A 144,179-nucleotide genomic window follows, 5' to 3' on the forward strand; every position below is an offset into this window, starting at 1 on the left:
GGCCAAGTCCACTACATAGTGATATGTTCCCAGGTGGACAGTCAGACTATCCATCAAATCGTTAAATGAAGGTACTACAGCTTCCAAAGGTAGTGTCACCTTATTTAACTCCCTATAATCCACAGTCATTCACCAGGTCCCATCTGGCTTCTTGACAGGCCATACTGGGGAGTTAAAAGGACTGTGCATTGGCCTCACAGTATGTGCCTTCTCCAACTCTAATATTGTACAGCCAATCTCCTCCTGCCCTCCTGGCAGGCGGTACTGTCACACTGTAACCACGCGCTGGGGCTGTGGCAACACTTGAGGAGGGTGGTAAGCATGCCCGTGTATCACCGCTTTCACCACCCGGATCCGGAGACTGAACTCTCCTACCAACGTCTGTAAACTGAGGCCATGTAGCTTGTCCGCCCCTAGAGTATACTCCGGAACGGGGAGACATAAACCTTGTAGGTACGAGGGGGAAGCCTTCCTATACCCAGTGGTAAGAAAACATCTTTCACAGTCACAGTCTTTCCCCCGTAGCTATCAATGCAGATTGCTGGTCCGGGGAACAGTTCTGGGTTCCCATAAACAAGACTGCAGTCTGCGCCAGTGTCAACTAGGGCCAAAACCCTCTGCACATTAGAAGGGGACCAATGTATGGACAGTTCCACGTGGGGTCTCCGGTCCCTGCTTGTCCCCTCTGACCGGGTACCTTGGCCCCACCCCTAATCAAGCTGAAAGGAGTGGGCCTCAAGCTGCCCCATGAAGTCCTGAAGAGACATGGGTCGTGCTTTCCCGGACTTCTCTTTTAGGCTTCGCTGGAATTGCTGTTCTGGACGCAGCTATTTCTAAAGTTCCAACAAGAGTGCATTGGGTTGTCCGTGTATTTTTCCCCGATCGACCCCTGCTGCCACGAGATCACGCCACATCTGTGCGCGTGTTACTCTCTGAGACCCGCGACCTCGCCCCTTTACTTTTGATTTGGGCTTCCAGGTCTTAACTTCTCGAACCTCCTGTCTTAACTTCCTTCGCCTCCGGCTTTCAACATCCCCTCGGGTGGCCATGGTAATTGTAACTTCATGGATCCTTCGCCCCACATAGGTCGTAAGAATGGCAACCAAGGATCCCAAAGCAATCACAGATGCAGTATCCAAAACCAGATCTTTCATGCTAGCTGTAAAAAGCTCGTCATCCGGCCCCTGCATATTAGGGTTGAAAATAGCATGTCTCATACCCATTTCACGGATGATTTGCGTAAGTTCCGCATACGATTGCCGTTTACTCACAGTGTCTGGCAGCTCGCCAGCCCGTCCCCATACTGTGCGTACAGCAGCAGTGAGCCACTCCATTAGAGTGTGGTTGCCCTGGTCTTGGGTCAACCTATGGCAGTTCTGTAACCTTTGTCGCAGGGATGGATGCCCTGTCACAAAGGCTAGCTTTTCCATCTTGCCTGGGGAGCAGAGAATGTTGTCTGCTCCCTCACCCCATAAGCGCAATAGCCAAGCCGAGACTGGCTCTCCAGGGCACTGTCTGTACCGCCGCCCCAGGTCCTGCAACTCAGTGGGAGTGTAAGGGGTGTAGGCTGTGAACTCAGTCACAGCTGGGTTGCCGGCAGCAACGCCCCCGGGGCCAAAAGGTTGCTTATGTTTTACCTTTTGCTTCATGGTGGGCCGAGCTTGGGGGTTGGGAGCTACATTGTCTCCACTAGTTTTTTCCGCCTCTGCTTCAGAGTCTCCACTGTGGGGCTCATCCTCTAACAGGCAGACCCGGGCTTCCAGCACCTCCCACTGGGACACCTGGTCCAGCACCTGGGCCATTTCATTAAGTGCGTCTTCTGTGTTACGAAGCAAGGCAGTGAGGAACATCCAGCCCACGCGGCCAGCTGTACCCTTCGCCTCCTCTGGCAACCGCTCAGCCAGAGCCTGCAGGGCCCTCTCCACGCTGGCCGGAGAGCCGTCCATGTCCTCCCACCCCTCCTCGGGGGTCCAACTCCTGAGAACAGTGGCTACTGGGTACCACACACTGTGTGGGTGCCACCTGTCCTCCTGCCGAGAGTCAGACGCCATTCCTACCCGGCCGGAATCCTGCTCGCCGTGCCAGGCATTCGGTAGGGTGGAGGGTTTAGTGTCAGATGCCCACAACTCTAGGAGCCCACCACAACAGCGGACCAGCAAAAGGAAGGTGACGCCCGCCATGGCCAAAAGGTGATCCGGAGGCTTGAGAGACCTACCAATTCACCGATGGGTAACATTTCTCCCAAGCAGATTGCACCTCCTCTTCTCAGCGCCGCTCCTCACAAGCTTCCTGAAACTGAGCTTTCATACATATAAGAGGCTCCATTACCTTTCGGAGAGTTTCGGCCGACACCACACCCTGCTCGCTGCACCATTTGTCCTGCAGGGTGTCAGGCGGGGTCTCTGGTCCCGCTCCCCACATAAGAATGCAGGATATGGTGAGGCTAAAAAAGGAACACCCACGGAGCCATAGGTAGGGGAGTCATAGCGCTACATTCTCGCTGGTGGCTGGGCAAGATACACAAAGCAGGAGCCACATCATCGGCAATCCACCGGCGGCTTTTCTGCCTGCCAGCCAACCAACCAACCAACGCTGTCACAGCAGTTACATCAGCAACCAATTGCCCAACCGGCTACAACCAACAGCCAACCAGTCACAGCCAACAGCCATCCACTACCTGAGCCAGCACCCCCCACACGAGGCCGAGAGCCTGGAAACTGCTCTCTGGGACTCCGTCCTTACAGCACACAAGCCAGAATGTGTACGTTGCTTGCCAGTTCTGCACATGCTGGGTTGCAGCCCTTTTTCTCCCCCACCCCAATGCATCATTTTTGGAGAGCGAATACCTAATTGGTATTATTGTTCAGTCAATAGTAGTTTGCTGTACAGCAATAGAAGCTCGTTAAAGCAGGTGGTGAAAAGCTAAATGCCTTCAGGGCAGGGCAGATGGCCTAAATGAGTGTAATACAACAGGGAGAGGTGGGGCCTGCAAACACTCCAGGAGTACACACTCACCTGAAAGCATTCAAATTCAAATTGTAAAACCATGACCTTAGGAAAGGGTTTTAAGCAGTGGAGTGTTATATTTGTATTTTAGTAACAGAAATTGGAATGCAGGGAATGGAGCTCAACTAGAGGTAGGAAGACCAGAAGGTAATCCAGGTAAAAAATGAAGGTTTGGGGCTGCCAGATGGCTCAGTTGGTTAGAGCACAAGCTCTTAACAACAAGGTTGCCGGTTCAGTTCCTGTATGGGATGGTGGGCTGTGCCCTCTGCAACTAAGATTGAAAATGGCAACTGGACTTGAAGCTGAGCTGCATTTTCCACAAGTAGATTGAAGGACAATGACTTGGAGCTGATGGGCCCTGGAAAAACACAGTGTGAAAAACACACTGTTTCCCAATATACCCCCCCCCCAAAAAAAACCCCAAGATTCATTAAAAAGTAGAAAATGAAGGTTAGAGCTAGGATTAAATGTGCAGGGAGAAATGGCAGATCCTAGAGGTATTTGGGGGGGAGGTGTGGGGACAGAGTCTCAGAGAGCAGTTTCCAGGCTTCCACGTAAGGCTCTCGGCCTCACGTGGGAAGGTGCTGGCTCAGGTAATAGATGGTCATCAGCTGTGACTGGTTGGCCATCAGCTGTAACCAGTTAGCCAATTAGCCACTGATATAACTGCCGTGGCTGCGTTGGTTGGTTGGTTGGCAGGCAGAGAACCAGTCAGTGGACTGTAGATCATGTGGATCCTGCTTCCTGTGTGTGTCTCCCCCGGCTGCCAGCGAGACTGGGCTGCAGGAAGACCCCTTGTTGGGGTACTGGCGGATGTTTACTCCCTGTGTCTCCAACCCAGCCGCCAGTGAGAATATAGTGGTATGACTCCCCTATCCATGGCTCCGTGGGTGTTCCTTTTTGGCCTCACCATAGCCTGTGTTTTTATGCCGGGAGCGGGACCAGAGTCCCTGCATGACAGGGGAAATAAATAGGCCTTGGGGATAAATTTGATGTGAGGCTATGGGAAAAGTCAAGATTTCTTTATTATTGTTGTTATTGTAATAAGGATTCTATAGGACACAGGAAAGGGATGGCAAAGAGGTCAACAGTAAGAGGAGTCAATGTAAGAAAATACAAAGTTAAGAATGAGAAATTAAAAGAGTGTGTAAATCAAAAGAATTGCGTTTGGTCTTTGACCCTGCATGCTGAGAGCCATGGAGGCCAATAAAAGCTTGCAAGTTCAAGTATGCCCGCATATCCTTCCACTCACCATCTCCTGCAGACTCTGAAGAACCGGGAGTGAAGGTCACACTGCTCAGGGTAAGTTAACGTCTTTCTAGTCTAAACCTGCATCTGACAACCCGTCTTCATTTTTTTTTCCTGTTTTTGTCTAGTTTATTCATTTCAGCTTTTATCTTTATTTTATTTATTTATTTATTTATTTATTTATTTATTGGGGTGACAATTGTTAATGAAATTACATAATTTCAGGTGTACAATTCTGTATTACATCATCTATAAATCCCATTGTGTGTTCACCACCCAGAGTCAGTTCTCCTTCCATCACCATATATTTGATCCCCCTTACCCTCATCTCCCTCCCCCCACCCCCTTACCCTCTGGTAACCACTAAACTATTGTCTGTGTCTATGAGTTTTTGTTTCTCATTTGCTTGTCTTGTTCTTTTGTTGTTTTTGGTTTATATACCACATATCAGTGAAATCATAGGGTTCTCTGCTTTTTCTGTCTGACTTATTTCGCTTAGCATTATACTCTCAAGATCCATCCATGTTGTCACAAATGTTCCTATATCATCTTTTCTTACCGCCGAATAGTATTCCATTGTGTATATATACCACAACTTCTTTATCCATTCATCTATCGAAGGACATTTTGGTTGTTTCCATGTCTTGGCCACCGTAAACAAAGCTGCAATGAACATTGGAGCACATGTGTCTTTATGTATAAATGATTTAAAATTCTTTGGGTAGAGACCCAGGAGAGGGATTGCTGGGTCATATGGTAATTCTATTCGTAATTTTTTTTTTAAACTTATTTTTTACAATTTGTTTCTTTTATTTTTTTTTATTTTTTTTAAAGTTTCTTTTTTTTTTTAAGAAAGGGTTTATTTTTTTTTTTTTTACTTTTTTTTTTTGCCTTTTTGTGTGTGTGTGTGTATGTGTGTGTTGAGACCCCACTGGCCCATGTGGGAATCGAACCGGCAGCCTTCGGAGTTAGGAGCATGGAGCTCTAACCGCCTGAGCCACCGGGCCGGCCCTATTCGTAATTTTTTGAGGAACCTCCACACTGCCTTCCATAGCGCTGCACCAGTCTGCATATAACCCGTCTTCTTCATACAAGAGTTCTGGGGTTCTTAGAGTCCCCGCCGCTGACCCTTCTCTCTGTAAACTCAGGCATGGCTGTATGTGGTGGGGCGCTTCCCTTGACTTTTAAAATGCCTCGGAGGGACCTCCCTGCCCGGGGTTTTTCTGCCTTGGGACCACTGTAGATCCTCTTTCTGCCTCGTTTTCCTTCTTAAAACTCTACTGATCTCTTCACCCATCCAGCGCCATTAAAGTATTCCGTGAGGTGGATGCTCAGTCCCTACCCGGCCCTCGCCCTTCCTGGGGCATCACCAGCCATCCTCCCCAGGGGAGGCCCCGTTTTCACCAGGGTCTCGGGGTTCTGGAGACCGCACCCCTCCCTTGAGCCGCCCACCCGCCCCCAGTCCCCTTGTCCTCCTCAGGCCTGGTCCTTCTGCTCCTCAGGCCTCCATTTCATAGTCCTCCTTCCTCTGACCACGCCTTTGGAGGTGTGTGACCTGAATATGCCTGGGACACCCAATGTTCTTACATCCCAAATTCCACCCCACTGGAAAACGTGCTCTTTGGAAAGACAAACAGCTGATTCCATCCGGCTCCTTCTGAATGTGTGATCTAGGGACTCTGAGAGATAGAGAGCCCTCAAGAGAAAACCAGAAAATTGAGGAGAGAAGTGTGAGGGAGAACAGATGCCAGTGTGGAGAATAAGTGAGGAACTTGAAAGATACAGTAAGAGTGAAAGTAGCAGGGGAAGAAAATGGAAGCTTAGAGGAAAGGAGATTTCCAGGGAGATGAAGGTGAGCAAGTAGAGGGGCCTGTCGAGGGAAAAGGGATGCTGTAATAAATCATAAATTCCTAACCGGGCAGTTCATGGTGGGTAGTCACACCCCAGGCCTGTGGCTTATTTTGTGCAAGGTTCTTAAGCCAGCCCTGTCCATTGTTCTTGTGCATTTATGTTAACACACCTTTGAAAGGCCAGATTACCCCTCCAGACCTGACCACCCTCCAGAGACACATAATCTTGTTAACTATCCTGTGATCTGATCCCCACCTTGCTTTGTAAACTTCCTTACTTTCCATCCTTAATTTCAAATACATAAAAGAAACTGCAGAACTGTCATTCTCGGGAGCATTTGTGATCTTGCTCCCTAGCATACGCGTATGTTGTCAGTTTGGCTCAAAGAAACTCATAAAAATTCTCAAGAAAAGCTTGAAACTTCAAGTAAGAGATGCTAAATTAAACTCACACTTAATTCCACTCCTTTTCAAAACTCTCTAAAATGACAAAAAAAAGAGACTTTTCAAAAAAAGTTAAGGACAAAGAGAACAGAAGAGGGGATGAATGGTATCCGAGTTAGCAGAAACCAGAAAAACTGCATCCTAAACTGACAGAGAGAAAGCCAAGAAGCAACTTAATTTTCACCACAGACCTTCCAAAGGCTCAGGAACTGATGTCACAGGTACCTCTGGAAGCTGTGGTCAGAAAGGACTAGAAACAAATTGTTTGAAAGTCTGCTTAATATGCAATTAGATGCCCAGACCCCATCCCTGGCTACAAGCAGCTAGGCACCTGCTCCTCCCTCTTCCCTCATTTCATCAGAAAGCTGTAAGTCTAGTTTCTGGAGCCGGTAAAACAGACAAGACCTAAAGATACTGTCTTTGGATGTTCCTCAATGAAATAGCCCAGCCAGATTGGTAAAATGCCCAAATGATAAGCAAATACTCCCCTCCAAACACCTTCATACAGACAACCAAGAATCACTAGTTATTTGAGGAAATTCTTTTATATGAAGGAGAGACCGAAACAAACAGAAAAAAGCTACTTAAAGAAAACAAACTAAGTAGATACCTACTTCCTGTTTTCCTTCCTTCTCTTCCTCTTAATTAATTTAGCCACAAAGCCATTACATGGTTATGAGCAAGGTAGATATCTATGTGGGGGTTGGTAGGGGGCATCAGAGCAGGGTTAGCAGGACTTCTGTGGAGTGGGGTTAGGGGTGGTGACTCTGGCAGCCAGGTTTGGGGTGTTGGAGTCTAAGTAGGATGATGAATCCACGCAGGTATTGAGCCCCAATGGGGAAAAGAGGGCATATGCAGAGGGGGTGGGAGTGGCAGAAGGAGCAGCCTGGCAGTGTATTTGTGCCCAGATGAGTCAAAGAAGACATTGAGCATTGATGGATTGGTAGCAATAGCCCCAAGCTTGGTGTCAGAGCCCTGAGCAGGGCAAGGAGGGTGTCTGTCCAGGCAGAGCCAGCCATACAGCTTGGGAGATCAGAGTCTGAGCAGAATGAGGAATCGTCCCCACAGCCAACATGGTGTGTTGGAGATCAGTGGAGGGAAGATGGCCTCTGTGTGAGGTCAAGGTCTACATATGACAATGGCCCAAAACAAGTTATGGGGGCCTAAATAGAATAAGGAAAACAACTAGGGTAAAGGGAGGCAAGTGTCTGCAAGGGGTGGTTTGGAGCTTAATGAGGTGAGGCAGTCATCAGCGTGGCATCAGGTTGAGGTGGCAAAAGCAGAAGATTGGTTATATACAGGGGGATTGATCAAATATGTATATTGAGGATAATGGGAGCCAGGTTTCTCACTAAACAAGAAGGAATTTACAAAATGGGAAAACTGTTGGGTAGATAGAGATATAAATAGAGATGTAAATGTACAAGCGTATTCACATGCACATATTTCCTAGCTTTATCCACTGAGGGAGCTTGGAAACAGCAATACTCCAATAGCAATTAACACCCCTAGTGCCCAAATCTTGGTCTTTAAATACCATTCTTCACTAAAATAAACCAGGGATCCTTGGAGAAATGATTAATTCCAGGGCTGAAATAGGGGAAGTACAAAATAGACCTAAATCATCTTTCTGTGCCAGAAAGTAAAAAAGTGCTTAAAGAATGATGAAGACATATCAAAGGGACGTAGAAAGGGCTTGAAGGGGACTGCCACTAACCAAATCTGAGCATCAAAATAAATTATTTTAGTCAAAAGTTATAATCCATTGACTAAAACAGGAATCTATATGTCCATACTGATATAAATAAATGAATTAATTAATGAATGAGGAGAAGAAAAAATTTTCCTTTGTAGTAGAATGGCAAATAATAAATTTAGAAGGAATAATGAAATTATAAAATCACCATTTGGCAACCATTAGAGTAAAAATTCATTCAGGGGGAAAAAAAACTAAAATTAATGAGTAAAAGTTTGATGAGGAACAGGATATGTACATGGTCTCAAAGTACCTCCCCACAAAATTCTTACTACCGTGTTTCCCGAAAATAAGACCTAACTGGAAAATAAGTCCTACTATGATTTTTCCGGATGACATCCCCTGAACATAAGCCCTAATGCATCTTTTGGAGGAATCCTTAATACAAGACCCGGTCTTATTTTCAGGGAAAAACAGTAATTACAAAGGGCAAAAAAGTAACTTCCCAATGGAGAAACCTAGCAGACACCACTTTAATCAAATATCAAAGTTAACATGCTCAATAATGAGACAAATTGAAATCAGGTACCTCTTGATAGCGGGCAATAAAAAGAACAGAGCATCACTTCTGTGCTATTCGTGCCCAAAAATGCATAACCTGAATTCGATCATGAGGAAATTCAAACTGAAGGACATTCTACAAAATAACTGGCTTAGAAAAAATTGTCAAGATCGTGTAAGTCAAAGAAACACTGAGAAAAAATTGTTCCAGATTGAAAGAGACTAAAGAGATATGACAATAAATACAATGTAATCCTGGATTGGATCCTTTTGCTATAAAGGACAGTATTGGGACAATTGGAGCAATTTGATTGGGGTCTATGGATTAGATGGCAGCCATGTATCAATAATAATTTGTTGATTTCAATGATTGTGTTTTAGGTAGAAGAATATCTTTGTTTGAGGAAATATACACTAGTATAGGAGATGATAGGAATCATGTTGGTAATTTACTCTCAAATGGTTCAGGAAAAAGATTAAACTATTCTTGCAATTTTTTTGAAATTTAAAATTCATAAAAAAGGAATTTTAATTAAAAATCTATCACTAAATTTGAAGTTATCAAATTAATGAACAAGAATAGTACACTATAAAAATATTCATAATATGTTTATGAAAAATATTTTATGAAAAGGAACTCTTCAAAAAAGGAACTCTTGCAAATTAAAAACATGATAGCAGAAAAAATTTTTAAATACTCAACAGAAAGTTTGCGAGAGAAGGTTGAGAAAATCTTACAGAGAAAAAGAAAAAGATAGAAAACAGAGGAAAGGAAAGAAAAAGCCCCAAGATATTTAGGTTAGAACAGAAGATCCAACATCTAAATCTTAAGTGCTCAAGAGAAAAAGAACAGAGAAATCAGAAGTGAGGTAATCACCAATGAGTAATTAAAGAACATCCCCTAGAACTGAAGAACATGAATTTCCGGATTGTAACATCCCACCCACTGACAGCGTGGTGAATGAATACAGACCCACAACAAAGCACATCATCAAGGTATATTAGAAAATCCAGGATAAAGAGAAGGGGTCCCAGAAAGGAAAAACAAAACTAATCTAAAATAGGCCACATTGAAGGGACATCTTTAACATTCTGAGGGAAAATTATTTACAATCTGGAACCTCAAATATAACCAAAGTATAAATGAAGTATGAAAGCAAAAGTATTTTCAAGCATGCAGGTTCTCCAAAAATTTATTCCCTTCCAACTACACTTTATTCAGGAAGGTGCTGAGAGATATACTTCACTAAAATGAAGAACTAAACCATGGAGGAAAACATGGGAGGAGAAGAAGCAACACAGAGGAAGGTAAAGGGACTCTCAGGATAATGGTGAAAGGTGATCCTGAGAAGACAGCTGTGCACCAGGAATTTTAGCAACCAGTCCAGATTGGGGTGGGTCAGATGGCTCCTGAAGAGATGTTTCCGAAGTGAAAGCAATAGAACGTCCAAAGCACTTAATGTACTGAGTGAGGATTTCACAGTTGGGAGAGAGTTTCAGCCTGAATTAGTAAGTATGTAGAAAACTAAGCATTTAAACAAACAAAAAGGGTAATTATTAACTTTGAGGAAGCAAAAAGTTTTGTAAGAAAGGAAAAGTAAGTATAGTACACTGTACTACTCACTTGTGAACAGCAATTACATAGTCTTAATGACTTAAAACCTTAATGAGATTAAATAACCAAAATTATGATATAATTATATTAGGGGTTAGGGGTGGGACATATAAATGTGTGATGATTGTGGTAGTGGTGATCGTGGCGATGGTAATGGTGATGGTGGTGGTGGTTGTGGTTGATGTGAAAGAGGGATAATTCTTCATCTTCTACAATGGGAAAGCCAATGGATGAGATCTAAACCAGAAAAATCAGAAAGTAGCAGTGTAACTATATTATTTAGGATGTGCTGGAATATACAAAAGAATTAATTGAAAGAGTGGAAAGTCAGGAAGGAAAGAGGGGTGAAGAGAGCAAGAGACTACTATATTTGTTTTTTGTAATAAGTCTTGTAGACTCTTCAAATATAGGAGGACAAAAGCAAACAGAAAAAGGAAGGAAGGAAGGAGGGGAGAAGGAGGAAGGAAGGGAGGGATAAAGAGAGAAAAAGATGGAGCAAGAGGAAGGGAGGAAGGAAGGGAGGGAGGGAGAGAGGAAAGGAGGGAGAGAGAAGAAAGGTAGGAAGGAAGGAAGGAAGACTGGAAGACAGGCAGGCAAACCTTTACCATTGAAAAAATGTTCAAACTGAAACTCTATTGAAAATTTGTTTTGAGGTCTTTGTTTTAGAAAATCTGTCTCCCAAGCAGTCCTGGAGCCTCTACTGGCTGGAATCTTTCATTAAATGTTGGAAGTTTCTGGCATGCTGTGGGGTACAGAGGGTGGAGTCTGGTCTCAACAAGTCTGTTCCCCAAGTGCTCACAAAGCATTGAATATTTAGACCCCATGATATCTTACCTGTGGGCCCTTTCTCAGAGCATATTTTCTGTTATATGCAATTTAAACACATTTGGTTATTTGAAAAGCAATGTAGTATAGCAAAAACTCTAAATTAAGAAGCATGAGACCTGATTGGAAATTCTTTCCTTATTACAATAAAGTATATTTATTTGTGGAGTAAGTGATTAGTTTCAATCTGTAACACCAATAATAATATCCCTATTATCCCCAAGTGTTTATGTGAATTTTGTATTTATTAGGTTGGTGCAAAAGTAATTGTGGTTTAAAAAGTTAAAAAAAATTTGCAAAATCCACAATTACTTTTGCACCAATCTAAAATTATAACTCTTTTGGTTATAAATGACAGAAACCCAACTCATACTAATTTAAACACAACAAAAATATAAACAAAAAATGATGTATATGGTTCAGGAGTTCATGCAAACTGAAAAGTCCAGGATTCAGATATTTAAATGATGTTATCAGGTCTGTCTCTCTCCATCTCTCAGCTGTTTTCCTGTATATTAGGCTCTTTTCATGTGGCAGTAAGATGGACTTGGGTAGTTCCAGGTTTACCTGTTTTTTTATAGCATTAAAATAACTTCATAACTGCTTCCTGCTCACTCTGGAAGATTCTGATAGGACCAGCTTGGGTCATGTGCCCATCCCCGATCCTCCCATTGGTAAGGGAGATGGAATATTCTGATTGGCCATGCTAGTACCTAGGGCTATGACTGACAGTGATGCCAACTGTGAAGATCAAATGAACACTTTATAATTGGTGAAGTGTGGTACAAATGTAAGTAACAATTATTATATGCCTATAGCAGATTAGAAACTGTATTCCAGGGTCTGTAAGAAGATCTGTAATAAGGAGCAAAGAGAAGTGGGAGCCAATAACAGGGAAAGAAACAGGAAAAAACTATAAAAATCTTACATAAAAACTTTAGAAGGACAACATTCTTAGACATTTCTTGTACAAATAGTTTTACAAACTTAATATACCCCAGTGTTATCAATTTAGAAAAAACTGTGTACATATTAAAAAATTAGTGCTTGCCTATGAATTTAACTTGTCTATCCATAACGACTTTTCTCAAAGTTCCCAGATTGTGATTTAATAGGGACTGTGTCCTAGTGGAAAGTTAATCTAATAGGGAAGATGGTATAGAACTAAATTAGTCATTTTATACAATAAGCTCTACATAATAATTAAGGTTTCAGTTCCACTCTCAAAGATAGAATACTGATTTGGGTGGGTCTACTGAAGTAGGGCAATACTCATGTTTTTATGTTAGGCTTGCTTGGCCAGAACTTGCTACCCTAAAAATATACTCACATACCTACATATAGGATGTAAACACACCTTTCAGTGTAGATCTATGTTTAATCTTTTGAGTTCTCTTTTGCAGTTTCCTCATTAGTAGGGCATGTGTTGGTGGAACTTGTTCCTGGCAGTACAAAGCTCAAGGAGCTACTTAACACATGGATATTCATGCTGACAGTGCTTTTCACAGAAGATGAAATGTTGTGCCCATTTTCCCATTTCACAAACAGCTCTGACATTAGACGCACCTATTGCTTCAGGACATTCCAGAAGCTTCGGTTCAGAGAGTTACCTCTCCTCCCCAGCTGCTTTGTACTGCATCCCATTAGGAATGTCACCGTACTTCAGGAAGTGTGTGTGATCATACCTTGTGCCAAAGTAAGACTATATTAGGAAGAAGAAGAGAGAGAATAAAAAGGAAAGAGAAAGAATAGTTAATGCATAGTTCATTTATGAACTTTCCAGCCTTGGATTACTCTTCACAATCCATTTCCTTTGTATTTAGGCTGAGAGGTAAACTAATTCTTAATTTTACCTGGGTTACTCATTGTTTTGGATCACTATTTTGTACCAATTTGTATACACCTCACTACTTCCTTGATGTTCTATGTTGTTTATATTTCTACTCATACAAATTTATGACTATTTCCTTATACAGCAATTTAATAGGAAACAAAATATCAAAACCCAAAATGTTCCTAATTCCAATTTTCAATCAATACAGCTCCATAAAAACATGAAGTCTTTGCAGCAATCAATTCCACTGGTGGGAAGTTAGTTTGCACACAGAATTTATAAGTTGGGAGGCAAATACCCATAGCCACATTCAAGTGTGCAACCACACCAGGAGACAGAGTTTGGGAGAGAAAGTTGGGGGTGGAGGCAGTAAATAGGTTATGGAAAAAGGCAAAGGCTAACTGAGTTTTAGCGGGGAATGACTATGAGAGAGAATCCAGAAGGGTAGAGGTAAGGGTAGAATTCAGCAGTCCAACTAGAGGAAGCTAGTTGTGTTTGTTTATGTTGCCACGACAACGAAAGTACCTTAGAAACAGGAAATAGGCCAGGTGGAGAAATAAAGAGAAGTACAAATCTCCCAAATTACAACATCCTTAGATGGACCTTAGGACAACTGATTGTGGTTTTTTTGAATTAGCTTTATAGAAATCACTTGTTTTTACATTTAATATATATATATATATATGTATTTTCCTGAAAGACATCTATTTGCCTGGGAAAGTTAATTATCCCTGAAGGAAAGGACCTATAAAGAGACTTTGTTTCCACCCAGTCTTGGAATTCTAGAAAATATGTAACTCAAAATGGAGGTACCTGTATGAAAAAGTGTTCAACATCGGTAAAAATTAGGGAAATGCAAATCAAAACCACAATGAGATACCACTTTACACCTTTCAGAATGCCTATTATCAAAAAAACAAATAACAGGGGCTCAGTTGGTTAGAGCCCGAGCTCTGGGCAACGGGGTTGCTATTTCCATTCCCTCATGGGCCAGCGAGCTATGCCCTCCGCAACTAGAATGAAGTCAATGAGCTGCCGCTCATCTCCCAGGTGGCCAGATGGCTCAGTTTGTTGGAGCACAGGGCTCTCAAATACAAGGTTGTGGGTTCAACTCCTGGACTCCCGCAAGGGATGGTGGGCTCCGTCCCCTGCTATTAAGATTGAACACAACACCTGGAGCTGAGCTGCCGGATGGCTCAGTTGGTTGGAGCACATCCTCTCAACCACAAGGTTGCCAGATCGACTCCTGCAAGGGATGGTAGGCTGCGCCCCCTGCAACTAGCAACGGCAACTGGACCTGGAGCTGAGCTGCGCCCTCCACAACTAAGACTGAAAGGACAACAACTTGACTTGGAAAAGTCCCAGAAGTACACACTGTTTCCCAATAAAGTCCTGTTCACCTCCCCAAATTAAAAAAAAAAAAGTACTGACAAGAATGTGGAGAAAAGGGAAACTTGTACATTGTTGGTGGGATTGTAAATTGGTGTCGTTACTATGGAAAACAGAATGGAGCTTCCTTAAAAAATTAAGAATAGAGCTACCTTATAACCCAGCAATTCCACTTCTGGGTATTTATCCGAACAATATGAAAATATTAATTCAAAAAGATATACGTACCTTTATGTTCATTGCAGCATGATTTACAATAGCCAAGATATGAAAACAACTTGCGTCCATCAATAGATGAATGGATAAAGAAGTGGTACATATATTTAATAGAATATTATTCAGCCATAAAAAGAGTGAAATCTTGCCGTTTGCAACAACATGGATGAACCTAGAGGGTGTTATGCTACATGAAATCAGTCAGACAGAAAAGAACAAAAACCGTATGACTTCACTCATGTGGAATATGAAACAAAAAACTAACAAAATAAAAACAAACTCATAGATACAGACATCAGAAGGGTGGTTACTAGGGGGGAAGGAAGGTGGAGGGAGGGCAAAATAGTTACAGGGGGTCAAATATGCTTTAAAAATTTTTCGGTAGCATTTGTTAATAACATTGTGTGTGTGTGTGTGTGTGTGTATTATGATCAGCTTTAATAGATACTACCAAATGATTTTCCAAAGTCATAACATTGTTTCACAGTTTTCAAGAATGTCCTTTTCTTTTCCCTTATTATTTGGTAAAATATTTTGTTGGGGACTCCAACTCATTTTATCGACAAAGTTTTATAAGTCTTGCTTGAATTAGAGGGATAGTAAGGGAACAGTGAAGACATAGGAGACCTGAGGAAGGGGAAACTGGAGCAGATTCAGGACTGTTTGCTCAGCTAGTGCTTCCTATCTAGATAATCTCTTTCAACAGCTAAGCTTTAGAGGTTCTGTTTAATAACACAATGTTCCCTTACATAGTTGAAGGGAATTGTTTTCCAATGACTATTAATTAAATTGCCTCATTATTTCTTTAGGTTAAATATTAAACTGCAAGGGGCCAGCCCAGTGGCTCAGGCAGTTGGAGCTCATACTCCTAACTCCAAAGGCTGCCGGTTCGATCCCCACATGGAACAGTTGGCTCTCAACCACAAGGTTGAGGGTTCAACTCCTCGACTCCCGCAAGGGATGGTGGGCTGCGCCCCCTGCAACTAACAACGGCAACTGGACCTGGAGCTGAGCTGCGCCCTCCACAACTAAGACTGAAAGGACAACAACTTGACTTGGAAAAAGTCCTGGAAGTACATACTGTTCCCCAATAAAGTCCTGTAAAAAAAAAATTAAACTGTAAGCTTAAGTGGAAAGAGAACTTTCACGTTTTTCAGCATTGTAGCTTCAGACATAATAGATGCTCAGTAACATCTAAGGTGAATAAACAAATAAACAAATGAATGACTTTCCTAAAACTTCACAACTGTGTATTGTGTGGCCTGATGTAGCATGCTTAGTTCATTATTCAGATATTAATCCTGTGTCTCAAAATCAATAATCCAGGTCCTTCTGAGTCTAGCCCAAATACCATGAGACAGTCTCTGAGCTCTCTTGGGAGAGTGCATGTAGGACCAGTCAGCTGGACAACTCTACTCCCTCAGGTAGGAAGGCCCAGCACTACCCTCACAGAGATCATGGCCAAAAGGCAGAGGCCCACAGGGAGAACATATGACAGAATATGTACACACAGAATGACGCAGCTGTTGCTTAACTGTTCACAAGTATGCACAAGGGGCTCATTTACACACAGTATGACATTTAATCCTCTCAGAAGCTCTCTGAGACATGTTATTATGGGCTTCATTTTATAAAATAAGGCAGTTCAGAGAAGTAAAGTGAATTGTTTAAGGTCACAAATAAAAAGTAGTAAAACCTAGATTTTTTTTTATGGTTATGAATAGTTTATTTTTAATATCCAGATTAATACTCGTTTGTATTTCACCTTGATTATTCTTTTTTTTTAATTTTTTAATTTTTTTATTTTTTTATTTTTTATTTTTTTTATAGTTTTATTTTATTTTATTTTATTTTTACATCCCTCACACCGTGAACGCCCCTCCCCCCATCCACCACCACCCCGACCTCACACCGAGCCATCACATTATACACATAAAATTATAGTTGGCATTCATTAATGTCCAGCCTCTGGTGTACAATGCCATGACCAGGCATCCACAGCATCCCTGAGGTGGTCTCCCAAACAGGACACATGTCCATCGGACACCCAACAAAATCCCCAAACACTATTGAATAAGTTCCCCAAAGTAATTCTCAAAAAACCCTGAGGCCATCCTGTGGTCACCAGCCGCCCCCCAATCCCTTCACCCTTCCCCCCATCTTCAACCCCCTCCCCCCCCCCGCCCATCTAACAACTCTCGGTTTTTTGTGTCCCCAAAACTGTTTCTGATTAGTTCATACACATATTCTTTTCTTTAGATTCCGCATATAAGTGAGATCATATGGTACTTGTCTTTCTCTTTCTGACTTATTTCACTTAACATAATGTTCTCTAGATCCATCCATGTTGTTGCAAATGATAAGATTACTTTTTTCTTTATGGCTGCGTAGTACTCCATTGTATAAATGTACCACAGCTTCTTAATCCAGTCATCGACCGATGAAAACCTAGATTTTAACTTAGGTCTATCTAAGTCAAGATCCTGAGAATTTATTTTTATTTTATTTTAATTTTTAAATTTTTTTAATTTCAGGTGTACAAAACAACATAGTGAATAGACATTTATGTACTTCACAAAGTGATAATCCCAATAAGTCTATTACCCATCTGACACTGTAAATAGTTATTACAGTATTATTGACTATATTCCCTATGTTGTATCCCTGTAACTATTTTTTTAAATTATAATTGACATTCAATATTATTTTATATTAGTTTCAGGTGTGCAGCATAGTGGTTAGATATTTATATAATTTATGAAGTGACCCTCCTTATAAGTCTGACATTATATGTAGTTTTTACAATGTTATTGACTATATTCCCCACACTGTATTAGACATCCCTGTGACTCTTTTGTAACTGCCAATTTGTACTTCTTAATCCCTTTACCTTTCCCTCCCAGCCTCACAACCCCCATCCCATCTAGCAACCATCAGTTCTCTGTATCTATGAATCTGTTTCTGTTTTGTTTGTTCATTTATTTGTTCTTTAGATTCCACATATAAGTGAAATCATACGGTATTTGCCTTTCTCAGTCTGACTTATTTCACTTTTCATAACACCCTCTAGGTCCATCCATGTTGCTGTAAATGGTAAGATTTCATTTTTTATGGCAGAGTAATATTCTGTTGTATATATGTATCACAATTTCTTTATCCAGTCGTTTATTGATGGGCATTTCGGTTATTTCCATATCTTGGCTATTATAAATAGCACTGCAGTGAACATAGGGGTGCATATATCTTTTCAAATTAGTGTCTTGGATTTCTTTGGATAAATACTCAGGAGTGGAATTACTGGGTCATAAGGTAATCCTATTTTTAATTTTTTGAGGAACCTCCATACTGTTTTCCATAGTGGATACACAAATTTGCAATCCCACCAACAGTGCACGAGGGTTCCCTCTTCTCCACATCCTTGCCAACAACTTGTTTGTTGATTTATTGATGGTGGCCATTCTGACAGGTGTGAGGGGATATCTCATTGTGGTGTTTATTTGCATTTCCCTGATTATTAGTGACGTTGAGCCTTCTTTCATATGTCTATTAGCCATCTGTATGTCCTCTTTGGAGAGATGTCTAGTCAGGTCCTCTGCCCATTTTTAAATTGGACTGTTTGGGCTTTTTTGGTGTTGAGTTGTATGAGTTTTTAATAAATTTTGGATGTTAATTCCTTATCAGACGTATCATTGGTGAATATCTTCTCCCATTCAGTACAATGTCTTTTAGTTCTGTTGATGGTTTCTTTTGCTGTACAAAAAATTTTTAGTTTGATGTAATCCCATTTATTTATTTTTTCTTTTGTTTCCCTTGCCCGAGGAGATATATCAGTAAAAATATTACTAAGGGTAATGTCTGAGAGTTTACTGCCTATGTTTTCTTCTAGGAGTTTTATGGTTTTGGGTCTTACATTTAAGTCTTTAATCCATTTTGAGTTTATTCTTGTACATGGAATAAGAAGGTGGTCCAGTTTCATTTCTTTGCATGTATCTGTCCAGTTTTCTCAGCACTGTTTATTGAATAGACTGTCTATAACTCAATGTATATTCTTGTTGTCTTTGTCGTAGATTAAATTACCATGTAGGCATGAATTTATTCCTGGGCTCTCTATTCTGTTCCATTTCATCTGTGGGTCTATTTTTATGCCAACTGTGCTGTTTTGATTACTATGGCCTTGTAGTACAGTTTGATATCAGGTAGCATGATGCCTTCAGCTTTGTTCTTCATTCCCAGAATTGCCATGGCTATTTGGGGTCTTTTATTGTTCTATATAAATTTTAAGATTATTTGTTCTAGTTCTGTGAAAAATGTCATTGGTATTTTTATAGGGATTCCATTGAATCTACACATTGCTTTGGATAGTATGGACATGTTAATAAAATTAATTCTTCCTATCCATAAGCATGGTATATACTTCCATTTATTTGTACCTTTTTTAATTTCTCTCTTCAATGTCTTATAAATTTCTGAGTCCAGGTCTTTTACTTCCTTGTTAAATTTATTCCTAGGTATTTTTTTTTGATGCAATTGTAAATGGGATTGTTTTCTTAATTTCTCTTTCTAATAGTTCATTATTGATGTATTAAAGTGCAGTTGATTTCTGAATATTAATTTTGTATCCTGCTACTTTACTAAATTCCTTTATCAGTTTAATAGTTATTTTAGTGGAATGTTTAGGGTTCTCTCTATATAGTATCATGTCATCTGCAAATAATGACAGTTTTACTTCGTTTCAAATTTGGATGCTTTTTATTTCTTTTTCTTGTCTGATTGCGGTGGCTAGGACTTCTAGTGCTATATTGAATAAAAGTGGTGAAAGTGGGCAACCTTGTCTTGTTCCTAATCTTCAGGGGAATGCTTTTAGCTTTTCCCTGTTGAATATGATGTTATCTATGGGTTTGTCATATATGGCCTTTCTTATGTTGAGATATATTCCCTCTATTCCTACTTCGCTGAGTTTTTATCATAAACAGATGTTGGATTTTGTCACTTTTTCTGCATCTATTAATATGATTATATGATTTTTATTTTTTATTTTATTTATGTGGTGTATCACGTTAATTGACTTGATATTGAACCAAATTTGCAGACCAGGAATAAATCCCACTTGATCATGGTGTATGACAAGATTCTGAGATTTTAATAATTATTTCTGCATAAATAATTTGAATATTAAAATTGTGCCATTTCTCAAGTACATGTGGTATTTGCATTGCATCGGATTTCAATTAAATTAAATACATTTGGTGCCTAGTATGTACTTGAGACATAGACATAGGGTAACTTAAACTAATATTAAAATTAATTTACTTCCTCTAAACATTCCTTTAGCTTCCCCACTTAGGAAGAAGCTGGGCCTTGAATGAAAAATTCTTTTTTGATGCTCATAGCAGAGATGAACAGGAGCCTGAGTGGGTAGCTCTTAGGATTAAGGAAGGCTTTCCAGAAGAGAAGATATGCAATAGTACAAGGGAGGAAAGAAGACGGCTTAGCAGAAAAAAGGCCAGAAAGGTACATCAGAAAGAAAGCCTGAAACAATAATCAAAACAGCATGGTATTGGCAGAAAAACAGACACATAGACCAATGTAATAAAATTGAGAACCCAGAAATAAAACCACATAAATATGGACAGAAGTGGAGAAAAGACAGCCTCTTCAATAAATGGTGCTAGCAGAATTGGAAAGCCACATGCAAAAGAATGAAAATGGACTGCTATCTGTCACCATGTGTCAAAATTAATTCAAAATGGATCAGACTTAAGCACAAGACCTGACACAATAAACTGCATAGAAGAAAACATAGGTACTAAACTTATGGACCTTGGGTTCAAAGAGCATTTTATGAATTTGACTCCAAAGGCAAGGGACTAAAAGCTAAAATAAACGAATGGGACTATATGAAATTTAAAAGCTTCTGCATAGCAAAAGAAACCATTGACAAAATAAAGAGGCAACCAACCGAATGGGAGAAGAGTTTTGCAAACAGTGCCTCCGATGAGGGCTAATATCCAAAATATACAAGGAACTCATGAAACTCAACAACAAAAAAACAAACAACCCAATTGAAAAATGGGCAGAGGACCTGAAGAGACATTTCTCCAAAGAGGACATACAAATGGCAAATAGACATATGAAAAAATGCTCAACATCACTAATCATCAGAGAAATGCAAATAAAAACCACAATGAGATATCACCTCACCCCAGTCAGAATGGCTATCATCAACAAGACAAATAGTAACAAAAGTGTTGGAGAGGCTGTGGAGAAAAAGGAACCCTCATACACTGTTGGTGGGAATGCAGACTGGTGCAGCTGTCATGGAAGGCAGTGTGGAGGTTCCTCAAAAAAGTACGAATAGATTTACCGTATGACCCAGCAATCCCTCTCCTGGGTATCTACCCAAAAAATTTGAAAACATTTATCCATAAAGACACGTGTGCTCCAATGTTCATTGCAACTTTATTTATGGTGGTCAAGACATGGAAACAACCAAAATGTCCTTCAATAGATGAATGGATAAAGAAGTTGTGATATATATACACAATGGAATACTATTCGGCGGTAAGAAAAGATGAAATAGGACCATTTGTGACACCATGGATGGATCTTGAGATTATAATGCTAAGCAAAATAAGTCAGACAGAAAAAGCAGAGAACCATATGATTTCACTGATATGTTGTATATAAACCAAAAACAACAAAAGAACAAGACAAACAAATGAGAAACAAAAACTCATAGACACAGGCAATAGTTTAGTGGTTACCAGAGGGTCAGGGGGGTGGGGGGAGGGAGATGAGGGTAAAGGGGATGAAACATATGGTGATGGAAGGAGAACTGACTCTGGGTGGTGAACACACAATGGGATTTATTGATGATGTAATACAGAATTGTACACCTGAAATCTATGTAACTTTACTAACAATTGTCACCCCAATAAACTTTAATTAAAAAAAGAAAAAGAAAGAAAGGAAAGAAGCCTGAAAATGTTTTCCCATCAGAGCTTTCTTTGCTTTTTTTTCATGACAGCTATTCACTTCTTGAAGGCCAAAGAAAGCAAAATGAACTTCAGGATCATTCGCAGATCCTTGCATTGCTGGACTGCAGAAAACAAACAGTCTGGGTTACAGATGATGTGACTGGCTACAGTTCTGCCCTCTGGGTCTAGGTGATGCCAGCTCCTTGACAACACCACAGGCTGCTGTGACCCTGGGCTGGGGGAGGGGCAGAGCACCAAGTGCCGCAGTAACACTGCAGTACAAGCCAAAGCAGTGCTAAGAGAACTACTGTCCTGTAGGCCTGTGGCAGGCCAGGGGACTGCAGGAATCCTGGGAAAGAGGGTGTGGGGTAGAGTATCATTGTTTCATGGCGCTAACCAGGAAGAAAGTGCTATAAAATTTTGCTTCCTGGTCTGGGGCCCAGCATAGCTAATGCTTGGAATTGTCTAGTTCTCTGGACAGTTAGTTTCAATTCTTTATCATATGCAATTCATGACTTTGTGTTTGGTTTTCTTTTGCCCTTCAGTTTCAGATAGCCCACGGTGGCCCCTGCTCATGAATCAGATTGAAATAACAGCCTACTTTGCATGCCAGTTCAAGCTACATTTCAGTTCTTGTTTCTTTGAAAAGGTTCTGCCAGGGAAACAGTATTAAATGTCAGGTTCCGGTCTGGTATTCCCCCCTTACCTTAACCTTGTAGTGTGACTTTTGTGGGATTCCCACTCATGCCCAGAATCCCTGCATTTTAATGTGCTTGTCTAATTCAGAACTGGCTGGATGATGTGATGGTGTCACGGCCCTCTGAGATCATACGTTTTCACCTTACATCACTTTTCATGGGCCAACTGAAATCCCAATTAGCCCATCCCATTTTCTGTTAGGACATGCCTATTACAAAGAGTTACCAAGGAATTATCAATTTCTTCCTACACAGTAACTAACGAGACCTGTACAGACTTTTACAATTATCTGTTCCAGAGACTCACAACTCTGTCAGTTGGCTATTCTTATTGATATCTAACCCATACCTGTCCTAAGACAGTTTAAATTTAGTCTTTCTAGGTCTGTCTTGGTCATAAATAGATAATGGCTTTTCACTTTTGTAGTGCCTTCCCCCCACCCAAGTCTTTTCCAAATTGAAGACCATTTAGATCTTTATCGCAGTCCTGAGGAGTTTAAGGTTATATGTAACGCATTGGAAATGTAAACATAGACATTTTTAAGTATGGAAATTCTCAAAACCTTAGTGCTTTGCCCAGGGCTACATTTGTCAACTTTTCTGGCTGTTGGCACTGGTGAGAGAGGACTAATATCCCTTTCAGAGATGGATAGTTTTACTCTGACTTCATTTTTTTCATCCCTCCACTTTCTAAAGAAAAGCCCCTTCCAGATGTCTCTATATCCTTTAATATCTTCTTTATTCAGAAAGCCCCTTTCTATATATTCTGAGTGAATGACCCAGGTGTGTTAAGGGTTGTTTAGTGATAAGAAAGCCAGGATCCAAAGTAATTAGTCAGAATTGATCAAGGAACTCCAGTGAAAAATAAATGAACCTGAACAGTTCACAAAAGAGGAACTACAGTATATAGGGCTAAAAGACATGTGGGAAAATGTTCAACTTCACTAATAACAAAAAAAAAATGCAAATTTTAAACACCAGGTATCATTTTTCATCTATCAAACTTGAAAAAGTTAAAAAAAGAATATCCTGCAGTACAATGGCTATTCTTATGCCCTGCTAGTGGTGATATTAATTGATACCACTTTTAGGGAAACAATCTGGTGATGTATATCAATTATATTCCTGTTAAATTATCCTAGGAAAATTATCCAGAATATATACAAAGAATTATTCACAAAGACTCAGTGTTATTTATAAGGAATAGAAACTTACATGTGAAAAAATAAAGAGACTGGTTCAAAATTTTTAATGTATTCCCACAGTATAACATTAATGTAACCATTAGAAAAGATGTTTTGTAAAGTTTCTAGTAACGTGGGAAAATGCTTTTATTTCAATGTTAAGTAAAAACATCAAAATATAAAATTGTGTGTGTATATATATATACACATATATATGTATATATATATGTATATCATAATCTTAGATATGTTAAAAAGTAAAACCCCAAAACACAGAAACAAGGAAGGTATAAAATATACTAATTTATTAACAGTGGTTGTGTTGGGGTATTAGAATCATTGGTAATTTTTTTCTTCGTCCCTTTTCCCTCTAATTTTTTATAATGATAACATATTGTCTTTATAATAAAAATTTTATTTAAAAATAATAAGTGACGAAAGTAATCAAGACCAGGGCATAAATATAAATATACAGATGGAACAGATTAGAGACTGCAGAAATAAACCATTACCTTTATGATCAATTGATTTTCAACAAGATGCTAAGACAATTTTGGGGGAAAGAATAGTACAATAAACAGTTCTGGGACAATTAGATATCTACATACAAAAGAATGCACTTGGACCCCCTTACACCATGCATAAAAATTAACTAAAGTGGATCATAGATCTAAATGTAAAAGCTAAAACTATAAAAATTCTTAGAAGATAACATGACCCTGTGTTAGACAAAGCGTCCTTAAATATGATACCAAAAGTACAAACAACAAAAGAAAAATAGATCAATAGGACCTCATCAAAATTAAATATGTTGTGTTTCAAAGGACATAACCAAGAAAGTAAAAAGACAACCCACAGAATGTGGGAAATATTTGCAAATCATATATCTGTTAAGGAACTTGTGTCCAGAATATATAAAGGACACTTACAACTCAACAGTAAAAAGGTAAATAATCCAATTGAAAAATGGGCAAAGATTTGGATAGACATTTTTCCAAAGAAGCTATACAAATGTCTAATAAGCACTTGTTTATTCATTTCCTATTGCTGCCATAATTAAATTACCACAAACTTAGTGGCTTAAAACAATACAAATGTATTATTTTACAGTCCTGAAGTTCAGAAGTCCAACTTGGATAGAAATGGAGAGTGACTGCTGACGGGACAGGGTTTCTTTCTGGGGTGATGAAAATATTTTAAAATTGTAGTGATGGTGGCACAACTCTAAATATAGTAAAAACAATTGGTTTGTGTGCACACCATAAATGGATGGATTCCATGTATATATGTATAATACCTCAGTAAAGCTGTTAAAAAATAATAAAGGAATCCTAAGTAGGATCCCACAGTCAGTTTAACAAAAAATCCAGCTCAAACTGGCTTAAAGAATAGAGGAAATTTATTGACCCATCTATCTGAAAAGTACAGAGGAAAAAGTACAGAGTTGGAGTTGGAGCTCCAACTACTGTGTTTCTTCCAAAATAAGACCTAGCCAGACAATCAGCTCTAATGCATCTTTTGGAGCAAAAATTAGTATAAGACCCAGTCTTATATAAGACCCAGTTTTATAGTAAAATAAGACCCACTTTTATAGTAAAATAAATTATACTATACTATACTATACTATACTATACTATACTATATAAGACCCAGTCTTAATAGTAAAATAAGTATAAAGACTGGGTTTTATAGTAAAATAAGACCGGGTCTTATATTAATTTTTGCTCCAAAAGACGCATTAGATCTGATTGTCTGGCTAGGTCTTATTTTCGGGGAAACACGATATGCACACTGCTGCATGTGCCGGGAAGGGTGGGGTAGATGTTGTGGAGACAACATCCACTGTGGTCCTACGAGCAGAGAGAAGAAGACAGAAGGGCAAGTACAAAGATGGATATCAGAGAATGTGTGCACTGCCATGGGAACAGTTCTAGGGAGACTGGAACTAGGGCGGAAGAGCCTTCCTAGACTGAAGATTGAGAAAACCAGCTAAGGACAGTAATAAAGACACTACACATGTGTTTAGGATTGACTACTAACAGGTATGGATGGGATTTCTTTAAGCGGAATGAAAATGTTCTAAAATCAGATTGTCGTGATGGTTGCACAACCCTGTAAATATAATAAAAAGTACTGAAATATACACTTTAAATAGGCGAACACTTTAAAATGGTATGTGAATCATATTTCAATAAAACTGGGTTTTTTTTCATTTAAAAAAGTGTTTAGAGCAAGAAGGTAATTATTAATCTAGCACTTGGGCATATGGTGCTGGATTTACAAGTGACAGAAAATCATGCCTCTCCTATTTAGAGTTCCACTAACGAGAATGAAGTTAAATGTGAATTGAAATCCAATGTGGGGAAAAGATAATAACCTCTGTGTGTTTTAAAGGAATCTAAGGCTCCATAGCCCAGATAAATTACGTCCTATGGCACTGAAAGAACTTGTAGGTGTAGTCATTATTTACTCTACAATCTGTGAGAACGTACAGATAATTGGGGGAGAGAAGAAAAGATTTGAAGACAGGCATACATACAGATTTCTCAAATGTGGAATGGGTAGGATGACCGTGAAAGGGGTTCTCTCGGAACCCTTTATAAAATCAATCCTATTTCCAAGACTGTGAACTCTATAAGGCAGCCCCTAGAACATTGTCTAACCCATTACATGTACTCAAGTATCTGTTTAGGTTGGGTATTGACTCCTTCAGGATTGGCTGTAGGAGAAGAACCTTGGTGCACAGTGAAAAGCATGGGAGTTAAGCTACATGCATACAGGTGAATCTTGGACCAAAAATATTTTAAGAGTTTGTTTTTGTTGTTATAAATAGGTTTTGAATGAGGTCAAATGCTTTATCTGCATCTGTTGATATAATCATGTGGGTTTTTTTTCTCCTTTATTCTATTTGTATTAATATAGAAAATTACATTAATTGATTTTCAAATGTTAAAACAATCTTGCATTTCTAGGATAGTTGCTGAATTCAGTTTGCTAATATTTTGTTACCAATGAAGCCATCTGGGCCCGAGGGAGGATTTTGCATTACAAATCTGATTTATTTAATTGGTATAGGACTATTCAGGTATTTTTTTCTTCTTCAGTTAGTTGTGATAATTTGTGTCTTTCAGGAATCTATCCATTTCATCTAGGTTGTTAAATTTTTATTGGTATAAAGTTTTTCATGATGTTCCATTGTTGTCTTTTTAATGTCTTTAAATTCTATAAGAAAGTCCTTTTATTTGTACCAAAAACTAAGTCTTAGACAAGAGTCTGACTTGGAATTCTAATCAAATAAAATCCACACATTGCAATTGGCTGCTATATCTCTTAAGTGTCCTGTCCTTATTTTCCTTCCATTGCCAACCTTGGAGAATCCGTTTTAGATTTAATTAAAGCTGTTAGGAAAAAAGGTAGACTTCAGCAATAACAAATAGCAAACTCAGTGTTGATCTCAGTGAGATTCTGGAATAGGTTTATGAGCAATACAAAAAAAAAAAAGGTGATCACTGACAGCTGTCATATATTCAATAAGAAAAATCTTGCTTTATTTCCTAATTGTTATTGTATCTATTAGGTTGGTGCAAAAGTAATTGCGGTTTAAAAGATTAAAAATAATTGTAAAAACCGCAATATCTCCCTTGCACAGTCAGGATTGTTTAAACTAGTATTTGCTGACGGCCTATTTTGTACCAAGTGCAGGTACTAGGTGCAGGCAAAAACCAGGTAAAACAAACCAGACACACTCTCTGCCCTTACCATGTAGTGAGGGAGACAGTCATTGAACCAATACTAATGAATTGATATATAACTACAAACTGTGTTAAGGGCTCTAAAGGAATAGTGTGAGATTATCACAGAGAGATTTAATATAGATTTGGTAGTAGAATTGGGGAGGAGGTTGGTACAAGCAAAGCCTCTAAAAGGAACTCATTTAAAGATGCGTAGGAGTTAGCCAGGAAAATAGAGACAAGCAGAGTATTCTAAGCAAAGTGAACATTGTGGCCAAAGAGAGTCAGGAAAATGGTGAGTTTGGGGAACTGAAAGAAGGCTAGTGTTGCTGGAAAGCAGTGGGAAAGTGAGATGAGTTGGAGCTGGTAAAGTGAAAGGGTCAAAATTATGCAAGCTTTAAAGGGCATAGTAAAGCAATTGGCTTATATCCTAAGGGCATTAGAAAGCCCTTGAAGATTAGGCAGGAATGTAGCATGATCTAGTTTTTAAAAAATTATTATTTAATTTTATTATTAGTTTCAGGTGTACAAAACAACGTAACGATTAGATGTTTACACCCCTCACAAAGTGACAACTGCCCCCCCAATCTCCTACCCCTCTGACATCATACACAGCTATTACAATACCATTGACTCTATTCCCTGTGCTGTACTTTACATCCGATGACCATATATATATGGTCATCAGAACTGTAATGATATATATATAGCATTACATTCAATATTATTTTATATTAGTTTCAGGAGTACAGCGTAGTGGTTAGGTATTTATATAATCTATGAAGTGATGCCCCAATAAGTCCAGTACCCATCTGACACCCTACAGTCTTTATGACATTATTTACTGTATCTCATTGTGGTTTTTATTTGCATTTTTCTGATGATTAGTGACATTGAGCATCTTTTCATATGTCTATTGGCCATCTTTGGAGACATGTCTAATCAGGTCCTCTGCCCATTTTTTAATTGGACTGTTTGTTTTTTTGGTGTTGAGTTGTATGAGTTTTTTGTAAATTTTGTATATTAACCCCTTATCAGATGTATCATTGGCAAATATATTGTCCCATTCAGTAGGATGTCTTTTTGTTTTGTTGATGATTTCTTTTGCTGTGAAAAATAATCAGTTTTGTTTTTCAATTATGGAAAATTTTAAATATATGTGACAACAGATACAATAGTGTTATGACTCCTCATGTGCCTTTCACCAGCTTTAAAAAATTACCAATTTATAGCCAATTTTCAGGATTTGGGAATAAGAAGTAGAAATTCCTAGGAATTCTTTGGGGGGCATTTTTAAAAATTTATATTGGGGAACAGTGTGTTTTTAAAGGACCCATCAGCTCCATATCAAGTTGTTGTTATCAATCTAGTTGTGGAGGACACAGCTCACTGGCCCATGTGGGAATCAAACCAGCGACCTTGGTGTTATGAGCACTGTGCTCCAACCACTGAACCAACTGGCCATCCCCGGGGAGGATTCTTAATATTATAAGATATTCTGTATTTTTCATAACACTTTATTTACATGCCTTAAATAATGGTGAGTGAGCATAATAATAAACGGTGAGTCAGTTTTCTGTGATAAGATTATACCAAAAGTTTCAGAGATTTGCTATTAAAAGCAATGTAATAATAAATACACATCTATTGTTATTATAAACCAACATATTGTGATAAAATTATATATTTCAAAAACATGGAAGCATGACCTCTACCCAATATAGACATTTGATAATAGAAAACATTAAAAGGCAATTTAAAAAGTTAACAAAATGAATACTTACCTGGCAGGGGAGATACCACGATCACGAAAAAGTTAACACAAAATGAGTAAATGCCAAATAAAAACCATTTTTAAAAATTGAAAGATAATGCTACCAATATTTAGTATCTAAAAGTAGCATTCTTTTTTTTTAATTTATTTGGGTGACAATTGTTAATGAAATTACATAATTTCAGGGGTACAATTCTGCATAACATCATCTACAAATCCCACTGTGTGTTCACCACGCAGAGTCAGTTCTCCTTCCATCACCATATACTTGATCCCCCTTACCTTCATCTCCCTCCCCCCACCCCCCTTATCCTCTGGTAACCACTAAACAATTGTCTGTGTCTATGAGTTTTTGTTTCTCATTTGTTTGTCTTGTTCTTTTGTTGTTTTTGGTTTATATACCACATATCAGTGAAATCATGGGGTTCTCTGCTTTTTCTGTCTGACTTATTTCACTTAGAATTATACTCTCAAGATCCATCCATGTTGTCACAAATGTTCCTATATCATCTTTCCTTACTGCCGAATAGAATTCCATTGTGTATACATACCACAAGTTCTTTATCCATTCATCTATTGAAGGACATTTTGGTTGTTTCCATGTCTTGGCCACCGTAAACAAAGCTGCAATGAACATTGAAGCACAGGTGTCTTTATGTATTAATGTTTTCAAATATTTTGGGTAGATACCCAGGAGAGGGATTGCTGGGTCATATGGTAATTCTATTCGTAATTTTTTGAGGAACCTCCACACTGCCTTCCATAGCGGCTGCACCAGGTGCAATCCCACCAACAGTGTATGAGGGTTCCTTTTTCTCCACAGCTTCTCCAACACTTGTTACTATTTGTCTTGTTGATGATAGCTATTATGACTGGGGTGAGGTGATATCTCATTGTGGTTTTTATTTGCATTTCTCTGATGCTTAGTGATGTTGAGCATTTTTTCATATGTCTATTTGCCATTTATATGTCCTCTTTGGAACAATGTCTCTTCAGGTCCTCTGCCCATTTTTCAATTGGGTTGCTTCTTTTTTTGTTGTTGAGCTTCATGTGTTCCTTGTATATTTTGGATATTAGCCCCTTATTGGAGGCACTGTTTGCAAAAATCTTCTCCCATTCAGTTGGTTGCCTGTTTATTTTGTCGATGGTATCTTTTGCTGTGCAGAAGCTTTTAAGTTTCATATAGTCTCATTTGTTTATTTTAGCTTTTACTGCCATTGCCTTTGGAGTCAAATTCATAAAATGCTTTTTGAACCCAAGATCCATAAGTTTAGTACCTATGTTTTCTTCTATGCAGTTTACTGTGTCAGGTCTTATGCTTAAGTCTTTGATCCGTTTTGAATTAATTTTGGTACATGGTGACAGATAGCAGTCCAGTTTCATTCTTTTGCACGTGGCTATCCAATTCTCCCAGCACCATTTATTGAAGAGGTTATCTTTCCTCCATTGTATGTTTTTAGCTTCTTTGTCAAAAATTGTCTGTCCATATTTATGTGGTTTTATTTCTGGGTTCTCAATTCTATTCCATTGGTCTGTGTGTCTATTTTTCTGCCAATACCATGCTGTTTTGATCATGGTAGCCCTGTAGTACAAGCTAAAGTTAGGGAGTGCGATACCTCCAGTATTGTTCTTTTTTCTTAAGATTGCTTTGGCTATTCGGGGTCTTTTGTGGTTCCAAACAAATCTGATGATTTTTTGTTCTATTTCTTTAAAAAATGCCATTGGGACAGTCGCCCAGGAGAAGATGGCAGCCCCAGCAGTGTCTGGGTTCTTCCGGCAGGTGCGATGCTTCAGTACATCTCTCTGTGGTCAGGCCATTTGCCAAGGTTGTGAGGCCACCTCTTCAGATATATGGTATCGAAGGTCGTTATGCCACTGCTCTGTATTCTGCTGCGTCTAACCAGAATAAACTGGAACAAGTAGAAAAGGAATTGTTGAGAGTAGCACAATTCTTGAAGGAACACAAAATGGACAAAGGACTCCCTGCACAACAAACAGGTAAGATGAAGAGGCACACTACTGAATTCACCTAAAGGTGGGAGAATCGCAGGAGTGGGGGGGGAGGGAAGGGAGAAGTGCGAGATGGAGATGGAGCTGCGTGGGGTGCAGGACGCAGACCTAGCTCAGTGCTCCGAACTTGCTGCATCCCGGAACCACCGCAGCTGCGGGAGAGGGAAGAACTCGGAATGCTAGGGCTCCTCTTACGGCCCACAGGGCTGAGGGGGCAGCATATAACACGGCTGAACCCAATGCTCATGGCAGAGATCTCAGACAAAAGACTGAGGGAAAAAGGCTGAAAACGGTGGTTTAAGCCCTCACTGCCGAGCAGAGAATGGAAGCCTTGGGCACTGAGACTTGTGGCCCCCTCCCTACCCTCCCAGAGCCTGCCCCACCTCCACCTGCCCGGTGCTAGAAGCAGAACAGTAGCAGTGTCAGATCAAAAGAACAGAAATTTTGCTGTTCTGAGAACCGTGAACCGCAGACACAGATTCGCAGCCCAACTAGTTCCGGCAAAGGGGAGGGAGCTATGGAAGTGGGACGGCTGTGGTGGTGGTCGCCACATTGCTCTGGGCCACCTCTCACAACTCACCCCGCCCCTGGCCACACCTATCTGGGCGGCTCCCTACAGGAGTAAACAGAACTGCTGAAACATACGGGCTCTGAATCTGGTGCAGAAAGAGCTTTGGAACTTCAAAAGCTCTCCGCATCCCCACAGGGACATGGCGCCCTATAACCCAGGCAAACTGTTAACAGAGGAGAAGCCCGTTTCCCAGGGAATCCCCCGTTGTGTGAGAAGCTGGAATAGTGCAGAGAAAACATAGCACTACTGTGTGAGAGGGGGAAAAAAAGGGTGCAGTCGGAGAGAAAATAAAACATTCTACCAACAAGTATTGGAAAACGAAAGAAAGACCTCTTCCTATCAACCTGTTGCAGAAGCCACTCCTGTAGATGTCTAGGAAGAGAAATAATAAATCAGTAATTGGCATGAATAACCAAGGCAACAAGACAGCTCAGAAAGAAAGTGAAAAGTTTCCAGAAAAGGAACTTAAAGATATGGAAATATGTGACTTAAATGACAGAGAATTCAAGATTGCAGTTCTGAAAAAACTCAACGAGATGCAAGAAAACACAGAAAGGCAATTTAATGAACTCAGAAATGCAATCAAAGAACAACATGAGCATTTTACGAAAGAGATCAAAATTTTAAAAAAGAACCAAATAGAAGGAGATTAAGAACTCAATAGAAGAAATTAAGAATGAAATAATCAGCTTAGGTAGTACAGTTGACCAGATGGAGGAAAGAATCAGTGACATCGAAGATAGAAACCTGAAAATTACACAGATGGAAGAAGAAAGAGACTTGAGACTCAAAAGAAATGAAAGAACTCTACAAGAACTTTCTGAGTTTATCAGAAAGAGCAATATAAGAATAGTGGGCATACCAGAAGGAGAAGAAAGAGAGAAGGGAACAGAGAATATATTCAAAGAAATTGTTAATGAGAACTTCCCAAATTTGTGGACAGAACTGGATCCTCGAATCCAAGAAGTAAATACAACACCTAATTACCTCAATCCCAACAGGCCTTCTCCAAGACACTTTGTATTCAAGCTGTCTAAAATTAACACCAAAGAAAGAATCCTCAAAGCAGCCAGGGAAAAGAAGACGGTAACCTACAAAGGAAAGCCCATCAGATTATCATCAGATTTTTCAGCAGAAACTCTACAAGCCAGGAGGGAGTGGAACCAAATATTCAAACTATTGAAAGAGAGAAATCATGAGCCAAGAATAATATATCCAGCAAAGATATCCTTTAGATATGAAGGAGGAAAACAGACCTTTGCAGACATACAGAAGCTGAGGGAATTTTCTAATACACGACCTGCACTACAAGAAGTACTAAAGGAGGCTATTTGACCACCATCAACAGGGACAATTTGTGGCAACATAAAAAGAGGGAGAGTAAAGGCCTGAACCGGAATATGGGAATGGAGAAAGTAAGCGTGCTGAAGAAAATGGAATACTCTAAATACCAAACTTCCTTTTACATAAACTTAAGGATAACCACTCAAAAAAAATCCAGAACTGAAATATGTACCGTAATAAAAGAAGAAACAGAGGGAAACATCATAGAATACCACCACATGGAAATAATAGACAACAACAAAAAGGTAAAGAAACAATGGAGACACAGCCTTACCAGAAAACTAAAGATGGAATGACAGGAAATCCTCACGTATCAATAATCACCCTAAATGTAAATGGACTGAACTCACCAATTAAAAGGCACAGAGTAGCAGATTGAATCAAAAAACTAAACCCAACCATATGCTGTCTCCAAGAGACACATCTCAGCTACAAGGACAAGTATAGACTCAAAGTGAAAGGGTGGAAATTGACACTCCAAGCATATGGTTCCCAGAGAAAATCAGATGTAGCCATAATGATATCAGATGAAACAGACTTCAGGGTGAAAAAGGTAACAAGAGACAAAGATGGACATTTCATAATGGTAAAGGGGATTATACAACAAGAAGACATAACAGTCATCAATATTTATGCCCCCAATCAGGGAGCACCAAAATATACCAAGCAACTATTAACAGAACTCAAGGGAGAAATTGACCAAAACACAATTATACTAGAGGACTTAAATACATCATTGACGGCTATGGATAGATCATCTAAACAGAAAATAAATAACGAAATAGCAGCCCTAAATGACACATTAGAGTAAATGCACATAATTGACGTATATAGAGCACTTCATCCTAAAACATCAGACTATACATTCTTTTCAAGTGTACATGGAACATTCTCAAGGATAGACCATATATTGGGACATAAAATCAGCCTCAGCAAATTTAAGAAGACTGAAATCATACCAAGCATATTCTCTGATCACAAGGCTTTGAAATTGGATATCAACTGCAAAAAGAAAGCAGGAAAAAAACACAAATACATGGAGATTAAACAAGATACTTTTAAAGAACGACTGGGTCAAAGAAGAAATTAGAGGAGAGCTCAAAAGATACATAGAAACAAATGACAATGAAAATACATCCTACCAAAATTTTTTGGATGCCGCGAAAGCAGTTTTAAGAGGGAAATTTATATCATTACAGGCCTATCTCAAGAAACAAGAAAAATCCAAAATAAATAACCTCATGTTACACCTTAAAGAACTAGAAAAAGAAGAACAAGTGAAACCCAGGGTCAGCAGAAGAAAGGAAATAACAAAAATCAGAGCAGAACTAAGTGAAATAGAGAACAAAAAGACAATAGAAAAAATTAATGTGACAAAGAGCTGGTTCTTTGAAAAGATTAACAAAATCGACAAACCCTGGGCTAGACTCACAAGATAAAGAGAAGACACTAATTAACAAAATCAGAAATGAAAAAGGGGAAGTTATCACGGACACCACAGAAATACAAAGGATCATGCAAGAATACTATGAAGGACTATATGCCACCAAATTCAATAACCTAGAAGAAATGGACAAGTTCTTAGAAACATATAGCCTTCCAAGGCTGAACCATGAAGAACTGGAAAATCTAAACAGACCGATCACCAGTAACGAAATTGAATCAGTCATACAAAACCGTCCCAAAAGCAAAAGTCCGGGACCAGATGGCTTCACTAGTGAATTCTACCAAACTTCCAAAAAGGATCCAATACCAATCCTGCTCAAACTCTTCCAAAAAATTGAAGAAGAGACAGTACTCCCTAATTCATTTTAGGAGGCCAACATTACTTTGATACCAAAACCTGGTAAGGACAACACAAAAAAAGAAAACTACACACCAATATCTCTGATGAATACTGATGCAAAAATCCTAAACAAAATTCTAGCAAATCGAATACAACAATGCATTAAAAAGATTATTCACCACGACCAATTGGGGTTCATCCCTGGGGCACTAGGAAGGTTCAACATCTGCAAATCCATCAATGTGATACATCACATAAACAAAAGGAAGGACAAAAATCATATGATTATATCAATTGATGCAGAAAAAGCATTTGACAAGATACAACATCCATTTATGATCAAAACACTTAATAAAATAGGTATAAAAGGAAAATACCTTAACATAATAAAGGCTATATATGACAAGCCCTCAGGTAATCTCATAATTAATGGTGAAAACCTGAAGCCCTTTGCTCTACGTTCAGGAACACGACAGGGCTGTCCCCTATCACCTCTGCTTTTCAACATAGTGTTGGAAGTCTATGCCAGAGCCATCAGGCAAGAGAAAGAAATAAAAGGCATCCAAATTGGGAATGAAGAAGTTAAATTATCACTCTTTGCAGGTGACATGATGCTATATATAGAAAACCCTAAAGACTCCACCAAAAAGCTGTTAGAAACAATCAACGAATACAGTAAAGTTGCTGGCTACAAAATCAACGTACAAAAGTCCATTGCATTCCTATATACTAACAATGAGATCTCAGAAAAAGAAATATGAAAACAATTCCCTTTGCAATTGCAGCAAAAAGAATAAAATACCTAGGAATAAACTTAACCAAGGATGTGAAGGACGTATATGCTGAAAACTATAAGACATTTTTGAAAGAAATTGAAGAAGACACAAAGAAATGGAAAGACATTCCGTGCTCATGGATTGGAAGAATCAACATAGTTGAAATGGCCATATTACCCAAAGCAATATACAGATTTAATGCAATCCCCATCAAAATCCCAATGGCATTTTTTAAAGAAATAGAACAAAAAATAATCAGATTTGTTTGGAACCACAAAAGACCCCAAATAGCCAAAGCAATCTTAAGAAAAAAGAACAATACTGGAGGTATCGCACTCCCTGACTTTAGCTTGTACTACAGGGCTACCATGATCAAAACAGCATGGTATTGGCAGAAAAACAGACACATAGACCAATGGAATAGAATTGAGAACCCAGAAATAAAACCACATAAATATGGACAGATAATTTTTGACAAAGAAGCTAAAAACATACAATGGAAGAAAGACAGCCTCTTCAATAAATGGTGCTGGGAGAATTGGATAGCCACGTGCAAAAGAATGAAACTGGACTGCTATCTGTCACCATGTACCAAAATTAATTCAAAATGGATCAAAGACTTAAGTATAAGACCTGACACAATAAACTGCATAGAAGAAAACATAGGTACTAAACTTATGGACCTTGGGTTCAAAGAGCATTTTATGAATTTGACTTCAAAGGCAATGGAAGTAAAAGCTAAAATATACGAATGGAACTATATGAAACTTAAAAGCTTCTGCACAGCAAAAGATACCATCGACAAAATAAACAGGCAACCGACTGAATGCGAGAAGATTTTTGCAAACAGTGCCTCCAATAAGGGGCTAATATCCAAAATATACAAGGAACTCATGAAGCTCAACAACAAAAAAAGAAGCAACCCAATTGAAAAATGGGCAGAGGAACTGAAGAGACATTTTTCCAAAGAGGACATACAAATGGCAAATAGACATATGAAAAAATGCTCAACATCACTAATCATCAGAGAAATGCATATAAAAACCACAATGAGATATCACCTCACCCCAGTCAGAATGGCTTTCATCAATAAGACAAATAGTAACAAGTGTTGGAGAGGCTGTGGAGAAAAAGGAACCCTCATACACTGTTGGTGGGAATGAAGACTAGTGCAGCCGTTATGGAAGGCAGTGTGGAGGTTCCTCAAAAAATTACGAATAGAATTACCATATGACCCAGCAATCCCTCTCCTGGGTCTCTACCCAAAAAATTTGAAAACATTAATACATAGAGACAGGTGTGCTCCAATGTTCATTACAACTTTGTATACGGTGGCCAAGACATGGAAACAACCAAAATGTCCTTCGATAGATAAATGGATAAAGAAGTTGTGGTATACATACACAATGGAATACTATTCGGCAGTAAGAAAAGATGATATAGGAACATTTGTGACAACATGGATGGATCTTGAGAGTATAATGCTTAGCGAAATAAGTCAGACAGAAAAAGCAGAGAACCCTATGATTTCACTGATATATGGTATATAAACCAAAACAAGAAAAGAACAAGACAAACAAATGAGAAACAAGAACTCATAGGCACAGACAATTCTTTAGTGGTTACCAGAGGTCAACGGGGGTCGGGGAGGGAGATGAGGGTAAGGGGGATCAAATATATGGTGATGGAAGGAGAACTGACTCTGCGTGGTGAACACACAGTGGGATTTATTGATGATGTAATACAGAATTGTAAACCTGAAATCTATGTAATTTTACTAACAATTGTCACCCCAATAAATTTAAAAAAAATAAAAAATAATTCTCACTTGTAGTCACCTGTGATAAATGTTTATAGAAGGCAAGACTTTGAGTAACCAAATTTGCTGCCATAGAACATTTTAGTAGAAACAGGGGTATAATGAGCTTCGTTGGTTGCTTCTAAGTACACTGGAGAGTTTAGAGAAATAAAATGATGAGCTTAGGGTTTTAAATTCCCAGCTCAAGACCTGGGAAAGAGACCAAAAAATTCCTATGACTGCCCTAAAAGAAACTCATCTCAGGGTTAAGATTTTTGATAGCCAAACCCAAAATTTGTACTTGCATGGAATTAAATTTCAACATAAGTTGAATTCAAAACTTAGCAGGGTCTCAGGTTAAAAAATAAGACATTGATTGGGAAGGAGTGAGACCCTGAATCTTAGGATGGGAACGTATGGACAAATTCTAATGAAGCTGAAGATCTTAAACTCTAAATTCTGCTAACCCTCCTTTAGCAGTAAAAGCGAAGTTAATCTTCCCTTACCTGAAGAACCTGTAATGTCCTCCCTGTAGTAGTTGCCTTGCAGGAGACTGCTGATCTTCCTAGGAACCTAACCCTACCACCTCTTTTAGATTTATAACTAGATTCAAGTAATAGCAGGCCCAAATGTGACCTATGAGGAAGTACCACACACACCAAAAGAATATTGAGAGCTTGTCAATTTATATATTGTTTCACTTTTTGTTTTGACATAGCTTCAACCTTACTGAAAGTTACAAGAATAGTACAAATGATTCTCTTTACCTTTCATCAAGACTCCTTAAATGTCAGTGCATATTGACAGAAACCCAGAAAATATGTATGAGAATGGATCCAAAATTTGTTGGATCAGGATGGAAGGAATAAAATTTTGGAGTGGGCTGAATGTATTAATCTCTGCACTAAACAGAGATTCTGTATTTAATGTGTTTGCTCAAATTGATTGGGAATATCACTAATAGTTTGCTCTTAAACCCAAAGATGGCTTGCACTGAATGAAGCTTGTCAAACCTTCCAATACTGAAGAGGAAGGTATCCAGAATGTTAGAGTGGATTTATAATGCAAACCGGCTAATGATATTTCTTGGTAGGATCCAGAGGACACTCCCTTTGCCAAGGTTTTAAGAAATGCATTGGTGAGAAGAACACCAGCATCCTTGAAGAACTCTGTTGTAGCCATTCTCTAAAGGCAAGACAGGAGAGTGGGAAAGGCAGTCATCAGAATGGGGTCCCTTAATAAATGCAATGGGAATGGTGGGCTATCAAAGTGTCAGGAGCCGAGTGACCGCATTTAGTAATCGAGACAAAGTTAATGTAGTGACTGGAAGGGGCAGAGCCAAAAGAGGCATCAAAGTGGTTTGTCCCATATCGCTTTGGCATTAGCTAACAGATCATAATGTCTCTAGGATAGAAATGAATAGGCAGCCTACTAAAGTCTTCCTTGGTTTGCGTAGGTAAAAAAAGTCTTGTGGTGAACAGAAAGAAGTCTGACTTCTGACAATAGTTAAAAGGCCCTTTGACCACCTCTTAGATTGGAGCCAGTTCATAAACCCAATCCCCTGGAATGAAGGGAAGACTGGGACCACTTGAGGAAGAACACTGCCAAAAAGTCACACTATTAATCTTCCTCCTACCTTTCCCCCAAATGGACCTGCATCCATTTACCAGGGTGACTATGTATTTACCAAGGTGATTATAACTAGTATGTATTACTAGGATGGGGAAATATCAGATTTGGGGGGAATTACTGAACCTTTGCTCTGAACTGATACTAATCCCTGGAGACTGAAAATGACACTATGGTCCACTGTCAGAGCAGGGGCTGTGGAAGTCAGATGATCTGTGGAGTTTTGGCTTGGTTCCAATTCTCCGCAAGCCTCGTGGTTGCCAGAAACCATCCCATTATTATTTCCTCAGCTCCAGAATGCACAGGTGGACATTGCAGTTTAGATATACTCAGTAGGTATCTGAGTAGATCTACTCAGCAACTGGTAGACTCCCCACATTGGTTCTCTGACCCATGGTGTAAAGGCTATCACGATCGAAAAGGCCAAGTGGAAGTCACTAGAACTGTTTCTACATACTAAAATAGTAAGCCAAAAGCAGGAGCACATTTCTGGAAGGATTGAGGAGATTAGTGCCACCAACAAAGTCCTGAAAGACCCAATGGTGGTGATTCCTGCCCTACCCCCGCTCAAATCACCCACTTGTCCAAAGACTCATGGGCCATGGAGAGTGAATGACAATGGATTATCCAAACCTTAGTGACTCCAATTGCAGCTACTCTCCCAGGCATGATTTCTTTGCTAAAGCAAATCAACACATCCCGTGGCACTTGGTTTGTTACTGATCTAGCTAGTGCTTTCTACCTTTTAGAAAAGAATACCATGTGCAGTTTTCTTTTAGTTTGCAGGGCCTTCAGTACATCTTCACTGCTCTAGTGACTCCTATGTTCTATCAATTCTCCAGCCTCTGTCATAATCTAATCTGCAAGGCCCTTTGATTCTCTTTGCATTCCACATAAATGTAAGTTTGTGCTGCTTGTTTGTAGGATACCTTAGTTCCTCAACACATGTGACTCCCCACAGGGATGCTGCATGTCCCCAAAATATTGTGGCTGGCTTTCCCAGAGCAATCTAAGAAAGAGCAAGGTAGAGGCTGCAATGTTTTATGCAGTGCTTGATTTTTTTTTTTTTTTTTTTAAGGAGGGCGCAGCTCACAGTTGCCCATGTGGGGATCGAACCAGCAACCTTGGTGCTACCAGCACCACGCTCTAACCAACTGAGCTAACTGGCCACCCCTATAAAGCTGCAATGTTATTTATGACATAGTCTCAAAGTCATACACTATCACTTTAACATACTGACTAATATCCTACTGTCACACAGGTCAGTACTATTGAATGTTGGTAGGAACTGCCCAAAGCTATGAATACCAGGAGGCAAGGATTATTGGGGGCCATCTTGGAGGCTGGCTACCATAGTCATGAAAATTATGAAAGCTCTTTATTCTGTCTGTTCAATTTTTCGAAACTTGAAGTTGTTTTAAAATACGAAATTATTTCTTTAAATGCTATGTACATGCAAATACTATTATTAGGATTAATATTATCCATTGAGTGGGTCAAGTCTTAAACCAGAAGACAAGGACCCTGGCTTTAGTTCCAACATCTAATGCTGACTTCGAACATGTCCTTGAGCATTTCTTTCTCTTAACATCTTTAGAACTTAAATTCCCTGTTAGTAAATGAAGAACAAATTCTCGACCCTTCCTCCCGCCTGCCCCCCCTCACCAAAGATGTTTGTAAAAGTGATTTTAGTTTTTTAAAATCTGAATATTTACTTTAGAGGTCAATCTTATAAAGCCCTTAATTTTACAAATATGGAAACTGGTCTCTTGAGAAGTGAAGAGGTTTACCTAGGATCACACAGCTATTAATAGTAACAGAGCCAGGATTAGAACCTCAGTCTCTTAAATCTCCTGTCTGTCCTGCTACCGTGTTTCCCTGAAAATAAGACCTAGCCGACCATCAGCTCAAATGTGTCTTTTGAAGCAAAAATTAATATAAGACCCGGTATTATATTATGTTATATTATATTATATTATACCCAGTATTATATTATATTATACCTAGTCTTACTATATTAAAATTAAAATAATAATAACATATTATAATATAATATAAAATAATAATATATTATATTAAAATAAGACCGGGTCTTATATTAAGTTTTGCTCCAAAAGACGCATTAGAACTGATGGTCCGGCTAGGTCTTACTTTCGGGGAAACACGGTATATACAGCCTCTACCTTAAAAGAAAAGTTCTAGAGAAATTCTGAAAAGACTTTTCACATTATTTATGGTAACTCATAGGTTAAGGTTAGATGTCAGCCTGGAGGAATATCGCTAATGTTGTGGTTCTTAAACTTTGTGGCCTCAGGATCCCTTGTACTCTCAAGAACTTTTGTTTATGTAGGTTATATCTATTAATATTTATTGTATTGGAAATTAAAATTAATAAAAATGTTAGATGTTTTATTTATTAATTGCCTTTAAAATAATAATAAATCTATTGCATGTTAACATGACCTCTTATGAAAAATAACTGAATTTTCCAAAAGGAAAAAAATGGTGAGAAAAGAGTGGATTTGTTTGATATTTTTGCAAATCTCTTTAGTGTCTCGCTCATAGAAGACAGCTAGATTCTCATCACTGCTTCTGAACAGTCTATTTCAACATCACATGTCATATAGTCTCTGGATAACTCCAGAGTTCATTTATAATAGAATGAGAGCGAAAGAGACATTTTAGCTCTATTGTGAAAATAGTTTTGATCTCACAAACCCTCTGAAAGGGTCTCAGGGAACTCCAGGATTCCCAGACCACACATTGAGAAACTAATGTTATGCCACAAATCCCTGTTTTGTCCTATTTCACATTTTCATTAACTACTAATGAATGTTTTGTAATTTTCATTAACTACAAAGTAATTAATGCTCATCAGTTTTGCAGCTGACACAAGCTGGAAAGGGGATTTTTAGAAAAGGCAACAAAAAAAATTTACATTATTTCAGCAGACAAAAGAATCAACCAAAATTAAATGTGGAATGTCTTGCATTTACATTTTGATTAATTGATTTATAGATTTTTATTGGGGAAGGAGAACAGGACTTTATTGGGGAACAGTGTGTACTTCCAGGATTTTTTCCAAGTCAAGCTGTTGTCCCTTCAATCGTAGTTGTGGAGGGCGCACCTCAGCTCCAGGTCCAGTTGCCATTGTTTGTTGGAGGGGGCGCAGCCCACCCCATCCCTTGCGGGAGTCGAACCAGCAACCTTGTAGTTGAGAGCCCACTGGCCCATGGGGGAATCGAACCGGACCCTTGGGCGTTAGGAGCACAGAGCTCCAACCGCCTGAGCCACCGAACCAGCCCCCTACATTTTGATATATTTTTAATCAATTGTATGTGTACCAGAAACTTAGGCTGGGGAAAACTGGCCTGAGAGCAGTTTGTATGAAAAAGATCTGGCAGTTTAGGTCAACCACAAGCTAAATATGAATCCAACAGCTTTTAACAATATTAAGAAACATCGGTATACATTTCACCATTGAGCTGGGGCAGACAGGCAGGGTACTTAGAGGAGGCAGGGAGAAGACAGAGTTGTTACGCTTTCTTTGCTCCAGCCCCCTCCTGACTTCTCAGAAAACTCAAGGGGAGTGGATAAGAGGCATGAAGTGTTTGCTCTCTGCTCACAATGTGGTTTGAAAAGTTTAAATGAAAGAAAACTAAATCCACAAAGTTCCCTCAAGTCCTAGGCTTTCATAGCCAAAAAGATAAGGACATGCTAATCTGCAGGTTTCCACCACAGTGTCCATCCCCCCGTCTGCACCAGGGAGGGCAGCCCTGTCCAGGATGTAGCTCCAGGCTGCCAGGAGGGGCTGTTCTCGGATTTCTTCTGGCCCTTCCAGCATAGCTCACCCCAGTTCACTCTGGCCGGAGGGCTCTGTCCAGTGCCCGCTTTCTTCTGGACATACTCTGATGATCTCGGCATCACCTTGCCGTCTTCCTCAACATTACCCTTCTGAACTTGTCTTGGTCTCCTGGAGTCCACCTCTTCCTGGTCTGGCCCAAAGGGAAATAGGGACTTGGCTCCTTCCTGCCTGTTGCATCTTCACGCCCTTCTTGTGAAGTTGTTCTACCCTTTCCCTACTGGGTCAAGAAACAAGTTCTTCCAAAAGTTGGCAAGGATGGCCCTGATTGACACACATTTCACAGGCAATGGTGGATTTTCCTACTCTGCTCCAGTCTTGAATCAGTCTGGAGACCAGCCTCCTAGTTTGGGCGCTCCACCTTAGCGGATCATTAATGATCAGGAAAAATTCCACAGGAAATGAGGTGGATACAGAGGGCTCTGGAATCAGATGTAGGTTCAAACCCAGCTCTGCCACTTGCTTAACTGCATGACCTCTGCCTAAGTTACTTAAACTCTGTGAACCTCAGTTTCCCCATTTATAAAATGAAAATTGTAATATTGGGTATTATGAAGACTGAATGAAATAATCTATGTAAAGAGCTCATTACGTAGCATTTGGCACATGATAATCATTCATTAAATATTATTGTATACATTGTATTTTATATAAGATTTTTTTTGTTTTTAAGCGAGACAGGTTCTGAAGAGATGCCTTTCTGCCTACAACACAGGCCACTTCCTTTACTTGACTAGAGAAGTAGTGTTCCTGGGCCCTAGGACTCCCTTGCAGAAGAGGAGCTGTGCTCTGCATTTGCATAATTAGAAGTCCCCTTAAGTGGTTTCCTTAGAATGAAAATAGATTAAGGTCAGCTCCTCCCCATTCCTATCAAGGCTTCAAAGATTTTAGTGGGAGCTTGATCAAGTTTTAGTAGGAACGTGAGCTCCAAGGGTCTGTGTCCCCACACCCTATGCACAGGAAGGAGAGTTTAACCCAGGAAGTTCATGTCCATCCATTCAGCCAGGCCTCCCCCTGACCTAGCCAGGCCCAGGGCAGGAGTGCAGATGGAGGCCCGTAGACCATATATCTAATATTTAAAAGTTAGAAGTCAAGATAAGAGATTATTAGATAAAATAGGGTTTATCCTCCTACCGTGACAAATACACTTTCGGAACAATCAGGAAGACCTACCTCTAATTTAAAATTCTTTTTTTCTTTTCAGGAGAATAGAAGCAGAATTTCATTCCAAAAACAGTGGTTAGATGCCACGAAGTAGGTGGCAATGCCTTAACCGTATGCGTGTTGTCAGGCCCGAGGGCCTCTTCCATCCTTGTCAAGGGGAGTGCTAACCTTCTCTCCTTTCATACAACACTAATTTAAAATTCTTGCTTGGACTCCTCAGATTTTCTCCCCAGAATTTGGAGATGCAGGGAAGGCTGGCCTGTCCCTTTTTAAATCCCACACTTCCACTTCACAGGCAAGCATGTGGACACCTCAATTAACACACCCAAGTTCCACCACACCAACCTTCAGTCAACTTGCCCACCTTTTAGGCCTGGGGATACACACATAAGCAGCCCAGTCTGTCCTTGGGGTGATGGGCCCAGGGAAGAGACCCATACAGGCCATACAGAAGAGAGCTGAGGGCAGTAAGGAAAGGAATTCCAGGATCTCAGGTTGGCGGTAGGGGGCTCTTTGTGGGCACATTTCTCTCCTCCCATAGGGACGAGCAGAAAGATGAGAGGACCAGAACAGGGTCCTCTAAAGCACAGGCCCAAAGTAGGAGCCCCTCTTGCTCTGGTCTTAGGATGTATTACAGTCAGCAGGTGTTTACTGAGCACTTACTGTGTGCTGGACACTGTGCTAAGTGAACACTGAGGACGCTGCAGTCAAAAAGTCTGACAGGGGGCGGCCGGTTAGCTCAGCTGGTTAGAGCATGGTGCTAATAACACCAAGGTTACCGGTTCCATCCCCGCCTGGGCCACTGTGAGCTGCGCCCTCCTTAAATAAATAAATGACAAGTCCCTGCCCTTAAGGAATGTACAGTCTATTGGATGGAGTTGAACAATAAAGAAATGGGCAAATATTTATACACTTTGACAAAATGCTATGAAAGGGGAACCTAGTTTAGTTTGAGTTGAGGTACCTCTAAGGCTGAGTTATGGTGGATGAGCAGAAACCAGAGATGCAGGGAGTTGGAAAAGTGTTGCATATAGATGGTTCTGGGAGAAGACCAGTGGAAGGAGAGTGGGGGGTAACTGAGGATGAGATCAGAGGTGAGCAGGGGCCAAGCTGGGTAGGGCTTTGAGGCCACATCCAAGAATTTGGATTGTGTGTAAAGAGTGTTAAGAAGGGAGTGATTTAATTTGCACTTTGGAAACATCACTCTTGGTGCTGTAAGGAAAAAAGACTGTGGGGTGCAGAAGTGGAAGCTGGGAGACCAGTTAGGAGGTGGTGGTGGCAGTTCAGGTGAGAGTTAATGATGGCCTGGACAAAGACTGGGGCTGGGAGAAAAGTGCACAAACGGAGGCTACATCCACAGGACTTGCTGATGGGTTAAATGTGGGTGGGTGTGAGAAAGAAAGAAGTGTCCGCAATAACTAGCTTCTTCCCCTCCCATCATGGCAGTGGAATGGGGAGCGTCTGACTGTCCTGCACAGCGGAGCACTGGCATGGACCTGGAGGTGGTGTCGGTCACTATACTGTACCAACCTGCTCCGCCCTCCTCCACAATTCTCTGTGCTCTGTGTCCACAGGAGAAAGTGACAGGAAAATGATGTGACATCAGATAAGAACCCTAGGCAAGATTCAGAGAAACTGGATGTTCCATTGGCTCCATAAGTACCTACGGATTATGGCAGGAAAAGTGAAGTGGGTCCCTAATATCAAGAAGCCAGTGCTGATAAATAACTTTGAAAAGAGAAGATGGGTCCAAGTGACAGAAAGGATTGGAATTTTTGCTGAGAGTGAGGAACTTGCCTGGCTCATCTCAGCATCCCCAGAGCCTGCTCTTCCATATGCAACCCCTAGAACAGATATTTAAAATGGTTATGTAGTCAAACATGTTGACATTTGCCTCTGCTACTTTTTCCCCCCTTTTTTTAATCTCAAGATCTTTCTTATCTCAAGACTTCATTATTATTTAGCTATTATTTCTTTTTCTTTTTTACATGAGAGATTAATTTTGGTATAAGGTAGTACTCTTCGAACTGCTGGTAGCTACTCATTAGTAAGTTGTAAGATTAATTTACTGGGTAGAGACCAGAATTTTCTTTTTTTTTTATTTTTTATAGGACAGGATAGGAATGGAATGGAATAGAATGGAATGGAATTGAACCGAATCAAATCGAATCGAATCGAATGGATCAGAGTCTATCTGGCATAATAAGGATAAATATTGTTTTGTGAACTTTTGCTTTCATTATAAATTTAGATTTATGAGTGTATTTACTGCACTGAGATGTCTCATATTTATTCCTTCTGTTATGGCCAAAAAAAGTTTGAAAACCCATGTATAAGATAAAATCTAATTTATCCCAAATCAGCAATTTTCCCAGCATCGCTCAAAGAATAGTATTTGTTTTGACCACTGACTTATGAGTCCTTCTTTAGCATCTATTACATTCTAATTCGTCAGTCAACAAATATTTTTAAGCATCTACTATATGCCATACATATGCTATATGGGGGAAATGTGAATAAAAACATAGTCCCTCCCCTCACCCCTGGAGCTTGTACAAATGCACAGGAATGTTTCTGGTCGTCTATTACATCTCATTGCTCTTTCTCTGAATTTGTGCCCAATGCCACAGTTGTTATGATTGTACTTGCCATTTACTGAGCAGCTGCTAAGGCTAGGTATTGTGCTAAGTGCTTTACGTATAGTATTTCATTTAATAGTCGTAACAATGCTGTAAAAGCTGTGATCAAAAAACATGGTGAATGTTTAAATTTTTTAAAATGTATTACAGTAAAAGACTGTAATTGCCATTAATCCCCCTCAAAATGCTGCCCCTCACTTCGAACACACTTATCCCATCATTCTTGTCAGTCTCTGAAGCAGTTCTGGAAGTCCTCTTTTGTGTCTTTAGTTGCACTGTCGTGGCTGCCTCGAGGTCCTGAATCGATTCAAAATGTTTTCCTTTCATGGTCATTTTGACTTTGGGGAAGAGCCAGAAGTCACACGGTGCCAGATCCGGTGAATAAGGTGGATGAGGACACACCGTAATGTTTTTATTTGACAGAATTTGCCATGTACCGGAAGCGATGTGTGACACGGAGCACTGGCATGATGGAGGATGAACTAAAGACACTCACAAAAGAGGACTTCCAGAACTGCTTCAGAAAGTGGCAAGAACAACGGGATAAGTGTGTTTGAAGCGAGGGGGAGTATTGTGAGGGGGATTAATGGCAATGTGTCTTTTACTGCAATATATTTTTTTTAATTTAAACATTCACTATATCTTTTGATCACACCTCGTGTGTGGTGTTCTTAGTCCCACTCTACTGGATGTGGAAACTGAGGCTATGAGATGTTAGGAATCTTTCCCAAAGTGGCTATGTTAGCCCACTCAGGCTGCTATAACAAAATACCACAGACTGTGTGGATTAAACAATAGAAATTTATTTTCTCACAGTTCTGTAGCCTGGAAAGCCCAAGATCAAGTTTCTGCCAGGGGGCCTGGGTAAAAATGGTGAAGAGATTAAGAAGTACAAATTGGTAGTTACAAAATAGTCACAGGGATGTAAAGTACAGTATGGGAAATATAATCAGTAATATCGTAATAACTGTATAGTGCTAGGTGGGAACTAGACTTATGGATAAATTATCACTGCATAAATTATATAAATGTTTAACCACTGTGCTGTATACCTGAAATTAACATAAAATAATATTGAATGTCAACTATAATTCAAAAATAATAATAAAATTAAAAAATAAAATGACAGATTTCTAAAAGAAACGTTTCCACCAGAGTTTGTTTTTTGGTGAGAGCTTTCTCCCTGGCTTGTAAATGACCACTTTTTTGCTGTGTCCTCATATGGCCTTTCCTCAGTGCTCACCATGGGACAAAGCGGGGAAAGAGATTGAATGCCAAGTATGGTCACATTAAAGGTTAAGACTTCAACATGTGAATTTTGGAAGGACACAATTTAGTCGATAACAGTGACATGTCCAGGAAGTGTTGGAACCAGATTCAAACCGAAGTCTGCTTCTTCCAGAAACTGAATTCTTATTTAACACTATGTTTTTCTGATAGGACAAATCCCATCTCATTATTTTTATTTTCTTTTTTTTTAAAAAGCTATTCTTGTCCATTTATTCTTTCAGAGAATGTCACAACTCACTTCGGCACATTCCATGCTGGTAAAGATTGACATCTTCGCACCACTGAGTCACCCCACCCAGGAACATGCTATAAGAGCATGCTGTCTGTCCCGGAAGTTGCATGCTTTTCCGCATGTAGGTCTCACACATGTTTCTTGTCAAAGGTTTTCCGAGGTGATTCTTTTTTTTTTAGTTAGTGCTTCGCACACTTTAACGTGCATATAGTCATCTGGGGATCTTCTTAAAAAGCAGCAGCAGGCCTGGGGTGGGGCCCAGGATTCTGCATTCTACAAGCTCTCAGGTAACGCTGCTGTGGTGCTCGGGACCACACTCGGAACAGTAAGTTTGTAGTGGTGCTAATTTGAATGGGATCATTTAGTGTAATATTTTAGAACTGGTTATTGTGATTACCTAGAAAAGCTAGTGATTTTTATTTGACCAATTTTGCATATCATTCCCTTGCTGAACCCAGCAGGTTTGCTTGTTGCTGTGGAGACCAGCTGGAACTGCCAGGGCAAAGGAGAGGGTTTGTGGAGAGGGGCCCATCACTCTCGTGCTAAACACGGACCTGTGACATCCAGGTCAGGACCAGGACCAGTTGCCTGTCAGCAGCCCACCTCCCACCCTCACCTCTTACAGTGTTCCTCTTCTGCATGATTTAGAAGCAGACCGGTGAATCATAGAGCTTGGTATAGAGTAGGCGCTTAATAAATACTTGCTGGGTGAGTGACTCTAGGGCAACTCCCCCCAACAAACTCTTCTTGCAGATGAGGAAACTGAGGTCCAGAGAGAGGAAACAACCTACTAGAGCTGAGTTGTGGGCCTGGCTGGAATGAGAACTCAGGTCTCCTGCCTTCTACTCAGAGTTCCACCTTGCCCTGGGCCCTGAGAGAAACATAAGAGAAGCGCAGTTAAACAAGGCCCCAGAACCACAGCATGTAAAACTGAGAGAAGACCTTCAAGATCATCTTACCCAGGGCTTCTTAACCAGGAGTGTGTCAGAAGTAGGCCTGAGCCTACCCCTGAAGAGTGATAGGTCTGATGTTGGCACTACAGTTTTAATCCCCAGGTGGTTGATTCATCTACGCAGCCACCTTTGGGAACCACTGTCCTGACCCAATCCACTTGTTTTACTGAAGAGGAAACTGAGGCTGGGAAGGACAACAACTTGCTAATGGCCACACAGAACCATTCCACAGGACTACCTTCAGATCTGAGCTTCTAGAAGTCAGTCCAACCATGGGCTTCCTGACCAGGAGAGGGTGAAGGAGAAGGGTAGCAGGTGCTGAGATTGCCTTGGCAACTAGACTTGGCATCCCATTTCTCCAAGCATAGTGCCAAGCCAAGAAAGTCTAGTGTGTAAGAAAAGCAATTGTAAAAGTGATGTTATTTGACAGATGCAGAAATCTTTCACCCCATCTTTAAAAAAGTTGTGCAGGTCATATGGCAGAATGATTTAAAAAGCAGAGTCGGTGAGAGAGTTTATACTCCAGCTCTGCCACCAGTATTAACAAATTACTTAACCTAAAACTCAGTTTCCTCACCTGTAAAATATGGGCGTTAACAGAACCCACTCATATAACCTAGAGGCTGTGTATGATACTTGGAGCCACACTGGTTTGTTCAAATCCCAGTTTTGCTGCTTATTGGAGATGTGACTTTTGGCAAGTTATTTAACCTCTTTATGCCTCAGTTTTACCACTTGTCAAATGATGACAATAATAGTAATTTCCTCAGAGGGTTGTGAGGATTAAATGAATGAATACATTTCCCTAACCTCTGAACTCTGGTGTGCCTTAGGCCACAGGCCTTCATCTCTTCTCTGCTTACACTCATTTACTTGGCTTTAAATACTATGTGGCTAGTTCCAAATCTACATCCTCAGCTCCTTCCTCTCCTTTGAGCTCTACATTTGAATATCCAAGTGTCTGATAGACAACTCCTCTTGGACATTTACTAGCTATCTTAAGCCTCACATGGCCCAAACGGGACTCTTCATCTCCATCCCTAAACCTGCGCTTTCTAAGGTCTTCTATATCTCAGTTAATGGCAACTCCATCCTTCTAGCTTCTCAGGCCAAAGTCCTTGGAGTCAGTCATCCATTAGTAAATTATGTTGTCTCTACCTTCAAAGTATACCTGGAATCTGATCACTTCTCACCACCTCCACTGTAACCATACTGGTCCACATCACCGTCATCTCCTACCTGGACTAATGAAATAGCTTCTTGATTTCCCAGATTTCAATTTTATTCCCCTATAATCTTTCCTTGAGGGCACAGCTCACAGTGGCCCATGCGGGGATCGAACCGGCAACCCTAGTGTTATTAGCACCATGCTCTAACCAACTAAGCCAACTGGCCACCCCATCCCTATAGTCTTTTCTTAATGCAGCATCCAGAGTGAGCCTACTTAAACAAAGGTCATATCATGACACTCCTCTGTCCCAAACCCTCTAATACTTCCCATTTTAGAGTAAAAGCCAAAGTCCCTACCAGGGCCTATGAGGCCTTATACAATCTGGTCCCACCATCTCTTTGCTGTCATCTTCTTTACACAATGCTTTCCCCACTGTACTGCAGCCAGACTGGCCTCCATGCATGTCTCCATACTTCTGAATTTTTGTACTTCTAGCTGCTCTGCCTGGAACAGTTATTCTCATGGCTCGCTCTCTTAACACCTATAAATCTTCACCCCAAAGTCCCCTTCTAAATGTCAGACCTTTCCTGACAGCTCCAGCCTTTCCTATCCTCCTTCCTGTTTTGCCTTCTTTAATAGCACATATGCCCTTCTCATATACTATTTATTAATATCTAATTTACTATTTAATTTGCTTATTAATTTTGTTTATTATATGTCTTTCCCCTTTAAAAAGTAAGCTCCGTGAAGACTTGAGGACAGGGGTCTCTGTCTATTTTGTTATATCCTCAGAACCTAGAACAAAACCTGGCACATAGTAGGTTCCTAATAATAATTGTTGAATAAATTTAATGAACATCTGTTAGCTCTAATTATTCTTTTAGCATTTTGGAAACAGTAAGAGTCAGAACAAAAGCAACTTTTAAGCATTGGCATTTCATGCTGAAAACCTCCAAACAATGTGTATGAGTTCATGCTAAATGAAAATCACACTTATACTATGATTACAAATTTTCAAGATGTGTATAAGAGAAAAGATGGTGCACAGATTTATATTAGCTCTTATTATGACATTATTGTTGATTTTTCCTGCTATTTTTCAATGCTATGTAATGTTGATTCTAAAAGAAAATAAGATTTGGGATAACTGGTTAGCTCGGTTGGTTAGAGCGCAGTGCTCTTACAACAAGGTTGCCGATTTGATCCTCACATGGGCCACTGTGAGCTGCATCCTCCGCAGCTAGATTGAAACAGCTACTTGACTTGGAGCTGATGGGTCCTGGAAAAACACACTTAAAATAAATAAAAGTTTTAAAAAAAATAAGATTTTACCTTCCTGAACTATGAACAATATGACATCCTTATATAAAAATGAAGCAAAATATAAATGCTTAACCTCTATGCTGTACACTTGAAACTACTATGAAATAGTATTGAATGTCAACTCTAATTGAAAATTTTAAAAAGGGGGGAAAGATCAATAATATTGTGACAGCGTCAGATGGTTACTGGACTTATGGTGATCACTTAAAATCAATAATGTGGTAATAACACTATATAGAGCTAGGTGGGTACCGTGGAATAACTGTGATGTACACCTGAGACTCATATAATATTGTATGTTAGCTGTATTTTAATTAAAATCTTTTAAAAAATGAAGCAAAACAATACCTTATCTTTTCTATGGTGCTTGGACAGGTGTGGAGAGTTAGTACACTGACCTTGCTGCTGTGGTTATTCCTGAGGAGAAGGGGGAGCACATTGTCAGTATTGCTCACAAGTTTTTTGTTTGTCTGTTTGGTAGTATTTAAATCATTTACAAAAATAATGTGTTCTTATATTGTACAATTAGATTTAAAAAAAAAAAGACTAAGAAAAAACACTTAAAAATCGTTAAAGGAAACGAAGTGTGGTCTGTAACTAAAGACTTCCCAAACCAACAAAACTCTTCCTGCCCACACTTCAGTTGCTTCTCTCTAAACACAGATGTTGGAGCTGGAGAGTAACCTGGAGAGCTCCGCTGCCCCATACGGATATGGCTCCAGGTGACACACCCTAAAGTCCTCAGCCAGTTTTGAGGTAGATGGGGTAAGGAACACCCTCTCTCCTTTTCCTTGCTTCTAGCAGGGCTGTTAAAAAAAACCCTTATATCAGAGACCCCCAGCACAGGCAGGAAAGAGTGGATGGACCCTCTGAAAGCAGGTTCCACACAGATTTAGTCTGCCTAGGGAAAAAAAAAGCTGGAGAGAGACTATGGCCTCCCAAGGGTCCTCCGACTGCAAATTCCTCCAGCTCAGTGACCTCTGGGCACAGCAAAGCCAGCCAGTTTCTCTCAAGGGCTCACCCACACATGCCATGTCACTGTCAGCTAGCCTCAGATTACAGACAGGAGCCCTCATACGCCTTTTGTGCCACTTGTTCTGAGAACCTCTCTCTGATGTGTTCCAAACTGCTCACCTCATGGGAGAAATTGGGTGTACAGAAAGTTGTTGAGGCCAATTTCCTATCCCTAAGCACCTCCCCAACGACTCTTCTTTCTCCAATGGCCCAGCCCAAGGAGTCCTTTCTTTGCAGCTGACCAGGACTCAGCCTCCCGGACCAGTCTCCAGGACAGTGAGTTCCACAGCTATAAAGCCTGGGACGATGTCCATTTTCCACACACTGGGCTGGTGTGTAGGGCTCAGTGTATTGTGGCTTTCTCCTCCCCACCCCAGGTCTGCCAAGGGCAAAAAGCACCAATTTGTTTCTGGGTCCCCATTAAGCAAAGGGTGATTTGATTGCCCTCACGGACAAACCAAGCCTCTCTCCTAGCTCTGCCTTCATGGCAAACCTTTAGCACCCTGACGGGGCTTTGGGGGATCAAGGGTAGATCACCCACCCGTAGGACAAGAGTTCCTCTGCCTGAGGCAGAACATCAGGAACAGGGCCAGCCTACTTTCATTTGGTTTCCAGAACAGCTTGCTTAACTCTAAGTAGGATTTTAGACTCCAGAGGCTGTTGATTCCGTTTTCATGCACATGTTTATCCATCCATTCATCAAACCTCTGTGGACTGCTGCCCTGTGTGGCTGTGCTGTGCTAGATTCTAATCTAGTAGGAAAGAATCATCAAGTACACAGAAGTCTCCACCACAAAGAGGAGTAAGGCAAATGTCCACCCCATCGCTACCGCCCACCTCAAAAAGAGGCTAAAAAAAAGTACTCTCACTTGGATAACTGGTCAACAAACTTTATTGAGCTCTTACTAGGTATTGTGTGTCTTCATTTATTGATCATATGTTGATCCTCACAACAATCTTTCGAAGAAGATTTTATATCATTTACACATGAGGAAAAAGACAGAGACTTGTCCAAGCTCACACAGTTACTGAGTACTAAAGCCGAGATTCAAAGCCCACGGAAAGCCACCAGGGAGAGCCAAACTCCCCTGAGTCCTATCCTGGACTTCCCACACCCCTCCACTGGCCCCACCCTCATCCCCTCTTCATTCATCCCTTCAGTCAGTCAAAGACAATCATCGAGCATCTACTCGGTGCAAAGTTCTTGAAGACAGGGGAGAAAGGATGAATCATGAATGATTCATCTTTGTCACCGAAGACTCTCATAGCCTAGTAGGAGAGGGTAGTACATAAATAACCACAATGCAGGGTAAAAAGTGCTAGGTCAAGTTTAAAGGAAGAAAAAATTAATTTAGAAAAATCTTTGTGGAGGAAGGGGCACTGAAATAGGCATGGAGGCTATCACAGCAGAAATTTGAGAGAAGGGCTGCCGAGATTCAGGCAACACATTAAGCAAAGGTGTGGAGGCAGGAAGATAGAAGAGTATAGGGGTTGGGGTAGAGGGATTGTCACTGTGTGAGGGATATAAATGATAAATGTCTAACTATTACATTGTTTTGTGCATCTGAAACTAATAAAAAAATGTTTTAAAAAAAGAGTATAGGAGTTGGTATGCTTGGAGGATAGTGCACATGAAGGCGAGTAACAAGATGTAAGTTTGGAAAAACACAGTAGGCAATCTATAAATATTTATTACCTGAAAAACAAAAAACAGTACATTGGGACCAGATTACAGGGACCTAAAATGCCAAACTACAGAGTCTGGCACTTGTTTCCTGGCTAACAGGAAACTATTGATGGGATTTTCCAATGTCCTCCTTTGCCAGGTAAGGCTAGGTGTCTGCTCCATCTCGTCTGCTCCCTGCCTCCTCTCCAATACTGTCAGCACACTGTCAGCAACCCTATCCCCCACTGCTGTGTCATCATTTACTCTCTTTCAAGTGCCTGGCCCACACCCAGCAGCCCCCATACTGCAGCCCAGAAAGCTTCCTTCCTGGGGCAGCAGGGCTAGTCATTCGGAAACCTGTCTCTGTTGAGCTCAGTGATCAAGGTGCTGATATGGCAGGTGGGCCAGCCTTACCATGTCCCCAAGCAAGGAGGTGAATGCAGTGGTGAGTTTCGTTGGCCCATCACCTCTGCCTTGGGCCTAGTTCACTTTCACTGCCAGAGGCGGTACAAATGCCTTTGACAATGCCATTGCATAACCCAACTGCAGACAGCTTCCTGCCTTTGCCTCTCAAGGTTGCTCTGGGCCACCAAGGCCAGGCCTCTCATCCATAGGTCCTCACTCTAGCCTCACTTAGAGGCTCTGAAGAAGTAGACATGGGGAAGATTAACTTTTTGCCACTTTAAATCTCTAGAACAAACCGGCTGTCTGGCCCCCTGGGAGGCATTTTTCTTGCTCTTTGGAGAGCAGAGCACTGCGTCCAGGGTCTGAAGATCTGGCCGCGCTTCCTTTCCAACTGGATAGACTTATGCAACTCATGAGAGTTGCTGGAACCTTCCTCCACAGGCTTCAGATAAGGCCCTCCTGAGACAAAGAATGTGAAAGGGCTTCATAAACTGTCAATTAATCTGGGACTCTTATGGTTGTAGTTACTAGTTTGTGAAGATTGAGTTCATGTTATTATTCACTCTCTTTTCTTTTTTCTTTTCTTTCTTCTCTTTTCTCCCTGTTCTTTTCTTTCATAGCACTTACAAGTGTTTATAATTATATTAAAGTTATTATTACTAAACGAATAGTTTATGTGTTTAATGCCCCCTCCTCTCCAGAGTGTAAGCTATGACAGGGCAAGAGTCATGTTTAGTTTTGTTTCTCGTTACTTTCCCAGCATCTAGTTAAGTGCCTGGAATGTAATGGAGGCTTAAGGAATAATTGACTGATAAGTTATTTGAGGACCTACCACCCATCCTCACTGGAGACATTTACTATGTGAGTCTGTCTTGTTCACTGCTAAATCTTGGAACATAGTTGGCAATTAATAAATGTATTTTGGAAATTGAAATGAACAACCCTTCTTAATTCCAGCTTCGTTGTGAAGTCCTGTTGCTGAAGAATCTGCCACACTTCCCAGTTGCCCTGTCTACAATCCAAATGCCCAGACAGGCTCTCTGTGCCAATCAGTACATTTTCCTTGCTTTGTCCTTCTTCCACATCTTCCTCTGCTTGAGTCCAGACAAACTGCCCACCATCTTCTCCCCAAGATACACTTGTATCACCTGCAGACCTCTGCTAGGGCTGAGGCATTCCCTATTCCCTCCCTCAAAGTCCTGCCTAAACTTTCTTCCTTTCCAAGTCCCTTTAAAAAAAAGTGTGTGTGTGTGTGTGTGTGTGTGTGTGTGTGTGTGTGTTATAGCACTTTGTACTTATGCAGGATTTCTATTTGAGAAAAGGATTTTTACATGCATAATAGTATTTAAGACAAACAATAGCAAGATTGGTAGTTACAAGCATTTCATAACTGTACAGATTCAAAAACTAAAGCTTAGAGATGTTATATTTGAAACTTATATACCCAGGGATTGTGACTTATTTGTGGATTCACAAAAGTAATTCATTTTCACATGAGTGACTGCTGAGAGAGAGAGAGAGAGAGAGAGAGAGAGAGAGAGAGAGAGAGAGAGGAGAAGAGAGAAGAGGAAGAAAAGCAGGAGAAGAAAGAGAGAGGAGTGAAAGAGGAAGGGAAGGGGAGAGGAAGGAAGGGTAGAAAGTATGAGTGTATCACACATACTAAGAATAAGTATTGGGGCGGCCAGTTGGCTTAGTGGTCAGAGCGCAGTGTTCATAACACCAAGGTCACCGGTTTGATTCCCACGTGGGCCAGTGAGCTGCGCCCTCCACAACTAGATTGAAAGCAATGACTTGACATGGAGCTGATGGGTCCTGGAAAAACACACTGTTCCCCAATATTTCTCAATTTAAAAAAAAGAATAACTATTATTTGTGAAACTTGGTGTGTGTGTGTGTGCAAGCACTCACATGCCAACTAGGTTGTAATGCAACCTAGTAAACAGCCCTTAAAGGGTTTAAGCAGTTAATTGGACCATGGATGGTCAAAGTGATTGGATTACATGGCATGCTGAAGTTTAACTAGCAGAGTTTAAGTGCCACCAATTAGAGTGGAGGCTGAGTTGGTCAGAGAGTTGCCAGAGATGGGAGCTAGCCCGAGTCTGGGGAGGCATGATCGAAATCTTAGCTATGCCAGTTTGGGCCCCAGGGAAGCTGGATATTCTGGGGTAAACCAGCCGTGGGTTGTGGTGCCGGTTATGTGAGGTGCTATCAGTTGTTCCAGAGAGGCATGGCAGTATTTGTGTGGAAGGGCTGAGAGCAGAGCCGGCTTGGGCTGGGAGCTCCGGTTTGGGATACCAGCTGTGCCATGGCAAGCCATCTCTGTGTACCAATCCTGTGTAGCCTAAAGCAGTGGTTCTCAACGTGTGGTTCCCAGCCTAGCAATATTAGCATCACCTGGACACTTACTCGTACTAGCTGTGCTAATCCTCAGGTCCCACCCCAGACCTCTGAGGGAGGGTGTAGCCATCTGTGTTTAATAAGCCCTCCGGGTGATTCTGAGGCATAAAGTTTGGGAACCACTTTCTTCGCGTTCTGTGTTTGGTGTGTCTTACAATGTCTATACAGGGTCTGCTCTAAAAGCAGCCTTATTGGAAAACGGAAGGGCTGGGCCTCCAATCCAGGTATTTTGATATAAAATCCAGCATTCTTTCCACAGTTTACCCAGGACATTCATGTGTGAAGGAATGTGGGGTTTATCCTTCTTGCTCTGTGTGCCTTCTGCACTGCTGAACTCAGCCCACACTGGGTTCATCGACACAGTGCATTCATCGTCCTGCTTTAAAATGTGCCCAAGTTGCATGTGTATATGAGTGTGCAGTCTTGCATACAGGTGTCTGTTTTTCCTCCTCTGCCAGACAAAGTGGTCCCCGGACAGAGCCTGAATCCCTTGATCGTCACGTCTCCCCTCCGGCTGGGACACAGCTGTACTCAGTACACAAGCGTCTGATTCAGGCACCTCACTCACTCTCTGACGCTGGCCACATAGCCCACCCCCAGGCCGAGGTTCTCAGACACTCAAGGCCCCTATAACCTTGAGGCGACCTTGATGTGCCTACCCAGCACCTGCAGCCCATTTCCTCCCCGCAGGACTCCTACCTGTTACCTAATGAGAGAGGAGCTATGCGTGGGTGGGCGCTGGCTTCCAGCACTGAGAACTTTTACCACCCCACTTCCTGTGTTGATTTGTATTGTGCTTCTGGGTCTCTGGTGTCTGAGTGAGCTGTTAACATTCACAACTACTTCCCACTACTGCTCAGTTTCCACATGTGTGATAATGTGATAAAAAATAACACTTAAAGACTGTTCAGAGGATGAAAGGAAATCGTGTGTATGAAGTTCATGGCACATAGGAAATAGCTGATAAACAGCCCTTAAAGGGTTTAAGCAGTTTCCCCCTTAGATAGCCAGGTAAGTGCCTGTCCTTTGCAAAACTAAATCTCTGGAGAAGGTTGTGTGAACTAGTGGAGAGAGCCCCAGGTTTGGTGTCCACAGAGATGGCTCCAGACCCTGACTCTGCCGATTGATTTCCCTGTAATCATGAGCGATGGACTGAACCTGTTTCTTCATCCCCTCAAAAGTATGGCCGGGGATAATACCAACACCTCCTGCACAAGACATTGAGGATTAAATATAATTAAATGTGAAATTATCTTAAATATGAAGATTAGATAAAACCAAGTTTAAAAATTGTAGGCTTTGTAGATTGGTAAAGAGTATGCAAATATTATTGTTATTCACTTTGGGTGCCTAGAGGAATGCCCAACACTTTCTCAGGCTGACTAGCTCACTAGGTGGGGACCTGTGGAGCTCTGTTCTGAATGGTTGTGAAAAACCCAGAGAAAGAAGAGAACAAGATCTCTGCCCAGGTCAGAGAAGGTTCCACTCTGTGGAACAACTTGATTTTTCTGTAGAAGGTGGGAAATGAACTTCAAGACAAGGGATTTTATCTAGTATCTGGACTAAATAAGAATTGTGAAATAAAATTACTGAGAAAAAGCTACTTGAACCGATGCTAAGCACCCATCCACCTAACACAAGCCCACTCTTGGCAGAACCACCAGTGGTCATTTTGATGAGAAGCCTGGAAAACAATTCAGCCTCAGGAGGCTGTCTGGAGTGGGGATTGGGATCCCACATAGTAGAAATATAAACAGGTTGCATATTGAAATAAAATTTGGGCTGCCTCACCTGGAAGCATCCTCTCCATCTGATTGTCACACAGGTGGGACCCCTGCTTTCTCATCTTTCAAGTCCAGGGATCACAGCCTAGACATTGCCCCCTCTATCGTGGGAGGCTAGTCTGGCTTTTGGGTTTGACGATCATAAAACATCTTTTCTTTTTTTATTTTTATTTTTCACTTACAGTTGACATTCAATATTATATTAGTGTCAGGTGTACAGTATGGTGGGTACAGAGGCAATTATTCTCTGAACCTTCTAAGGCAACATTAGAATTCATGGTCAAAAAGTATTTATCCACTTAGGGCAAACTGACTTAACCATCTAAGGTCAGTGCCTGGGCCAAGTGGGTCTTGGGAACCTATAGCATGTCCCAGCATTTAGAGAGACAGGAAGGGATATCTGAATATGTCCATGGTACAAGATGCACCCAGAAGTCAAAGGACTGGGGAGCAGTTCAGGTGGCAGTCACAGGTGTTTTTGCTTCATAAAACCCAAGTCAGCCACTGAGAAGCAGTAGCTGCCGCGCTGCCCCACACCATCATAGCTGAAACGACTGTCATCGCCTGCTGCGGCACCGGAGAAGTAGTCCAGAGCCTCCTCCCAAACCCCTCTTCTATATCTGCAACACAGCAAGGGCAATGGACAACTGTGGGAAGAATAGGAGGAGAAAGCCACACGAGCAAGTCCTGTCTTGTCCGGTACACACACCAACCTCCTTCTGCTGCCCCCCAACATCATCATCATCATCAATACCATAACCACACACGCCACATCTTGAGTATTCTTTCCACACTTTTTCTCACAGTCCTCATCATCTCCCACGCCCCCTACCATGCACCTTCCCCTCCAGACTCCTCAGGTCTTCACTCTATCCAAACCTTCAATGTCCAGCTCGTATCCTACTTCTTCCATGTCTTCCCCGACCTTTGAGAATAGTAGGTCTCTAATGGCATGAGCAGGGTTCTGTTTCTGGCATTGTTCTGTCAATATTTTCCATTGGATAGACCCAAGGATGGCATGCTTATCTAAGTTGTCATCACACAACCAGATGACTGACTTAGGATTTCTAAAGTTTCCTTTTATAAGCTGAGATGATAGACTAGAACCAACAAAATGAAGTTTGCTAGGCATGTTATGAAGGAAAGTGGGAGCCCGTGGGAAAAAACATTTTAATTGCAGTTATATAAGTATGGAGTCTTGAACAGGAAACTCTTATCTTCCTATATTTTGTCCCAGTCAGATAATATGTAGACCATTAACCAGAAATCACCCAAAGGTCAAAGAACAGGATGACAAGAGACCCAGGAGCCCTGTCCTTTGAAGACTGGCTTAAGACACCGGGAATGTGTATTTTGGAGAAGAGAAGACTAATAAGGATGTGATATCTGTCTTCAGAGGGTGATTTTGCAAGAGAAGCTAGACAGCCTAGACAGAAGGCAGAGCCAGGACCTCTGGAGATGAGTTATAGGGAGACATATTTTTGACTCAGAATGAGGGATAAGTTTCTAATAATTAAATCACCCTATGTGAAAACACAATCTCTTGAAAGGAATAAGTTTCCCACCCTTGGTGCTGGATCCAATACTGGGCCACCATCTAATAAGAATGTAGTGACAAGAATCTTGCATTTGCTGGGGGCAAGAGACGGGGTATGAGGATAGATTGGTTTATCTTCCAAATTCCCTTCCAATTCCTCTATGATTCTATATACTATATGCCTTCCTGATCAATGTCCTTAGAGTAGCAAAAATATATCAGTGGATTACAGGGGCAGGGATGCTGGGGGTTTGGAGGGTGTTGAAAGAATGGAGAATGCACAGCAAGCTTGGGACACTGGAGACATTGGAGCCACTTTCTCCCTCAGGTTTCAGGACTGGAAGTGCAGAAGAGGAACTCCCACCCTTGTCCTGGAAGTCTTCCTCCTTGGAAGCAATTGCTGAAGGTAGTGAATGAAGAGAGGAAAGAAAAACCACAACAGCACAAATAGAGATGGAAAACTTCTCAAGTTGTTGAAACTCAAGAAAGATGTATCTGTTGGGGGTCATAAGCAAGGTGTATAAGAGAGAAAGGGAGAAGATGAATATAGAGGAAAAGGTGAGGGCGGGCACTAGAAAGGATAGAGTCCTAGCAAATGATCATCTGGCTGGAAGCAGAGGATAATTACAAAGGTTGAGTGAGGTGGAGCAATGAAACAGTAGAACATGTGTGGGCACCTCTGTGTGTGTAGTCACTGTTTATAAATCACTGTGGACCAGAAGAGAAAATGCCCTCTCCTGGAAGAAAAGACACAAAGATGAAACTTAAGGGGAAACTGATCAATGTCTACAAAGGGGCTTCTTGAAGGAAGAGGTCCTCAGATAAAGCAGAGTTGAGGAAAAGGAAAGGGGTTACATGAGCCTGTAAGAGTGGCAGCCTAGTGTATAGAGAAAACACTGACTATGGAGTCAGGAAACCAGGGTTCAAGTCCCCGCTCTGCCACTTGTTAGCTATGTGCGTCCTGGAGATGTTATTCTCCCTCTCTGGGCCTCAGGGCCCTCCTATGTAAAAATCTACTCTAGCTGAGCAGTCAGTCTATGATGCTAATAATTTACATGCTAACCAAGTTAATTTGTAGCTAGAACATCATTATTTTTGAGTCAGAAAATGACTGCAACTGTTTATGTTATGAGGCTTGGTAATTTGGGTGATTTCATTTTTGTCTTCCAGTAATGTTTTAGTGTTGTTCCCTTTGAAAATGTCTAACCTATTTCTTCTGAACTTGAGCTAAAAAGGGAAGGGGTTTTGCCCCAGCCAGGGCAAAAGGATGGTAGTAAGTAGTGTCCCAGTTTGCCTGGGACTGAGGGGTTTCCCGGGACAAGGGACCTCTGGTCCTAGGCAAAATGGATGATTGGTCACCCTACTGGAGAGAAAGATGCAGGTTTGGAGATGGCTTAGAGGAATGGTCCTGGAAGGTCTCTCCTTCTGTTCCCTTTCTTTGTGGAGTTTCCCTCATCACCCCCACTGACTGCTGTGGTTTTCATTACAAGGTACTACTCCCTTATTGGAAGGCTGATGGAGGTATAGGGAGGAGAAGTGGAGGACAGCCTTTAAACCAGTCACAAGCCCCCAAAGAGACAGCTATTGCCAGGAAAGAAGCTGAAATGCTTGACTAGCACTGAGGCTATGGGGATTTTCCCTTTTTCTTCAAAAAAACAGAAAAGACCCAGTGGAAAAAAAAAAGTGATGAGTTGTGAGGCAGGCAGCGAGTCCTACGCAGCCCCAGGAGACCGTGCGCAGCTCATTTGTTTAAATTTGCAGCTGACGGCTGCCACCTCTCTATAGGTACCAGCCGAGTCTCTAAACATCAGAGAGTGAGTGACCTGGGGACACACAGCTACAGCTATGAACTACCCCTTAGCCCTGGACATGGACTTCATAAACGACAACCTGGAGGACCTGGTAAGTAGGGACATAGCGCATGATCTCCCAGGATACTTGGTGATAATTGGAAGGCTAAATATCTTGTGCCCAGGGCCTGAGGAAGACGGAATAGCTGTGGAGTACCTTCCCACTCTGGATCGGCAGAATCCAGACAGACCCATTGGCACCTGCCTTTTAAGATTTTATTTCCCATTCCATGGAGGAAGCAGATAAACAGAACTGCTGCCTTAAATAGACATCCTTTAGAGGGGATTGGAAGTATGGGTTCAGGTCCTGCACCCTCCCTGACTTGATATGTGATCTGACACCAGTCACTTAGCCTCTACCTTCTCTCCTTATCTCTTAGGGCTGGAATAAGGGGCTACACGGGAAAGCACTTTGGAGTTTTTCTTAATGTCAGGAGGCTGTCATTACTAGTCAACCCATCAATGTATATTTATTCATCTCTTGCTCTATCGTTGTATCGTGGGGACACTGTATTTGGAGAATTTGAGGAACGGGTCTTGGCCCTCAAATTTGGCACATGGTGTAGCGAAGAAGAAAAAAAATCACTCACCAGAAGCCAATAGATAATGATTATATGCTAAACTGAGAAAGTTTGAGACCAAGTGATCAGCATGGGAGGGGACCCCAGTAGGCCAGAGTCAGGGAGCAAGGGATGCCCAGTTGGTGAGTGAACTCTGTGTTAAACCTAAAGAAGTATTAGAACATGTTGTAGCCTCCCTCAAAGGCCTGGAATTTCTAAAGAAAAGGTATTCTTGGGTGGGCTTAGAAAATGGTCCCCAGCATTACTCCGCCCTCCACCCAAGTCTCTCCCATGAAGTAGGGTGGCTCGGTTGGTTCAGTTGTCACTGGGCTCCCAAGGGATGTGTGTGGGGAGCAGCTCAACAAGGGCTCTTGTTTGTAGGCAGCAGAGGACTGTTTTAAGGATATTCCAGAAACTTCTTTGTGGCCTTTTCTCCTTTTCTCCTGTGGCCAATGATACTTCTAGAGAAAGGACCAGGCTCTGAGCTGCACTCTGGGCTGGATCGTGAAGGACCCAAACCCTTCCTCCTGACTTTAAACTCCCCCTGAGATGGTCTCCGACTCCCTCTAGCTCCCCAGGCTGGAGTCTAGACTGTAACTCCGCCAACTGTGTTCCCAGACTTGCCCGGAAAAGTGTGCCTCTTTCCCAGATCTTCAGGCTTGGAAGTATAAGTAGAACGTGGGGAGAAGAAGGTGAGGAGAAGGGCTAATTACCCAAAGTCTGCCTCTTCTATCCAATCCCCAGAGAAAAGCAGAGCCATAACCATCAGTCTAATCAGACCTGCTGCATCATTTGTGAGGCCCAATGCAAAATGAAAACGCAGGCTGTCTTGTTTAAAAGTTATTAAGAATTTCATGATCACAACAGCTGAGCACTAAATCAAGCGTGGGGCTCTTCCAAGTACAGGGCCCTGTGTGACTGCGCAGGTGAACGCCCATGAAGCTGGCCATTAGTCTAATAACAGAGTCTGGGTAATACCCCAGATCAAACTAAAACCCCACTTCCCTGACAAGGCAATGTGCTCCCACCTTGGCCCCCACTCCTGGCCCCTGGGCTTGCCTATTTAGGATACTGTGTGTCTTCTTCTGCCAGCAGCTTCAAGCTGACCACGAGGCTTGACCCAGTTGGATACCATAGTAACCTACCTCAGACCTGGCTGGTACTGGCTTCTGAGAAACCTCAAGAGTTTCCCCTAACTGCACGTCTCACTCCACTGCGTGACCTACTAGACACAGGTGTGGCTGGGGGCAGGGAGACAGCAGGATCTGTCCCATATATCAAAGAAAACCTACAGCCCAGGAAGAGAGACCTGGTGACTTTCTTCAAGTCATACCTCAAATGAGTGGTCTTGGACCAGGCATCCCACTGGGCCTGAACTCCCTCAATCAGGGTCTATCCTGGAGTCAAAGAGTCCTGGGACCATCTGGGCTCTGGAGCTCTTCTTCGACCAGCTCTCAGTGCCTCGTCTCACCTTTACTTACCTCCTATACACTTTCTACCTAAGGTTGTTGCCCCTCACAAGCACAGACCCTTTCCTTCCACCCCCAGCCACTCACAGCAGGGCCTTGAGCAGTTTTGATGTTCTGCCTGACAGGGCCTGGGCTGGAGTGGCAGAGCAGCAGAAGTGTCTTGCATGCAGTGTTTCTCAGCATGTAGCTACTGATTTGTGGTGCATTAAAGGTCTTAGCTCCCATTTCTCTCTGCAGTTAATCTGGCTTCTCTTCTTTTTGCTTCCTATTCCTCTCCCTGTCCTTGTACAAACCACGTATTTGTTCACTTTCCTGGAACACTGGGTTCTGTACTCTAGTGTTGGGTTAAGAACTGGGGGCTCTTGGCCAGAAGTCAAATGTTAGTCATCCTGTTTTGGCTTTCTCCTCTTGAATTCTAAAACCAATTCTAGCTGCTCAAAATGTCCATTTTCTTAAGGTGTACTACAACTCCCCTGAGTGAAGGATCCAAACAGAAAACAACTAGATGACTAAGTATAAGAAACAAGGAGCCAGGTCCCTGGGATGTGCATGCCAGGGACCCATCCTGCTGAGAATACATATGTAGGCTGACCTAGAAAAGCCTCTGTTCATAGGAACCTTGATCTGACAGCGTGGAGCCTCCTCTTGACAGAACCAGGGGCTGGGGCACCGATGGGGAGGGGCCAGTCATACACTCCAGCCCCACACTGCATACCAGTCAAGAGGGGAAGCTGCTATAAAGGGTCCAGACCCAGGGCCTGGCTTCCCCTGATCCCTCCCTAGTCATGGCCTCCATAAATTATGACTTCAGTGTGATAAGAGAATAACAGGCTGCAAAGCCAATCCACATGTATCATCTTATTTCATCAAGCTGGTGTGAAGAGAAACCAAAACCAGCCCAGGCACTTCTGGGCTTTATCTTAGGGGAGGATAGGATGCCCCCTAACCAGGCCAAAAGTCCCAGAAGAACCTTGGTGCAGTAGGCACCACCTGGATGTAATTGGAGGGATCAGAGATGAGGAAGATACCCAGGGCCAGCCTCGGGAGGGGCCGGCATTGGGGCAAATCTGGGCCCAGGTGCACCATAGTCTCCATCAGGAACTCTTGCTTTCCTTGAGGACACAGCTGGCTGGTCCACTCTGGCACAATGGCATAAAAGGTGGCCATGGATTTGACACTGAGAATCAGAACACAAGAATGAACATTCTTTCAGAAATCATGGGACAAAATATCTTAATCATCAGTGACCCAAGTGATGGTTTCAAGAGATCGCTATACATACTTAGGAGCCATCTCCCTGTCCCTCAGATTGTGTGACTTTGTCTCCACAGTGCAAACTGATTTGGAGAGCCAAGGAGTATCCCATAATCTTAAATGCTCAGTGCAGAGGGTGGGCTAGTTTAAAGTCTCTCCCCAGAACCACATCCAAAGTAGTACCATATTTCTAATAGCTAAAACCCTTGGGTAGAGATAGAAGAGGAGCTTGGCACACTCACTCCTGAAGGGAAGGGGCAGAGAAAAGGGGAAATTTGACAAATGGCCAACCAGAGTCTCAGATGGTCTTTTGGGAGTGTGGTCCTCCAAAGGAAGAGTGGGCTAAGGGATACAGAATTCTACCCTCACCCTTAGCCCAGTCTCATTCCTCCAGAACCCTGCACCCCTTAAGCCACTGAAGGGCAGAATGAGAGAGATGCCCAAGCTGGTCAAACTCACAGCTCTTGACCCTTGGCGGGGAATATCCAGACAGGGACACAAAAGGAGCTGGAGCCCTATGGCCAGAGTGATGATCTGCATCTGTGTGCAGGTGCCTCTTGCAGCCAGTATGACCAGGTTCCGGGAGTCTTGGGGTTCAGCCTGGATGAGCCATGCACTCAGCAGCCCTGCCTCTCTCTTCAGGGATGAGCAGCAAAGTCAGTCTAGGGCATTCACTGGCTTCAGGACAGACAGGTGAAAGAAGTAAATGGCTCCCACGCAGGTGTTGAGCTACATGAAGATCACGCTGAGAACCAGCTCAGTCCTGGGCAGGGCAGGACAGCCAGAGAACCTGAGCATCTGGGAACTGAGAGGGAGGGGAATTTGAGAGCATGGCCCCCCGCCTTTCTAGGGTAGGACTCCCTTCCCACACACTGGGGCTCAAACATTCCTCTTCCTCTCAAGGGCCCCACCCCACTGTTGGACAGTTCTGCCTGTTAGAAGGTTCTTTCTCCTCTGACTGAAACACCCACAACCCTAAGCTCTGCCCATTTCTTCTGGTCTACCCTCTAGAACCATACGCAATAAGCCCAGCCATCCCTCTCGCCTATGGGGGCTCTTGCCAATCCTTAAAGAAGACAGTTTTCCAGGACTCAAGTCTTCTCTTCCCCAGACTCTATCCCTCGGTACCTAGAAACGTCCTGTTAGGCTGGAATTTCCAGGCCCCTCAGCAAACTGGTCACCCTTGTCCGGACCAAACAAAGTGGGTTGGTGCCAGATGCCCACTGAAGGGCTTCTGTTCACCTAGGGTAAGATGACAGAAGCACGTCTGGTAGCCACATGACCCAGTTGACTCGTCTTAAGCTTGCAGTCAGAAAGCTGATAGGTCTTTTTCTCAACTGTCTGTCGTCAAGCCAGATCTTCCCTAACTCGTCCCTGGACAGTTGAAGCTTTAACCGTGAGTCTAGCTCTCTATATTTTCCCCTATCAATTCCAACTGGCCAGTTTGAGCGCATAGTTCAAGATTGCAGAGAACTCTGCGTTATCCAAAAGCGTCTCCCAGCCATGTCCTCCAAGACAGGGCAGAGAGTGTGAGAGGAGAGGACCCAGGACAGAAAGCCCCTGCCCACCTTGCTAACACATAATGCCGGTCAGCAAGTGTTGGCTGAGCTTCACACTGGCCAGTGCAGGGCAGTGAGGCCGTCTTACTATTTGGAATCAGATGAGGCTTGGAGACATTAATGATACAGGGAGGGGCCTGGGTCCTACAGTGGCTCCTGAGGAAAGAAAGAAGGGAAGGGAAGAGGGAAGATTGGAAGGAGGGAGAACAGTAACATTTGTAACACCACACCAGCACTTCCATCTCTTCCCGCCATCCTCCCTTCTCCTGGCCCCTCAAAACCAGGACAGACTGTTCTAGCCCCTTTCCTGCCCCATCCGCAGTGCTCACAGCAATATTCCACCTATATTCCTGGCTCTGTACTCAGCTTCATCCTGGTCATCATGTTTTCTTGCCTTCTTTGGTGCATGTGTCCTTGGCCTCTGTGGAGGCTGTGGTCTACTGGTACCTGCCTATACCACACACTGTCATGGCCTCAACTGGGGACGTCTGCGTCTATACAGAGTACACGCTGCTGTCAGAGTGTGCGTGAGCGCACAGCTTTCGATTACCGTTCAGCCACACTGCCCACATTGTGTTCCCTCTGGACACGAATCTTGGAGAGCGCCCTTCTGTACCCCACTCCTTATGGTATTCAGAACTCCTGATTCTTCACCTCCCACCAGGCCACAGCCAACCTTGCTTGGTTTGGAGAAGGGTAGGGGTGCCTGATCCCCTGGGTATGGGAAGTGGCTTTAACACGTGCCACTCCCAAGCCCCCAAAATGTCTGTTTGACACCTCCTACTGAGATGTACTGCCAACTCCCAGCACCCCTCAAAACAGCTTTCTCTCTTCTTCCCCTCTTTGCATTTTGCCAAACAAATACCTCTTGACAAGGAGGAAGAGACAGCACCCCCCCCCAACCCTCCTCTAAACCTGGGTTTTCAGGAGATGAGGGCTCAGGTTCTGGGGACACATCCAACTGCACTGACTTTAAATGAGAAATAAACCAATGGACCTGGATGCTTTAGAGAGTAAGGACTTGAGTGTTTCTCATTAAGGGCCTCTGGCCTGACAGGCTAAGCCCTCCTGGCACAGCCAGGTTCCCACCACTGCCAAGGTAGGTGGAGCCCAGCCCCACTGACTATCCCAAGCCCTGCATCTCTCCTCCCTCTGAATTGCTTTGTTCTGCATGAAGACTGCTCGTCTCACTGTTTTCCCCTTTAACTCCTGCTGAATTCCAGTAGGAGTTAAATAGTTATACTCAGTGATGACAATGTAAATAGCGCCCAATACAGAGAGAGAACCCAAAATAGGTGCCAAGCTATCAAGGGCATTGGGAGGAACTAAAGAAGGGTGAAAAGGACTGTCTGAGTGTCCACTGAGGCACAAAGAGAGACTTGCCTAAAGTCCTAGAATACAAGGGCCCCTGCCTGGCCTTCTCTGGGAAATTGCTTTCAGAGCAAACCAGCACACATCTGTTGCATGTCTCTTGTGTGTAAAACACATGGCATTGAAGAAGGACGCAGAAGGCCTGCCTCCAGGAACTTGCCATCTAGTGAGGAAATAGACATCCCAACTCTGAGTGCTGTAATAAAGGCACACGTAATGCAAAAAGAGAGAATGTGATTCCAAGTGGAAGAGCTAGGAAGTATGTAGGAGGATGTTACTGAATGGGGCCTTCAAGGAAGCATAGGAATTAGGTAAGCAAATTTAGGAAAGACTGCTCTCCAAAAGGAAGAGTTTGAGCAAAGTTTTTAAGACCAGAATGTGCTAGGGTGATAGGGGCGGGCCGCCAGTAGAATGATGAGCCTGAAAGATAGGGTGCCTAAAGCCATAAAGTAGAAGATGACGTTTGAAAGGTCAGAGGAATATACATTTTGTAGAGATTTAAAGGCACTTTGGGGGCATTTAGACCTCACCCTGCAAGTCCAGGGTTTTCAAAACAAAGAGAATCATTTTCTTAAGCAAAAGCGTTTGTGTGAAATACCACGTAAGACAAGAGTAGAGATCTCTGGTTTAAAGGCAAAGATGGGAGACTGGAGCCTAACTCGCCCTCTCCTGTCCCAGCCCTAGTGAAAGAAGTCCATAGAGTCATGCTGCAGGGATACCCTGCAATTGGTTCCAAAATATATGGGTTAAACATCTTTCCCTGAGAGAACATGTAGATGAACCTCATTTCTTTGAGTACTGCCTTGTATTGTATCTTGTGAATGCACTGAAGTTGGCTCACCCCAGTCTTCTACTGATGAACTTTCTCACAAATGTGACTTTTTCTTATAATTAGCTTTGCTAGTCAATGTGAAATTGGAAAAAAAAAAAAGACTAAGACAAAAGAAAAAAAAACCATTGTTTGGAGGTAAATCGGGAACCAATAAAGGACTTTATGCAGGACACCAATGTGATGGATTTGTGGGTTGGGAAACTCATCTGTCCTCTGCATAGGAGATGGACAAGAGTGGAGACCCACGGAGAGATGGTAGTCTCGAGCATTAGGGTGAAGGAAGAAAGGCTGCACTGAGGTGATAGCAGAGGCATGCTGGGATGGAGGGTTTGCAGATGTCTCTGCCATTGTCCTAATGTGTCCCGTCCCCCCTTCACATGCCCCAGGGACCAGAAGGAAAAACCAAGTTGGGGAATGGGTCTGTCTGCCACTGACAGTGAATGTATGGACCCACAGCTGAGGGTCCTGGGTGCCAGTGCAACCACCCCTGCTTGTGTGGGACCCTCACTGTCATGGAAGGGGGGAAGCATGAGACGACCCAGAGCCAATGGTGCAGAGTACCCTCTCCCATCCTTTCCTTCCCTGGGCTCATGGGTTATAGAAATGTCTTTTTGAACCCACATTTGTTGGTTATAATTGGTTTTGAGATGCCATGGGGAAGGGTCTGGTTAAGCGAGGGGTCTAGTTAGGGAGGGGTGGGAAGAACAGAGCTGGGAAGTGAGGAAGAGCAGGTGCAGGGGAACAGCTGTGAGTGAAAGGTATGAAAACATGCACCATGTCTTCCTTTGTGGTTAGCTGGGTAAACAACCTGAGTGCTGGGGGAGGAGGTAGAGGGGAGAAGGGAGTTTCCGGAGGCAGGGTGGGCACATCCCCTTCACTTGGAACAGGCTCCCTCCCTCCCCACTGTGCCTTCCTTCTGCCTCTCTCCTCTGCCTCTGGGCTTTCTGCCTCTGAAGCTCTTCTTGCTGTCAGCAGAGAAGGGAGCAGAGCAGGAACTGTGCTGGTGATGGGCAGGCACTGCTGCCTAGTGGTAGAAGGATTCGCTCTGGAGTGAGATCAAGTGGGTTCAAATAGACCTGATCTTTAGCGAGACACATTGGTAAAGTAGGGATATTACGTACCTTGAGCCTGTTGTGCGGATGAAATGAAACAGGAGGCCATTACTACAATTTCGTTTATAATGAAGACAGACAGGAATAGGAATAATAAATAAAGAGGAAGCCAACAGGACACATCACCACCCACCCCATCAGCAGGATCCTAGGTTTTAGTATCCACTGTTCTGTTTAGAATTGGAACAGATGTCTCCTTGTCGCAACTAGAGCCATTCCCAAACTGATGTCCTGAGTCCAGCCCCTGAGCCTACAGCCTTCCATACCTGAGGACATATAAACACAGACTAACTTACAGGTGCACAGCCCTTCAGAGTTTGTGAAGCATGTCCACACCATATATCTTCTTTTATCTTCATCACTTTCTTGTGAGGAATTAGTCCCTTTTAGATGAAAATTGAAGTTGGAAAAGGCAAAGTGATTTGGGAATTGGGATTTGGTCAGTGAGACATGTAGGGAGTACAGAGACAAAATCAATTAGCCTGAGGGACAGGAAAAATCTACAAGGGAATCAGGGTTCCACCCTGAGAAGAAAGATGAGTCATCAGTTCTCTGACCTCCTGTCTTTTTGCCCTGCATTACAAGGAATTGGGTAACTACAGTGACAGCACAGAGACCTCCCCAGTGGAAAATCACATCTGCTCTACAATCGAAGGACCCCTCCTCACCTCCTTCAAGGCTGTGTTCATGCCTGTGGCCTATGGCCTCATCTTCCTCCTGGGTATGATGGGCAACATCCTGGTGCTGGTGATCCTGGAGCGGCACCGGCACACACGCAGCTCCACAGAGACCTTCCTGTTCCACCTGGCGGTGGCTGACCTCCTATTGGTCTTCGTCCTGCCCTTTGCTGTGGCTGAGGGCTCTGTGGGCTGGGTCCTGGGCACCTTCCTCTGCAAAACTGTGATTACTCTGCACAAGATCAACTTCTACTGCAGTAGCCTACTCCTGGCCTGCATCGCTGTGGACCGCTACCTGGCCATCGTCCACGCCGTCCACGCCTACCGACACCGCCGCCTGCTCTCCATCCACATTACCTGTGCGGTCATCTGGCTGGCAGGCTTCTTCTTCGCCTTGCCAGAGATCCTCTTCGCCAAGGTCAGTCAACCCCATCACAATGACTCTCTGCCACGCTGCACCTTTTCCCAAGAAAACCAAGCCGAAACCAATGCCTGGTTTACCTCCCGCTTCCTCTACCATTTCGGAGGATTCTTGCTGCCAATGCTGGTGATGGGCTGCTGCTACGTAGGGGTGGTGCACAGGCTTTGCCAGGCCCAGAGGCGCCCTCAGCGGCAGAAGGCAGTCAGGGTGGCCATCCTGGTGACGAGTGTCTTCTTTCTCTGCTGGTCACCCTACCACATCGTCATTTTCCTGGACACACTGTCGAGGCTGAAAGCCATTGGCAATAGCTGTGAGCTGAATGGCTATCTCTCTGTGGCCATCACCCTGAGTGAATTCCTGGGCCTGGCCCACTGCTGCCTCAATCCCATGCTCTACACTTTCGCCGGAGTGAAGTTCCGTAGTGACCTGTCACGGATTCTGACGAAGCTGGGCTGTGCCGGCCCTGCTTCCCTTTGCCAGTTCTTCCCTAATTGGCGTAAGAACAGTCTCTCTGAGTCAGAGAATGCCACTTCCCTCACCACCTTCTAGGCCCCAGCCTCCCTTTGTTTCCGCCTTCCTTGGAGGGTACACTGATACTGGAACCCCTCCCAATAGGAGCTGGGATCCTAAGAGCTCACTGTGGCTCGTGTCCTCAGATGCGACAGCTAGATGAACCAACCTCTCTCTCCGGGACATCCCTGCCAGCTCTTCTCCTCCCAACCTCAGGGCGAGGCTAGAGTCCAGGGAGGGGGAAGCAGCCCACAGGAAAGCAAATGACGCCTATGCCCATCTGCATCACCTTGGGCTGAGAGGACAACACTTTCATTTAAACCATCCAAAGCTCAAGAAACTATTTCTGTCCTTGCCAATATGGAAAGCTATTCCCCTCCCAGAACTCACACTCCGTCATCTTATGGGCCACTGTCTTCCACAACTACCCACCTCTCCTCCCACCCCACCTGCCAAAAAAGCTAGAAGCTGAACACCAGGGGATGGATGGAGATCAAGGCTGAAGAAAGGCCAGCTGGCAGCAGAGAATGGCCTTAACAGGTTTCAATCCCTAACAAACACAGAGATTCTGCCAGGCCACCAACCCTGCAGCCTCTTGACCAAGCAGGAAGCTCAGACTGACCCAGTCCAGGTAGCTGCCCCTGATTCTGAACAAAATGGTGCTGGGCCAGTTCTGTGTCATGGGGCCCTGGAAGGTCTGCAGACGGAGGGTGGACTCCACGCACCCTCAGAGACCAGCCAGTGTCCTAGGAAAAAACTAAGGCTGAGCAAGAAGAGAGGAACTCAACCAGGGAAATAAAAGAGGAGGTACAAGTACAAACCAAAGCCAGCCATCTTCTCTACCCAGAGTGGAGAGCTCCCAGGGCTGGCCAGGGGTGGCTGGATCCAAGACCCTGGTGGTTCTGGGCACTGATGGGTTAGGAGGCAGCCTTGTTCTTCCCTCTGCCCTCCCCATAAGCTACACAGCCAGGGGAAACTCCGCAGGCAGCAGAGGGGTCCCAACCACAACAGAGGAAGCACTTAGCTAAGAGTCAGAACAAATATGTAGACCCCCTAAGGAGCAAGACAGAAAGAGGCCTCTGGGGACCATCTAATCCAGCCCCTGCCTGGAGGCAAAGCCCAGGGCACACTGTCTCTCTGGGCCTCAACAAGAGCTACCTGCAGCATCCCCTTAGGCTGGACAGTGTGAGAAGCAGGCCTGGGCAGGGAAGCCCCCAGGCCTCAGGAAGCGGAGCCCTGCCCTAGAGAGGATACTACTCAGATGGAACCAGGGGAAGCTGCTCCACGCTAGCTCCCCACCCGCCTACCGGCCAGCCTGCCCTGAGGGGAGGTTCTCCCTCCCTCTGCCCAGACTTTGGTCTGGTTGGAGTGGAACAGCAGGGACCCCTGCACTTGTTGAGGGCAAATCTGGGTTGCCCACTGCCACTCAAGCCAATCAGCCAATCTCCCTAGGAGGCTCCAATGAGGGAATTCAGAGCTGTTGACCCAGGGCACTGTCTTCACAGAACCCTGGGGTCCCCCTTTTATCTCCTGGCATCCAACAAGAAGCTGGGCAGTGGAGGAGCCAGAGACAGAAGCAAAAAGGCAAAAGGTTGGATTTTTAATTTTCTTTTTAATAAAAAGGCACCTATAAAACAGGTCAATACAGTACAGGCAGCACAGAGACCCCCGGAACAAGCCTAAAAATTGTTTCAAAATAAAAACCAAGAGGATGTCTTCACATATTGTATTTATATATTTATATATGTATATTTATATAATGGTACAAAATGGCTGGGGTATGGCCACGGATGGAGGGAAGTAGGCTGGCCTGTGTGGTTCACCTTGAAAAGCTAATCTGATGGGGGAAGTGGGAGGAGAATGGGGAGAGCAGTGGGCCCTTTGCAGTCTGAACCCTCTCCCCTCCAGGCAGGAATCAGTTTGGGGAGTCTTGGGTCAAGGATGGGGGCTCACGGGCACAAGGGCCCAGGTTGAGGCGGGGCTGGCAAAGCGCCTGGCTGAAGCGTAGGTGGCCCCTGGACACAGACGCCTAGGCTCTGGCTCTTGGGAAGTGCTGGGGGAGGCAGGAGCCTGGAGCCAGCCCGAGGAAGCGCCTGACCTGGCTGTCGGTGGACCGAGGACAGCACCAGACTGGGAGAAGTGAGGGCAAATTCCTTTTGTGTCACAGCTGCCAATGCGACACTAGGCCCTGCAAGTCAGGAAGGCTGGAGATGGGGGCCATGGCAGAAGACACCTTGTCTAGAAATGGCCCCTGGCCCTGGGGACACGGTACAAATAGGCCTCAGCCAGGGAACTGCCTTGCCACCTCACAAGGCAGGAAAGGAAGTGAGAAAAGGAGAAGTGTTTTACTCCTGGGGCCAACAGGGGCAAAACAGCCAGTCATGTATGGCTTCAGCTCTGACCAGAGGTGGGTGGGGAGGTCTTTGGGACTGACGGGAAGGCAGTGACTGTGCCTGGGTGGGCACAGAGCCCCAAGCCCTGGGCAGAGGGGCCTTGCCGGTGAATGGGCAAAAGAGAAAAAGCAGCAGAATGCTCCCCTACTCCCTGTCCAACACTTTTTCTCTAATCCATCCTCAGGGGACGGAGGTTGGAGGAAGGCAGGCTGGGCCAAACCCTTTTCTTTCCTCCTTTGGGGACAGAAGTAGGTGACAGCCTCTGGAAGAGTCAGGGAGGGCCCTGGCATTTGCCTGGCCCAGGGCTACTGCAGCTGGCACAAGACTGTCTGGGCAACCATGCCCCTCCTCCAAGGCTCCACTCAAGGCCACACAGCTTCCGCCTTTCTCCTTTCCTTCATCCCAGGCTGGGAACCAAGGACTTCAAGTTCTGGCTAAGATGTAGCAGCAGAGGACACCAGACACCCACAACCTGGAAGCCAGGAGCCCATGTCACTGTGAGGGGCAAACATGGACGCACGAGCACAGGTTCTCCTGGATCACTCAGCGGGGTCAGGCTGCCACCCTGGGTGGGTCTCAGCCCTGCCAGGGCTCCCCAGGTGGAATCCTAGGTGGTCTGACCAGTTTAGGTGGGCACATCTATGTCATTTCACCATTTGGGGAGAGGACAGGAATGGTATCCTTTATGGACACAGAGACACTACAAACAGCGGATAGGTGTGTCAGACTGCACATCCCTGGGTCCAGGCGAATGGAAGGGGCAATGACTTAAAGGGGGGAAGGGTTTCTTTTATCCTTTTTGTTGTTGTTGTGTGACTTCTATCAAAACACAGAAATACGGCACACACACAAACGGGCACAAAAGTGCAGCGCTCTATTTACAGCTACAGCTGGCACCTGCCCACCTGGCCAGCTGCCTGCAGGGAGAGGTGGGAAAGGGGATCAGCCACATCAGCAGGGAGAGGAAAAGAGGCAAGACAGAACTGGGTAGGAGCAAAGAAACCAAGAAGAGGAAAGTGAAGCTGGAGCAACGAAGATAGCAGCAGAAAGAGATAGAGAGGGGCACTTCACCTCTCCTCTCTCCCCCAAGGATTTGATAAAGGACTCCTACAGCATAGCTGAACAAGGGTGGGTAGAGACAGAGAGAAAACAGGCTCCACAGAACTTGAGAGAAGTGGGGAAGGGAAAGCCCTGGTGGCTGAAATGGAACAAACCCCAATCCGATGTCCCCCACCCCACTCTGCCACTCCCCACTGCCAGCACATCTGGTTTGCACAAATGCCACTCCTCACACAAGCCCCCTCCCATCCCCTCCACCCCACCCTTTGACCCAGGCCATCCCAACACTGGAGGGGAAGAAACTTTTTTCAGGTTATCATATTTGCAATATTGCCCCAGCTCCAGCCCCCTCAACAGGGAGTGCTAGAAGGGCAGGTTGGCCATGCTGCCCGGTGCAGGGAGGTAGCCCATCTGGCTGTCCAGAGACACACTGCGCTGCCGCAGGGGGTGGGACACCATGAGGTTCTGCTGGGGTGGAGGGCCCATGAGGGGACCCTGTGGAGAGAGCATGTGGGGGGGCTGGCTGTAGACCTCACCCCCCACGCCCCGTTGCTTCATCAGCATGAAATTCTGCTGGGTCATGAGGCCTTGTGGAGGGGACATAACCCCCTGGTGCAGGCCGTGGGGCACCAGGCCCTGCTGTGGGGGCACACCTGTCCTGCCCAGCAAGGACATCTGTCCGGGGTGGCACATGGACATGTTGAGCCCCCGCTGGATGCCCTGCTGGCCTGGGAGGTTGGAGGGCCGTGAGGGGGTCTGTTCCGCCATCATGTTCTGCAGGTTCATGAGATGCAGATTGGGGGGCTGAGCTTTGGGGGGCTGGTTCTCACTCTTGGGGAAGTACTGGAGGGTGCTGCTTGGCTTCTCAGAGGGGATGATCCTTGACAAGTCGAACTCAGGGATCCCCGTCGGGGTGGGCCGGATGACCTCACTCAGCTCAGGGTCGTTCAGCACTGATGCCACCCCCGGGAGCACACCTGGTGGGTATGCGTCGCCCATACGCCCCGCCATGCCTTTGCCCATCAGGTGCTGCTGTGGGGGCATGGGGCCGGGCGGCTGGCTGGGTAGGTCCTCTGGGGGCAGGGGCATGCCTGAAGGGTAGTGCGGCTGCAGGCCAGGCCCCCCACCCCCGCCCCCACTGGGGGCCATGGCACCATGGGGCTGCTGCAGCCGAGGGGGGAAGGGCATCATCTGGGATGAGCTAGGCACAGCGCCACAGGGGGCATTCAGGGAGTCTGGGCCCCCTGGAGCCATCATCATGGAGTTTTGGGGGGGTCCTCCTGTCCCCTGAGCATTAGGGTGTAGTGGAATGTTGGAACCCAGAGGGGTGGGGGAGGGCAACATGGTAGGTGGAGGCTCATGGGACAGGGGCTGTTGGCCTGGCAGGTTCATGCCCATGGGGCTCTGGGCAGCAGCTGAGTTCAGGTGCATCTGGTTGGGCTGGTTATTGCTGATCCCTAGAGGGAAAGAAAAAAGGGGGTGAGGAACCATGTGCACCGAGCTGGGGGAGGGTGCTGAACTCAGTGTTCCCCCATACCCCAGTCAGACTGCTGCCAGGGGTGAGGCCTTTCAACATTGGCCTGCCCTGGCTGGGCGGGAAGGGACTTGAGGCATTTAGGCTAAAAGCCAAGAGACCCGGGTTCTGGCCCAGTTTGCCATGGACTCACCATTGGATGCTGTAAAGACCACTCAAGTGCTCTGGGCTTGGGTTCACTAAAGGACTACTCGAGTGGGAACTGTGTCCCAGGACATCACACCCCCACTCCCAGGGCCCTCTGAAAGCACACAGAAGCCAGCATGACCACAGGGGACACTGCTGGCCATGCCCACTCTCCCCACCCCCAGTGCCGACATCAGCTCTTCTCCCTGTGGCCCCCTTCCTGTTCCCGCACCTGGCCCGGAGCCCTGCGGAGGTGGTGGCGGGGGTAGCAGGGGCCGGTCGGGCAGCAGCTCGTCATCTGAGGTGGCGATGGTCTTGATGGCATTGTGGTAGAGCGGGGTGGAGCTGGGCATAGCATACTTAGACATCTGGGACATCATCAATGACAGAGGGTTCTGGGAAGGCGTGGGGTCTGGGGAGGAAGTGAATGGCAGGCTGGGGTTCATGAGGCCGCTGGGAGGGTTGGCGGGAGGCGCTGAGGAGCTGCTCCGGGGACCGCTAGGCGGGAGGGCACCTACAGAAGTGGGGAGATAGAAAGACCAGGGGGTGACTGGGGAGGGGAAATGAATCTGGCTGTTCACATTGGGGGTTCAGGAGAGGTCAGCTCCCAAATCTCCACCTGCCTCCTCCAGGCACACCTACCTCTATTCAGATGTCTCTCTGAACACAGACCTGACCCCTGCCCCCCATCATCACTACAGTCCATCTTTCTTCAGTTTCTGCAGCCTCAGGGCCCTGGGCAGTGGGGAAGATCCCTCAAAATGCCTGGGAGATTAACATGTGCTCCTGTGAAAGCCCATACACAGCTGCTAACATCTGCCCCTCAAGCAGAGCCATCCACCTCTAGGCCCCAGTAGATGCCTTAAATCACTCCCCTGCCCCAGCATGAACACACCACCTGAGAGACTCCCAGTTTCAGAATCCAGTGCCCACTTGTCTGGCCCAGCTGACTCACCTTGCTCCATGTTGCCCAAGGTAGTGGAAGAATTCATGTTGAGGGGCGGCTGCTTGTTCTGGGGGACCCCAGGGCTGGGCATGGCTGTCTTGGGAGAGGCAACCCAGCCTGGAGAAGGCACCGCCATGGAGGGAGACTTGAGCCTGCTGGGAGAGCCAGTGGGCGAACGGACACTGAGAGAGGAGCTGAGGACCTGGGGTGACTTGAGAGGTCCTGATGGGTTGGCCGAAGGCAAGGGCACCATCTGTGAGGGAGTCTGGGGTGACTTCAGGTTGGCGGTGGGCGATGTGACCAGGGGTGAATGCACTTGGCTAAGGGTGGGCGACTTCAGGTGCCCCATGCCAGGCGAGGCCATCTGATTAATACTGATGGTGAGGTCCGAAGGCCGTCTGCCCAGCCCCCGATTCGGGGCTGAATGCACAGACCCGGGAGGATTGGATGCAGAGGGCAGAGGCATGTGACTGAGTCGAGTGGTGCCCACATTGCCCAAGGGCATTGAGCTCTGGTCAGGGCTGAACATGTCTTGGCTATTGCCCATGTCCTGGGGCAGGGCTTGGTAGGGTCCCTGGCCCCCAGAGAACCCCTGCTGGCCCTGGTTCGGAAACTGCGAAGGCATCAGCATCTTCTGCGGGCCGCCCATCATGCCACCGCTGTTCTGAGCCCGCACTCGGGCCATGTCCTCGGGACCGAGGCCCTGTGGCCCCATCATATCCCCAGGGCTCCGCATCTTCTGTGACATCAGCATCTGCTGCTGTGGGGTCATCTGCACATTCAGGTTCATGTTCATGTTCATGTTCACATTCATGTTCATGTTGAGGTTGCCTGGCCCCATGGGGGGGTCCACCTCCCTCAGCCCAGACTGCCCCATGGTGGGGCTCAGAAGGCCCCGGCCTCCGCCAAACTCCATGCCCATGGGAGTGCCCGCCAGGCCCTCGCCACCAGCCATCTGTCCGGGGAATATGGCTGGATCCATCTGCCGGTGCGCCTGCATCATCCGCTCCATCTCCACGCCCTGCCCCATGCCACTGCCACCAGCCATGCCCAGGGGGCGCTGCATGCCCAGAGACCGCTTTTCCAGCAGCTGGTGCCGCAGCAGCTCCTCACGAACCCGAGGGGTTATGAATCTTTCAGCTTCACTCTGCCCACCTGGGTACGGCACAGCGTTCTGGGCAAAATTGCTGGGTCCCCCTATGGGGGGCAAGTCTTCGGTCCAGCCCATACCCGGCCTCACAGGCCTCTGCATGGCATTCACGGGCACCTCCATGGGCATGCCTTGCATGCCCCCAAACCCAGGCACCCGTTGCATCTGGTTGCCTGGGAAACGGGGGCCGGGGAAAGGTGGTCCACCCCGGAGCTGCATGGGATCTTGGACATCCATGGGCCCCCGCAGCTGTGCACCCATTCCAGGTGGCCACTGATCCCCTGGCTTGCTGTGGTAGGGAGGTGGGGGCCCCCTCACCATCATGCCCCCCATGCCCATCATGTCCTGCAGGGGGCGGCCCCCATGCAGCCCAATCTGCTCCTCTTTCCGTCGTTTTTCCTCGTAGTACTCTTCCTGCAGCTTGCGCCAGGCCACCTGCTCAGGCGTCAGACTATCCTGGCCCAGCCTCTGCATCATCATGTTCATCTGCTGCCCCATGTCCCCACCCGGGGGGTGCCCAGGCACTTCATGCTCCAGCGGGGGGCCCCCTAGGCTCTGTGTCTGCGAAATCATGGACTGTAAGGGCTCCTCATACTTCTTCAGCCCACTGGGAGGGGCCGTGGGTGGCTGCTGGGGGGCAGAAGGGGTTTGTGCTGGTGGTCCCCCCTCACCTGCTCCTCCCGGGGGTCCCTTGAGGAAGGGCTCAGTCTCCCCGCTGCGGAGCAACAGCCGCTCAATGTCTCGAAGTGTCTGGAGGGAGCGCTCCCGGTGCTCCAGCTGCTCCTTGGACAGGCCCTCTGAGCCCAGCAGGCTCCGCTGCCCATTCCCTGTGGGGGCAGCCTCCCCTAGCAGGGCAGGGCCAGGGGCGCTGCTGGGGTCTCCTCCAGAAGGCAGTGGGTTGTTGTTGGTAGCAGCTGTAGGGGTATTAGGGTGGGTACCCCCAGCCCCACCACCCGTGCTGGCAGCTCCCACTGAGTTGGGTGTCAGGTCCTGACTGGTGTCCTCAGGAGGCCCCTCAGAAGGCAGAGCAGGAGGGACACTGCCAGGGGCTGGGGGTGGTGGTGGCGGCAGTGAAGGTGGCTGGGCCTGGGGGGTGCCTGCTGATGGTGTGCTCAGAGGTAGTGGTTCTGGGGTGGGCGGCACTTTGGGGGCCTGCAAGAGGAGAAAGGCAGAGCATGAGATAGGTAAGGGGACGCCACCAGCCCATCTGGCTGTTCATGGATATGCCAAGCCAGGGCCAGGTACCACACTCACCTGGTCAAGCTTGGCCCGGGGCACATTCTGCTGGTGGTAGGCGAGGATGGAGTCGGCCCGGCCCTGCAGCACCGCCTCTGCAGCCCTGCAGAGGGGTCAAGTACAAATAGCTCAGGGAGGTAGGCAGGAGTGAGCCCTTCCCCTCACCCTTACAAACAGGCTCCCATGTGCCTGGCATTCTGAGGGATAATTATAAATGTGATTCCATCTAACCACCACATCCCTAGGAGGAAGGTGTCATACCCTCCACTTTACCAACCCTGGACCCCTGTAGGCACTCACTCAGGCCTCCAGGCTAAGGGGTGCTGGATAAACGGAGAGGATTGGTCTGCCCTGAAGCACTTACGTGTTGGCCAGGTGGGTGGTGAAGACATACACAAACTGTGAGGGAGTCTTTCCAGGCACACCTCCGCCCCCGCCCCCAGGGGCATCAGGCCGAAGGCCTGGCTGGGGCCCATGCGGAGGGCCTGGTGCGCTGCTCTCACTGAGGGGGAGTTGGGCAGCTTGGCCAGGACCCAGCTGTGGGGCCGCCATGGCTGGGTCTGCTACATTACAATCTGCACAAGAGAAGAGAAGGAAAGAGGGTAAGCAGCCCAGATTTAGAAGGAAGAACCAGCTGGCACCCTCATTGCCCCGTACCAGAGATGTCCAGAGACAGAGGCTCACTGCTTTATAGCTGGTGCCCACAGGGTCATTTGTTGCTACAATCTGGTGTTTTCACTAGCATGGTTCCCATACTTAACTTACCCTAGACCAGTGTTTAACCAGGATGGAAATTGTGGGGACCATGTGGAGCAGAAAGAGAGGGAAAGAGTGACCCTTACAAACAGGCTCCCATGTGCCTGGGGTTCTGATGGATAATTATGGATGTGATTCCATCTAACCACCACATCCCTGGGAGGAAGCCGTCATACTCTTTACTTTACCAATGAGGAAACAGCCTGAGAGGGATGAAGTTACTGTCCCAGGGTGACACAGACAGTCAGTGTAAAGCCTGCTCCTAGCCCAGCTCTGCCCCCTCATGCTACCGCCTGCATATGTGTGCACATACACTGACAGGTGAGAGGAGAAAGCAAAGGGGTTGCACACATAGATGATTCAAACAATGAATGGTTTTTCGTGCGAGCCCCACCACTAACTGTGTGACCTCATGAGCAAGACACTTCATTCCACTAAGCCTCAGTTTCTTCATCTATAAAATGGAAACACTAACTCCCACCCTGCACAGGGGGCAGGTCAAAGAACTTCTATATTTTTATAGGAGTTTAGAACCAAATCACAAACTGAGAAATCATTGGGAAAATAGAGAAAAGGCTGACATCGTAGGTGCACTCCCAGGGTGGAATAGCCACCAAGAGAAGCTGTGTTCCACAGGCACAAACTTGACTCTAAGTCCCAGCCTAGAAAAGATCTACAATTGGTCATTAATGAGTCTAGGTGAGTGAGTGGACCCATTCCCATGCCAGGAAAAACAAGTCGAAGTGCCCAGCCTGCACACAGGAAATTACAGCACTCTGTTTGTACAAGGCCAACTGCATGAAGTTGCCTCCCTTGAACCAGGGCACCAGCCACTTTCCCACAGGCCCAGTGTTAAGTTCCTCTCCTTGGATAAACCTTCTCTAACAGTCCTGCCTCATAGGGACCTTGGTCTGGACCCTGTCTCTCCAACTTTACATAGAATAACAGAGCCAAAAGTTTGTGGAGGGTAGGACTTGAGAACCAAGTTCAATGTGCGAAGGCTATCCTGGGGAAGCGGGAAGGGGTTTACTCAGAATACTGAACTAGGACTCGGGGATACAAGTTATGGGGAAGGAGGCAGCATTTATTTCAATAAGGAACTTTCTAGTACATTAATAACAATAATAAAAGCTAACACTGTTCTAAGTATGTTATATGTATTCCTCATTTATTCCTCATACTAACCCTGAGGTAAATATTTTTACACATGAAGAAACTGAGGCCCTTTTCCCAATTTACACAAATAATTTGTGGAAACATGGGCTATAAACCAAGGTGGTCTGATTGAAGGGTCTGTGCTATTAACCTCTACATTACATTGCCTGCCCATTAAGAACTCTTCAAGAATCTAATGGCAGGACGGCCAGTTCGCTCAGTGGTTAGAGCACAGTGCTCATAACACCAGGGTCGCCAGTTCGATTCCCACATGGGCCAGTGAGCTGCGCCCTCCACAACTAGATTGAAAACAACAACTTGACTTGGAGCTGATGGGTCCTGGAAACACACTGTTCCCCAATATTCCTCAATAAAAACGAAAAGAAAAAAAAAGAATCTAATGGCAGTACAACTAAAATAGTATCAGTGGTTGCCTTGGTATTGGGCATAGTATGTTACCCAATAGTATATCTCCTTTGTATTTCCATGGGTCTTCCAATGTTTCTACAATGGTGCAGTCTAATATCAAAAAAGTGAATGGGGTGGGGTGGGGTCGGTCCTTAGAGACAGTGACCACTCCCATCTGTCAGTGATGGGTTCAGCCAGGGGCTCGCGAACTGCCAGTCACTCCCTTGGGGGAACCTAGGACCAGATGACCTTTGAAATCGCAGCCAGCTGCGGTAACTTCAGTATCTGATCCCATGTACTACCTCCATAGACACGGTCTGCTTATTTTACAAACATTTGTTAAGTCTGTTTCCTCCTCTACAATAGGCATCATAATAACACCTACCTCACGGGGCTGTTGTAAGGCTTAAATACCAGAAAGTAGCAAAGTAGCCAGCATATTTTTTTTTCTTCCTTCTAAGTCCTCACCTTCAACAAGTTAACAATTTAACATTCTCTGGCTAGCTTCTTATGCATTAAACTGTTTCTCCCCACCAATCAGCCGTAAGCTTTGAGGGAAAGCACCAAATAAATTTGTGTGGGAGTCTCCAAGGCAGGGAGCCCCATCAGGCCCAAATAAATTCTGAACAATAAAAGAATGGGGAGTGGGCATCCACTCACACCCACGCTTCGTACTGGTGAAGCACTCTAGGTACTTGCCAGGATTCCATTAGAAGTTAGGGAAGGAAACCAGAGACACAGCCAGTGTCGGCTCACACCCAGGCTTACCATCACAGAGCCAGCCCACCTGTCCTGCTCCGTGATGCTGGACTCTCGAAGCCCTCTCTCCACTGACCAGTAGGTGGCAGCATAGGCCGGGAATTCATGAAAGGAGGTGAAGGTGGCAAAGCCAAGAGGCCACCCAAGGTTCACTCACTGCTAGGAAGAGGGGCACTGAGCACCTGGGAGGCAGGGGCAGAGCTGTCACAGTGCAGAGCGGGACAGTCTGCAAGGTGGGATAGGAGAGAAGGAGCCTGGGCTCCTGACCCTTGCTCTTTGCTCAGGTTGTCTTCTAAAGCCCTAGGTGAAGAAAGGGAGGCTCCCTCTGGGCAGCCATGGAGCGCAGCACCCTGGCATTGATAAGCACTCACTGTGGGCGGCCCCAATGGGCTTGTCCTCCTCCTCGCTGTCTGGTCCTGAGCACCATTCATCCCCGCTGTATGGCTGCTTCCGCTCCAGCACACACCGTCGCTTACTCCGGGGTGCCACCTCTGCCCAGGCAGGACAGAGGAAGGCAGGGGTCAGAGTGAGTGTCCAGAGTACCTGTCCTCCCACATCCAGGCCCATCTCCCAGATGCCCCACCCCAGAGGGTACTGCCCAGGATATGGTGGGCACTTAGCCAGCCCTTAGCCCCCACCACGCCACCATTTGGTTCTGATTTCTCTACCGCCCTGCTGTCTCCCCTCCCCCACCCAGCACCAAGCACAGCATAATCCCCAACCGCAACTGGTTCTAATTAGGACTGGGGGGGGGGGGCTGCTGCTACTCTTCCAGGCCAGTGCCTGCTCAGCAGCTCCCACCAGCCCAGATACCAGGAGGTTCCTGAGATGTGTGGGTCTGCTCCTCACCCAGAGCACCTCCCTCTTCCCCTCTGGGGGCTCTGGTGGAAAGCAGGAGAAGAATTAGACTGACCAGAAACCCCATCACTCTGTGTGGCCCCCCCACGGGTGGCACCTAAGGATGATAAATCTCCACCCTGGCCAACACCAATCCTGAGAGAAGAACCAGATTGGTGGGTATAACAGGGGTAAGAGAAAGGTGCCCCTGCATAAATGTAGTAGAGGAGCAGGGGATGAGGATTAGGCAAGGGAGACAGAAAGATGGTCTCCCAGCAAGTCTGGGCATTGGACTGTGGAATATGGTGGGATCTTGGGGATCAGGAAATGGGGTACCTTTGGCCTCTGAATCCAAGGATGGGGTCCCAGACTCTCGCTGCTCTCCGGAATCAACAGACACGCTCCGCTCCCTCTTCACTTTGCCTTTGAGTGAGCTGAAAGGGGGCACCCCTGCCTGGGTGTTCTTCAGATTTGAGTTGCTAGGTGAGATCTGGTTGGCCTTGGCCCCATGGTTCCCCGCCCCCACGCCCTTCGAGCCCAGGTTGCAGGTGGGTCCTTGGTTCACATTCTGGTGCTGGGATTGGGCCCCACCATTCCCTGTCTTGCCATGATTGGTCAACTTATTTTCTGGGTGCATTGGCTTGGCTGGGGCAGGGGGGCAGTGGCCACGGGGGGACAGTGGAGGGCTCCCTGGAGCTTCTCTCCTCCTGGGGTGGGGTAACCTGGGAGAAGGTGGGAGAGACATAAAAAGTTAATCTTGCTAGGGCCTTTTAACATGCCTTGATTTTAAATTGCCCCATCCTGCCTCACCTAATGGTAGGGGAAGTAGGGGCTGAGCATCTTAGGACCACCAGCTATTCCCTGCCTCCTTCCATGGCTTCTCAGACAAGGGCAGATGCCCTTCGCGTTGGCGAGTGAAGATGGGCAGACCCCTCCACCTCCAGCCCCACAAGGAAAAGCAGGGCCTTTCGTTGGCAGAATCCACCCCCGGCCCAGCCCCAGCCCCATCAGCCGTAAGCCTCCATGGCAACGCCCCGACTTCCACTAGCACCTGACCAACACTAAGCATCCTCTCTTCTAGGATTTGCTGTCTTTACATGCCAAGGTCTCAAACCCCAACTTCCATGTGTCCCAACAGCAGCAAGGAAGGGACACTGGACCTGAGGGTCACCGCTCATGCCCCAATCCCATTCCCCTGGGGAAGAGGAGAAAAGCACACCAGAGTGGTACCCACTGGTCCAGACAGCTCCTCAGAGCAGGAGGGGAAAGCCTGATGAGGGTTGGCAGGCAGGCCCAGCGGGCAGGCACAAGCAGGAGGAAAGGGGGAGGGGAGTGGTGTGTGGAACAGACTGGAGTGCAGCTCGAAGACAAGGATTTCTGCAGCCTAAGCTGCGGGCCCTTTAAGATCCAGCCCGCTCCCCACACCACCTCCCCCTCCCCGGAGACCTATTAATAGCCGCTGGAAAGATCACATCACGGGAGAGGATATTTATCCCCCCTCATTCCATACCAGCTCAGATTTATTTCAGCTCTGCTGTCCTGCTGCTGCCGCCTGGCCCTGTCTGCAGGCTTCTCCTGGGAAAGGGGAGGAAGGAAGGCACAGCCCCTTCCCTCTAGCTCCCACCCCCAGCTAGACTAAGGCCAGAGGGCACCACTGGACCCTACAGGGGGGTAGGGGGTAAGGGTTCTGCTCAAACCTTTTTTAAGAGGAAAGGGCTAGAAGGGACTAGAACAGCAGGCTTAGCTGATTGACATTCCCCTCTGTCCCCAGGGCACTGGCACTAAGGCTTTGGCTCCTGCCTCTGGGCAGGCCTTCCCATTCTGACCCCCCTTGGGCCCACTGGTGACCTGGAAGCCAGGTGCCCAGGAGGCTCACTCTCCGAGCCAGTACAGCTCAGCCCCATCACCACTGGGCCCTTCCCGTCCCCGCACTCCACACACACACCCCACCCTCCACGACACCCACACACCTTGTCTTGTTAGCCAGGATCCTCATGGCTCCCACACACAGTGGGGCTACGGCCCCTGTGCGTGCCCAGGGCCCAGCCAGGTACTCGGTACTGGAGCACGGACTGCAGCAACAAGCCCCAAAGAGAAAACTTGTGACTTGGGGAGGGGGTGTAAGAAGGGGAGGGGAGAAGGGAGGACCCAAGAGCCCTGGGACTATGGAACTGGATAGGGTAGGGTGGGGACGGAAAGAATGGACTACTAGGTGGGGTCTCAATGCTCGAGGCCGGTCCTATCCCAGTCCTCCTGCACTTTACCCTCAGGGAGCCTGCAGTCTCTAGCAAGCCCCCACCCCACCCCCACCCCCGGGCCGCAAAGGCACAATGCACTAAAAGAATAGGTTGCAAAGGTGCCCATGTTGGGCGACCATGAGGTCTGTCCCGGTTCCCTAGGGGACTCCCGCTCCCAGGCACGCCCCTCACCCCGGGTGGGGAACCCCTCACACCCGACACCACCACCCCACGCGCTGCACCCCGCCCCGGGCACCCCTTGCGTGGAGGGGGCCGGGGATGGGGGCCCTGCTCCGCCCCCAGCTCGAGGCCTAGCCCGTGCCCATCCCAGCAGGCCCGGACCAGCAGCGAGAGGCCTGGCGGGGCCCCGGGGCTGCAGCTGGGCTCTTCTGGAGACCAGTAACGCTGGCTCAGATTCCTCCCCGACCGCAAGAATGCAGGAGCCTCCCCTCCCCGCCCCCCGCCCCAGCACCCCACCCCGCCCCCCTCGGCTGAGCCAGAGCAGAGAGGCAGAGCAAGCGAGCCAGCGAGCCAGGAGGCGAGAGAGCGGGAGGCGGACAGGACTGCAGCTCGCCTGCGGGCCCCGCACGCGCCGTACGGACAGACACACTGTCCAGGACCGCGAGGGCTGGGCGCCCCGCGACGGGGCCCGGGTTCGGCTTAGCGCGGGGCGCTGCCAGGCAGGGTCTCCGAGAGCTACCAGTACCCGAACTCTGACTCACACACACTCACAGCTCACACGTGGACCGGGAAACAAAGACACGCACGGAACCCAGGAAGCTACAGGCGCGCCCACGCCGACCCCGCGGAGGTGTGCTGGAGGGCGCGGGAGGCGCCGGCCCAAGCCAGGAGCCACGAAAACAGCCTGCGGCCCGCAGACACCCAGGCTGCCCGAGCGCAGCGAGTGAGCGCGCATGCCGACTCATTGAACAGACGAAAAGACTGAGGCCCGACCACAAGAGAGCCATAGAAAGTTGAGCCTAGTAGTCAGAGAAACATACACAAAGCCATAGCTACAGCACCAACAAACAGGACTTAGAGAAATACAGAAGCCTCACCCAGCCGCCCCCTACCCTGCCCCCACTTCCCGGAGGCGATCCCAGTAAGGGATGGGGGAGGGGAGGAGTCTTGGGACTGGAGCTTTGTCCAGGTGACAGGCCCAGACAGACACAGGGGCACACTCCCGCAGCTTCCTGCCTGGCTGCTGGAGGCTGGGCTGGGACCTCAGGGTGAAGGGGCCCCACCTGTGACCCCGTAAGTCTAACCCTAACTTAACCCCAGGGCACACTGGCCTCCCTAACTCCAGCACCGTCTCGGGAGGGAGGCGCCTCAGGCGAAGGTTTCAAAGTCCAGGGCTTGACTGGGAAGCAGCCCGCTGCTAGCCCCCATCTGCCGCATCATCACAGGGGCTTTAGAGATGGCAGAGAAGGGCTGGAGGTGGCACTGGGCTAAGGGGCAGGCAGACCTATAGTTGACATAGGTCTCAGGCTCCCACCTTCACTAACCGTCAAAACTACCTACCACCTACCAGGAGATAGGTAGTTTTATTATAGCCATTTCACTATGAGGAAACAGGTCTGGAAAAAGGAAGAGACACGTCCCTGAGTCACATGATCAGTACCGGGCAGCACCAAGACCCTGTCCTGCGGTGTTTCCCCTACACTGCAGTGTCCTCCGCCTCTGAGTCATGACTGCTCATCTGAGCCTGTACCAGAGAGGTGGGCTTCCCACGTGCCAAGCACTGGGACCAGCCCCCCCTGTGGGGTGCAGGAGCAGGGCAAGGGCCGCTACTACCTCCTATGTTTACAGCTTCAAATATTGGGACCTGTAATAATTTGGGATGGGGCTGTTTAGAAAACGCGTCCTCTCCAAAGTCCCCAGGCAGCCAAGACTCCACCCCAGAAGAATCCTGGAGTTGCCCTCCTCTAGGGCTCCACCCCTTGCTCCCACCCAACCACTGGGCGAGCTGAGTCAAGCACGGATGAGTCAGGACTTTCCCATCTCACAAGTCCCCCCTTTGACCCCTCTGGAGTCTGCCCAGCTCCCAGGGACCCCTCCTCCTTACAAACTGTCACAGAAAAGGCCTTGGAGGCCTCAAGGGATTGAAGGCAGGAGGGCTGGTCCTGGTGGGTGCAGTTTTTAAATAAACAATGAGTGAAGTGGGCTTCCCAGCACCAGTCCAGGCGCCCTTGAGATGGATGAAAGGAAAGGGATGTGGCTCTGGGAACACACTGCTGTGGCTCCCTCTTAGGGGACAGGGTGGGGAGTGGAGACATGATCACAAATATGCATCAGGTGCAAGTCACCTGAGTGAAAGGCCAAGAGCATACCCAGGAGAATGGAACCCAGGAGGCTGCTCAGACAAGGGGCAGATCTTTTGCCCTTCCTGTGCAACTTGGGCGGGTGGGCAGGGGAGCAGTCCTGACTCTGGCTGGGGCAGGATACCAGGAAAGCTTCCATGGATGCCCAGGGCCTCCAGCTCCTTGCTCAACACAACTGCCACAAGTACAGGGGACATTCACACACCTGTGGCAACCTGTTTCCTGCTCCCCACCCCACCCTCTTGGGAGCCTCTGGTTCTCCAGCATGCCCACAAGAGTCAGTGAGAAAACTGTTTGGAGGGTCCATGCTCCCACGTGGAGTGGGCAGACACCTCCAGAGAGGAAATGGGCTGCTAGGACACCTTGTGACGGTGGAAAGGACAGGGCCCTGCAGGGAGCAATAGGATGGGATCCTCGGCCTTTGGCTTAGGGAGATGCAGCCCCTAAAACAACAGGTCCTGAGTCCCCCTCTTTCTGAGTGTCAGGACTCCTTGGTCCCTAGAAACTCCTCTACCACCCAGGTCATTTCCTTTTCCTGAGGTAGTGACTCAGGCCAGTGAGGAGATCAAGGATTCATAGCCCAGCAGGAAATCTGGTCAAGGACAGAGGTCTTGCTCTGGGACCCTCCATGTGGGGACTTCCAGGCTCAGGGGGCCTTCCCCTTGCCCTGGTTCCTAGCAGCTCTCCCCACTGCCCCCCACCTCCTGCCAAAGGAGACCATGCAAATCAACCATTTTTGTCTGGGAGTTTCCAGCCCAGCCCCACCTGCAGCCCCAGGGTGAGGTCAGGCAGCCCCCAGCCCTGCAGGGACATGGAAACTCCTGGCCCCAGACCTTTCTAGTCTGGAGTCTTTGAATAGGATGTTTCTGCAGGGGATTCTACCCATTCTGGTGCCCACTGTGCCTCTGGAGGTTACGGGGACAAGTGGCATTGCCTAGATAAGCCTAAAGTCACTTCACTTGGCTCCTTCAGCCATGCCAGTATGGCCTTGGGAAGTAGTCATGCCCTGGCAATGAGGTGCCCCCAAAGTCAGTCTGCTGCCCAATCCCTAGCTGCTCCGTCCCACAGGGGTGGGGGGAAGGGGAGTAGGGGGGGGCACAAGGAAACAAGACAGGGCAGGAAGCCCAGGCAGGCGGCTGGCACTCTGGGCCAGGCACAAACAGCCAGCACAGGAAACCACAGCCCACCCCCGCCCACCCCACCCGCCCAAAGCTCTGGGAGAGAGGAGTGCCAAAAGCCTGGTACCCCAACAGGAGCAAAGGCCAGGAGTTAGCCCAGGGCAAGGGAGGAGCAAGAAGCACTCCAGTCCTCTCTCTGCCCCAGACCTTACCTGGGGAGGGGGAGAGGAAGCCAGACTGGCAGGGATGGTGCTGCCTCTTTAAATCCACCGAAATCCTGAGTTAGGCCCAACCCAGCTCTGGTTTCACAGGAAGGAAAGGAGCTCAGGAGCCAGCAGGGCAGGCGGTGGTGGCTGGAATTAGCCCCACCAGCCCAAATATATCTGGTCTCCGCCTGCCATCCCTTTGGCACTTCCTGCCCCCTGGCACCTACATCACAGTGGGAGTGAGAGAGGGTCTAGGTGCTACTCCCTACCCTGTGGGAGACCCCAATCTCTAGAGGTGCTCTGCAGCTGGGTCCACATGGGTAGAAGGTGACTTCCCAAGCCTGGATTCCCAGGAGGAAGGAATGGGTGCAGTAGCAATCTGTGGACCTTTACCTGGCCTCTGTCTTTCAACGGGTTAATCTGGCCCCTGTTTGGGGGATGGGGGTTAAGGGTGGCCTAGGAACCTCCTTTAAACTGCCAGGCGGGCTGGGAACAATGGGTCCATTGTGGGAGTGGAGTGCGGGCAGACTGCTGGCACAGCCCAGCCAGAGTGCACCACGGGCAGGACCTCACCCAGTGCTGCCTGCTGGCTACTCTGCTTTCTCCCCCAGGTACTGCCAGCAGCAGAGAAATCCTCCCAGCCCCCTTACCTCGCCTGCCTAGCCCAAGCTCTTGGCACCAGCAGCACCTGGAGGGCCCTCAAGCTCTGCCCACGTTGACATTCAGACTGCCATGACCCTACAGGAAGCAGGGGCATGTGGGCCAGGACAGGGTGGGGGTGGGGGCTGATGAGACAGGATGTATGCCTATGACCCTCCTGCAGGGAAGACAGGAAGGCCAAACGGGGTTTCTGGTGTCAGTCCTGGCACCCGCAGGCAAGAAGGGTTTAGGGGATTGTGAGAGCAATGACACGCAGGGTCCCCTGCCCCCCAGCCTCCTTTCTCACACTCATTCCATAAACTTGTTCCCTGAGGAGGTCTGGTGGCCCTGTCCCAGCAGTCCCGCCCTCTGGGGTTGGAACACTGGCAGACAGTGTGAGTGATACAGTACACTGAGAACTAGGTTTGTAGTCAGGCAGACAGGGGGCCAATCACATCCCACCCCTTCTGAGCTACAGGATCTTGTGCACCCTTTCAGCCTTCTGATCTTCAGTTTTCTCTTCTGCAAAATGAGGATAAATTTATAGAGGGAAATACTATTAATGAAATCATCTAATGGAATGTCTATGACATATTCAATCCTCAACAAACCACCTCTGGCCATGATGTCCCCTTCTTTATGCCCTGAATGGCAGGCACCCATATACATAGTATTTGGTAAAGGTGGGCAATGTCCAGATATTTGCCCTGGGGGAGTCCAAGGGAAGGGGACCCATGGTCATCATATTCATGGTACTAAGTACAAAGATTTGGCTCTTCCTCTGCCTTCCTCACAGAGGCCAGCTCCCTTTGCTAGCACTCCCCTGAGCATCTCTGGGTTTAATGACAAACACTCACACGCAGAGCATGAACCCAGAGAGCTTTGTCCACTCTCTTACCCTCAGGTCTATGTCTCAAAATCCAAAGAGGCAAGCAAAGGGGGATTTCCCTTCAACAGTGGCCTGTATCCCCTCCGCCAGGCAACCCTCTCCCTGCCTGACCCTTTGGCAGTCTCCCTGCAGGGTTTGAGCTAGAAGGAAGCTGGAGCCTACTTTCTTCCCATGGACCTCTTTAAAGAGTGGAGGGTCTAAGAGGGAAAGAAGATAAACTGGGACACGCAGTTCTGGAAATTAGGGGTCCAAGTAGAAGACCTGTTCTTTTCTCAACTAGAGAGGAATGTCCTTCTCAAAGTGGCTCCACAGCCCCAAAAGGGTTAAAAAGGCCCTAAAAATAACATGCTCTCAGCAGGACCCGCTGATTGGAACCCTCCAGCCATCTGTTCCCATTTTCTCCTGTTCACATTGGAACATCTGAAACCAGCCCAGAGCCCCAGCCCGATCCCAAAAATAGCCCCAGCCTGCCCAAGGAATAGGCCCCAGGGGCCGGGCGCAGGCAGTAAGGCCAGCCCAGCAGTGAGGCATGATCCAAGCCAACTCTAAGCCCTCAACCCCAGGCCCAAGGAAGGGAGGCATCCCCTCTGGTCCCAGAAGGAGGTAGTGAATAGAGCCAGGGGCTCCAGCCCACTCTTCTTGGTACCAGGCCAGAGAAGGTACCCGCTAGTCAAACCCAGGCCTCAGACCCAGGAGCCCGGGTATCCCAGGCACACTGCCACATTTTAATCAATTTTCTCCAGGAATTTGGACACTTACACCCCAGAAGATTTAAACCACCTGTCTACAGAGCTCCCCTCGTTGTTGGGATCCCATCCCTGCTGCCCAGTCCCAAGCTCCTCACACAGAAGTCCCTCAGCGCCTCCACCATCACATTCCCATTCTAGGGCCTTTAGGAGACCTGCTCACCGAGCATCATCAGTACTCTTCTATGTCCCCAGGGCACACAGGGCTGAAGCAGACTTTTTTCAGACTGCCCACACTCACCCATCAGCCCAGGAAAGGATTCTAGGGGTGTCCTCTGGATACCATAGATGCTGACATAATCGCACCCCTCCTCTGGGCTTCAGGACGCCTCCTCCCTGCCCATCTGTGTGCAGCAAGTGCCAGGCATGCCCATTTGGGCTTCTATACATATCATAGACCTAGGCACTGCCCTACCACACTCAGGGAAAATGCCCAGGTGGGGTACAGGGAATCCAGGGGACCCTGGGCCCTGAGGCAGGCCTAACAGCTGCCATCTATGTCACAGCTCCACACTGCCATTTTTTTCCTCCCCAAGGAAGGTCCCTGACCTCTTAGCCAGGAGAGGAGGCAGCCATTTAAGTCATTTAAGGACAGAATGTCTTGTTCAGCCTGGTGAAAGAACAGAGCAGCAAGAGATGGGATGGTGGGAGGGGTGCTGAAGCTGATCTGAGTTAACAACTTGGGGGAGGGAGGGCTCAGCTCTGAGAAGTGCTGGGACATAGGGAGGAAGACATGTCCTAAGTCCCCCAGGACCCTCTCTAGGCCCATGGCTATTTGGCAAACTTGCAATCAAGATGTCAGCCAGCACCAACACTGGGTAAACTGAGGCAGCAAGAAGGTGGGTCTGGAAGGGTATTAGAATCTAGGAGTCTGAAGTGCTGGCAAGGATATCTCTTCCTAACCCTCCAAACTCCTCCCACCCCCGTCAATTCTTGCCCTGCTAAAGCCGCTGGGAGGGTCAAGAGTTCCTGTGAAGAGCTATGACTAATATCGTGTTTCCCCAAAAATAAGACCTAGCCGGATCATCAACTCTAATGCGGTATTATATTATATTATATTATATTAATTATATTATATTAATTATATTACATTGTATTACATTATATTACATTATATTACATTATATTACATTATATTATATTATATTATATACCAGGTCTTATATTATAGTAAAATAAGACCGGGTCTTATTAATTTTTGCTCCAAAAGATGCATTAGAGCTGATTGTCCGGCGAGGTCTTATTTTCGGGGAAACGGTAATAATGAGGAGATCTCTAGCGTTATTGAGCATTTACTCTGAAACATCAAGCTGTCCTGAAGGCTTCACATGCATTATCTAATTTAATCCTCAGAACAACTCTACGCGGAAGTACTTCTATTATTCCTACTTTACAGATAAGGCAAGGGGAAGTTAAGTAACTTGCTTAAGGTACACAGTCCAGAGTTAGAAGAGCCAGGATTTGAATCCAGACACTCCAGCAATTGGGTTCTAAACCATTTCACAATACAGATTCACCCTGGTATCAGCCCTCTGTGCTATGATGAAAGAATGGGTGTCTCACTCACTCATTCCACAGACACACTCCCTCCACACACTGTGAATACCAGGTCCTAGCTAGAGGCCACAGTTCCTGCCCAGGTAAGAGATGAAAGAGAGGGCACCAGTCCATACCCCCTCAATGCAGGTGCCCAGCCTGGCTGGGGCTCTAAGAGCAAAGTTCTGGGACTGCCCCCAGCCCTGCCTACCCACAATCCATTAGATCCTCACCCATAGTGGTCCCTGAGAATCAGGGGAGAAAGCTAGGCAAGTTACCATGACAACAGCACAGAGTCCTGACTCAGGGAGGACCAGAGGCAGGAAGGAATCTGCTGCCCATCCCACTCACAGGTGGAGGTCAAAGGTCAAGTGGGGTGGAATCCAGGCCCTGCCCTACCACCTGCTCCGCCACACCTGTCATTGCTCCCTACTTTTTTCATTGCCTGAGTTGGAAGCAGTACCACTTCCTCCGGGTCCCTGAGGGGTAGTGGCCTCTGGCAGCAAGGGTTAGGGGATTAAAACACTCCAGAAGTCCCTCCCCCTGGTCTGCAGCTTTCTCCAGCTTTTCCTAGTCAAACCAGGAGCCTACAGGCCTGTTTGTTGTGAATTCAGGGAGTTGTTGCTAAGTAAGGAAGGAGGGGAGAGAGGGAGGGAAAGAGGGGGGTGGAATGCGTATCTCTCTAGGGAGAACGTGTATCTCTCTAGGGTCCAGGGCAGAAACCACGTTATGGTGGCTGGTAGCCACCCTGGTTTTGACTCAGCCAGCTGAAGCCAAAGCCAGCAACAAGAAGGAGCAAGGACTTGGGATGACCAAGAAATCATACCTTGTCCTCCAGGGGTGACTGGGCTGGAGCTCCCCACCTCCCACCCCAGGAAAAGGCTCCAGCTACCAAGATGGCTGGGACTTCTGCTGGAGTGGCTGCTTTAACCCTTCCCGCCCTGGCTTCGGCCCACTCCCTCCCAGGTCCCAGGTTGCAAGGCTGTTGGCCCCCCGCTCCTGGGGGTGGGGGAGGAGAATTTAAGGAGAAGTGCGGGCAGAAAGCCAGGAGGAGGGAGCCCAAGAAAGAAAGCGAAGCAGGAGGCCTTGGCAGACAGAGATCAACCAGGAGGCTGCGGACACACACCAGCAGATGACCTCTCACCTCAGGGATAGTGTGTGTCTGGGCTCAGGCTCAAGGGTGTGGTCTGGGATGGGGGCTCCCTGTGGAGAGAGGATCAGAGCTAGAAGCCCCAGGCCAGCAATCTAAGCTCCTGCTCCTCCCATAACCCCAGTCCCACCCCCAACACACACACCAAATAAGCATGTACACACAGACGCTCAGCCTGCAACTCCAGGAAGTCTCTGAGCTACTGGGACACCCCGCCCCCTCCAGGACTTCTGTGGATTGGCTAGGAGCCAGGCCAGACCAGCTGCCACACCACACCTCTCCCCCTCCCCATCCTGGAAGCAGGAAAGGAGCAGGCCCTGGAAGATGCCTCACAGGGAGAGGGATGGGGCAGAGGACTCCCTGGCCTGAGAACCTGGGGCAAGGTATGGATGGGGAGGCCTGAGGACCCTAGCTTCCAGTACCAATCACCTCCAGGGTTATCCTATGTCAGGGAAAAGAATTGTGTGGATACCATGTCCCTGTGTAGTCTCCTTGGCTACAATCCTTGTCCCCTGAAGAAGCAGCAAAGGGGAGCAGAACTGGTTCGGAAGGCCAGGGGTAAGAGAATCAGGCGTAGCAGTTCAGTAGGAGGGGGCTGGGTGAAGCTCCCACAGGCAGGCAGGAGGGAGGCTGGTGGCTGGGCTCAGTTTGTACTGGGGGTCAAAGGGGAGTTCTTTTCCAAAGAATTCTGGGAGAGAAGCCAACTAGAGCAAGCTGCTAACCACCCCTCCCTCTCTCTCTCACAGCCCTGGTTGGGGGGGGGGGGGGTGGCCCTGCCAACCAGACTTAACCCTCTCTAGCCTGTGTTGCTCAGAGGCCCAGGATGGGGGAGTTGGGGAGAGGTCCTTGGCTGGGCTCAACCTCTAGTTCTAGGGGGCAATCACAGGACGTCTGCCAGAATAAGGCTGGTTCCACATTGCCCCATCTGGTATTGCCCTGCCCTACCCCACAGTGACTTTTCTGGGCTCATCTCCTGAAGCTGTCTGTAGTGACGTGTGTGTACGTGTCTCAGAGACAGAGGTTGAGAAACAAACTGAAAATTCCTTGCCAAGGCCCTCCCCATGCTGGGTCACTGAGCACTGTACCAACCTGTGCCTCTACCCCACCCTTCCTCCCACTTCATCCTAGGACCAGAGGCCATGGGGAAGGCAGCGGTAAAAGGGACAGCTTATACTTTTGCCCACCTCCTGCTGCTATCTCCACAGGCCCATGACTTTTACAAAAAGCCCCTGCCCCAGCCCTCTTCTTCCTCACTGATTTGCCACCAGTGCTTCTAGAGGAAAGCATTCAATTATAGCTTGAGATCCCAGGATGGCAAATCGACTCATAGTGAGGTATCAGGGGGTCCCATTGCCCACATTCCATGCAGACATAACTCTGCTGTCATCACCACCCTTGCTTGGGATGGGGTGGGGGGACACCTGGCAACCTCCCCTCCTGGAGAACAGTCTAACTGCAGAAGGAAGGAATGAGATTAAACATCAAAAAGGACTTCCCAGGATCAAGGCTACAATGGCAGCTGGCCCCACCCCAAACGCTTCACATTTCTGGGGTGGCACATCACCCCCTTAGGATTTGACCCCTCTGTTTTCTGCTAAGGCTGAAAATATGAGTGTCTAATTCTTGTTTTACTGTCTGCCCCTAGTTAGAAAAGTCAAATATCTGAAACTTAAATTAGCCACCAAGCTTCCAAGTCCAACGTGGCTGGCTGTTTCTTGTACCCAGTGAAGCAAGTAACCCCAGGGGTGGAAGGTTAACTTTCCCCAGTCCTTTCCTTGAGAGCACTGGGCTTCCCTATGACAGTCACCACTGTATCATCAGGACAAGAAGAGGGTGGTGTTGGGATCCCTCAAGGTGCTGGGTGTCCGGGAGAGGCAGAGAAAGAGAGCCCAGCCCTGGGGACAGTTTTTCCTAAAGTCTCCCCACTCTACCACTTTTGCTGCAAGGACCACAGAACTGCCAGAAGGCTTGGCGCCACTCCAGAAAGCTCCCTATCAAAGGACAGAGGACTCCATGTCCCAGGGAGCTTCAAAAAGACGTGTGACTACACACCCCAGACATGTTCTCAGGGAAGAGAGAGGCCGGAACAGAAGCAGAGCACAAGCATGTATATGCATATACATTCATCCAAGAGACACAACCCCAGGCACACCTACTCCTCAGATACTCCCAGACACGTGCAAGTAAGAGATAAACAGAATCAACTCCCAAAGACACACATCCAAGATACCTCCTAAAAATTATCCCAAACTCCCCAAGAATGGCTCCTTCAGGCCTTAGAAGCTTTCATACTCATAGAAAAGGCCTAGGAGAGCTCAGGAAATAAAAGGCATAAGTCAATACACAGAATTACTGATAGACAATACATGTACACTGGGACACACACACACACACACACACACACACACACACACACACTCACAGTAGTAAGCACATGGCCATGTGCTCACACACCCAGGCAATGCACAGTGTGAAGTCAGGTTAGAGGACTAAGTTATGGGCTAGTGAGGAGCAAGGCAGTCAGAGGGGGTGGAGAAATACTCAGGGATTTCAAAACAATCCTGGTTTTCGAAATGCTGGATTCAGGGCCATTCCCAGTAGAGGCTGGTGGGTGGAGAATGAGGGGGAGGGGAAGACAAGCCAGCGCAGAGCTACCAGCCCATTGGAGGAGGGGTTTAGACAGAGGGAGTCCCACCCCTGAGGAAAGGGAGACTAGAAGAGACACCAGTTAGGAAGTGTAGGCACCCAGGGCCAAGCAGGGAGGGCCTGGGGTAGAAAGGAGGCAAAGGAAAGCTCTCTGCTTTTGCCACTGACTGGCAACGAAGGCAGGGGAGGCCACCCCCTACCCCCAGTCATAGGCCATGGTGATGACCTTCTCTCCTAGAGAGTAGCACCCTGGCTCCCCTCACCCACCGGCTAGCAGGGCCCCAAGGTGGGCCTAAAACTAGGGGGTTAGAGGTGATGGGGAAGGGGTGAGAAAGGGCCTGCAGGGGTCAGGGATTTTCCAGGGTGAGGGAGAGCTACCTGAGAACCCAGAATTTCCCTCTTCTCCATGAGGGGAGGCTTTGGAAAAACTGAGGCGATGCAAAATACCCCACACCCAGGAAGTTACCCCTCTACTCCCAGAGCAGCAGAATGCCCTGACTGCCCCTCCCCCAACCTCCCGGGGAAAGTCGGCTGTGGCAGTTCTCTCCCAGGGAGGGGAGTTCAGGCCAGGCTGGGGGTGGGGCTCTGGAGGCCTGGCCCTGGCACCCGGCAGAGGAAATTCCAGGCTGTATGTAACTCCACGCTGGTGCCTTCAGGGCCTCCCATCCAAGTGACATGCAGCACCTCGGGAGCTCTAGTGCTGTGGCCTTCTTTCCCTGGCCTCTACAACTCCTAGCTACTTGGTCCTCCAACTGGCTCCAGCCCCAACTCTGGTAGTTAGAGGACAGGACCTGGAAGCTCAGCATCCCCAGGATGAGAGCCCCTACCAGCCCCCTCCTGGCCTCTTGGCCAGGCAGAGCCTCCTTTCCTCAGATCCCTGGGGTACAGCCACAATGTGGCTATGGGTGGGCAGCTGGTGGGGCTGGCAGGCAGGGGCACAGATGCCAAGCTAGAGCAGCCAGGTGCTCAACAGGTCGAGCCAGTCCCTGGAACAGCCAGCCCCACCCAGGGAGAGCGGGCCTGGCAAAGGCTCCCTGCCCGCGGCACCCAGCCTGTACCCACTTGGCTCCCATGACTGCCCACTTTCCCACGCTGCCACCCCTCTCTGCCCCTTCCCCCTAGGTCAGCAGCTGGGCAGTGCCCAGGGCTCCTGGCAGAAGGGATGCCATTTCCCTGTCACCTTTGGGTGCCCAGGTTCTTGTGGTACCTCATTATGAGCAACCAAGAAGGCTCAGGCAGAGTAAACATGGCATCAGGGTAACAAGAACCCCAAAGTGCCCCCCACCTCTTTCAGGCCTCTTCCAGTCCTGGGGGACTTGGGACACTCAGATGCCCTACCTCCCCATAGCCCCCAGCCACTGGGACAAAATTTCAGCCTGTGGTGCCAGAGGCAGTGTGCGGGTACCCCCAGCTCCTGTCTTAGACTCCCTGGAGGAAGGGCTGCAGAACTGGGTGACTGCTGGCCCCCTACACTCCTGCTAGAGCTGCTGCTGCCTGCAACCCTGGTCCTTGTGTTCTACCCCACTCCTGGGCTCCATGGAGCCCCATCCCAGCGACTCCCCCCACAGACAGGCAGCCCCCCTTTTCAGGCATCTCCTTTAATCTAAAGCAGGTGCTCAGACATTCCAGCCCTTGCTGAATCGACATTGCCACCCACTAGGCCTCTGCCCAGAAGGCTACCCCTGCCTGTTCATGGAAATTGAGCCCCTAGCCCAGGGCTCCTGCTTAACCCAAGTACCCAGAAGATGGGAGGCAGGAACTACCCAAACAGTCATGGGTGCTCAACACAGATTCAATAAGCAAATTCACTAGGTCCCACATTACCACTGTTGTGCTACTCCCAGATTTCTGTGGACCACGGATCCTTCTTCAGGACTCTATAATCTCTTCCCACCTTCACCCTCAACCCCAGGATTAGAGCCTCCATATGGACCTCCAGAATCCATCTCTAGCCATGGGCCCCCTGCTACCCCAAGCACAAGAGTTATGCTGGATCAGTTACCCCTCAACAGCACACTTTACATTAACCCCTACCCCACCCCAATTAGGAGCAGCACAGGTAAGCAGAAAACTTCTGAAGGGAGGTGGTCAGAAGGCTGGCCTTCAAGCCTGGTTCTTCTCCAAGGCCAAGGAGTCTGATCACCTGGGGGAGGCAGCAACTTCCTTCCTGGCACCAGATTCTGCCAACCACTCATCTTCCTTGCCATCCTCACTCAGTCCTGAGGCTTCTATCAGCAGGCACCTCAGAGCTGACACAGGAAAGATAGGGCCTAAACATGCTTTTCCCCTAGAGCCATGAAATCATGGTCCTGACCCAGAGAAGGCAGACAAACCTGTGCTGGGGGGCAACAGAGGAGCCAGGCAGCCCTTGCACAGAAGTGGCTGCTCCCTGGAAAGGATGAGGAGAAGGGAGAACAAGGGGGGTGGAATGAAAGCCCATCCACCCTGGAGGTCTCATCTGGAGAGCTGCCTAGAGGCATCAGTAGGGTTACAGCAGATAGTGGGAAGACAGCTTTCCTAGGTAAGACAGGAAAACAAGGCCAAAGATCAAGGGGACCTCCAAGCCCCTATCCCAGGGCTCAATCATATGCCCAGCTCACCTCTCCCTGAGCAACACTTTTCTTCCCTGCAGCAAAGGCTCCCCAACCCCAGACACAGACACACACCCCAAGCAGCAGACACACAGAAAGAAGAGGGTGCAGGGGGTGTCAGAAAACCCGGAAGGAAGGAAGCTGGACAGACAGAAGCTGATCCTGGTTTTACTGTTCCATAGAGACACTCTCCAGATTTCCAGACTGTGAGGGACACTCTCCTTCTCAGCCTCCAGGAGGGAGAAGAGGAGAGTAGATCTCAGTCTCTGCTGAAACCAAATTCCGCAGCCCTGAGATAGAACATACCCCAGCCAAGCAAGAAGCCCTAAGCCTCACTTCTCTTCCCCTATAACCTTCCCACAAGGGCTCCTTAGAACCAAGGCAGGGGCCACCTTTCTTTAGCAGTGCAGGTACACCTCTAAGGAACTGTGTGACTGCCCCACCCCCACCCCACCCCCAGCCAAACCCACACCACTGGGGTTGGGGAGAATCCTTGGCTGGGGAGACTCTTCCAGTTACAGCCCCTGCTGCTCCTAGGCGGTGCTTGGGGGCAGAGGGTGACCCAGCAATCCCCAATCCCAATGCACCTCCTCTGGAGACTCCCATCAGCTAGGGGAGGGGTGCTGGGGTGCTGAGACCCAACGGGTTGGTGAGCCTGGGAGGGGGACTACATCTCCCAGAAGCCCCCAGGGCAGGGTTGCTGCTCCAGCTGGCCCAAGGCCGGCCTTGTTCTCTGCGCTAGGGTGGCAGGGTCCCCCGTCTGCCCCTAAGCCCTCCCCACTGTGCTCTGGGGCTGCTAATCTGTTTGGGGGCCCAAAAGTAACCTCCACTATCCTTGGGAGCGCCCCCATCCCTTAAACAGCTCGGGGTACGTACCAGAGGGCAAGAGACAATCAGACTATGTTTCCCCTCCCCAATTCGAACTGGATCTCCCTCCTCGCGCCTCTGCTGGCTTGGCATGACTTTCGCCTCTAGCCCCAGCTCACCCCTCACCTCGCGGGGGTCGGGGGTCCTCAAGCCAGGCCGGAGGTGGACGCCATGACCAGGTCAGGGTCGGTGGGTGGATTAGGGTCCTCCTGCTCGCCAGTTGGTGGTACGGAGTGGGGCGGGCAGGCGGTGATCTTTTGATCCTGGACGCCTTGATCTCAATCAGCCCGGCCCGGGAGAGAGTATCCGGGGATCGCTGGGCGCCTAGGTTCCTGCCTCCCAAACGCGGAGCATGGTCGTGGACGCCGGGCAGCGGCGGAAGAGCGCTCACACCCTCCCGGCCCCGGGCTCGGGGCTGGGGTCTCAGCCCCGAACCTCAAGGCTCGGGCTCCTGCTCCTCCTCCCTTCCTTCCTTCCTTCCTTGCTTCGCCTCCTCCTTTCACTTTCCCCGAGGCCCGCAGGGACGGCGGGCGCGGGGAGGGGAGGGGGCTGTCTGGGCGCTTATTGTTGGTCGGACGCGGAGGGTCCGGGTCGGAGCCCCCGGGTGGCGCGGCGCCGAGGGACCCAGGCGTGCGGGCGTCGGGCCGGCTGGCTCCGGGCGGCGGCGGTGGTGAAGCAGCCCCGAATCCGGGGCATGTCCGGCCACTGGCTCCGCCGTACGCCACCACCTCCCCGGGCTCCCCTGCGCTGCCGGAGCCTTGCTCGCCTCTCCACTCGGCTCCTCTCCCTAGCCTGAAAAAGCATCGGGGCTCTCTGGCAGCCTCCTTCTGCCTTCATACCAGAGCCCGGAGAGGCCCCTGTCAAAATAAGAGCTCCCCCATCTCTCTCTCTCTCTCTCTCTCTCTCTCTCTCTCTCTCTCTCTCTCTCTCTCTCTCTCTCTCGCTCCCTCTCGCTCTCTCTCGCTCTCTCTCTCTCTCTCTCTCTCTCCTCGCCCAACCCGGCTCCCCCAGCCTCCCAGCGGCCTGACTCGGTAAGGCGCCCGGCGGACTAGCGGGGAGGCAGGTTGGCCCAGAGGTAGGGAGAGGGCTCCTACCCTTCTCTCCTCCCCTTTCCCAACTGGGGAGGAAACGCGCCAACAACTTCCAAGGCTAGGGTGTGGTTTGACAACCTACCCTACCCTCCTATCTACACTGATCGGAAGGAGCGGCTTCCCTCGGCTCTCTCAACCCCCAACACACACACACACACACACACACACACACACACACACACACACACACACACCTGGGTCCCCTCTTCATTGTACCCACCCACATTCATTTTGCACTGAGCATCTCCTTTATTGATCTCTCTTTCCTAGTAGACCATGAAGTTCTTGAGGACATAGAGTGGTTTTTTTTCATCTCAATTTTCAGCACAAAGTGGATGCTAAGAAAATGTTTGTGGAAGTGAAATCTTTGTCTTCTCCAAAGAACTCTCACACACAAGACCCTACATGGGAGTAGATACAATGAAAAAGAAATTGTAAACCACTTTTTAAAACATTTCACATGTTATTTCAATGTTTACCACAAACCCGTGAGAAAGATGCTATGGCCCCATTACACTAGTGAAGAAACTGGGATTTACACTAGTTAAGGAGTTATTCAGGGTTACACAACCAAAAAGTAGTGAGCTCAGGACTAGAATTTGATTCTCCTTATCCTGAGGCACTCTCCCTGTATCCCACTGTCCCCATCCATCCAGAATTAATACCAACAAGTAATAAATATTGACTGTTTCAGAAGGGAAGAGGATTGGCAAGCCTGTTTGCTACTGCTATTATTTGATTCCTCTGCTCGCTTCCCATCCCTCCTCACAGATGGTCCCCAGAGAGCTCTAGCCCCCATCTACCTCCATCTACGTCCTTCTCTTACATCTATGCGTCTAACTGGGTACCTACTTATACATTTTCTCTTGTTTTTCATATATATCTATACATACACACACACATATATATGTGTGTATATATATATATATATATACATATATATATATATATGAGAATATATACGTATATATATAATCTCCAAAAGATCCTTGTGGGCCCAGACCATGCCCTTCTATTCCCCACAGTACTCAAGTGCTCCGGTCATAGTAGGGCTTCAATAAATATTCACTTGATGAGCAGATGATGCCAGCAGCTGGGCACTGGGCCAGGCCTGGGGAGGCACAGGAAAACCGGGACAAACTCTGGAAGAAGATAACATAATAATCCCCATGGGTGCCTAGCATCACAATTTGCAAAGCATTTTCATACACATTATTTCTTTTTCTTTCTTTCTTTCTTTTTTGAATTGGGGGGTATTGGGGAACAGTGTGTTTCTCCAGGGCCCATCAGCTCCAAGTCATTGTCCTTCAATCCAGTTGTGGAGGGCGCAGCCCAGCCCCAAGTCCAGCCGCTGTCCTCAATCCGAGTGGCAAGGGGCGCAACCCACCATCCCATGCAGGAACTGAACTGGCAACCTTGTTAAGAGCTAAGGCTCCAACCAACGGAGCCATCCGGCTGCCCCCATACACATTCTTTCTTTCTTTTTTTTTTATTTTTATACAACATACATTTATTTCTCATAGTACACATTATTTCTTGATCATGCTTTATTCCAGTCAATGAAACTTCCCTAAGTACCTACTAACTGCTATGCCAAACACTGAGCTGAAGTTGAGCTGTGTTAAGGGTTTGACTCATCATAACCCTATGAGCTAGATATTATTCCCACTTAAAAGAAAAGGAAACTGAAGCCCAGAGAGGGTGAGTGAAAGATCCCAGGGCCTAGGATAGTACCTAACCCATTGAAGTAGGGTTTAATTTTCTCTCCCCTCTCCAGGGCCCTGTAGGTATAATATGAGCTACAAGGCAAGAGGGCCATTTCTCAAACAAGATGCTTGTTATAAGGAAGGGTGGATTTACGTGGATCAGTCTCCTGCTACATACATGATAAGCCATATGAGCTTGTTATGACCCGTTTGGCACAATGCCCAGTTCCTACTGGGTCCAGAACACAATGTTTGTGGGGGTGAGTGATGACTGTGTTCTGTGTTGCAAGGGGTCTCTTAAATGTGGTACACAGTAAGTTCAAGTAATATTCGACAAGCCCTGTGGAGCAGCCGTGTACAGCGCTCCCCTGGGTGGGGCTGTGACTCATTCCCCCAGCGCAGGTTCCAGGTCGGGATGCGGAGCAGCCAAGAGTTCAGGGTGGAACCCTGGACTGAGCGAGGAGAGGCAGAGAGAGGCCGACGGCCAGTTGATGGAATCAGCGGCTCCCTCTACTGGCGAACTGGGGGAACCACCGTGTGTTCTGTGTGTGTGTCACAGGTGTGTCAGCGAGTGTCGGTGAAAGTGCTGGCATGGGTACAGGTGTATGAGGGTGTCTGTTTATAGCGCAGTATAAATGTGCCAACGCCACGCGGGCCTGTTCTAAAATCACAGGGTGTACACACAACCACATATTGTAATACAATCTACTTTTGGGCTGTGGGGGGGTTGGGAGGAGGCGCTAGGACTGCTGATTATTTGAGAATAGTTCCTGCAGTGGCTAGGAAGAAAGGATTCTCTAGCTGGTAGTCCCTACTGACCTCGTGAAGTGGGGAGGAATTCAGGACTGGAAGATATTCGGTTTCTGGAAAAGGACTCTATCCACTAAAGCAACTAAGGACCCAAAAAGGGTTAACTTTGAGCTCCACAGTGACTTCAATCGTTGGCTGCGGACACTGTCAGTCAGAGTTCTGGGGGCGGGATTTGCGGGATCGCCCGCGGGACTGCCAGACGCCCCTCACTAGCCCCTCGATCCCCACGACATTTCGCTTCTGGGCTGCTCCCACAACCCCAGCTTGGGAAAACCACCCTCCAGGGCCTGGAGGAGGACCTTCCGGGCATCCTGGCTTCCCCACTTACTCCAGTTGCCTGGCTTCCTGATAGATGGTGATTATTATATAATAGACCTGCTGGACAGAACCGTGCCAGCGCTCGGAACGCTTTGCTCCTCCTTGAAGCCTGCCCTGGCCCTGGCGCCAGCTGCACAGAGCCTGCTACCCAGCTCCATCCCGGGGCAGGAGAACCCTGAGCTACCTTTCCAGGTGGCCGCGGGGCCACGTCCCAGGATAGAATAGGCGCCTGGCTGGGAGTCGGACTGGCGCCCAGCAGGTCGCAGGGTCGCCCAGCGAATGGTTTTACCAGCACCTCTCCAGGATTGTGGGACCCACCTGGCCCCTCCAACCTGAACTTGGAACTTGGGAGCTAATAGAGATGGGGATAGGGGGCGCAGGGGCCAGGGTCGGAAACGGAAAGAAGTTTGGAAAAGATGCGGGAGCAGGAAAGAGAAGGCTGGGAGAGAGGGCCGGCAGGGGCAGTGGGGGAGGGACTCTTATCCTGACAGGGCTCCCGCCTTCCCAGACTGGAGGGTTTGGAAAAACTGAGCAGGCAGCCAAGGCTTGGCTGGAAATCTTGCAGCCCACCCTCCTAGGGACGCGAAGCTGGAGGGCGGGGGCAGGGCTGGGGAAGAGAGCACGACCCTGGGGAGGGCAGGGCCTCTTTTGGGGCTGGGGACCCGGGGCCAGGTCCCTGGGGAGAGGGTTCCAGGCGCTGTCTCCCTGCAGTCTGCTTCCCCCTTCTCCTTCTCGACCCCCGCTCCTTCCTCCTCCACCCCCTCCCCGGCACTAGTCTTGAAGATTGCGGGCAGACTTAACTCTTTAAGTGCCTGTCTGGTGGGCGCCGAGGTGGTGACGCTGTGAGGGAGGGAAAGAGGGAGGGATTCCCGACCCCACTCCCACCCACAGCTTAACACCTTGTGACCCGGAGCGCAATCTCGGAACGTGGGCAGGTCGGAGCTCTCGGGGAGGCTGCCTAGTACTCGAGGAGCGACACACAAAACCCGCAGCCGAGAGCTGCGTGATCCAGCCCACTCTCTTGCCAAGTCGTAACTGTCTACCCTCCCCCCTTCCCAACCTTCTGTGTCTCCCTCCACTCTTTGGACACCCTCCCACCACGACCCGAATTACTAGTTGTCGCAAAGGGTCCAGAATGACGGAAGGCTGCAGGGAACCCGGAAGTCTGGGTTCTGTGGCAGCCTCGCATTCTCACTGTCCGGCTTGTGAGGTCCAGCTGAGGTAACCACAACCCTTGCCTCTCTTGCCACCAGAGGCCTCCTTCACCGATGGTGGGGGTGCTACCCGACGGAGGCAGGTAACGTTATTCTCCCCCAGCTCCAGCTAGAACATGGGCCTGAGTGATTGGAAACCCTAACTTCACCTCCACACTAGCCCGTCTCCTCTGCAACACCCCCTCCATCAGATTTGCTCCCCAGTTATACTTTGAATGACTGCCTGAAGGAAGTACCTCAGACCGGGCAGGATAGGGTTAACGGAGCTACCGGGCTCCCGAGCCAGGTGAGGCACCGCCCATCTAGGCCCTCAGGTCTGGGTCGGAGGGAGAACCGCCGACCGGCTGCCTTTTTGCCCCCTGGTGGCCAGAGCTGGCTTAGCAGTTTCTGGCAAAAGCGAGCTCAGGTGGACATTGGTAAAGGACTTTGGAAACAGCTTGAGTACTCCTGCAGGAACGGCATCTTCGGTGGGAACGAGGCTCCTCTGGACAGGCTGATGGAATGAGGGAACTCCCACAATCCCTGCCATGTTATCCCCACTCCGCAGGCTGCCTCAGCCACTTCCAGATCCTTGCCCTAGGGGACTCTACTAGTGGGTCCCAGGTGCTCAGAAACCTGGAAGAGGAAAAGGAAAAACAGTACACATTGGCCCTGTCGTCCCAAGGTCTCAACCTAATAGTGGGTCAGTAGAAGAAGCTGCCCCTCACCTTTTCTCTCTGTGCCCCAGGCCTTCCCAGAACTCCTATTTCCTCCAGACCCCAGCACCAAATTCAAACTTCTAGCCAGGCTTCAAAGCTTCTACCAGCTATTCTGTCAGCTTCCTTCCCCTCCACCCAAGCTGCCCTCTGGGTTTCTCCCCATAAAAAGGCTCTTGAGGGATTTTAGGTGCTCACAACCACTTTCTCTTAATCCCAGCAGGGCTAAGACTATTTCTCCCTTCTACCCAGAAGCCCTCCTAGGTTAGCGAAGGCCACAATCTTGAAGGGTTCCTCTCTCTCTCTCTCTTCAGTTACTTCCCTTTCTCTCCCCATTGCCCATTTTTCCTCTAAGACTTTCTTTTGCATAGGCAGTTCACCCAACCAGGGACAATTCTGTCGTTGTCCTTGTCGGTTGTGATATCAGAATTCACATTTGCCTTTTCCTCGAGGATTCTTTCTCTGACCAACGTCACCTACGTGTTCATTCAATAACTATTGACCGAGGACCTACTATCTGCCGTGCTTTGGATTAGACAAAAGATGTATGTCGGTAAAGAAGACAGATCTGGTCCTTGCCATCACAGAGCCTGCAATCTAGTTGGGGCACAGACAAGTGAATGGGCAATTTCAATTCAGTGTCATGAGGGCTTGGGGAGCACTTTGGAGAGACATCTATCCTGGGCTTGGGAGTCTAAGAAAGTTTCCTGCAGGGAACAACATCTGAGCTGAGACTTATTCCAGCCTAAGGTGTGGTTCTAGCCAAGCACTGTACATCTCACTGGAGGTCTAAAGATAGAACAGGATCCCAGCTAGGGATCTGGACCAGATGTTATGAAAGGTCTCTAATGCTGCATTCTTGAACAACCGGTTTCTAACAAACTCTCCAAGTTCCAAAAGAAAGTAGACTGGCCTGAGTCAAGAAAATGTGACCTTGGCCTATTCACGCTGTCTCTGGTCCTTAGTGTCTTCAAATGTAAAACAAGAGGGTTTGGTGAGTTTATCTTCAGGCTCTTCTTTATCAGGAAGATATTAGATAGATTAAATAGCAGGCTTGTTTTGTTAAGAGAAAAATATTCACTTAGCTCTGGTTTTCTTGGGGAAGGAGGGCAGAGTTCATTAGCCCAGGAGAAGCTATCACAGGCAAGGCCCCCGAGAAAGAGGCAAAAGTCACCTCCTTCTCTTCAGTGCCCAAGTTACCTGGCAGTTCTGAGTCTTGGGAATATTTAACTCTTGCCATCAACTGAAGTCAAGAGCCTTTCTGAGATTGTGCTGGGAGGGGCAAGCATTGGACAGCACTCACAGAATAGACTTAGTTATTGCATTAATTTGCTCTTATACGTAACACTACATATATAGAGAGCTTTTATTTTTAAGAGATAGAATGTTCATTGGTGAGGAAACGGAGGCCCATAGTGGTGAAAGGAAATTGCCTAAAATTATATGGCTGGTGAGTGACAGTTGCAAGAGGTGCCCAGGTCTCCTAATTTCCAGTTCAGACTCTTTCCACCACACCACTGCCTCACTTGCTTCCAACTTTCCATTGGACTTCTTCCTGCATCTGGCTCACTTCCTTATGAAGCCATAAGGTCTGGGAAGGCAGGCTTGGCCTCCTCATCTGGTACAGCTCTGATCAGAGGAAGGGATGGTCAGAATCCCCAGTCTTCCAGGCGCCCCTGTTCTCTCTCCTCATAACTCTATTTATATGCATGTGGCTATCTGGCCCAATCTAAAAAGGCATCCCTGGACTGTGGACAAAACCTGGGTCAGACAGATTCCTAGTCCCAACCAGTCCTAAAACCTGCTCTGTGACTTTGAGCAAGTTGATTAACTTCCCTGAGCCTCATTTTTTCCATCTGTCAAGACCCTTAACAAATTCTCACTCCTAGGGCATTTGTAACTTGAAGTCATAGATTAAGAAATATTTTTAAGAGATACAACTCTGACGTAAGGGGAAAAACTTAATGTCTCTGGCTTTTTGCAGAGACCCAGCAGCCTGAGAACCACATCTGCTCTGTCGGCAGGGACTGGGGTGTTGCTTAATGGGGCACCTATATGCTGGCACCATATCCTGTGAAAGTTACAGGATATGCAACCTGAATATATTCTGGGGTCCCACAACCCAAATACCAAATATCAAAAATAATTTCAAGAAGGAATCCCGGGGCGGCCAGATAGCTCAGTTGGTTAGAGCACAAGCTCTGAGCAACAGGGTTGCTGGTTTGATTCCCAGATGTGCCAGTGAGCTGCACCTTCTGCAACTAGAGTGAAGACGACGAGCTGCTGCTGAGCTGCCCCTGAGCTCCTGGGCGGCTGGATGGTGCAGTTGGTTAGAGTGCATCCTCTCAACAACAAGGTTGCCGGTTGGACTCCCACAAGGGACGGTGGGCTACAACTAGATTGAAAAACAGCAACTGGACCTGGAGCTGAGCTGCACCCTCCTCAACTGAGATTGAAAGGACAACAACTTGACCTGGAGCTGATGGGTTCTGGGGAAAAAAACGCACTGTTCCCCCAATAAAGTTCTGGAAATGCACACTGTTCCCCAATAAAGTCCTGTTCCCTTTCCCCAATTAAAAAAAATATCTTAAAAAAAAAAAAAAGGAATCCCAATTTTTACTTGTATCTCTTGAGGGTGATCCAATTCATAACCTACAGCACCACTTGTTAAAATTTTCTTTCTCTTCTATTCTGCTACACTGCAGCAGTTGAGTCACTCTCTGCTTGTCTATCCTCTGTAGTCAACAGAGCTTTTCTTTCTCTCTTTGCCCACTGTCATCTTATTATGTGGATTGTCTTAGCCTTTCATGTTTCATTTTCCTTTTTCCTTCACCCATTATCCAGATTCTCCCTAACACACAAGAAAGTTGCCCATTTCCTGCCTCTCTAGTCTTATCTCTCACCTCCTTTTCTCCCAGTTCTGTATTACAGAAACCCTGGAACTGAACAGCCCAAGACAAGATTGCCAACAACAGGTGAAGGATAAAATTATCTTGGGGTTGAGAGGAGGCGGGGCAGAGGGAGGCTGAGAACAGTCAATGATTAATAAGTTTTTATCCTGTAGCAACAAGGCACCTGCCCTAAAGGAGTTCATAAGATCGGGACAATTTAAGAACAATAAAAGATGATAAATAATTAAAAGATATGAATTGCATCCTCAGGCAGACCAGGTGGAGAAAGAGGAAACTGACCTCAGTTACAGGGAGCACAGAGGGCTTGGGGAGGGGCACACAAAGAGCAAAAGCAGGAGGAATCACAGATTTTGGTGGGAAAGAGTCTGAAAGACCAACTTCCTAGTTCAAATTCTCTCTGCTGCTCAATTCCCTGCCAACATCCCTGGCAAGCACTGTATCAGCATCTTCTTGAACACCTCCAGTAATGGGGTGCTTACACCTCTCAAGGCAGCCCATTCCATTTATGAACATCTGTTTTTCCTTCCTTTGAGCCGAATTCTATCTCCAAGTGGTCTCCACTTACTGCGGACTTGAAAAGGGAGAGACAGGAGGGAAGCTGTAGAGAGACAGATCTGAACAGAAGCAGGCCGGGACACATGGAGAACAAGAAACAGAGAAGCCAAGAGATAAAGAGAAAGCTGAACAAAGCGTACGCAGGAATGTAGACTGATAAAGGAGAAAAAGAGAGAGTGAAGGAAGGGGCAGAAAAGAAGATTTTCAGGAGAAATTGAAGTGCAACTGAGAAAACTGTTGCCATGGTGATGGGTTCAGAGGAGGGAGTAGGAATAGAAATTGGATTATGAGTTGGGGGGAGAGGGGAAGGGGTTGTTCAAGACCCAGAGTCAATGCCCCCACACTAGTCCCTCCCAGACCAGATCTCCTCCCACCCATGAGGAGTACCTTTCTCCGAGGTCTCCCCAAGGCCAAACCAAGGAGTGCAGTGGGAAAAGAAGCATTGGAGGGGCCCAGGGCTCTGGTACTCCCTCCCTTCCACTCCAGGGGTGAAACAGAACAGATATGTCCCCCCACCCCCAACATGCCTCATTGGCTCTGGTTCCATCAACCTTGCTTTCTTCTCTCCTTCTGCCTCTTCATGAGAGCCCCAAAGTGAAGAGAGGGGAGGGCGCTTGTTTTAAACACCTACTATGTGTCAAACATTGTGTTGGGTATCTCATGCCTTGTTTTATTTCACCCTTACCACAGCCCTGCAAGGTATGTTTACCACCTCCATTTATAAACAGGAAACAGATCAAGGCCCCAGCTGGAAAGAAGCAGTCAGAGCTGGGGTGTAGCCCTGGCTCATCTGCTCCAAAGCCATTTACTCTCCTCCTAGGCCTCTGCTTACCTTGCAGAGCCTGTTTCCTATTCCCTGGCTTCTCCTGCACCCTTAGAACAGGATGGGTGGGATGGGAGCTGCTGGGGGATGGACTAGTTCAGGGCTCTTACTCCACTCTGAGAGAACTGGGAAAACTTGGCGGCAAATATGCCACAGATAATGAGACTGGGTTAAGGGGGAGGCTCAGGGGAGCTCTGAGCTCAGGGCTGATGTTGTGGTGAGGAAGGGCTGAGGTGGAGAGGACGGTGGAGGGTGGAGGAAGCTTAGAGGCCTGGCCATTTCCGGCAGAGCTGAGGAGAAACTTCCAGCAAGGCCACATGGGGAGCTGGGAAACCATCAGCACTCACATTTTGCAAATCTCTGAGCTAGTGAGTAGAGTAACTGGGGGTTGGTATTTGATTGCAGGTCCCTGCAAGTGGAAGTATCTGGAGGGGGAAGCAGCTTCCCTCCCCCTCCCTTGGGCTTCTGTACAAACAGCAGTTTTGTAAAGGGCACAATATCTGATGTGCATATTAAACAGGGTCTGAGGAGGTGGGAGAAGGCAGAGTTCAGGACTGTGTGTGGCCTTGGGTAGTTGTGCCAAGACCACCCCTCCCAACCCAGAGGGTGAGGTGTGATTCTTAAGGGCCTGGCCCCTTCTCATCAAACCTTGCAGGTCCTCCTAGTGGTGACCTTGAAACATCTCCTTGTTCTCTCTGGGGACTGGCTTGAACCACACACCCCAACCTGGAAGTCCCGGGGTGGGGGGTAGGGGCCAAAAATTACTAATAGTCATTTCTAGACTAATATCATTTCTAGACTAATATCATTTCTAGACTAATCAAGACTAATAGTCACAATTCTGTTGCGTCCCTTGTCCACTGAGTTCAAGGGATCTCAGTTCTCTGTCCCACACCCCCTGTAAAGGGGGATGGAGCTCTTTCGCTTTCCTCCTCAGGCCTGAAGGGAAGACTGATCCAGATTAACTCACTTCTGTTGCTTCAGTTCACATCTCCTCCTCTACACCCCAACAATATCCCAGGAAGCCCTTCCTGACCCTCCTTCTTTGTGCCTATCAGTTAGTTCCCACAGACAGCTCAGAAGGGGACTCAGCCCCAGCCAAAATGGTCTAAAGAACTGCGGGGGAAGGAGGGAGAGAACAGGCGCTTTCCTCCCCTCCTCCATTACACCTGCTTTCCCTAGGCTATCTGGTCTCTTAGCCCTTTGCTGAATCCCAGCCCCCACTCCACCCAGACCTTCAGTCCTTCAACACCCTCTTGCCCAGCCTAGTCCCTCTTTCCCATATCTTCCCTCCCAGATTGAAGCAATTTTATGACTCCTGGCCAAATCCAAGAAGCACATGTGAAATCTCCTCCCTGCGAACCAGTCTGCTGCAGAACATGCTCCTGGAAGTGTTTTTCTTCCCCTACCTGGGGTGCTACTCCCTGCTGGCTCTTTTCTATTATTATTATTTTTTATGTATTTATTTATTTTTATTTTTATTTATTTTTTTAGGGAAGCTTCTAGGTCTCCTTTGCAGGCTCCTCTTTGTTTTTTGCCCATAATGTTGGTGTCCAGGCTCTGTCCTTGACCCGTCTTCTCATCTGGCAGGCACTCCTCTCCAAGGTTGCAGCTATGACACCTGTGCTGATAACCTTCCTGAACTCCAGTGCGGGCATCTAACCACCTTCCACACCTCCACCTGAGTGTTTTTCAGGCACTCAATTCAGCAAGTTCAGTACTGAAAGATCTCCACCCCCTCCCCACAAATCTGCTCCCCCCATCCCCACAGTAATGACTGCCAGCAGCCACCCGGCTGCCCAAGCCAGGACCTGGGAGACAGCCTTAATTCCACTCTTCACCCCTTCCATAGCTGTCCCAATCAAACCACCACCCCAAAATCTCTTCTTTTATCATCTTTTGCCTAGATTCTTATCTCAACAGCATGTCATCTAAAATGTCTAAAATGTCTCTCAGCACATTGCAGCAAAAATCATATTTATGAGACATAAATTTGATCATGACACTCTCCAGTTTAAAACTCTTCAAGAGCTTCCTTTTATCCTTAGGATAAAAATTAAAATTCTTTAAAGGGGCTTACAAATCTCTTCATCTGGTCCCAGCTGCTTCTCTAGTGTCTTCCCCAAATCCCACTCCAAACCTCCAATAGGTCCACTCTCTAACCTTGAGCCTTTGTAGTTCTCTCAGCCTAGAACAGTCTCCACTGCTCTCTCAGACCTTCACCCTGTTAATTCCGACTTAACTTTCAGGTTTTCACTAATTCACCTCTTCCTTCAGGAAGCCTTTCAGGACTGCCCAAGCTTATGTAAGTTACCCCTTTGGTAAGGAGCGTTTTTGGCAAGTCATTTAACATCTTTGACCTACTTTCCTCATGAATAAAATGAGGATAATAACAGTATCCATCTCACAGAGGTTGTTATGAGGATTAAACAAGAACATACAGGGGCGGCCGGATGGCTCACTTGGTTAGAGCACAAGCTCTCAATAACAACGTTGCCGGTTCAATTCCCGCATGGGATGGTGGGCTGCACCCCCTGCAACTAAAGATTAAAAACAGTGACTGGACTTGGAACTGAGCTGTGCCCTCCACAACTAGATTGAAGGACAACGACTTGGAGCTGATGGGTCAGGGCTTGAGAGAGTGTCTTAAGGGACCACCCCATGCAGCTTTGGAAGAATTGCCCTGCAGAAAGGGGACTTAGGATGGCCATGCCTTCTTGCTTTTTCAAGAGAAGCCAAAAATCTGAATTTATAGGTAAAAATGTTCTTATATTCAAATTTAAGATGTTCTTATATTCTAAATGTTCGTATATTCAAATGGGCCAGGAACAGAAACACACTGTTCCTCAATATTCCCCAGTAAAATTTTAAAAAAGGGCATAAAATATTTTTAGAAAAAGAAAAAGAAAGTACACAAAGGACTTAGTACAGTCCTTTATGGTTAGCACTCAAGAAATTATAGCTGTTATTCTACTAAAGTCCTGATGCAGTGTAGTAGTGGGCTCTTCAGTATTTCCCACTAGACCGTAATTCCAGGCAGAGCAATGTCTTATTCACTTCTGAATGCCCAGCACTTAGCACAGTGACTGCTGCAAAGGTATTTAATAAACATTTATAGAATAAATTTAGTCAAGTTAATTCTGGCCATCATTATTTCTTGTACGGATTAGCTGTCCTTCAGGACTAAGAAGAGCCTTAATAATCCCACAATCAAGCCTCCACCTCTTCTTACAGTAATCTTTCTACAGCTAAACTGCATGATGCCACTTCCCTGCTTAAACCCTGTCAAAGTCTTCTCATGTCTGTGGAAAACATGGTGGGCCAGGTCTCCTTATTTTCCATACCCCACCCCTTTCATTGCTATCCTTCCTTCCCAGGGCTCTGCCCACTGAACCCCCTGCTGTTTCTACAATCCTCCAGCCTGTATCCCCTCAGCCTCAAATAGCCTTCCTCTTTGCTCATCTAGCAAATACCTAGTGCACTTCCAACTCCCTGTCCGAGATGGCCCAACCTGGGGGCCCCAGTGGCAAAGCTGGCCCCAAAGACATATGTTGTTTGGCCCACAAAGTGCATTTTTATAATGTATATTAGTTTAAATTTGAATATAAGAACATTTTTACCTATAAATTCAGATTTTTGGCTTCTCTTGAAAAAGCAAGAAGGCATGGCCATCCTAAGTCTCCTTTTCTGCAGGGCAATTCTTCCAAAGCTGCATGGGGTGGTCCCTTTAGACACTCTCTCAAACTGGTTTTCACCCATTTCGTTTTGCTACGTTTGTTACCTGCCTATCCCCTTGGGATACTGGGGTCTCGGCAGCCCCTGTCTGTCCTCACAACATTTTGATCCATCTAGCTGCAGTGAAGACCTTGGCTTTCTCTCCTCAACAGCCATCTAGATGGCCACCACTCTATGTCCTGCTCCATCCACACTCCACTGCTCTTCCACTTCTCTCACACCTTTATACTATCTTGACTTTACTGAGCACCCCCACCCCTCAGTGAACTACCCAGTCGCATCACCTTTTAGAAGTAGCCTAGATCTTATTTTCCATCCCTTCACTCTTGCTAATACCCTCGACATCTCATGCCTCGAAAATCCTAACCCTGAGTCAGTACAACCTGACAATTTTATCATTTATACACTCAAACTGTTGAGTAATTTTAAAAACTCCCAAAATTCCAAGCTCTATACAATGGTTAATTTTATGTGTCAGCTTGACTGGGCCATCGTGCCCAGATGTTTGGTCAAACATTATTCTAAATGTTTCTGTGAAGGTATGTTTTGGATCAGATTAACATTTAACTCAGTGGACTTTGAGTAAATCAAATTACCTCAAAATATGGGTGGGCCTCATCCAAGCCGTTGAAGGCCTTAATAGAACAAAGACTGACCTTCCCCCTCTCCCCACCGACACTTGGACTTGAACTGCAGCTCTTTTCCTACATCTCCAGTCTGTTGACCTCCCCCATCAGATTTTGGACTTGCCAAGCCTCCACAATCACATGAGCCAATTCCTTAAAATAAATATTTCTATACATCCTGTTGGTTCTGTTTCTCTGGAGAACCATGACTAATACAGTCGGTGCCCCCTGAAGACCAGTGGTCCTCAAGCTTATCTGAGCCATCACCACCAAAAACACACTTCCTCAAGGTTCTTTGTAGCTGAGTTCTCTGCCCACAACAGCGATTTCAAACTCTCCTCCTTTTCCAGGCCCCAAATGCTTCTCCCTCTTGAGTTTCCTACTTCCCAGAGAATGCAGAGGCCTTCAGGAGGGCCTTCCATCCTTTACTACCCAGCCTTTCCCATCCTACTCTACCCCCCAAAAAGTATAACTTTTCTCTGCATCATTACCCCTATTCTCTCTGCTGGAAAGTGTTTCTATGTCCAAAGGGTAATGCCTCCACCTCTGATCTGAACCCCATTTTCTTCCTCCAGAAGCCTCTCCATCAATTATACCCCTTTTGGTATCTTTAACTTTAAAAAAAAAATGGATAAGCCTTTTCTGTACCCCAAATTCCCCTCATTATGTCTCCTTCACTCCCCAGCCAAACTTCTTCAAAAAACCACCTACAGAGTTCTACCTCTACTTCCTTTTAGGTATCTCTGGACTCTTACAGTCCAGCTTCTGCTTTCCTCATCTGCAGGAAGCTGCTTCTAAAGATATGCATAACCCTCAAGATGCTAAGCTTGGTGGACCTTTTTCAGTCCTTACCCTCAAATCATTCGACACCTCCTTTTTGAAACTCCATCCACTCCCTTCTGGTTGTCCTTCTAATTTTCATTCCTTCTTCATCACCTCCTCTCCCTCCATCTGTCCTTTGAATGCTATGTTTCCCAGTATCCTTTCCTTGCTGTCTTCTTCTTCCCTTCTGTTACTTTCTTCAAGGACTCTTCCACATTCATGATTTTCATCATTGCTCACCTTTCCTCTCTTTATCCCATACCTCTCCGCTGCTCCAGACTCACATACTCAATTATGAAAACATCCAGAGGACATAACAACTCACCCCAAAACTAGTCATTTATAAAAACAGACCTTTATTCTGAAAATCAGGAATCAGGAGAGACTTAGCTGGGTGTTTCTGGTTCAGGGTGTCTCATGAAGTTGCAGCAAAGCTGTCAACCTGGATCACAGTCATCTGAAGGCTTGACTGGGCTTGGGGGATATGCCTCCAAGCTTGCCCATTCACATAGCTGTAGGCTGGAGGTCTCAGTTCCTCAGTGGGTATTGGCAGGAGACCTCCATCCCTTGCCATGTGGACCTCCTCATAGAGTTGTTCCCATGTCCTCCAGAGAGCAATCCAAGAGAGAGCAAGGAGGAAAATGCAATGCCTTTTATGACCTAGCCTCAGAAGTGATATACCATCACTTGTGCTATATTGTATTGGCCACACAGACCAACCCTGACACAATGTGCCAATCCATTACTTGCTACCATTCCATTCTCCACACTGTTTCCAGAATGATCTTTACACAATTAAAACTCCTTAATAGCTTTCTGTTTTCTTCAGGGTAAAAACCAAGCTCATTAGCATAGCCTACTAAGTCACTGGTGACCCTGACGGTGGCTAGAGCTCTCATCACACCCATCTTCAAATACATCTTTCTAGTCAAGATGTACAGTTTATAGTTCTCAGATGGTGTCAAAATAATTCACATCTCTGAATCTTTTCTTTTTTTTCTTTTTAAGATTTTATTGGGGAAGGGGAACAGGACTTTATTGGGGAACAGTGTGTACTTCCAGGACTTTTTTTTCCAAGTCAAGTTGTTGTCCTTGCATTCTTAGTTGTGGAGGATACCGTTCAGCTCCAGGTCTAGTTGCCGTTTCTAGTTGCAGGGGGCGCTGCCCACCATCCCTTGCGGGAGTCGAGGAATCGAATTGGCAACCTTGTGGTTGAGAGCCCACTGGCCCATGTGGGAATTGAACCGGCAGCCTTCAGAGTTAGGAGCATGGTGCTCCAACTGCCTAAGCCACCGGACTGGCCCCCGTCTGAGTCTTTTCATTTGCTGCTCCCTCTTTTTGGAATATTCCCTTCCATATTTCAGTCAGGCTAACTCTGGTTCATTCTTCAAGACTCAGCAACTTAAGAGCAAGAATTGTGTGTTATCATCTCTGTACTTTAACACCTAACATGGTACCTAGAGAAGAGTTGTTCAACAACTGTTTACTGAATGAAGTGTTTATTGTGCGCCCAGTACCCCTGTGGCATGCTTGCTATACAAGGAAAAAGCTGGAACAATCTCAGTCACTTTTGCCTCTCAGACTGACTTTTTGCCATCCATCCCCCTTCGCATCAATGACACAGCTGGAAAAGCAAATTCTAAATTCTCTGCCACCTCGGGGCAGCTGGATGGCTCAATTTGCTAGCGTACGAGTTCTGAACAGCAGGGTTGCTGGTTCGATTCCCACATGGGCCAGTGAGCTGCACCCTCCATAATCAGATTGAAGACAATGAGTTGCTACTGAGCTTCTGGAGGGGCGGCCAGATGGCTCAGTTGGTTAGAGCACGAGCTGTTAACAACAAGGTTTCCGGTTCAATTCCCTCATGGGATGGTGGGCTGCGACCCCTGCAACTAAAGATTGAAAATGGTGACTGGACTTGGAGCTGAGCTGCGCCCTCCACAACTAGATTGAAGGACAACGACTTGACTTGGAGCTGCTGGGCCCTGGAGAAACACACTGCTCCCCAATATTCCTCAGTTTAAAAAAATCAATTTAAAAAATTATATGCCACCTTAATCTCTACTCACTCAATGACCTTGGGAAAGTCATTTATTAATTCTGATTCTCTAGTCTTCACCTGTACTAAAGGTTAATAAAAAGGAGAGGATAAGATGAATTCCTTAATATTTATTCAACCAGATACTGTCCTAGACACTCTTAAATAAATCAGCTTGCCTGATAGTTACAATATCCAGTGAGACAGATTTTATACCCTTTCTACAGAAGAGGAAACTGAAGCTCAGAGTAGTTAGGTAAGTAACTTGGCCAAAGTCACAAAGCTAGCAGCAGATTTGGGTAAATGGTTTTATCATAAGCAACATTGGGGGTGGGGGGAAGGAGCATCCAGGTCTTTTCCAGCTGAATGACTGAGATTCTTTTATTCTCACAGCTTTTTTCCAGCCTCAGATCTCAAGAATAAAGGCTCTGCCATTTTCTATCATACCAACATCTGGTGAGCACTGCATCTTACCTCTAGGTTCAACTCCCTGGGGTTTCCCCCAGTTTGTCATGCACATTATGACAATGATCTCCGGCATTCCTTCTGCACCTTTATTTTAAAGCATTTTTACACCTGTTTTATGTTACCAGATGAATCAGAAGTAATGATTCTCCCCATTTTATAGGTGAGAAAATTGAGGTTCAGAGTGACTCACCTAAAGTTATATGGTATCACTCATCAACAAAAGGACAATAGTTCCTATTAGAAGCTGACATGTCCATAGAGCCAAGGAGACACATTTTTCTAATTCACTGGCATTGTGGAAGAGAACCGCCAGTATATCAAACATACCTGGGTTCTGATCTGAGGTCTTCTGATTGCAAAACTACCATAGTTCAAGGAGAAAAAAAGTACCGTAGATCTGATTTAGGAGCTAATCTTCTAATCCAGGCAGAATAGGGAGATTAGGAGCTCTTTGAGGGCAGAAACTTATCTTTATATCTCTGGTGCCTAGCCAGTTCCAGGAATGTATCTGGTACTTAATAAATGTTTGTTAATTTGAATATTGGATTTGTGAGGAAACAGGCAGGGGAGGGAACTTGAGAGCATTTAGAATCAAGACTCCAAGCGGGGGACAGCCTAGAAAGACGGGTCCAAGAGAGAGAAACCAGGCATTTATGGTTCTGGTTCCTTTACTCCAAGACATGAGAAAATTCTCCAGAGGAACAGGGTGCTGTGGCTTTAAATGACTTCAGTGTTGTCAATGAATCGGCTCTGCTAAAAGAGTTATCCTCTTGCTCTTCTGCTTGGCCTCCCCCTCCTCTTAGCTCCCCAAACCCTTCTCAGCTACTGTGATGGGATAATTAGATGCGAGAGCTCAGCACAGATGATGCTCCAGTTGCTTAGCAACTAATGGTTTCCATGGAGACCGCAAAGCACAGCCTCTAGAGCGGCCAGTGAGCAGCTTGTCAGGGCAAGGAGAAGACAGCAACTCTCAGCTCCTTCAGAAATATGGGGAGGGCCAGTGGCAGGGAGGGAGGTTGGAGGGAGAAGAAAGGGTTTAAAGGCACAGGGCCCTCTCATCCCTTTAAAATCTGGTCAGAGCTCTGCCCTCTTCTACCCCACTCTGTCCCACTCATAATTTCAGATAGGAATGGGGCTTAGGATTGGACCCAACACAACCCACTTTGCAATAAATCCAACCTCTTCCCCTTTCTGCTTCCTGGTGTGTGACTGAAATGGAAAAGAATTCCTCCCAGGCCCAAGTGTAAACATCCTCCTGGGTTAGTGACTAGGGGATTTGCAGAGCACCAGGAAAATCCCCTCACCCTGGAATTCCACCTGCTAGTCCATTCCCTCCAAAATTCTCCTCAAAGTACAAAAGATTCTCTTTTAGTTTGTAGAGTGATAGTAGAATCTGATCTAAAAGAGTGCAGGTAAAACAATTTAATTCTTTACCCAAAGGCAGCCTGTCCTGGGAGACAGGGTGGAGAAAACACTTGCCCCTGATCTTCATCAAAGAGGATCCAGCGTGTGTATATGTGCAATACAGAGCATCTGAAAACTCAGAATACGGGCCTCTCAGACTAGTATCATTCAGTGTTACCCAGCAGCTTGCTGGAAATACAGAATTTCAGGCTTCATCTCAGACCCACTGAATCAAACTGCATATTAACAAGATCCCTGGTGATTCATATGCACATTAAATCTGGAGAAGCACTGATCTAAGACCCTCCAACCCTCTGCTTCGGTCTATGAGTTCTGTCTTTACTGTCACCCCTGCTTGCACCCCAGGCTTTGAGCCTAACCTTCCCACAATGGAGATAAGGACACAACTCCACCAATCCTTTATTTTCCTGTCTGGACCTGGATCCATCTCTGGGACTGGGGAAGATAGACTGGTTCATGGAGCAAAAAGACATACGTAACATTCTGTGGAGCTCTCAGGCCTCTGAGACCACTCTTGACAACGGGTCCACTTTTTTTTTTTGGGAGGGGAAGGGGAACAGGACTTTATTGAGGAACAGTGTGTACTTCCAGGCCTATTTTTCCAAGTCAAGTTGTTGTCCTTTCAATCTTAGTTATGGAGGGCACAGCTCAGCTCCAAGTCCAGTTGCCATTGCTAGTTGCAGGGGTCACAGCCCACCATCCCTTGCAGGAGTCGAAAACGGCAACCCTGTGGTAGAGAGGACGCTCTCCAACCAACTGAGCCATCCGGGAGCTCAGGGGCAGCTCAGCTCAAGGTGCCGTGTTCAATCTTAGTTGCAGGGGCTGCCCACCATCCCTTGCAACGGCCTGAGCCACCGGGCCAGCCCCAATGTGTCCACTTTTCACAAGTGACTTCACCTGTCTGAGTCTCAGTTTCCACATACAGAAGGGAGCCAGTAACGTCTACTGCCCAGGATGTCTGTGAGGATAAGTATGTTAGAGCGTGCAAGGCTCAGTGTTTCCTCCTAATCTCTCCTCTCCCTCTGTTCATAATTCCTTCTTCACCTCTGTCTAATTGAGCACATGGGTAGGGGATGCAGTCAGAGAAGTTGTGTCTCTTTTTTAATTTTTCTTACCAGGTCTCTTTCTCTTCTTTATTCTCAAACAGTTCAACAAAGGTTGCTGACTCAAGGCTGACTGTGCCCACCCCCACCCTTGGACTGGGTCAGTGCCAACCTCTCTGGCCTCTCCAGAAGTCTTACTTGGCACTCTTGACCCCACTCTCCTCTCTCACAGCAGCAATACCTGGGCCTCAGTGGACACCAAGAATTAGAACCCCTAGCTCTGCTGCCCCTACTACCAGTTTCCATTTCCTTCCCATTCTCGCCTAGCCAAGGCCCTTTCAGGAGCCCCCGGGGTTACTTTCCTCTTCCTGCACACCAGGGCAACCTCAGAAGTTCCTGCCCTCCTGGGGAAAACTCCCACCACCTGGGGGAAGTTATTTTCTACAGGCTGGGCTCCACATGCTTGTGCAGGCAGGAGCACTGATGGGAGTCCCAGAAGTCCCAGAAGAAGGGGTGATTTCCACCCCCTCACCTTAGTTGCCCTGCCCCTCCACAGTTGACTAAGCCACCAAGATGCAGTCAAGATCCCTACTCCTGGCCTGAGGGCCAGCTCCCCATCCTGAAAAACCTGTCTGCCCCCCAGCCCCCCCACCCCCCCAGCCCCCGCAGGCTGTAGGGCCCAAGGGGCAGGTTAGACAAGATTCCCCTCCAGCCCCTCCCTCCCCCAGGACAAAACCAGTCACCCCAGAGGCAGGGCCTCACTTGCCTCAGGAAGCCACAGCCTGCCAGCGCTTGTTCCAGCTTCCAACCCAGCTATGGCATCCCCACTACCCATCAGAGCCTCATCCTTTGTCCTGATTCTGCTGGCTCTTCTGGCCCCAGGAGCTGCAGGTCTCTGCCACTTCTGGCGGGGTGGTGGGGAGGGGCTGGGGCCTGGATAGGCACTGTGCATTCCTCTGCTCTTCTGACCAGTTGGAGGTGGGGGCCTGGTGATGGCAGTGACCAGGCATCAGTCACTGAGCTAAGGGCACACTCCTGGTTCTCTTCCAGACCCAGAAGGTAGAGAGGTGAAGGGAGGGGCCCAAGGCTGCGGGAAGGGATGAGATTGGGCGCTGCCCACTCCTGGCACCCTGTTTGGAGACTTGGTAGAGTATTACGCTTCTGCAGTCCAAGCCTGCCACCTGGTGGTCAGATGCGCAAAGGCCTGTGTTCTGTCAACAGACTACAGAGTGTAAGGTGGAGGGAGGATTCTGCCTCCTTAGAAAAAGCCTGTGGGGGCTGGGCCAGATCTGAAGGTGGGGGAGAGGAACTGAATTTCCTCCCCCCACACACACTTAACTTCCTTCTGGCCCTCCAGCAGACTTCAACATCTCAAGCCTCTCTGGTCTGCTGTCCCCGGCGCTAACGGAGAGCCTGCTAGTTGCCTTGCCCCCCTGTCACCTCACAGGGGGCAATGCCACACTGATGGTGCGGAGGGCCAATGACAGCAAAGGTCTGCTACCCTGTCCCAGGGCATCCCCCTAGCCCTTTCCCAATACATCCCCAACATCCCTTCTACCACGCTTGCCTTCCTGGGCCCACACTTTAAATGCTACCCCTTCTCTTTGGGGCTTCCAGAAACTTGACCCTACTTTTCATCCCCAATTTCCTGCCCAGTGGTGAAATCTAGCTTCGTGGTGCCTCCATGCCGTGGGCGAAGGGAACTGGTGAATGTGGTGGACACTGGGGCTGGCTTCACTGTCACCCGGCTCAGTGCTTACCTGGTGACAAACCTCGTGCCAGAAACCAAATACTAGTAGGTACCAGATCCAGGCCTGGAACAACTGCAGCAGGAGAAGTGGGTCCTGACATTTGGTGGTGGTGGTGGGGTGGGGGATGTGGTCAGCATGGCGGAGAGACTGAGGGCACAGATAAAAGTGTGAAGAATGGGCCTCTCCTGGAGGAGGGCACAATGGGAAGCACAACTGTGAAGAGGGAGGCCTGATCTCCCTCTTTCCCCAAGTCCCAGATACTCACTGAGGATTCTCTCCTCTCTCTCTTCCAAACCCCATTACAAAAGCATTTCCTACCTAGTGATGAAGGGGACATCCACTGAGTCCAGCAGAGAGATCCCAATGTCTACACTTCCTCGTAAGTAACACCTGCTCCCTCTCACAAATCAAGGCCCCCAAATCTTCCCTGTCCCCTTCCCGCCACACCCCAGCTGCCCCTCCGTATGCTCCCTTAGGTCCTTTGCTTTACTCTATCATAACATTGAGCCCTTGGCATTTTAACTGCCTGTTGACTCATCTTCCTGCACTGCTAAACTAAAGATTCTTTGTGGGTAGGGATTGTGTCTGATCCATTTACGTATCTTCAGTGAGTGATGTCGGAGATACTTCATAAATGTGTATTCGATGGATGTCTGAATCACTTGATCAGTTGGATGGTAGATGAATAAATAGACGAAGGGATAGCTAGCTGGATAGCTGGATGAGGGGCTAGGCTGAGTGCCTCATGTAGGATAGAGGCTCCTCCTGCCCACAAAGCCCACTCCGCTTTCTCTTCTGACAGGAAGGAACGTGGAACGCATTGGGCTGGGAATGGCCCGGACAGGGGGCATGGTGGTCATCACGGTGCTGCTCTCTGTCGCCATGTTCCTGCTGGTTCTGGGCTTCATCATCACCCTGGCACTGGGTACCAGAAAGTGAGGAGGCCTGCACTGGGCAGTGGGCTCCTCCAGGAAGTCCAGGGCACTGCCCATCTCTCCAGCCCAGAGCTTTGCCTTTTGCTCCCGCTTCCTCTCCTGAGAAGACTGCCTGCTTCCAGTCCTCAACCACTAGTCTTTGGTTGCGCCTTTACTTCAGTGCCTTTATCTCCATTCCCTTCACTCCCCCTGCCCCTTGTCCCCTAATTACTCACCTTTGCCCAACTCTTCCTATTATTCCTTTCACCCCACCCCTGTCAGAAATAGTTTTCCTTCCATTTAACCTCTTTAATTACACCCAACAATTCACCCCTCCTCAGTGAACTAAACCCAGACAATAAAGTTGGATGTCACCTCTGCTGTGTGTGTTTCCATTGTGGGCTCCACTTTGGCACAAACCTATAGAATCCATGTCTAGGCTGCAGGTGCTCCCATCCCCTCCCTGTCCATGGCCCCAGGAGGCAGGAAGGGGCCAGATGAGATAAGAACTCAGGAGTCAGAGTTCTCAGACCCACATCTAGTCTGTGGATTTTGCACCCTCCATAGCAGGCCACCCAACCAGGAGAAGGAGCACCATGGGGGGGAAGGGAGCTAGAGGCCTGAGGGCCTTTGGATGGGGGGCTGCTGGCAGAACAAGAGGAAATGCTGGGGAAAAGATTAGAGTCTCTGATGGGAAAGACAGAGGGCCACCAGGGTGAGACCAAAGGACAGGTTACTGGGGGATGTGGGGAATGGAGATTAGGCTAAAGGGGCTTTAAGAGGAGAGAGCAGAAGTGGAAGAACCCTGGGAATAGAGAGACAAGAGTGGTACAGTTTGGTAACTGAGGGAAAAGAGCAGGAGTCGTCACCCTTATTCACTTTTGTCCTCTCCAATATGCATTCCTTATAAGGATCAGTAATCTTTGCATTGCTCTTAAAATAAAGACTATAGGGGCAGATGGGTGGCTCAGTTGGTTAGAGCGAGAGCTCTGGGCAAAGGGGCTGCCGGTTCAATTCCCACATGGGCCAGAGAGCTGCGCCCTCCGCAACTAGAACGAAGTCAATGAGTTGCCAGTCAGCTCTTGGGTGGCCAGGTGGCTCAGTTGGTTGAAGCGCGTCCTCTCAACCACAAGGTCGCCCCTTTGACTCCCGTAAGGGGTGGTGGGCTGCGCCCCCTGCAACTAGGGCAAGTGGACCTGGAGCTGAGCTGTGCCCTCCACAACTAAGGTTGAAAGGACAACAACTTGACTTGGAAAAAAAAGACCTGGAAATACACACTGTTCCCCAATAAAGTCCTGTTCCCCTTCAAAACAAAAAATTTGTAATCAATTATTATCTCTGATTAACACAAAGGATAATTTTTGTTTTATTGTTCTTCCCTTTTGTGCATTCTATACTTCCAAGTTTTCTGCATCAAACATGTGTATTTTTATAGTTAGGGAAATAGTATTATCATTAAAATTATTAGTAGTAGTACTAAAGGTAGAATCCTAACAGACTTTAAAAAGGAAGCTGTTATTTTCATTGTAGTTAAAACATTTATTGAGGGTCTCCTCTGTGCCTTGTACTCTCAAAGTTTCTTGCCTGGTAGACAAGCAACAGACAACACAGCATGGGCTCTACTGGGGAACCCAGGATGAGCAAAAGAACCAGAGGGGGCTAGCTGTCGTGTGGAGTGTCATGCGGGTCGGCCTGCGGGGTCTCAGCTCCCGCTCCCCACATAAGAACGCAGGACACGGTAAGGCCAAAAAGGAACACCCATGGAGCCATAGGTAGGGGAGTCATATCACTATATTCTCACTGGCGGCATCCGCCTCTCTGCAATCCGCTCTTGCTAGCCCCCATCTCTTCTGCTAGCGTAGCTACAGCAGTTATATTAGTGGCCAATGGCTTACGGGTTACAGCTGATGGCCAACTAGCCACAGCTGATGGCCATCTGATCACAGTTGATGGCCATTTACTACCCGAGCCAGCACCTTTCTATGTGAGGCCGAGAGCCTGGGAACTGCTTTTTGGGGCTTTGTCCCCACACTAGCTCACCCACTAGCCAAATCAGGGACAAAGGTTTAAAACAAATAATGATAGTAATGAATTATAATCCACTCAATAAAATAAGAATCCTTTGAATCCATACTAATAAACGTACAGATATGGGATAAGGAAAAGCTCTTCCTTACAATAGAATGCCAACTGAATAAATGGAAAAGGAATGACAGAGTTAGAAAAAAAATCAATTTACACCCATCAAAGTAATGATTGATTCAGGCAAGAATCATAAATGGATGTCAGAATTAGTGGGCCCAAATTTGGTGAGGAAGAGGATTTTAGATCAAAGTGTCTCCCCACAAATTACTTTCTAATTACAAAGGGTGAGGGAGATCATTTTACAGTAGAAAAACCTGGTGGATGCCGTTGAACCAAGTGATTGAAGTTAGCATCACTAATAATGGGACAAACTAACATAACGTTCCTCCTGATATGATGTGCTAAGAAGGCAACATCACCTCTGTGGTATTCCTGTCAAAAATGCCTAAGTCTAATTATGAGGAAACATCAGACAGAATAAATGGCCTGTAATCATTAAAAATACCCGTATTACAAAAGATTAAAAAGGCTGAGAAAGTGTTCCAGACTAAAGGAGACTAAAGAAACATGAAAATTAAATGCACTGCATGATCCTGAGTTGGATCCTAGACCAGAAAACAAATTCATATAAAGAATATTATTGGGACAATTGGTAAAATTTGAATAGGATCTGTACATTAAATATAATGTTGAATTAATGTTAAATTTTCTGATTTTGATGAGTTTCTTATTTCTGATTTCCTGGTTATGTAAGTCAATCTCATTGTTTTTAGGAAATACACGGTGAAGTATTTATGGGTAAAGAGGCATGATTTCTGCAAATTACTCTTAAACAGTTCCGAAAAAATAATAGTATATATATATATATATATATATATATATATATATATATATATATATATATATGTCTTATGCGTATATGGAGAGAAAATTAAAGTGTAATAAAATGTTAATAATTGGTGTAATTGGTAAATTACAAGATTTAGGTAAATAGGAATTTTTTTATAGGATTCTTAGGATTTTTCTGTAAATTTCAAATTATCAAAAATAAAATTTAAGAAACCACCATTTAATCCTATCTCCACAATGTACTAAAGACGCCATCTTGGATAAGCCATAAAATCAATCAGAACTTCTAGAAAGTTAAGACTATCACGGGATCATTCTGAACCGGTAGACGAATTCATTCAATAAAAGAAGCGCTTTGTGCAAATGTAGTAGGGGAACAGGACCTGGAATAGCCCTCTTCTGAGCCCCCAAGATTCCTCAGGCCCAGTTGGAAAGCATAGGGGTTTGAGGAAAGACGTGGCACAAAGTACTCAGTTGAGGCCAGAGGGGATTAAAGGCGTCAACGCTGACTCCATCAGAGCCGGCAAAACTAACTCAATCAGAGCCCGGGTATTTGAGCGAGTGGCTCAGAGACCTCGGCCTCAGTCTCTCCGACTCTCCCGCCCACTGCCCGGCTCTCTCTCCTCTCCCTGAAGGTGGACCTGCAACTGCAACACCTTGGCTTCTGGGCCAGCCTACATGGCCAGGTCCCCGGGTTGCTGGGCTGGGACATGGGGAACGAGTGCTTTCTGGCCTTCACGACAACGCACCTGCCCTTAACTCAGCAGAACCGTGAGTCCCCGAGAGGGGGGCGGTGGGGGATGGGCGTGCTGGGTGGCCCGGGTGGGGGTCTCGTGGGACCGGGGCCAGTGGGCTCCCCAGCTTTCGACCTCGCACCCCACCTGGGGCGAGCTCCCGCCATGGCACAGCTTCGGCCCGCGTCCTCCCTGCTGAGTGCCGCAGCCCCCTCCCCCACGCCACTTGCCCAGCAGCTATCGGGCCGTCAGACTGCAATCCCACGGAGGGCAGCGGTCCTGCTGGACACGACGCTTCCAACTATACCCGACCCGCCCAGCTCCTTCCCAGAACCTTCTAGGGCTCTTCGCGGCCTTTTCTCCATGGCGCCTGTCGCCATTTGGCGCACTACATAGTTTACTCATTTTTCTGTTTTTGAAAAAACTGCAATTTATCAGTTGTGTTCGTGGATGTATCCCCGCCTCTTGATACGTTTGACACCCAGAGGTGTTCACTATTTGCTGAATGGGTAGCTGGCCGTAGGGGTCATTTAAAAAAAACACATTTCAGTTCATGTGCCAATAGTTGATGTAATCACCTCCTACATTCTTGGTAGGTTATGTCATCTGTTCGGGCAAAGTACTTAGATTAATTCATTTTCCCCCTTTCCACCCCAATTCTATCACCTCCCACACTCCCATGTATTTACTCTAACCTATTTACCATCTTTAGATAGCTGTGTCTTTGAAAACTCTTTAGTATTATTTTGTGACTAATTTACATAATGCGCAGTGCTTTTTAACCCCTACTCATTGTTTTTGAGAGGGATTTAGGTTGCTAAATATAGATCTGGTTCATCATTTTTGACTTGTGTAGAAGTCTATCATCTGCATATGCTACCTTTTTATTTTTTTATTTTTCAATTATAGTTGCTATTCAATATTATATTACTTTCAAGTGTTCCACATAGTGGTTAGACAATTACATAATTTAGGAAGTGATCCCCCAATAAGTCTAGTATTCACTTGGCACTATACATAGTTATTACAATATTATTGACTCTATTCCTGCTGTGCTTTATATCCTCATGGCTATTTTGTAACTACCAGTCTGTACTTAATCCTTTCACCTTTTTCACCACCACCGGCCCGCAACCCCCTTCCTATTTGTTAACCATCAGTTTGTTTTCTGTATCTATGGCTTTGTTTGTTTAGTTTGTTTTTTAGATTCCACACATAAGTGAGATCTTTATGGTATCTGTCTCTCTGTCTGATTTCACTCAGCATAATACCCTCTAGGTCCATCCATCTCGCAAGCATATGCTCAGCCTTTTGCATTTAATTCTCCATACTAATGGAGACCTAGATTGCCTCCAACTCTGACACCATAGTAATGCTAATGAACATTCCTATTTCTTCACTCGTTTGGGAAATATTTATTGAGCACCTCCAATTTACCAAGCACTATTCTAGACACTTGTGATACATAATGAACCAAAAGGAGACAAGTCTTCATGAAGCTTACATTCTACTTGGGACAGACAGGCAATCCACACAAAAATGTTACATAGTAGTATGTTATAAGGTGATAACTGACGTGGGGAAAGAAGGACACAGTATGACGGTTCAGGAATGGTGGGGGGGAAGCAGGGAAAGTGGTGGCAGCTACAGTTTTAAACAGGGTCATTAGGTTGGGCTTCATTGAGAACATAATATTTTGAGTAGTGAGTTAAAAGAGGTGAGATGGTGAGCCAAGAGGATATTTGAAGAAAAGCTCCCCAGGCAGCAGAAATAGTCAGTGCAAAAGCCCTAAGGAAGGAATGAATATGCTTGGAGCCCTTGAGGAACAATAAGGAGGCCAGTGAGGCTGGATCAAGGTAAATAAAGAGGAGTGCTCACAGGGTGTGGAGCAGAGATCAGGAAAAGCTATCTTCTACTTTAAGGATGTTGGGGTTGACTTTGACTAAGATGTGGCATGATTGAAAGGTCTTGAGTAGAGGAGAGGCACAATCGCCAGCTTCATGAGTATGTGACCTGTACAGGTGCATAGGGTAGCTATACTTGGTTTAATGCTTTGCTATCACTATCTTGAGATTTTTAATAATTTTTGAACAAGGAGCTCCACATTTTTATTTTGCACTGGGCAAATTATGTAGTCAATCCTGCATGGTTTATATTCTGAAAAGATCATTGTGGCTGCTGTGTTGAGGGTGCATTGTAGATATAAAGAAACTAGGAGCCTAGAAGTCAGGAGACTGGTTAAGAGTCTACTATAGTAATCCAGACAAGAGATGATGCTACACTGACCACCAGGATGGTAGCAGTATGTGGTGAGAAGGTAGAACCAGCGAGATTTGCTGATAGATAGGAGGCGTGGTAGAAGAAAAATTAGAGGATGACTTCTAAGTTTTTGGCTGATCAAGTGGAAGGATTGAGTTGCCTTCTCTGCGATGGAGGAAGCTTCTGGTAGGAGAGGTTTCGGGAAGAAAATCAGGAATTCAGTTCTGGGCATAATGAGTTTGAAATACTTTTTAGATATCCAATGAGAAATGTTGAGTAAACAAGGGAATATATAAGTCTGGAGTTCTGGAGAGAGGTGTGGACTGCAGATATAAATTTTGAGAGTCTTTGGTATAGAGGTACATTTAAGTAGTGAGAGAGAGAAGGAATAAAGATGAGCCCCGGGGGGCCTTCCAAGAGATTGGAGAGAAGAGAGATAACCAAAAACTGAGGAAATGATCACTGAGAATCAAAACTGACATTGTGTTCTTGTGGAAACCAAGTGAAGAAAGTGTCTCAAGGAAGGAGTGGTCATTTGAGAGGAATGCAGCTGAGAGATCTGGTAAGAGGTGGGTTGACAACTGGACTTTGCCAAGCAGAGCCTTGATGATGTGATGATGTGGAGGAGTGGAGAAAGCCTGATTGGCAAGGGTTTAAGAGTGGAAGGAGGGGAAGCAGAGATAGAAAGTACAGGCAGTTCTTTCAAGGAGTTCTGCCTCAAAAGAAAGCAAAAATGTGGAATAGTGGCCTGGCACAGAAGGTGGGGACCAGAGAAGTTATTGTTTTTCATATGATGAGAGAATTTACAGCATATTTAAATGCTGATGATAATGATCCAATAGAGACCAAAAAATTTAATAATAGGAAAGAGAAGAGAGGATTGTTGGAACATTGTCCTTCAGAAGGCATGAGGACATCTGTGCCAGAGAGAGGGAGGGAGGAAGACAGTCAGACTGACAGACAGACAGGCGTTATATCCTTTGATCCCACTGAGATCACCGATCTGTTGGTCCTGTCACCCTTTTACTGCTGCCCATCACTGGATGTCGGCTCTTCTTTAACCTGTAATCCCATGGTCAAACAGGCTCGCTCTCTTGTATACACCCTTTCAAGTCCTTTGGCCCTGTATGTCTTTGGAGCACTTGCTGGGCCAAACCACAACCCTGATCAAATCCAAGTCTACCAAACAAGTGCTCCAAACCCATATATCAATGGATTAGTGATATCAGAGGTATCAAAGGATAGTTGGAGTTGAGAGTGAGATAGCTGGAAAAATAGGAGGTGATATATTTTTATGTGGTACAAAAGTGAGGTTATGGAGAGGTTGCAGTTATTCGTTCAGGTTATGACAGTGACAGAGACCGTCTAAAGTAGAATGCAAGGCAAAATCTTTGTAGAAGAGTTTAAGAAGCCAGTTTATTAAGAGAATCATCTATCTATTGAAATAGCCAAGACTTAAGGCAGGCGAAGATTTAGTGACAGTGAGCCAGTGAGCCTCTGAATGAGGGAGAATGACCGAGAGTTTGGTAGATGACAGTAAGATTAGTATGTAAGTTCCTATATTAACTTGAATATACATACGCAGGAATAGACAGTATAATAAATTATAGTCCTCCCTGATTATTCTTCACAATGGCAACACCAGTTGCTATCAGATCTGCAGTGTAATAAAGGATTCTAGTTTTCTGCACCTTTGCCAATAGTTGGTATTATCTGTTTTTATAATTCTTGTCAGTTTGATATAAAGTATTATCTCTTTATTTTATTTTCTTATTACTAGGAAGGCTAAGCATCTTTAGTCATTTAGGTATCCCCTCCTTGTGAATACTGATTTGTATCTTTTGCCCATTGTAGGTTTGTGTTAGCTTTTTCACGTATTGAATTGTAGAAGTTGTCTATGAATTGAATTTTTTTTTCTAATTTATTTGATTTGATTTTTTCCGTGTGATTTTTGCTATGCAGAATCTTTTATGTATTATAATACCTGCATCAAATGTACAGATTACTTTGAGATTAATTGGCATCTTTTAATATGTATTATATGTTTTTGTTTATTCAGGTCTTTTATGTCCTTAAATAATGATTGCATCTTTTTCCCATAAAAGTCTTCATTCTCATTTATAGACGATGTAATACAGAATTGTACACCTGAAATCTATGTAAATTTACTAACAATTGTCACCCCAATAAATTTAATAATAATAAAAAAAAAGTCTTCATTCTCACTCCATTCTTTGATGGAGTAATCCCCAGATACTTTATAACTTTGGTTGCTATAGTGAACAGTACCTTTTAAATTTTCTTACATATATATGTAAATATATATTTTTTTCCAGTTTCTTAACGCTGGCACAGAGGAACAGTATTGATTAGTGTATTGTTCTTATATCCAGCAAATTTCCTGGACTCTTATTCATTCTAATTGTATATTGATTTTGTATGGTTTTCTACATTAATCATTTTTTTCTGTAAATTATGATAGTTTTGCCTTTTTCTCTCCAGTTTTATATCTCTTGCTACGTTTTCCTATTTTGAATACTATGTTGAACATTAGTGATGTAATGGGCATCCTTTCTAATTACTGAACTCTCCAATAAGTATATCATCATTTTCCAGACAAAAGCCTAGATTCATCTGTAATATGATAGCACTCATGGAGACAGTAAGGGAGACACAAATAGATCCCCCTAACCCGAAGGAGCCAACATAGTGCCAAGCAGATAGCAGCAATATATGCACTGTACTTGATCTACTCTTAGCCCACCATGTATTCATTCATCCAGTTAAACTGAGCTCCTCCCATGTGCCAGGCGGTAAACAAGACAGACCTGGAGACAGACTCTAAGCAAGTAATTACAATAAAATACGCTATGGGAGGCTTTAGACAGGTGGTCAGAGAAGGCCCGCTTTAGAAAGATGCTTAAACAGAGACATGATGGGTGAGTAGCAATTAACTAGGCAAGCAGGAAGAAGGAAAAGTGTTTCTAGCAAAGGAAACAGCTCCTGGGAAGGCTTGGGATCTAGAGTGTGGTCTGTTGGAGAGATGGGTGGAGAGCCTGGGAGCAATGACTCAACACTGAGGAGGAACAGGGCCTTTTAGACTGTCTAAAGGAAGACTATCTTTAGATTTGGCCCAAGGGCAATGGAAAGTTTTACACAACAGGCTGACAAGATTGGATTAACATTTTAGGAAAATCACTCAAACTGCAATATGATCGGTTAAAGAAAAGAGGATAAACAGACCATTTAGGTTATGGCTTGGACTAGGATAGTGGGACTTTGATTGATTGGGTGTGGCTGTATAGAAAAGAGAGAGTCAAGAAGGATTTCCAAGTCTTTGGCCTAAAAGACTGGTTAGACAGTGGTGCCATTTGCTGAAATAAGAAATACAGGAGGGGGGCCAGCCCGGTTTGTGCTCCTAACGCCGAAGGCTGCCAGTCCGATTCCCACATGGGCCAGTGGGCTCTCAACCACAAGATTTCAGGTTCCACTCCCACAAGGGATGGTGGGCTGAGCCCCCTGCAACTAACATTGAACACGGCACCTTGAGTTGAGCTGTAGCTGAGCTCCCGGATGGCTCAGTCGGTTGGAGTGTGTCCTCTCAACCACAAGGTTGCCGGTTCGACTCCCGCAAGGGATGGTGGGCTGTGCCCCCTGCAACTAACAACAGCAACTGGACCTGGAGCTGAGCTGCGCCCTCCACAACTAAGACTGAAAGGACAACAACTTGAAGCTGAATGGCACCCTCCATCACTAAGATTGAAAGGACAACGACTTGACTTGGAAAAAAGTCCTGGAAGTACACACTATTCCCCAATAAAGTCCTGTACCCCTTCCCCAATAATATATTTTTTTAAAAAGAAAGAAAGAAAAGAAATACAGGAGGAAGAGCAAGAAGATGGAGGGTAGTTTTAGAAATGTTGGAAGTGCCTGTGGGTTATCCAAACAAAGACATCCTGTAGAGAGCTCTACTTAAGTGCTAGCAGAGAAGTCTGGGTTAGAGATAAAGATTTGAAAACCCTAAATTTATAGATGATGACTGAAGCCACAGGCATTCATGAAATTGTTTAGGGACAGTATCTGTGATGTGGTATGTGAACAGAAGGATGCAGAGGAGAATAAGGTCAGAGAAGTAAGGGGAAAACTAGCAGAATATGGTGTCATCACTCCCCAGGCAGGGCTTACAGCCCTCTTTCAGAGAAGCTTCAAGGCCCAGAATCCTGGGGTCACAGTGGAAATCCCAGGACATTTTGACCCTCTTCTGTCTTTCTTTTTGCCAGTTGCCAGATATAGACTCCGTATAGTTGAGCCACCAAAACTACCTATGGAAAAAAAGCCCAACCCCGGAAAAGATGGTGAGTAGCGGGTAGGGAGTTCTCTAACGTGGCCCTGTGGTTTGGGCTGGGCACCCAAAGCCAGTGAGTTATGGCACACAATCTCCTTTTTCTCTGCACAGGTCCAGATTTTGAACCCAACCTGTGGATGTGGGTAAACCCTAACATCGTGTTTCCTCCTGGAGAGCTGGAGGTCCCAGAACCTAGTAGGTGGGAGGATCTGACAAGCATACTCCCCTCTCCTCAGCCGCCCCCCATAGAGGAAGACTTTGCCACCTGCTCAGAGGCCACAGCAGTGGAATTGCTGCCACCTTCCTCCAGCGAGCAGTCTCCCCCTCGGAAGCGGTTTGCCTCTTCTCCCAGCAACTGGGAGGTAGGGATTTCTGGGGTTGTGGACCAGACTTGGGTGTAAGACAGGGTGGGCATAAAGATGATACATCAGAGAGTTTCGTTTTCTTAGGGATAACAAAGGGTTAATGGGTTCAGAAATTAGCTGTGCCCTTGGGTTGGGGAAAAGTCCAGATGGTGGCCCTAGACCACTACCCCTTCCTGCCATTGCAGCCCTGGAGTAGAGGCTGTGGAGTCAGGACTCGTACCTACTCTGCTCCTCTAGCTCACAGAACAGGAGGCTGAGGATCAGAATGGCGGCTCCTCTGGGGCTCTCCCGTCCCCTCACAAAACAAACCCCCTCCAGAATCGGAGGCTTCAGCAAGCCCACAGCCAGGAGGGGAGGCTGTGGTCCCGGCCCCCTCTCAATTACTTCCACCTAATTGCACTGGCATTAAGAAACAGTCCCCCCTGTGGCCTCAACGTGCAACAGATCTACAGTTTCACTCGGTATGTGCTGGGCCCTGTGAGGAGGGGGAAGGGAGGGGGGTCAAGGCCCTTGATCTGAACACTTCCAATCTGCCCTGGCCTGGGGCTGCTGCCTTGGTTCCACCATCTGAGTCTGAGAGGATAAATGTATTCCCAGTTCTCCTTTCCCAAGCATTGGTTTTTAATTGTCCCCGAATGTGTGTGCACACATCACATGTACAGGAAGATAACCACCCACCTCCTTTCACATCTAGAAAACTAATCTTTTTAAATCTCAGTTCTTTAAAACACAATTTCCTGGGTCATAAATTGTTCCACCTTCCCTCTCCAGATTATTGAGTACCAAATCTGGCTTCCCCAACAGTTTCTTACATGTTTTCCCTTTGGACTATACTGCCTGGCACAGCTCCCTGTATCCCCGGGGGTACCCAGTTGAGAAGGGATATACATTTAGCTTTTAGTCATGTACACATGAGAGTGAGGAGTTTTTCAGACCTTTTCCCTATATCAGAAGAGTCTCAGAATATTAATCCTCAAGTGGTATCCCCCCTTGACCAGGATTCCTCTTATTATAGGAGTTGGTTGACCTGATTTCTGCGTGGTTCCTGTTGCAACTAAAGCCCCGAGTCCTCGGAGGGAGGAAAATGAGCCTGGGAATGGAAACAGTAAACTGGGTTTAAAAGATGAGGAATTGCACAAGCAACACACCAGGTGGAGGTTTTGCCACATGCTCAACCAGCAAAAAGCAGTCTAGGCCAGCCTGCCATTCTCCACCTTGAGAGAAAGGCTGAGGTTCCTGGCCCCTTGGGCAGGGCATCTCCCAAAGAAACCATAGCTTTCTTGACCATTCCTCCTTGTCCACAGACAACATTTTCCCTTTTTCCGGACGGCTCCAGAGGGCTGGAAGAATACCATTCGTCACAATCTCTGTTTCCGAGACAGCTTTGAGAAAGTGCCGGTCAGCCTGCAGGGTGGGGCTAGCACATGGCCTCGATCATGCCTCTGGAAGTTGACTGAGGAGGGTCACCGCCGCTTTGAGGAGGAGGTCCAAGCTTTGGCCTCCACGCAGCTGGAAAATATCCAACAGTGCATGAGCCAGCCAGGTGTGAGGCCCTGTCACGTGGTGGGGGGTGAGGGGAGTGAGGGGAAGGGACCTGAAGATCCTGACCTAAGACTGAATGTTCAAGGAAGCAACCTGGGCCACACCATGGGGGGCACCTTCTGTACAAAGGGGAGAGAATAGCAGTGGTCTGAGACTGGCGTGGCGTCTGCGGGAGGTGGGAGCCCATACACAAGCATGGGACGTGAGGTACAGGGAGTTGATAGAAAAGCAACTAAGGTCCTAGTCACAGCCCAGCAGCCTAGGGAAATGGTGACCACACAAAGTCAGAAGCATGGTATGAGAGGTTATGTGCAAAAGGGCTTTTTCTTTTCCTGGACACCAGCTGAGATTTGGGCCTTGAGAGAGGAGATCATCTGCTGTGAGAGAGCATTCCAGGCTTAGGGTACAGCAGCTGCAAAGGGCAGATAGATTCCTTTGACTTTCTTTTCTTACAGATGTGATGCCCTTCCTCTTTGACCTTTAAGTTCAAGAAGTAAGAGTCAGCCCATGCCTTATTAAAGTTACCTGCAACAGTCTGGTCTGTGTGTGTGTGTGTGTGTTCTGAGCGGGGTGGCGGGGTGGAGGTAGAAGTCAGCTCTGAGGTTGGAAATGGGCTGCCCTGAGCTGATGGACGCTCCAGAGGCAATGGGAACCCCATACTCTTCTTTCCTCAAAGGAAGAGAACACTCAACTTTCTTTAGGAGCCTGGCAATTCCAAACACTTTTCTGGGTTATGAGGATAGTCTTGGGAAATGCTGGCTTGTAGCAGCCAGCCCTGTGAAAGGCCCAAAGAAGTACCACCCTCTCACAGGAGTGGATGTAATCAGCTGGAGCCAGTGAGGAGAAGCCTGGGGAAACACATCATTTGTAGAGCAGCTGAAGGAAAGACCATAGGCCATGAAGGAGCGGTGAGAAAAGTGAGAGGAAAGAACTTATTGAAAAGGGGAGTAGTTGGGCTCTAGTCTCATTCCCCTCATTTAACCATTGGGCTGGGAACTGACCTGAGGTGCATGGTCCCTCCCTGTGCCACTTGCCTCCACCATACCCTCAGCAGAAGCCAGAATACTTGTGGGTTAAGAGTCCTTAGAGGCTGCAGATTCTATCTGGCTTGTGGCTTTCCTGGTTGTGGGAGACCATGTTCAGGGCAAGGCCAGCTGCCAGCCTCTGGTCTGAGGAGAAAAGGGAGAAGCCTGGGGGACAAGGAAGAAAGGAATGAGGTTCAAAGTTGTGTCAGGATTCCACAGACATTCAGACAAAGCTTTAAGATAATGCTGAATTTCCCACAGGGCTGACATGACTGTTCTCATTCCTGATTTTCTCTCACCAGCCAACAGGCCTGCATAGAAACATGGCTCTACCCTCAGATACCCTGCTCTAGGAGACTGGGCATCTCTCCAGAGAGATGGCAGTGGTGGTGCTTGAGTCTTGAAGATAGCTCCCCTTGTCCAAGGGGCTCCCAGGAATCTGCAGGTGGTTGGGGTTGAAGTAGTCTTTCATTCACCTTTCTTCCCTGCCCTGCTTGCTGGCTATCAGCTCTGGGGTAGCTGCTTGCCACTGCTCCTGCATCTTTGTTCCAGAAGAATCTACCTCAGCCAGGCACTTCTCTTTGAGCTTGAGTGTCCTTATCAGGAAAATGAGTTAATGATGCCTCTTTGTTAGTCTTAGAGTAGAAAACAAGTGGGATGGAGTAGAGTGCCTCTTCCAGAACCTAGTTCATAGTAGAAGCTAAATAAATAAATGGTAGCTATTTTATTGTTCATTGTGATGTCTAGTTAGGAATCTCCTCCCTGTTCCAGGTGGGCTAATAATGGCGTGGATCTACTTTTAGCACTTAACATCTCTTAGTGGTAGCCTGGACCTTATTGTTGCTACCAACATGTTTGTTTTTCATCTTTGACTCCCAGCTCTGCTCCCTCAGCAAATAACATGTCCTCCTATATTGTATCTTCTTCACAAGTTTTCTTAACATTTCTAAACTTCAGTTTCTTTTGTATGCAAAATAGAGATAATAAAAATACGCAGATTTGATCTGAGAACTAAATAGAACAATGGAAAGTGCCTAGTACTGTGTCTGGTGTATTAACATCAAGTGCTTACAGTTGGACCAGACATCATTCTACGTACATTTGTAGATTTAATGCATGCAGCCACCTTAAGGAGTAGATACTATTATTGTCATGTCTTTGTGATGCCTATTATATTTGAGGAGTAGCCTTCATTTCCTGTCCACTTACTCACCCCTTAGTTCCTTGCAGTCTGTCTCACTATGAAATCCGACTGCCTTTTCCCTGGTCTATGAAACGTCTCATTCCTGAAAAGCACAACCCATGCCCTACCGGACCAAAACCTCTATCTTTGAAGAAAGGCCCCTGTTCGTTTGCGTGATTTGTGCATTTCAGTACCATACAAAATCCCACCCGAGTCACCTCTTCCTCGCCACTACCATCTCTGCTTTAAGGGCTCCAGCTTGTGCGTTCATTCCCGCACGTGCCCCAGAAATGTACTAGTGGTAGGCCAGGGGCTCTCACTGACCTCAGGGGTACTGTGCTTGCCGCAAGGATTTGGGGATGTTGTGGGCATTGGAAGTCAGACTCAGGAGTATCAGTGCAAGAGGCAGTCTTTCACCCTGAAGAATTGACCCTCATACCTCAGGCCTGAGCCAAGAACCTAACTTGGTTTTACACCTAAGCAGAAAGTATTTGTTGCATCATTTTAATATACATTGACTTTTCCAGGACTGCAACTATTATGTAAAATGAAGGAAGATTGTACTCTTTGATTTGGAAGTTTACTAAGAGTTGTCTGCCATTTTGGAAAATCACCGACAACAAAGCTGCTCTGGTATTTAAGTCACCAATACCACATGCCTGTACCAGTCTGTTTATTTTCTGTAATACAGGGATTCTAGTATAAACACATGTTTAGCTATTATTTCAAAATAGCCAATATAAAGAAAAAGTATTTGCAATAGTCACATGAATATGATTTCTTAAATCTAAGCTGTTCACTACAAATTTCCAATTGTCATGTTTCCAAATATAGTTTATCCACTGAAATATTTTATTATAAATTTATCTCCCTTTATTTTTCTGTTATATTACAATTGGAATATTATTTTGATCTTTTAAAAATTATATGTGCAGGTAGATTATTTTATCAGTAAGATTTATTTCCGGGTGGTAAAGACAGTATTACAAAATATTTGCTCTATTCCTAGGGTGTTAAGGCTGATGGGGGAGAAATCCACAAAATTAAGCAGTGTATAAGATATAATCCCTGTCCCAGAGGCACTCACCCACAGTGATGGTGGCAACCAGTGAGGACAGTACAATGGAATAAGTCATATTCATGTCCAAACACCTAGAGCCTAGCATGGGGTCTGTTAATAAGAATGCACTGTTTTAGAAGCCACTGGGTTCTCCTCAGAGTCTCTACCTTGTAGACGCCGAGCCGACCCGCAGCTGTGATGCTGCATGGATGCCGAAGCCGGACCTGCCGCATAGCCCCTCCGGCTCTGCTCCGCCAGCAGCAGCTCCACCATCTGCTGTTGGCTTACCTGCTCCGGCACCCCAGCAACGAGGTCTGATGGCCTAAATGGCAACCACTACTGCTGGTGTGGCTGTGGGCTCTGCTGTGGGCCACACATTAGGTCATGCCATCACCGGGGGCTGCAGTAGAGGAAGTAATGCTGAGCCTGCAAGGCCTGACATCACTTACCAGGAGCCTCAGGGAACCCAGCCAGCATACCAGCAGCAACAGCAGCAGCAGTTTGGCCCATGCCACTATGAGATGAAACAATTTTTGGAGTGTGCGCAGAACCAGGGTGGCCTGAAACTTTGTGAGGGTTTCAGCGAGGTGCTGAAACAGTGCAGATTTGCAAATGGATTAGCTTAATGAAGTTCAAATTGAAGATATGGAAACTCATCTCTGATGACCACGTTAATTTAGTATAAAAATATAATTGCTAGTGAAAGTGTAAAGTATAAAACCACCGGTTAAACCTCTCCTCCAGCATTAATGGCTTCCTTGCCACAGAATTGCAATGGACAGGGTGTTGGTAACTGTACAGAAGTTAACTGAGATGGTACTGAGTTTGGGGCTGAGCAAATATTTGTGTGGCCTCCTTATACAAGCTTTTGTGATGTTATTGTTTGTGAATCAATTAGAATAAAGTGATTTTCTTAAAAGAAAAAAAAAAGAATGCACTCTTTGCTATGAATTGTCTCTAGTAACCTCTCTAACAGGCAGATTCCATAGTCTCCGGAAGCACAGAGAAGAGAGCAATTAGCTCTGACTGGAGGAGCTGGAAGGCTTCTCACAGGAGACTGGTCTTTTCCCCAAGTCTAGAAAACATCAGCTAGTACTTCTCCAGCAGTGCTCAAAGCCAGCCGGGAGGCCGGGAGGGCGGGTGGGGACGGGGAGGGCAGGGCTCATGATGTTGCTCCCAGGAGACAGAGGCAGAGGCAGACATCAAGCAGGTGGGGAAGAGCAGGGATGGGATTAGAAGAAAAGGTGACTAATACCAAGGAAAAGACAGGACAGAGCCATGCAGATGCCTGGTTGGAGCAAGGAAAACTGCCTTTCCCTAATCTAACTGGAGGTGCTTTGTGTTGATTTCCTCCTGGACTGTCTGGATGCTAATTTTTATGTGATATACACTGAAGGAGTGAGTGGAGAGACCAAGTCATTAGTGTCATTTGCTCTGGGCCCACTCAGCACTTTGCAGCCAAAGTACCCTCTCCTGCCCCCCTGGTCTATCCAGTTCCCAGGAGGAAGGAGAGGGCTCCATCTGATTTGGCCTCAACTTGTCCACCTTATCAGCATTTGTGCTTATCCTTATCTCTGTCCACATTCTTGTCCGTGTCTGGATTAAGTTGCAAGTGGATCCCAAAAGGTCAGAAGGAAAGAACAAAACAAAATAGCCTTTGTGGAAAAAGTGACCCTGAAAAAAAATCTGCCTTTATCCATTTTGCCCTCTAATAGGATATTATACTCCTACCCTCACCTTTCTTTGCTCATTCAACAATTTGTTTTGAGTTTTCAATATGCCAGGCCCTGTGATAGGTGCTAGGGGATACAGTGAAACCCAGAATGGGCCTTCCCTCACAGAGTTTTCAGTCTATATGGAAAGACAGATATTAAACAGACAATAATAATGGAAAATGACAATATTAATAATATAGGTTGGTTATTGTGAGAGAAAACAATATAGATACTTAGATTAGATAGAAGGTTAGAGAAGGCCTTTCCAAGAAAGACATTTTAACTGAGATCTATATAATGAGTACCCAGGCTGAAGAATGAAAAGTGTTCTAGTAGAGAAAACAGAGTAGACAAAGCCCAGGAGGTGGGGACCTCCTCAAGTTGGCCTAGTGAGAATAAGGTCATGGCGCACAGAGACAGTTGTTCCAGGGACAACTCTGGAAGTCTTCACAAAAAGGATGACATTTCATTCAATAATGAATTGGTATGAGAGCTTATGAATGCATTGAGAGCTTACCATGTGCCAGGGAAAGTCACCATCCTCATGGAAATTCCATTCTAGTTCATATTTCAGAACCCTGTCTAATAGAATTTATTAGACAGAGGGTCCAAAGGTGGGAGATGCTAAAGTGGACTGCTAGGATTCAGATGCTCCTCAACTTACGAGGAGTTGAAAATATATGATGGAAAATGCATTTATGCATACTACACTATAGAATATTGGTTATTTACACATGTGATCATGTGGCTGACTGGGAGCTGCAGTTCACTGCCACTGCCTGGTATCACAAGTGTATTATACTGAATATCACTAGCCCTGGGAAAGATCAACATTCAAAAATCCAAGTACAGTGTCTACTGAATATGTATCACTTTTGCACCATGGTAAAACCATAAAATCAAAAAATCCTAAGTCAGGCCTGGCCCGGTGGCTCAGGCAGTTGGAGCTCCATGCTCCTAACGCCGAAGGCTGCCGGTTCTATTCCCACATGGTGCTGGTTGGATTTCCACAAGCGCCAGTGCCAGATGGCTCAGTTGGTTGGAGCGCCGGCTCTCAATCACAAGGTTGCCGGTTGGACTCTGGCAAGGGATGATGGGCTGCACCCCCTGAAACTCCTGCAAGGGATGGTGGGTGGGCTGCGCCCCCTGCAGCTAACAATGGCAACTGGACCTGATGCTGAATGGCACCCTCCACAACTAAGATTGAAAGGACAAACAACTTGACTTGGAAAAAAATCCTGGAAGTACACACTGTTTCCCAATAAAGTCCTGTTCCCCTTCCTCCACCAAAAAAAAAGAAAAAAAAACTTAAAAAAAAAATCCTAAGTCAAACCATTGTTAAGTAGGGGACTGTCTGTATTGCCTGGAGGAGGGGATGAAGAGGTCAGGGAAGGGGGAGGGGAGTGGCAGGAGACCAGACTGGAAATGAACTTGGGAATTATTGTAAAAAATTTTGAAAGTTATGCTGGGAAGTTTATATTTTTCCTGAAGGCAATTGATAGGCATTAATCAGGAGACCATTTTAAGAGACCATTTTAGAGACCATTTTAAGACCAGACTCTGGAGGATAAATGGAGCTGAAATAGACCAGACACTCGGAAACCAGTTATAAAGATTTTACATGAATCCAAACAAGAAAGGTAGGGAATTAAAATAATGTATGTTCTATGAGTGTAAAAAATGGAGAACAGACTTTAAACATTTCAGAAATCCAATAAAACAATTTGTACAGGTGGATATGGGGACTTAGTACAAGGAAGTATCAAAGATAATTCACCTCTGAACTCCAGGCTTTTGTTTGGTGATATCATTCACTGGGAGGATGAAAATAGGGGATGTTCTGAAGAGAAGATGTTCAGCTCCGTTTCACACAAATCATGGTAGCTGAATGAATATTTGGTGGTGGAGAACTTTAGGGAAACAGTTACAAAAGCAAAATTGCAGAGGGCTAAGAAGTTAGTAAAAGCTGAAGCAGATAGTGTAATCTATTCTAAGCAACTTTGGAACAAATGTGGGAAACAGATGGCTGTGTTGATCCACGGTTGTAGTTTGACAAAATGAAAGTCAAGTGAAAGTCTTGGAAAGTCAGGTGAAGTAATAGCTTGCCATGAGAATGTGGAAATATTCTTAGGATCCAATGGGTAAAACGAAGCCAAGAGAACGTGAGACCAGTGATTCTTAAACTTAATCGAGCATTAGTATGACCTGGAGGGCTCATTAAGCCACAACCGGCTACAGCCCCACACCAGAGTTTCCGATTCAGTAGGTCTGGGGTGGGGCCCAAGAATCTGCATTTCTAACAAGCCCCCAGATGCTGATGCTGCTGATCTGGAGTCCACAATTTGAAAACCACTGGCCTAGAGCAAAGCGTTTGGCAGCTGGCAGATGCTGTATAATTCTCTAGTGAATGGATAAGAGTAATGCAATGGACATCTTCCTGTAGTTAACCACCAGATGGAAGGTAAAGTTTTATGGGAGGATGGAAAATGGTGGTCAGAGTAGAACTTCAGAGTTTGGAACAGAGATGGAACACTTTTGGGTGAACAAGGCCCAGGATTAACTGAGGGGAATGTTGCAAGAGTCATCAAAATGGGCCACATCTGACAGAGGCTTGAGTTTAAAAGAAGCTCTAACAGGAAGTCAAGATCTGGAGGGAAGAAGGGCTACTTTCTGGGCCTGAATTATGTAGTGACTGTATATACCTACAGACATTGTAGCCCATCCAGGTTAACTCACCGGTACTGGTAACAAA

The 144,179-nt window shown here is 46.4% G+C and overlaps 4 protein-coding genes across 10 annotated transcripts; 3 read left to right on the forward strand and 1 right to left on the reverse strand.

Moving 5' to 3' along the window:
• Positions 1-62,203: 62,203 nt before the first annotated feature.
• On the forward strand, positions 62,204-73,733 carry CXCR5 (C-X-C motif chemokine receptor 5; the record flags this gene model as incomplete). Of its 2 annotated transcripts, none has more annotated exons than XM_081062158.1 (2): positions 62,204-62,301; positions 70,992-73,733. In XM_081062158.1, 2 exons carry the CDS (start codon positions 62,245-62,247, stop codon positions 72,051-72,053), a joined length of 1,119 nt encoding a protein of 372 aa, XP_080918284.1. The 2 variants fall into 2 exon arrangements, with proteins under 2 accessions (XP_080918284.1, XP_080918285.1); XM_081062159.1 differs by having other exon boundaries at positions 62,245-62,301; positions 70,986-72,053.
• On the reverse strand, positions 73,631-102,207 carry BCL9L (BCL9 like). 6 transcript variants are annotated; one of them, XM_081062153.1, is made up of 10 exons: positions 101,446-102,201; positions 95,210-95,268; positions 86,344-86,445; positions 84,710-85,095; positions 83,908-84,027; positions 80,823-81,033; positions 80,477-80,561; positions 78,082-80,374; positions 77,359-77,640; positions 73,634-76,923 (listed from the first exon to the last, which is right to left on the reverse strand). In XM_081062153.1, the coding sequence occupies exons 3-10, from the start codon at positions 86,367-86,369 to the stop codon at positions 75,830-75,832; spliced, it is 4,497 nt and encodes a 1,498-aa protein (XP_080918279.1). In that variant the 5' UTR covers positions 86,370-86,445; positions 95,210-95,268; positions 101,446-102,201; the 3' UTR covers positions 73,634-75,829. The 6 variants fall into 6 exon arrangements, with proteins under 6 accessions (XP_080918282.1, XP_080918279.1, XP_080918278.1 ...); XM_081062152.1 differs by lacking the exon at positions 95,210-95,268; XM_081062155.1 differs by lacking the exon at positions 86,344-86,445.
• A 20,208-nt stretch (positions 102,208-122,415) lies between these two features.
• Positions 122,416-124,290, forward strand: UPK2 (uroplakin 2; the record flags this gene model as incomplete). The annotated part of the gene is made up of 5 exons (XM_081063004.1): positions 122,416-122,491; positions 122,961-123,092; positions 123,257-123,395; positions 123,660-123,730; positions 124,154-124,290. The coding sequence occupies 5 exons, from the start codon at positions 122,416-122,418 to the stop codon at positions 124,288-124,290; spliced, it is 555 nt and encodes a 184-aa protein (XP_080919130.1).
• Positions 124,291-127,909: 3,619 nt separating this feature from the next.
• Positions 127,910-136,928, forward strand: FOXR1 (forkhead box R1; the record flags this gene model as incomplete). Its single annotated transcript, XM_081062390.1, has 6 exons — positions 127,910-127,970; positions 134,473-134,547; positions 134,649-134,899; positions 135,140-135,363; positions 136,207-136,445; positions 136,900-136,928. 6 exons carry the CDS (start codon positions 127,910-127,912, stop codon positions 136,926-136,928), a joined length of 879 nt encoding a protein of 292 aa, XP_080918516.1.
• Between the last annotated feature and the right edge of the window lie 7,251 nt (positions 136,929-144,179).

The sequence above is a fragment of the Rhinolophus hipposideros genome (assembly GCF_964194185.1).
Source record: "Rhinolophus hipposideros genome assembly, chromosome: 10".
NCBI classification, from domain to species: domain Eukaryota; kingdom Metazoa; phylum Chordata; class Mammalia; order Chiroptera; family Rhinolophidae; genus Rhinolophus; species Rhinolophus hipposideros.

Bases quoted from the DNA above. Each gene is read 5' to 3' on its own strand.
- BCL9L (XM_081062152.1), bottom strand. From the start codon at position 86,369: ATGAGGATCCTGGCTAACAAGACAAG. The intron at 80,562-80,822 runs GTAAGTGCTTCA...ACCCCTCTGCAG, and splicing joins ACCACCCACCTGGCCAACAC to GGCTGCAGAGGCGGTGCTGC. The intron at 77,641-78,081 runs GTGAGTCAGCTG...CCACTTCTGTAG, and splicing joins CTTGGGCAACATGGAGCAAG to GTGCCCTCCCGCCTAGCGGT.